Source organism: Thamnophis elegans, chromosome Z (assembly GCF_009769535.1).
Source record: "Thamnophis elegans isolate rThaEle1 chromosome Z, rThaEle1.pri, whole genome shotgun sequence".
Taxonomy (NCBI): domain Eukaryota; kingdom Metazoa; phylum Chordata; class Lepidosauria; order Squamata; family Colubridae; genus Thamnophis; species Thamnophis elegans.
The window spans coordinates 105,102,416-105,246,594 of record NC_045558.1 but is presented as its reverse complement, the minus strand read 5'-3'; the positions used below and the strand labels follow the sequence as shown (position 1 = coordinate 105,246,594).

Here is a 144,179-nt window from a genome sequence, read left to right as displayed (position 1 = left end):
GTGTAGTAAAGTAAATTATGTTTTCTTTTTTTGAGGGCACCTCTCATGAGTATTGTTGAACTCACACATTCTTCCTTCCTTTAGGGGACAAAAAGAAACTTGTATTTCTTGCAGATGCTAGCTGTAGTTTTTATTTTCTCCCCAATGAAGCAATCAAGGATTTGCACAAGCCATAGTTGACTCTATTTTTAGGCAGGATGGTGATGACAAAGGGTAGGGCAGTTTTTTACTTTTCTTCCTCAGCTCTCCACCCCTTTCTCTTGCTTGGAGGATAATTATGTATCCTGGACTGTCTATTTAGGTTGTTGATTAGAACTGAAGTAAGATTCAACTGTCATCCTGCTTTCTGTACTCAGCAGTCAGAGTGCAGATGGCTTCTTGCTCTTAGCTTAAGCTACAATATATTTTGGACCAGTTCTGGTACAAAACAAAGTTTTTTTTTGCATACTAGGATTCCTAATACATTTTAAATAATTTTTGGGCTCCAGATTTGAGGAGAAAGTAGTTATTCTAAGGTGGTGAAACTGACTGTGGTTTTTAATGGCTCAATATGAAATATTTTGATCATTTCCCCGGTCCTTGTGTGGCATTTTTGAGACTACAGAGGCAGAGATTACTCTGGATTAGACGTGCAAATACTTCATTATGGTACAACTGGGGAAAGGGCTTGTCTAATGTATCATAAGGCTTAGGAAAGTTACTGTAGAAGAAAGTATTTTACATTTTTACAGGAAATGACTAAAATTGTGAATTGACCACTGAAACCTCGGGGGGGAGGAGTAGTTTCTAAAGGAGCTTCACTCAACATAAAGTATAGCAACAGCTTTTTGAATTTGATTTTCAAATGACACTTCCTTTAGGTGTTCACCTTTTCTCCCATCTTAATTCTCTGCAACTGAACTGGGCTAACAAGCAATTTTATTTTCTCTGAAAAGCAAAATGCAACTTGCCACTTGGAATTTTTCTTTTCTCAAAAATTGATTTTCGTTATTAAGGAGGGAACAGATCAATAGTAATAGAAATGAATGGTCTGCATATTGCCAACTGGCTGACTTCCACTTTTAATCACAGCATTTCCTTTGAACGTTCATCACTGAATAGCTCCCCTACCTCCTCTCTGCCTGCAGCAACTTTGTAGTAATAACACTTGTAAGGGCAGTAGCAAATACTTCTTTAAAATCTTTGTCCTTTTTATAGACGGTCACATACACAGATTTAGCAAAAGAGGGAGAAAGGAAACAGTACTTCCTTCCCCTCCTCCTTTTGTATGAGCCATTAAGAATAGCCACCTGCACCTTAACTCCCACTCAGATGTCTTAACAATGAAATGCAGGATGAGTGTATTACTCATATCTGACCAGCTTGAATCTCATATAGTATCTGTCTTTTCAGACAGGTAGTTGCTTACAGGTAGTCCTCACTTAATGACTGGTTGCTTCGTGACCGTTCAGAGTTTTGATGCGCCTTCCCCCAAAGGTACTTACAACCTGATTCTAGAGTTTCAATGGCCTCTCGCTCTCAGTCACATGATCACATTGTGGGCATCTCACAACTGGTGTGCATTTATGGCAGTTTGCAATGTCCCGCAATGACAGGATAATTATTTTTGGTGTTTTTTTTGTTGATTTCTATTTTCGCTTCCAGTTTCCAGCAAAAAATGCCCATTGGATAAAATTGAATTGTTAAATGACCATCCCATTTGCTTAATGACCATAATGTTCAATTCATGACTGCTGCATGAAAGGGCATAAAATTTGGTGATCCACTTAACAACCACCATGATTTATTATCATAATTTTTAGTTTCAATTATAGTCATAAATCAAGGATTACCTCTATGTCTTTGCTCTAAAGCAAGGTGGGCTGAGTGTTCAAGAAAGGAAGCAGCACCATGGACAGTTGTCAATGAGTTGAACCAAATTCAGACTGGCAAAGTCATCAAAACCCAGCTCGCTGTTAAAGTCCCCAAAACAGTATCAGAAAACTGATTGAACTAGTGTTTTCCTGAATAGTTCATACTCTGTTTGAGTACAAATAATCTTTGTTGGAGAGTATTTCAAATACGTTTTCATGAGTGAGGTGTGGTCCTTTTGTATTTATTTAGTTACATTGACCAAAAGGCATGTGTGAATACACTCTACAGTCCAGGTAATATAGTCCTCCATCTGGTAGGCCTGTACAGCACTTCATGAATAACTTGGGAAAAATTGTTTTGGAGATTGAACCCTTTGCAGAGCAGGAGATTCCTTCTCTGCCATAGCAAATAGCTGAAGAATCAATTATTGTACATTCCCTTGGAAAAATAAAAACTGGATGGGTACAATTAGAAAACCTGCATTTCCTGCAGTCCATTTAAAGAGGCATGTGTACATAGCCCAACAAATGTAACTGATTCTGCTTTTAAAAATTGCAAATAAATGCTATGTTTATGTTTCTGCATGCTCTATAGAAACATTTCCAAATTATTTGTGAAGTCTGCTGTCTTCTTAGTTTCCAAGATTTTAGTTAAAGTTCCAGGAAGTAATTTTTCCAGGTGTGTGTGTGTTTGTGTGTGTTCAGTAACAATGCTGAGTAACAGCAGTAACAATCACTACTGAGGAGAAATTCTGCCCTTGAAAATTGTTGGAGAATGTCTCTGTCTTCAAAAATGATGGAGGACTTGAACAGCCATTTGTGTCCAGCGATTCATGCTGAAAGTCCCAAAGTGCTTTTTAAAAAAGTCAGTCAGAACTGAAGACGCTTATAAGTTTGTGAATGTATACTTAAAATGGTATGTAAAAGAATAAAAAATGAAAAAAAAAATGAAAAAAAAATGAAGAAGCTTCTTGGATAAGAAGTGAAAGGTCTTCAAGGAAAAACAAAGCCCAGTTACCTTTTTAAAAAAGCACCTTTGGGACAACCATGACCTGGATGATTGAGAATCTTCATAGACATTCATGCTGAACAGTTTCCATAGGGTTGATGGCATTTAATGTCTTGATGCAACTTGACTGCCCGCTTTTTCCCAAAGAAGAAAAGTCAAGAAGTCTACAAGGAGAAATATGCACTTAATTTGTTACTCCAAATTGCTTCTCAACAAAGAACATTCTGGGCTCTTCTTTTTTTTTTTGCAGGAAAACACACATTTGCATAATTCAGACTTTTGATTCTCACCTATCCATAGAAAAATGACATTATCCACTTAGTTACTTGAACTTAGTTCCAGTTAAAATCAATGGTACTTCAGAATGAAACCTTGTGTTAGTTTTCTAAAAAAACAAGCTTGAATTGCCAATGATAGAGTACATGCTCCTCGCCTGGACTGGGTTCCATATCTGTATCTCCTTCTCCTTCTTCTTTTGCTTCCAAGGGGGTTGATTTTAAATAGCTGCTTTAGAGCAAAGAGTAACCAGTATCTGTTGGGTCCAAAGTGGTCCTTCAGGGACGCAATTTGGAATAAGTGCTTCATCCATAAAATAAATATATTTTTAAATGAGATTAGAATAATATCACGAATTATCTTAAATCAAAATCTACTTACTTTGTCCTTAAATTAACATGATACGTGAATCTACCTGATATGGCCTAGCATTCTGTTCAGACCAAACCATGGTGGCTTGTTCAGTGACATAGATTTATGGATGAACTAGGCCAATCTATAATTGAGGTCTTAAACTTATGTATTCCGAATGAGTCTGAATCAAAGCTATTTTTGTTCTTGTTGCTTAAAAGTTCTTAGTATTTTCTTGCATTCTCCCCTGTCTCAGAATTGTAAATCTTGTTGTTTTATCTAGGCGCTTAATGTATAGAAGGACCATCGGGGCATTGCACAATTCCAGAAGTGTTACAAAGCCATACTGTGAGTCACTACAAACCTTTTCCTTGTTTGTTCAAGGCACATTTATATCACCATTTATAAATTTATAATATTTCCCCTTTGATGGATAGGTATTCTCATCCCACAAGGACTTCGTAGCACTGCTGTGTCATATGGAAAGACAATAAAACACTTAATGTTTTAGTTTAATAGCCAGCTCTATAGGGATAATGACATTCAGTGGACCTAACTGATTGTTGTTTGGTCATACAGCCCAGGATAGAGAGAGGCAGATCAGGGAGGACTGACTTTGAAATATGCACTGTTAATTGTAAGCTATAATTCTCACCCCCTATGTAAAGCAGTCTGCTCATAAAGTATTAAAGTAAATAGGTAGCAAGTCTTCAATTAGTTTTCCACAATTAAGAGCCATATTGGCAGTTGTAGATTAAGGCCTCAAAAATAGCATTGCCTAGTCTATTAATCAATTAGATAGATTAAGCCATTTCAGTGTCTAAAGTATTAACTGGTTGGCAGATTTTAATTGTAATTAAATTATAAATTAAATATTATATTCCTTTTAGCAGCTTTGGTAAGAGCATTAGGACTGTCAGGTCTGGGATGCAAAATCAGGATGAGCAGTAGATGGCTCTAATATTGTTTTCTTGATCTTTTTTCAGCCATCTAGTGGTTCTGAGTTTTTGTATCACGGATTCAATAATCTGCAATTAAGCCTTCCTTATCAATAGTTTTGGCAACATACAATCAAAAATAAGGAATTCCTTTTGGGAACTGCAGAATCCCACACATTTTCTACCAAAGGAAAAAAAAACAAAAACTATGATCCCTTGTTTCAGAGAACATCAATCTCTTTACCATTGGCCAGACTGGCAACACTGGTGTGGAAGGGAAAGTGATTAAAAAGAGCAAAAAGACAACCATAGATACTAGGTACCGTAATGATATATGGGAATAACCTTGGGAGTTGGGAGGAAGAGTCACAGATGGGACAACTATAAAAGGTATCCCAGATCACAGAAAGAGAGGAGACATAGAGAACATTTCAGAAAGGACCCTTCCTAATTTTCCAGAGAGTGAAATGAGAGGAAGGGAGAAATACATTGGATCTTGCAAGATTCTGCTGGTGCAACCTTACCATAAAGGCAGAGCTAGAATTCATTGTTCTGCTCCTTGCCTGAAGAGCAAATAGGTTCATATAGATGTATGGCTATTAAAGTTGGACCATAAGAAAGACTGAGCACCAAAGAATTGAGGCCTTTGAACTATGATGCTGGAGAAGACTCCTGCGAATCCCTTGGACTGCAAGGCGATCAAACCGGTCAGTCCTAGAGGAGATCAACCCTGACTGTTGTTTAGAAGGTTAGGTCCTGAAGATGAAAGTCAAATACTTTGGCCACCTAATGAGAAGGAAGGTCTCACTGGAGAAGAGCCTAATGCTGGGAAAGATTGAGGGCAAAAGAAGAAATGGATGATAGAGAATGGATGGAACCACTGAAGCAGTAGGCATGAGATTAAATGGACTCTAGAGAATGGTAGAGGACAGGAAGGCCTGGAGGAACATTGTCCATGGGGTCACGATGGGTTGGACACAACTTCACAACTAACTAACAAAACAAAGACCAAACTTTTTGCTTACTCTGACTGCCCCTGCTTACATTCTTCATATGAACAATCTTTTTTTTTCTGGGCCCTTATTAATATATTTTTATCCTGCCTTTATTATTTTTATAAACAACTAAAGGCAGAAAACATACCAAACACTCCTTCCTTTTCTATTATATTATATTATCACACAACCTCCACTTTCCTGATCCCTGGCTAGCATAATTTCCTCCCCCATCACAGCCAAGCATGCAGAAGACAAACCGTCTGAGGGAGAATTGGAAATTGCTACCCTCCCACTTCTCCCCTCTGTCAGATCAGTCCCACTGAAATAGCCCATAAAAGGAAGACCTTTTTCCTTTGCAAGGAAAACAAAGCTTTTAATGAGGAAATTAAACAAAAATAAAGAAGATGGCCATCCTCAATCACAACAAAGCCCAGAAGGAGGCATAAAGGAACCCAAGAGGGGAGAAATACATAAGAGGATCATAAGTATTTACAACATACAGATAGAAGTAGCAGGGCATGGAAAGAGGAGCAGCAAATACCATATTCCTCTCCCCCACATATTGGACATGCAAACAGATTTTGTTTATTTACATTTGGGTACATGTGTGTGAATATTTTAAGACAGTATGTGTGAGAAATTGCTGAGGAGTTTTCCTCATTTGAATCACTATTGCCCATAAGTGCTGACAAGAGAATTGTCTGCAAGAAATCTGACTGGAATGTGTGGTTTAATTGCTCCTGCAATCAGTGTTGGGAAGGCACATTCAGTGGTTGCCTGAGCCTTGGCTAAAAGCTCTGCAGTGGAAAGAACTTTAGCAGAGGTATCAAAATCGATTTCATTTAGGGCCACTTCAGGGTTATGTTTGACCTCGGTGGGGGGCAGGGTGTATGTGGCCAGGGTGGCCATGGCCAGCTCGATGTCACTTGTGTCAGAGGTGAAAACGGGCTCCCAAGCTCCATTTTCAGCTGCCACATCCTCCTGCAACCCTCTGCCAGGGAAAATGGAGCTCCATTTTCACTGGCAGAAGCACTGCGGGCTGATCTTTCGCTGTTTCCAGGGTGGCTCCGCAGGGCAGATTTAAGAATCCTGCAGGCCGGACCTGGCCCCCAGGCCTTGACTTTGATACCCCTGAGCTTTAGAGTTGCTCTATCAATCCAACTCTTTTTCCTGGAAGACTGAATAGACAGACAAAAATGGGCAACTATTCCATTTTTGGCTGGATTACAGTTTTCTCATGATATGAATGCCCAGGGGAAGATATTTTGAACAGACCTGGAACTGGTTGAAGTAAAATCCATAACTGACAGAAATTTTAGATGCTTGCCAAAACGATCCTACCCATGTTGCTATACCAAATGTCTAATACCATATAAAGCAGCGTGTAATATATATCCTAGCTACTATTTAACTATCAACTAAATATATACTGTTAACATACATTGAAGTAATACAACCTGATACCATTAATGACTACATTAATCGTTTAAAAAAAGAAAAAAGTAAGGTCTTGAACAAATGGCCTCATTCTTTGTATTTTATTTTACATTTTATGGCAGTTAGCCCATAAATGGAAAGCCAGAATACAAATCTAATAAACCAGCCAAGTTATAGTTTAATAACAACGATAGATCTCTTATTACCTTAGGAACTTTGTCATGAATTTCTACCCTGTTCTGTATTGTGCTCTATGGGATCATTTTGTTTGGGGATGGAGGGGTGGGAGGGGGCAGGTTGCCCTTTGAATTTGCCCTGATTTGATGGAAGGAAGTGCACACTGAAAGCATGGTAAAAGAAAATGGCTGGTAAAAGGACATCTTATCTTTGTATGGATGTTTTCTGTCAAAATATCACACTCATCCACCTATGCAACTAGTTTTGTAAGGATCCCGCCTGCTCCTGTCATTGATCCTATGTGTTTATGTGCATCAAAACATGTAGTTTTCTGGAGCCCATGTACCATGATATTGTCAATTGATAATTATAAAGAAAAATGGGGGGGGGGGGAGAAAAAGGAAGTTAGCAATAACAAAATTTCTTGCACAACTGGTGAGGAGTAAACGCACAGTTTTGAAGTTTTACAAAAGTCCCTATATGATAATCTCTACTTACTTATTCAGGTTTTGTTTAACTAAATTCTGAGTTGGGCCTTCTCCATTCAAACTGGAGCAAAAGGAGGGTAAAATCCTGCTTCTCTCCCCCCCTCCCTCCCTCCCTCTCTCTCTCTCTCTCTCCACACACACACACACACAAAATTTAATTGATTTAAAAAAAGATAAATAGAAAAGATTTGAAAAAAGAAAAAACAGAAAAAGTGAAAGTGCAAAAAAGAAAGAAAAATACATATTTCCCCCCTATAATGTACCAATTTTCTTTGTTACACATATGTTTTAAAAAGCTACATCAAATACTTACTGCAAGGTTAACATTTGTCTACATTATTTTCATATTTCCATAAAATTTTAATTCTCAAATCCCAAAAATCAACTTTTCATTTCTTTCAGTTTCTTGGGAAAAATCCAAAAATGGTTTCAAAGTAGAAATAAAATTTGCCACACACCCCAATTCTACTAGTTTCGCCATCTATTCTTCCTTTGTTGATATTTGTAAATCCTTCCATCTTTGAGTCTCGCTGCTGTTATCCTATTATAAAAACAAGTGCCATAAAATATCTCAATTATTTATCCATTACGCCTCCCAAAAAGTCTGTGCTTTCAATTCTAAGTTCACTTTTAAAATATTCTGCATCAAATACAAACTTGATCCCAATATTTTCTAGCTTTATTAAATGTCCCTCAAAGATGAAAAAAACGTTCCCTCAGTTTGATCGCCTTTCCACCATATTTTGAAATTCCCTTGTATATTTTTGACAACGTATCTAGTTCCATGTACCAATGAGACATCATTTTATAGAAGTTTTTCTGTAATTATAATTTAATGTAAATTACAACCCTTTTTTCTTCGTACTATTCCCACTGGTCCAAATATATCTCTTTTTTTAATTTTGAAAAAATCAAAATTTCCTTACATACTTAATTTGTTTCTCAGTTAGGTCTCTGTATATCCATATAGGCTTTTTACCACATCAGAATTCATAAGCAGAATATAACATCTACTTATTATTTTCCCTGTCAAGATAATATATATGGGATGCTTTCCTTACACCTAAGCAATTGGACTGAATAAAGAATCCCTTGAGACATTTTTCTTGGCTTTCTTTTAACAATCTTACCTCTGTCTTTTCATGCTAACCGCAGATGATCAGTCTTCTGAGAAAGGTAGGTTCTCCAGCTATTCTGGAGTGACAGCACCAGGAGAGTCATTTTCTGCCTGCTCAAACCATCCTGCAGTGAAGGAAATCAACATGCCGATACAGAGAACTTAGATTGTTCAGCTTGAATAGATGGTGCAATTGTGCATTTGTTTTTCATTTTCTATAATTGATTCTGCATCAGAGATGCTTTTTAAAAACTAATCTGAATATAATTTGACAAAACAGTGAGGCACTTAAATGGAAAGGACATGGAATGTTGGGAGGAACTTTGAGACAGATCTGAGGATTTGAAACCCTTCTGTTAAAAAAAAAAAGGAAGAGGTTTGGGGGCAGCTTTCTACATCCTTGCTTTGTGGGTGCTATAAGCAATTTTAGGTCATTTAGATGCTCATTTAGTGATAAATTTCAAATAATGGGATTTATTAGATAACATCTGATCCCATTTTATTCCTCCTTGCTAGGAAAAATGTGAATAAACTAGGCATGTTCATAAATCTAAATGTATTATTTCAATGTGATTATGCTTAATATTACCTTACTATCTTGCTTTGGTATAAAATGCATATAATATAGATAACTTGCCTCCAAATTAAAGAAAAGGATGGATTGCTTGGTGCTTAATCTAAGTGGGAATTGAGGGGGAGCAAGCTGAAGAGCAGGGGAGAAGAAGAGGTAGAAGTGATTTGCAGAGAAAGTGAGCTAAGAACATGTTTGAGAAGAGGGAATGTCCAACACAAAAGCAACATCATGATTGATATTTGTGGAAATGCTGAAATCAGAATGGGTTTTTTTTGAGTATTGAGGTTAGAATGCTAAGATGCTTATTCATTTATTATATTTGTATAGCCCCCCATCAGAGGTGGATTGCTCCCTGTTTTACTATCAGTTTGCTTTGTGCATGCTTCGCTGTGCGCCTGTGCACAGTTCAATGTAAATTGTTCTTCATGCATGTGTAGAACAATTTACAGTGAACTACGCACATGCACTACTAAACAACATGCCGGCGATGGCAGCGGCAACCAGGGAACTGGTTTGAGGGCGTGGCCAGCCTGGGTCGCTGCCGGTTCTGCAACCCAGGCCAAAATACCACTATCGGTTCAGCCAAACCAGGCTAAACCGGGAGTAACCCACCTCTGCCACCTATCATATGACACTAGGTGCATTACAACATCCAATCACTGGTTGATTCAGAATTCAATTTCCTATGGGTATCCCATTCAGCCCAGGAGAAGGGTCATTTACCTAACTTATTAGCAGTACTTGGATTCCCCCCCCCCCTTGTTCAGTCTTGTCCAATTATCAGAGACTGCCGAGACAAACCTTAGAAAGTGTTTTTTATCAGGGCAACCTGCTATATCCAATTATGGGATGGAGCATACTGCCTCGCTTCTCTTGGCAAGGTTTTTCAGAAGTGGCTTGCCACCTCATTCCTAGGAATGAGAGAAAATGACTGGCCCAGAGACATCCAACTTGCTCTGTGCCCATAATTAGAATGAACACATGATCTTCTGATTATTAGCCTGATACATTAACCACTACACCTAATTAGCTCTTAGACCTTGGATTAAAGTTATTCTGTCTGTAGTGGAAATCAGTCTTTTACAGCTTCATAAAAGAGGAAAAAGAAACTTTTCTCATATACACTCAGGGCCTCTTATGTCAATCTCGTTTAATTTTCCTTAGCTATTAATTTGCCCGGTGTTTTACTATGTAATTTATTTTTTTGTACGTGCTAATCACATGGATTAAGCTCCTGCTGTTTCTTAAAAAGCTATTGTGCTGTTTCTAGGAGCTTTTTGTTAACACAGCAGGTAATTTCCTGTTGAACCACAATGTGTAGCTATTTTTCCTTCTCCTTTTTCTTTATGATTTGGCCTTGCACCTACCAGAAAAATGTACTGGGGTGATGGCTTCCTTTTTTAACTTAACAATTGCCTCAAATAAGAAAAGCTGCTCAGTTTATAAACAAAGTCTTATTAGCAGTATTAATAATGCAGGAGTTTAAATTTAATTGCCTTGATTTAAGGCAATTGGGACAGTTCCAGCTGTGGTATTTTGCAGGTTCTGAGCATTTTGGGAGAACCGGTAGCAGACATTTTGAGTAGTATGGAGAACCGGTAATTACCACCTCTGACTGCCCCTGCCCCCATCTATTCTCTGCCTCCTGAGTCCCAGCTGAGAAAATAGGGATTTTGCAGTAACCTTCCCCTGGAGTGGGGAGGGAATGGAGAGTTTACAGTATCCTTCCCCTGTCATGCCCACAAAGCCATGCCCACAAAGCCACACTACAGAACCAGTAGTAAAAGATTTTGAATCCCACCATTGGAGAGTCCCCTAGTGCAGCTATGGCTAAAATGGAATCCCATCTAGTGCCTTTTCCATGGTTGCCCCTACCACACAAGAACACACTCTCATTGTGATTTGACAGCCTCCATCCTTTTAACCTTACGCAGAGACCCGACTTTACACCGAGGCCTGGGATAGGATTGTGTAGGCAGATAGCATGGAAGGAGGGCAGCTGAGCCTGCAGTGGGCATCCCAAAGGGTGTTTTTACTTTTTATTGTTTTACTGTTTTTTTACTGTTTTATTATTGTTTTACTTATTAGTTTTATTTTTGTGAGCCACTCAGAATTACTTAAAATGGGAGGACACACAAACTCTTTATATAAATAGATAAATAAGGAACCCAATCCAGTTAAGAGGCAAAGAAATAAAGAAAAACACTTTCCTTCTAATGATAAACAATGTGCTTTTTATATTAGTTTAAAGGGGCCGAGGTCATTTGCTGCTTATTTGGCCAGAATGATTAGAGGAGCTGTCTCTAACATGGCAGTTTCCAGATAATTGTTTATACAATTTATATAGTCAAGCTTCTCAAAACAATTGCTCTCGGTGGTACATAGAAGGCTAAAAGCAAAAAAGAGGAACGTATAAAGTAAATATCAAGCACATCAATCCAATGCATGTGAGGGTTTAAAAATCATTCTGTTTCTCATCAATGAAAACTAAAAGTAGACAAACCAATTTTCAGGCCTGGCCTCCCTATGTTGCCAAATACCTGAGGGAAGTTCTACATTTTTTTTTACTCCTTAAGAAAGGCCAACAGGGCTAGGATTACCCAGATTTGTGAACTGACAGGAGATTATGGCAATTCAGTCTGACCAGTTGGGAAAGGATTTATTAAAATATTTACACAACAGTAACAGTTGGCAATTCACATTTGAATTCTTCAGTTGAGTGTGCCGCTTATTTTGTCATTTTGAAACAACCAGTGGATGGTTTCCCATGTCATAGTCATCTAAAAATAATTGCATTGTTTGTGGAATAAGTGATCACACAGTCCTAAAACTGTTTAAAACTTGTTCCCCCTCCTGAGTTCAATGAGACCAAAAACTCAGAATCTAAACTTAAACATGCACACAGGGACAAGTAGATCTTTTATGTGCACTCACTATTTCATTCCCCACATTGAAGAACATTCTCTTCACCCAGGTTTCACTATGCTAACATTAGATGAATGATTTGGGCCTTCTACCCTAGCCCTAAAGAGACATTTGTTGGGGGAGGTCAAAAACTCGAGTTGCAGCCACACATTTTAAACCCTGACTCTTTTCATGTGCTATGCGTGTCAGAGATTCTTGCAAAAAGTGGGGTAGATACCTGCAGCCCTACCTCTATGCCCATGATGGTGAACCTATGGCATGTGTGCCAGAGCTGGCATGCAGAGCCCTTTCTGCGGGCACACTTGCCATTGCCAGTTGATCTTTACGGGCACTGGAGCCAAAATCTAGGCTGTTTTCCAGGCCATTTTTGGCCTGAAAAGAAACCCTTAAAATGGCCTGAAAACTGGCTGTTTTTTAGTTGTTTTTCAAGCCATTTTCTAGCGTTCTGGCATCTGTGAAGGCCAGCTGGCCGGCGTGCATACATGCCATTCCGTTTTGGACACTTGGTGCCGAAAAGCTTCGCCATCACCGTTCTATGCTTTGAAAACTCTCTGGGGTAACTTTCAAGCATGTTCATGGCTCATGAGAGCCTGCTTGTTTGCTGTTTCTAGATCTCCACTGCTTGTTGTCTGTCTATCTTGTACTCTTGAACTCAGCCTTTGAATTATAATTACTTTTTTTAAAAAGAGCACTCCTCTATTTATGGTAAATCAACTTTACAGGATGTTTTCCTTACTTTGAAACCTAGAAAGCTACCTTACCCCAGAAATCTATATTTTTCAGTATTGCTGTCCACAATTAAACAATTTCACCTTTTATTATGATATCAGTTTTAACAACAACAACAACAACAACAACAATAATATGCAAATCAATCAAGCAAACACTGGCCTTGCTCAACCAGTGAGACTTCAAATGTAGAACTCCCATTTTTTGGCTCAAAATTAAAGACATCTGAGATGTTTAAAGACTGCCAGACTGGACTGGCATAGCCTGGCACCAGCCCACACTTCTCCAGAGCTTCAGACAGAATTGTTTGCCTGTGGATGCTTGGAGCCAATCTCTCTATACAACACAACTGCTTTACTTACTGAATTTGTCTAGCCTTTGTTCTTTATTTCCCACCGGTTTTCATATTAGCACTTAAAGACAGATAATGGCATTCTTATTTCCAGAATGCATGACCTGCAACTTTTAATACATTTGTGCCTATTCTCTCACTCTTCTTTCTATACAGAAGACTGTGACTGTGAGGGTTACTTCAATGGACAATATATAGGTGGGTACCAGTCTTTGTAATGAATAATACATATTCCAGATTCTGTCCTAGAACCTGGAAGGTATATAGTTCAATTGTTCTGCAAATAGTTCTGCAACTATATAAATTGGGCACCTAATGTATTTACATTATATTGTCAAAGGTATTCACTCACCCATCCATATAATCAGACTCAGTTGTGAGCGAATACTTTTGGCGATATAGTATATATTCAGCTGTTTTATAACTAGCGAAGTTGCCTTACACCAGATTAGAGAGAGCTGGAGGAATCCTTCTAAAACTTTGTTCTCAAGATGTTCTTTACTAGGGAAGAATAATAGCCGTCCACTTCTATGGGAGAAAGAAAAATGTCTATGACTGCAGCCATGGAACATGATTGAAAAATGGGCTGAACCAGGGGTGAAATCCACTTACCTTTGTTATCGGTTCGGTAGCAATATGACCTTCCGCATATGTGCAGAGCGTCAAAATGACCTCTAGGTGGGTGGGCAGAGCCTGCTACTGAGCACGCCTGGCAAGCGAGCAAGCGAACAGCAAGGCAAGAAAACAGCAAAGGGAATCCACTGTGCCACATGATTTAGATTAGCTAGAAAGCAGGAAATCCTGCTTTCTAACTAATATAAATTGTGTAGCACAGCTGATCTTTGGAAAAACCGGTTCACCCAAACTGGTAGCATTTTTTTTACTACTGGTTCAGGTGAACAGCTGGCATCTTTGGTACTGGTTCAGGCGAACCGGTCGAACTGGTAACATTTCACCCTTGGGCTGAACTTAATGGGCGCATGAGTAAGGATTACTGAATGAGTAACGAACAACTAGGTTGTTTCTTGGTATTCATTTTAGTTCTAGTTATGCTCTTGATCTCCTTTCCTCCCTCCCTCCTTCCCTAGTTTATTTTTGACATTCAAATAATCAGTCCTCAGCATATGGCTAAAATGGAGCCTACCCTTTACGGTCATATGTTTTAATGGTCATAAAGTGAGTCATCATGTGACTGACTTGAATTTTATGATTTTTTTTTGCAGCAGTTGTTAAGCAAAGGCTATGACTGTTAAGCAAACCATTTGTTCAGCAAAAACAATGTAAATAATAAATCATTATCTGGTGACTCTGTGGGGCTGGGAGCAGCCATAAATATGGGCCAAGTGCTGATACTCTCATATAACTGTCTGTGTGTAGGGTGGGGAGTGTTGGAACTTTGGAACCAAGTTGTAAGTACCTTTTGGGAGATACTTCAAATTGTTGCTAAGCCATCAGTTGTTAGCTGAGAACTAGCTGTTATATACTGTATTTTTTAAGAGTATAAGAAGCACCTTTTTCACTCAAAAAAAAAAGGGTGAAAATCTGAGTGCGTCTTATACACTGAATACAGCATTTTTGGCCTATGTGGGCCTGTTTTTTTCACGTTTTTGCCCCCTTCTCCCCAGCCCCCCCCCCATGTCCTTTTTTTGGGACGAAAAATAGGCCCATTTTCACAAAAAACAGGCCATTTTTTGGAGCTCTGCAGAATGTAAAAACATTTTTCTTTTTTAATTTGTCTTTTCAAAATCTTGGTGCGTCTTATATTCTGAACAATATGGTACATATCATAATGGACATTTTGAGATTTGATTGGCAACAACTTAATAAGAAGGGGAGGATATAATCTTTTGAAGTTTGAGAATCACCAGATGATTGGATAGCAGACTAAATAGAGTTGATTAAGCCTTTCCTAACACTTTGAATAACACAGAGAAGGAAAATATTTACTTTTGGCCTTTTAGCTGGCTTGCGACGAAGTTTCCGATTGAGCCGAAAGGAGAAGCAGAGCGATCCAAATGAAGTCAAACAAACAGAACAAAACTCCACTCCAGAACTTCTCACATATGAGGAAGTCATCAAATACCAGCAGCAGCCTGCTGAAAGGAAGAGGCTGGTGGTTTTAATTGGTGAGTTGCTGTGTGTAAAAAGAGCACCATTTTGTTACTGGGAACTGATTGTTGACACACTGCAGATAAGTTCCCCAACCTTGGCAACTTTAAATTCAGCTCCCCAAATTCTCCTGCCAGCCCATGCTTTAATGTTGCCAAGATTGGAAAACACTGACATAGATGGTGGACATCAACATTTTCAAACTATATGGTGACCTCAAAGATGCACCCTGAAGTTCTCATCTTTTTAGGAAGGTATGGGATGTGGTAGAGCTTACCAGTCAGTATCAAGGATCATGAGGAAAGAAAAGCGAGTTTTGGATCCATCTTCATCAAAATCCAGGTAGTTCCCAATTAAGTAGTCATTTATTTTACTATATATATAAAATCTATAATTCAGAGGACCATGCCTCTTGTAATTAGTTTTGGGTAACTTTCTCTTCGTGTTCACTAAATTCATGAATGTATTTCAAAACAGACAGGATTTGAATAACATTATGAGAGATGGTGCTTTCAGAGGGTGAGCTGGTGCAAGGGGAATTCAGTGGAGTTGCAGTTTCCTAGCAAGGAAGGAGCACATTCCAGAAAAGGGAATACAAAAGGCAGCATAGTCCTGACCTGGATAAGTGACAGAGAGTAAGCAGAGCCATTCCCTAGAACAATGATGACGAACCTTTTTGGCACCCAGTGCTGAAAAGAGAGCCTGCACATTTGTCTGGGCCACAACCCAGTAGACAAGCTGCTAGAAAGCATGCACGAGCTGGAAAACAAACTTCCGATTTCTAGTGCGTGCATGTGCACCAGACAGCTAGTCTTCCAATTACTGGCATGTATGGCGCACGTGACAATCAGCTGGCCAGCATGCATACTCATGCTGGAAAACAGGAGACCAGCTCTTCCACTTTCCGGCATTGCCACATGCACAAAGGCCAGCTGATCATCGCACATGCATGCGTGCCAGAAACCCAGAAGAGGAACAGGCAATGTTGTGCATGCCAGGCGACATGGCTCTGTGTGCCACTTTGGGCATGCATGCCATAGATTTGCTATCACAGCCATAGAATCTCCCTGGGCATATCCATTATGGTGAGAGTAGAAAGGGTTTACTCTGTAAAGATTCTATCTACAGTATGTCACTCTTAGCTTGATAAGCATACTTCTTTGAAGGTAAAGGCTCCAGATTTTAAGAATATAAAACTCATGCTGGATGAGAATCAAGTTCTTTTAGTCCAGAATCCCATTTCCTCAAAGGCTCATCCGATACCTCTGAGAAGCTCAGATCAGGATATGGGGATATCAGCCTGTTCCTGCTGTTCATTTAGCACACAGGAATTTTGCTTCCTATTTTGGAAATTGTAAACATTAGCACCTGGTTGTTGGATGATGCAAAGTTCCATCACCTCCTTGAAGGAAACAAAAAGATAAACATGTAATAAAAATAAATATTTTTAAAATTGTTTATATGAGTGTTTCTGAATCTTGGTAACTTTAAGACATGTGGCCTCAACTCCTGGAATTTTCCACCAGCCATGTCTTAAATTTGCCAAGGTTTGAGAAGAACTGGTTTATATGTAAAATAAACATGCATGAGGAATTTTACTCATCTTCCTTTCCCCACTGTGCATTTCCCCACTGTGTTTTACTTCTTCCACTGAGCAGGATGTAGGATGCTACCCAATTCCTTAACCTGGAATGGGAAAGCAGCAGATCAAACTGGGCTTGCCAGCTTGGCCCTCTAAAGACAAAGCTCTCCACCTTCCAAACAATCTCTGCGGTATGCCTTTCCCTTCTGACTTAACCTGAGAAGGAAGGCCAGTTGCTTGAAAAGTGAAAGTCTGGAAGATAAAGCTAACGAGGTACAAAAGCTGAGCAAAGCCTTCATTTAGTGCCTTCAAAAGTAGTGGAATTGGCTTATAGATCTGTTTAAAAAGTACAGTGGATTTGGGCTATATGGATCTTGATGGGGGTCATTGTACAGGAGGAGATGATGGATTTAGGATTGCTAACCTTTCATTCCATGCCTGCTGTTTGCATTTGAAAACTAGAAATGCCCACCACAATAAAAAGAAGTTTTGCACTCTAACCTGGAGAGGAATCATATCAGAGGCTGTGAGCTTATTGGGACACAGAAGTGTGTTATTAGAAAGCTTTTAAGACAGTTGCTAACAGTGCACATCATATCTTATTTGATTCACTTCTAAGGGCAGAACCAACATAGATAAAGCTGCCAATCAAACATTGGCCTGTATCTTTTTATGGTTGGCTTCTGCTGCATATGCCTTGTGTTTTGTCTATTCACCCTCTTCTTCCTCTCATCTCTCAGGTTCTTTGGGGTCTCGGTTAAATGAACTCAAGCAGAAAGTAGTGGCAGAAAATCCACAAGAATATGGAGTTGCTGTGCCACGTAAGAAACTCCCCCTCCCAAGATGTTTCTAGTCACCTATCCCCTCCCCATGAAATGCAAAGTTGTTTATTTCTCTATTTATGCTACTTTATTAATACAAATATCAAACTGCCCAATGGTAATGTTCTCTAGATGACTTAGAGGATGCTGTTGTTCAGTAATCCATTCATTACCATTTTTTCACATCCTAATGGACATCAATTTGCCAGAATTATTTGTGAATAATTAACTCCTTGGATTTTTTAAAGTTATGCTTGTTTTATCAGTAAAAGCATCTGGCCATCTTATGTTCTGCTGACAACTTTTCTATTCCATCTATGTTTCCAATCATCAGAGTCTTCTCCAGAGATTCGTGCTTCCATAATATGGCCACAGTAGCTAAACATTTAGCTTTATTATCTAAGATTGAATGATTACTTCTTGCTGTTCATTGTACTCAACAGTTTCTCTCAGCACCACGGGGATAACACATTAATTTTAATTCATTCAGACTTTCTTAATGACTAGCTTTCATAGTCATATCTTAAACAATTGCTTTTTATTTGGATAAACTTTCTTATGTTGCTAATGTCTTTTGCCTTGCAATTTTTCTCATTTATTTTCAACAAACCAACAGACAGCCATTTCTCCTTATTCTGCTGTTTACCAGGTGGAATATATTTGTTTCACCTTTGATGATATCACAGATTTGGTCCAGAGCGATCTCCAAACGTTCTGTTTATTCAGCCTAATATATTAAATCTGTTATTTACCTGCACTGCTCACTCATATGAAATATTGCTGAGATTGTATCTTATTGGTCTGATTATTTTGTTGCTTTCTAAATTGTAATTCATAAGAGGTTCCTGATTTCAGTCAGGTCTTGTTTTTGTTGGCAAAGCTGAACACCTCCATTTTAACTTGCAAAGTATATAGTTTTAGTCAATGTGTTTTTGATATTGTCTGTCTGGCAATTAAATCTTGCAGCTTATTAGAAGAAGGCATTTACTGCAAACAATAAATGATCTCGGGAGAATTCTATTAGTCAATCATCTGCTTTGTTTCAACCCCAAATTCATTTGTTCCCATGATTCCAAATGCTTTTTTATTTTAACGTTTTAATACACACATTGCCTATTACGACTGTGACATGTTTTAGTTTGTGAAGTGGGTCAGCAGGGTAATCTAGGAACTTTTCAATATTATCTTCCTCTAGATCTGTGCTTTAAGCATAAAACGGGATCATTGTAACATAGGAAATCTCACCTAGAACTTGGATTGTGACTGTTCTACCATTTTCGGGGCGGGGTGTATCTAAGCATTGACTTTTGCACTCTTGCTAAAAATGATGATGTCTCCATTTGTTCTGTGAATTTCCTGTCCACAGAAGAAAATTTGATGAGCCTCTTGTGTAAAGATGAATTCCCATCCATTTTATTTATCTCGATCAGAGAAAGGCAGTGCTATATTCCAGTGCTATATTTCTGCTCTGATAATATCATGTTCCTGATATTCCACACATAAATGTGATGTTTGTGTATGTGAATAAACAGAAACACACATCCTGCTGCACTTTCTGTTTTGGCCTGTGGATACAGTCACCAATGTTGTCCATATTTGTTCTTGCCTTTACCCAGTAGCTTACTGAATACTTTCCAGTTTGAAGAATTCATTTACTATGGTCATGCAAATATTTGTCCTGATTGTGTGTATTTGTTTGGTTTTCTTGCTTGCCTTTTCCTTCTTCACTGAATCATGATTGATCCTTTCTCTCTGATCCGGCCATTTCTGGGTCCGTGTTCTGAGAGTGTGTAGTTTCAAAAATATATTCACAGAGCCACTGAGATATGGAAGCCAACTCACTATTATAAGATAATGATCCATGAATTGGGACTTATAAGACACCAGGATAAAATATAGTGAAAAACAGATCACTTGATAAACAGTAACCTAACATAAGATAAACAGACTGGTTAGGATACTGGAAGATGTGAAATTGTGTGTGAGACACCCTGATCTAAAAAGCCCATATACTGTATAACTGCAAAGGGATAATATGGAATCAATACTTCAAAAGAAGATTGGGATTTTCTTTTGTCTGTTAATCCCGCCTCCTTTTACAGGCTGCCTCTCTTTGGCCACATTGGAGTAAGTGGGGCCTGATAATCCCCCTACTATCTTTTTTTACTGCCTTCAGAGGAATCCCATAGTGTGTGTGTAAATTTTTTTAATCCAAGGAGATTGTTGCGGTGAATTTAAAGATTGAAATACTTCTATGAGTCTTTTCATCTTTTTTGCATCTTAAAATCAAGCCCTCCCCTTTGGCTAATGCGTAATCCACTGCTGCAAAATATGACTACTTTTGAAAATTAATCTGAAGATTAGCTGTTGATTGGGAGAGTTTGTTTCCCTGGTAAATGAATGTCTCTCTGTCTGTCTGTTTATCTCCTTGGCTTCTCAGACAACTAGTGATTCCAATAGAGTGGCAAAATCCTGCCATCCAAATTATTCCACCTTAGTTAATTCTTGAATTATATCTCCCCAAGGGCATCACAAATCAACAAACTTTAAATAAAAACCAAGCAGAAAACTTGGAGAACACAAGCACCAATAATTTTAAGCTTCTAATATTACTCACACCCAACTTGCTGCATTTATCATAAGCACTAAACTCTTGAAAAAGTCTGCTGTATGAGGATGATGGTTGAACTGGCAGCCTGTCCATCTGGAACATGTGATAGAAATAATTATCCCAGTGTATCTTAAATAATTGCTGTCTGTGACCATATGTCGCATAACCTAACCCTCTGTTCATTTTTTCTGTCCATTTTTCATGTCGTGAGAGCAGCACAGATGGGCCTTTTCTCCAGTGGGATCATCATAAATGTAGACATTGCTTTCTATCTCTATGGGACCATTTGTGTCAGATGTTGTTTTTGCATGTGCAGCAATTGGCTGGAACAGGAGTGAATGGTAGGTGGGGATTGTTTGTCCAAGGGATTATCTTTGGTTTGTTTGCTAAGGTTTGTAGCATATTCCCAAGAGCTTTATAAACATAGCATGGAATGGTGTTTCAGCTGCCACATATTTGGCTCATTGGAGTTCTAGCTATATCCTTCCTCTAATAGTCAGATTCCTGTATCTACAATATCTAATATAAAACAGGAAGAGCTCTGTTGGATCAGATTGAAGGTTGTCCTAAACTCGGTCTTCCTTGTTTTAATTTTCACAGTAACCAAAGATGTCCATAGGAAGTCCACAATATAAGACCATGTTTTTGTTTCTAAGGCTTCTACTTCTTTTTTGGTAGGGAACTTACCAGTTGTGTGTGTGTGTGTGTGTGTGTGTGTGTGCGTTTTAGAATTATCACATTTGGGAAGATTTTTTTATTTTTACAACAGCTTCCCCACATGCCGTAACTCTAACCTTAATTGGTCACTTTCAGATATTTAATATGGTTTGTGTTCACACAATATTGCTCGTCTTTCCTTAGGTTGGTTTTTGAACCTACCTATTGTGTCTTAGAATTATATATGAATTAAGCATTGTCTTCTGAAATTCTTGTGTTGCCTGCTAAGCTAGAATTTGTAAAATGGATACTGAAGTTGAAAGATGTAAAAAGATGCTAAAACTGAAACAAACAACAACATATTTACCTAAATTGCCTCCAATAATTACTTACAATACCAGGGGACTTTCCTCCCATGTGCCATGGTGAGCCCCTGTTGCAAGGATGGTCTCCAGAATTCAACTCACAAATGGTTGCTTTCTATGGGCAAGTCCTGAGATCTCTCTTTTCCCCTCTACCCCAGGAGTTGCTCAGTTTAGGCATTAACAACGGAAGATTAGGATTAAGTATCTAGCTGGGACTGAGCGCTTGCTTCAACAAAAGAGAGGAATAATGATCTGATTGATGTTAGAACTGGAAATTTGTTATCTCACAGCTTGCAAGAGTAAATAGGAGGACCTAGCCTGTCTAAGCAGTCTTTCTTCCAGTATTAATAGAAAAATGCAGGTCAATCCTAGGACATGGAGTTATTCGTCAGGTCATGGGTTAAAAATCCTGTCTCAAACAATACTGAAGGAGCAACAATTGCAGGAAGAAAAAATATTGTAAAACAAATTAATCTCATGACACTGTGAATAAAAAGCGGATGTGGAAGTTGCTTGGATTAGAGTGAAAAAGAAAGTTACCTTACAGAATGCCACAGAAGCGTGTGAAGTTATATTGGAAAGTATGAAAGAGCAGGCATAGTGAAATGGTGAAGTGAAAGAAGCTGTGAATACAGCTTCTACAATTTTAAAGGTCTCTTTAAATATAGTATGAATTGGATGTCAATATTTTCAGTTTACACTTTAATTTTTTTTAAAGATAAATCACCTATATGAAAAAAATGCAAAAATATTATTGAATAAGGATTGCACTTCATTGTACTTTGATATACAATACCCATAAACATTTAATGTTTCATATATTTCTAACCACATTTTTTAATCAGTCATTAAAAAAGCCGAGGTGGCGCAGTGGTTAAATGCAGCACTGCAGGCTACTGCTAGATAAGCAGTTCAGCGGTTCAAATCTCACCGGCTCAGGGTTGACTCAGCCTTCCATCCTTCCGAGGTGGGTAAAATGAGGCCCTGGATTGTTGGGGGCAATATGCTGACTCTCTGTAAACCGCTTAGAGAGGGCTGAAAGCCCTATGAAGCGGTATATAAGTCTACTGCTATTGCTATTTACTCCCTTTAGAACTATACCATAAATCTGCCAAATTTTCTCCCCTTTCTTCATCTATGTTTTGACATCTGAGAAAGAGTTCCAGTTCATCGATCTCTCCTTTCCGTATTTTGCACTTGTCGTTTCCCTCCACTCTCAATTTGCTGTCAGTGTCAACAATTTTTGCATCACTTTCATATGGCTTTGTGGTTTTTTGAACTCTGTCCTCAAACTTCATCATTGTTTTATAAGTATTCTCAACTCTTCCCTCCGTATTTTCTGTATTTTGATCTATAATTTCAAGTCTCTTTTCAATTCTCTCTGTGGTTATTAAAACTTTTTGAATTTCTAACATAATTCTTTGCAATGTTGGTTCCTTTTCTTCTTCATATTGTACCATTTTTCCAGGTTATAAACACTGCCACTAAAATATCCAAGGCTTTGCTAGGTTTCAAACAAATTCAGTGAAATTTTTCAGGTCAAGGCTTTCTCTTTTCTTCAATGGAATACTTGTATAAACAAAACTTTTCCACTGACCCTTTCAGTAAACAAAGCCAATAGCTTTGTAATATCAGATGTTGCCAAGCCTCTAGCTTCTAGATGGCAGTTACATCTTTTCCCTCTGTTTTTGCCTCTCTGTCTAAACTCTGAACTCCAGAAGAGGAGAAAAAAATTGTTTAAAGATTACGATCCAGCAGAGCCTCGCGAGGAAAGAGACTTTTAATCCACGAATACAAAAAATGGGAAGAAGGAAAAAAAAAAGACCAGTCCAGTTTAAAAGTAAGAGGCATTTGTAAAAAGTCCATCCATAGAAAACAAACAAAATTAAAGTGGAAAAGATAACATGATAGTTTTAAATCAGGGGTAATTCGCCACTTGCTTTCTTCTGTCTTCAATTTTATTTTGACTCTAAGTCTTTTGGGTTTTCTCTTCTCTAATAATAAAGATTTTTCTCACCATTTCGGCACACTGTCTCTCCTGTTCTGCTTCCGTTTTAGGGGCTTGTCCCAACCTTTGGCAGCCATGGCTGCTTCTCTTGTAGCTGGCAAAAAGAGCTTTCTCCTGGATCGATCAGGGACTTGCGATGTCTCTTGAGATCATCAGAACATGCTCTTCTCTATCACCGTTCTTTCAGAATGATTTAGATCCAAAAAGGACCACCAGGAACAGAGATATCGACAGCAATCCTGGAGCCCCAAGATTGCATGTCGTGTCGTAGCGATGTCAAACACAGCTTCAAGTACGTACATCTTAAGTTAAGCGCTTCATCTTAACCAAGAAAGCTTTAAGTTTTTTCACTTTTCAAGATCTATAAACTCTAAACTCTAAGCTCTTTATAGTTTTCCATAGTTTTGATATATTTCTTCATTGTTGCCTGTCACATGTTTCACTTAAATCTATTATCTGACAGCCAGATAATACCTGACAGCTAGGAAATCTTCTTGGGTTAAGTATATTGTAAACATTTTTGTTCTTTGAACATAGTTTTTTTTTTTATCCAAAGAATTCACCAAAGCTTTGGTTTATTTTCATTAGATGTCTTATTGCACTTGATGGTTGTGTAAATACTACATCTTGCATGAGATTTGCATAACATTTGGTTTATATTTTTCTCTATGGAATTTGAGACCAGATATTTGTTTGCTGCCTCAAATCTTTTCTGCCAATATTTCTAAAGCAATGATAAATAATAGGAGGAAAAATTGACTCTCTGTGCTCAATAGCTTTGTTGATCTGAATATTTGCAGAAAGTGCACTTTTGGCCATGATCTTAATGTTTGCTATTGATGCAGTTTTGGCTCATGCTCTAAACCAAGCTTGGGTAAATTATTGAAAGATGGGTAAGTCTTCTCCAGGATCTATTTTGTTCAGGAGTGCAAATAAAAACATGCCCTATGAGATCAAAAGCTTTTCTGTAACTTGCAAAATTAGTGGTGCCCATTTTCTATAAAATAATAATAATATATTCTATTGTATTAATCAATAAATCTGGTTTATTAATTATAAATCTCATTTATGTTTCTCTTCAGTACATAGCCTGTTTGATTGATATATATTATTTTGGAAATTCATTTCTTTAATTGTTTTATAAAAAATTTATAGTCAATATTCAGCAGGGAAATTAATTTGTCTGCATTGCTGTGGTTTGTACTAGGCTATTCATTTCACTGTAAATCAAAATTATGTATTCTTCTTTCCATATTTATAGTACTGCCATTGCCTCTTCACTTAATTCATTGGGTTTGTCAGTGGTTCCAACAATTCCTCAAAGTTGCTCATAGTCAAATTGTTGTTTGACTTCTTGAAATTCTTTCATAGTGGTCTTGTTGGTTTAGTTCTATGCATTTGTTATAATTCTATTGTTTTGGTTTCTAGTTCTCTCCCCTCCCCATCTGTTATGTTCTTTTTCATTTTGCCACTTGTTTAATAAAAAGACCCTTCAGATATGCTTTACTTTCTTCCCATATGGCAGGAGCAAAGTTCTTGGTGTTCTATTTATTTGGAACAATATTTTCAAAACCTTTTTTTAATTTTGGTAGAATACTGTCACAAATTAGTTGTAAATGGTTAAGAATTGAGCAGGAAGTATGACAATATGTGTTACATGATGTCTCCTTGGATATTCTGGATAAGACATGCTTGTGGTAATGTTAGAGTTGAAGATGTGAATGTATGTGTACCTTTGCATGCAGATGATGTTGGCTGAGAATGCAAATGATTTGTACCAAATGTCTGTTTCCTTTTATGTTGCATAAATGATAAAAAAGTAGATAGATGAATTTGTGTACTTCGGGAGAGTATTTACTAAGGATGAGTAAACGAATTGAAACTTTTAAGCTTTCAAATACAGACACGACAGCTGATAGTATATAATCTATTGTGAGAAAGTAATATTTATCAAAATAAACTAAAATAGATGAGTATATTTATGCTTCTACCCACTTTATTATATAGAGATGAGAATTGGGTAGGAAAAAATATAAAAATAAGTAGAATGCCAGGTAAATGGGGTACAAAAAGAGTCTAAGGTAAAAGAAGAAAATATGGTCCCAAAAATGAACAGCTGCTGGATGAATGTGGCCTGAGTAAAAATTAAATATGTATATTTATATATATATTGTTATATGTTGAAGTATTTATTTGAGAGATTGAAAAAAGACCAGATTGCAAAGCAAATGTATTATAGAAAAAATAAACGGGTTGAAAGAAAGGAGAAGACAGAGAAAGGCATGGTTACATGTAGCTGATGGAACCCTCTAAAACAAAGAGAGGAAATATATGAAATGGTTTGATGAATAATATTGACATAAATTAGCTTTATCTCTGTATTTCTTTTCTTTTTGTTTTCCTTTAAATTTCTTATTCATATTCTGCTTTGTATGAATGCTTCCTATGAAGCGGAAGATGTATATGCATGTATGACTTAGAGCAGAAATCTTCAAACTTGGAAACTTTAAGACTTGTGGACTTCAACTCCCAGAATTCTCCAGCCAGCATATCTTCTGGAAGTTGAAGTCCACAAGTCTTAGTTGCCAAGTTTGGAGACCCTTGACATAGAGTAATGTATGAATGCAACCACTAAATTTGCATGAGATTAATTTTGCTCAGTGCAAGCACATCCAAACTTTGTAGTGTTGTGACCCCCCCAGAAAAATAAATGATTGCATTTGACTCCCCGTCCCCTAAATAAAACAAAATAATGACTGAGTAAAAATGCTGCAATTGGATAGAAGGCTAGGTCCTGGATTTATCCATCTCTTGTACATCTCTTGGAGGTTGCAAGTCCATAGCAGAATTGCTGTAAAGTTGAATTGGATTTTCACATCATCTTTTTTTTTTCTTAAACCAGATAGCTTTACAAAATTTTTGCAACTTCCTCCTCCCCAAACTACTTAATTGAACTACAACCTACTAGGTCTGGAACCCCTAACTTGAATGCAGCCCTTCTCTCTAATAAACCATGTTTTATATAAGGGCAGCTAGTAGAATCTGCAGAAATATTTAAGTAGGAAAATAAGAGCTTCTCTTCCATTATTTCTGTTTTTGGTTTCCTCCACTGGCTATTAGAAGAGAACTTGATTTCATCCCTGTTCCTTCTCTGTATTCATCTGTTCTTTTGAAAACTTTATTTATTTTACATAGAACTTACTGCTTTTAGAAAGGGCTGGCAAATAAAAAAGGCTTTAAAAATGAAACATTTCATAATGTGTGGGCTGGAAATAGGTTGTTTTTGTCCTAAATGCTTTAAGAACTGAAATATTTTTTAATAGCAATGGACTGAGAATAAGGGGATGGGATGGGGATGGTTTGAACTCTGTGTTGAAATTTTAAAATTGCCAAAATGAAATAAGAGCTAGAACACTAGAAGAAATGGAAAGTATTGAATAATTGAAATGTAAGTCAGGCAAGCGGGTTGTCTACTGAAAGAGAAAATCTGCTTTCAGGAACTAATTAGGAGATTATATAAATGCTAACAGTCAGACCAGATGTAAAAAGTTATTTCTGGCATTAATAAAAGGCACATAGGGAAATCCACATAGGGATGGTGAAAGCACAGCTTTTGCAGCACATTGTCTTAGCCAAAAAACAACACAGATACACACATGTAGGATGAAGGAGATCTATGTGCAGTAGAAATTGGTGCTGTAAAAATTAGACATTTCAATAATATCTGAAATCTATGGCCACATAAAGGCTAAATTCTATAATACTTGACTGTGTTTCTGAATAAGTCTCTGAACCAAAACTGGGAAAATGAGCTTGTAGCAAAGAACAGCTAGGCAGGGAGCAGGTATTAGATTTATTAGGCTAGTCATCTGTGTACTTGCAGATACCTCCAAGTTCTCAGGTATCCATTTTTTAAAAAATGTTTTAATTAAGAAATGAGAAATCTATCTACTACACAGCTGACTACCATCTTACAAGATGATCTTTTATTTCCAGTAATGCTTAGTTATTTAGTAATTCTTAGTTTATCCAAAGAACAATTTTAATATGGGCATGAGTTCCAGGATGGGAGACAACAGGGATGCCCACAGATTCTGGTAAAAAAAGTTAGATAGCAGCCATACAATCATACGATTGTATCTGCAATCTACATTCTCACAGGCAAGATTTTGATTTCACCCATTGTGGATGCTATCTTTTTTAAACTATATGCAATAGACACTTCTGGCATTGGCTGAGCATTTGATGTATTGGGAGCTTCTGAACTTTCCCAACAACATCTCTAATCCTCCAGCAAATGATTTTGAATTGAAATAATTATTGAGAAGTAACCGAGAAAGATGGTTGGATCCCAATGTTGTGTCAGTGCATATGTTTCTACAAGGATTGTATTCACATGGTTACAATCTACATTCAGTGGAAATAGAGCACCATGCATTAGATCAGGGGTCCCCAAACTTGGCAACTTTAAGACTTGTGGACTTAGCTGGCTGGAGGATTCTGCGAGTTGGAGTCCACAAGTCTTAAAGTTGCCAAGTTTGAAGACCTGTGCATTAGATGGTGTGTGCCACATAGAAATCGGATGACACCTCTCCCACTAGGGGCATTATATTCTAAATAGATAAAGCACATCAGAAGGAACCTTGAAAGCAGTGGGATCATCCCATCTGAAGGAACCTTGCAAGTCATCTGAGCCAATCACAGCTGAACTCATGATTTATAATGCATGATATGACTACAATATTCTTGATAGATGGTTGTCCTCCCCTGCTTAGATGTTAATAAAACTCTAAATGTAACCGACTTATTAAGCCACAGTTCATTCCAGCTGAAAAAAAAATACTCTGACCCTTATAACCTTTCAGTTTGTGTTTGTAATTTTATTTACTTTAAAAAGAAACCAGGTCTTCATTCACTCATACAAAGCAAGGGTAGGCACTAAAAAAATATTTTCAGTATTTTAAGCAAGCAATTTCAACTATAAGAAACAAAAAATGAAAGTTAGATAGAACAGGAAGAGTCTAGTTGCCATAAAACTGGTCAGATCTGTAAAGCAGAACTGACAGATCACTTTAAACCAGCTGTTGAGAAGTTTAGCTGACACCAGAGTATTTATCCGCTGATTTACAATACAGCTCTGCTTATGCAAGAATTATCTGCATGGGAAAGCTGTTGGAAGGAAATATTTTCTAAAACCTAGCCTCAAAAGGCAGTCTAGGCTATGCAAAATAAAACTTTGATAAGCCTGAAAATATTTTGGAAATAAATACTTTGAGCTGATGAAGCAAAAACTGAATTGTTCCACAATAACACAAGATATATTTGAAGACAAAAAGATGAGCAATTCATAAGAAAATAATACGTTGCAGGTTATTATGCTCTAGTGTAGTTTTGCTATGCGTTGGGCTTATGTGGCAGCCAATAGCAAAGAAGTTGGAAACTTTAGCAAGTCAGTCTCATATACCTCCAAATTAATTGTGAAATATTTACAGAAAAGGAAAATAATGGTTTTGAAATGGCCTTCATAGTCCCAATACTTGATATTATTGCAAATCTTTGGGAAAATCTCAAACGTGCAATACATACAAGGAAACTTAAGAAAAGAAGATCTTCAAGGAACAGTGAGAAAAATTATTAGTAGGAAGACTCTGAGCTAGAGAGAGGTGTTGCAAAGTACTGATTGAAACAATGTCCAAATACTTCACCATAGTAGAAACACTGAGGGAGGAGGGGAGACAGTTAAATTGATAAAGAAGTCAATGACACATATTTTTGAGCGTCTATGGATATAGGCATCTAGTTACAACTATGTGTTTGGTATAATGGTTAAGGTACTTGTTAGAAATTCAGAGATAATAAATTCTAATCCTGCCTCAGACACAAAGCTAGCTGGGTGTTCTTAGATCATTAAATTTCCCTCAGCCCTAGGAAGGAGGCAATGGCAAAAGATTTCTGAAATCTTGCCAAGAAAACTGCAGGAACTTGTTCGGGGCACAATGTCGCAAAGCTAGTTATTTAACTATTAAAAGATCCTGTTAGGGCAAACTTTGCAAATCATTACAATATAATATGTTGATTGAGAATTGATGAAGTTGTAGTTCAACATTTTGGGAGGTGTTTGAACTGATAAAGTGTACTGTGACGGGAAGTTGGCTCCTGTGTTTTTGCTCATCTACGTACTCTAAATTCTGTTGCCTCTGGCATAATACACACTTCTAAGTACTTACTGAGAGGAAGTTACCAGTGATAAAAGAGCAAGCATGGGTTACTCAACTCTTTTGAGATATTTATTCTAAGATCTCTAGTCACTAGTTGCATATCTTCTACTATAACATCACTGCTGCTCTCCTGGGGGAAGCATAGATGATGCATTGCTATCACATGAACAAAAAATAACCAGAGGTGTGGCTGAGAGGCATGTTGTTGGGCTGAAGAAAGATAGTGAGGTGTTTTTTTGTTTCTTTTTGGTGAGGGGTAGGCCGCTCTCTTTGTGATTTGTAAAAAAATGTGGGTAAACTAATAGTATGACATTACAGCAGGCATAAGAGATATATCTCTTCTCTGGATCATCGCAGCCAAAGACACCCTCAGATGAGTTAGAGAAATCTTTCTGACAGCAGTGCTGTTTTCTTATAACTTTTCTTTTGCTTCTGATTTGCCTTATTTTGTCATCGGTGTCATTCCTAGCCCTGTTCACTCTGCCATGCAAAGCAAAATGTTCTACCGTCACGTCATCTAAACTTGACGACTTCTCTCTCCCAGATACCACAAGGACCAAGAAGAGTCATGAAAAGGAGGGCGTAGAATACAACTTTGTTTCAAAACAATCATTTGAGACTGATATACAGCACAACAAGTAAGCTTTGCTCTGAAGTACTTTCACTACCTCTGAGGTACTTTGCTCTGAAAGTATGTCTCTTCTTGTATTAAGCCCTATTCATGTCCTGTATCCTCTGAGAGTCTTAACTAAAGTAGCTCTCCTTTGCTGATAGAGACTTTAATTTCATGGGTAGAAGAGCTTTGACAAGCATATTTTATCTAAGTTGGGGCTATAATAATGGAGAAATTTTGTTGGGCTCTAAATGTTCTCCAGATTGGGATGGGAGCAAAGAGATCTTATTAAGGCTGGGTTTGTTTTACTTAATATGTTGAATTAATTGTATGCACTATGTTGTATATGGCAGTTTCCTGGTTCCACTAGGGTGTACCCTACTCGGTTCTGATCGGTTCCTGCTTGACAGCCGGCATATATAAAGAGCTGTCAAGCAGGGTCTCAGTGTTGCCATTATCTGAGACATGCGCCTAGTGAAATGCCATGTTGGCAACCTGTTAGCAATAAACTGTTAGTATTAAGAGATCTGGCTTGCCTCAGTCCTTCTCTCCACCCGAGTTCCCCCCCCCCACCCGAGTTCTCCCCGATAGAACACACTCCTATGCTGCATTTCTGCCAATTTCTCAACACTTCCCAAAATTAGACAGTGTTCTGTGTCTGATCCAAAATCTCTTCTTGCCTGAACTTTCCTAGTTTGCCTTTGCTCGAAGGGGGAAGGGGAGGAAACTGAACAATCATCTTAGTACACAAAATTGAAGACCTTTGCTCCATGTGCCATGCTTCTTTTGGTACTCCAGATTTGCCGGAATTGCATTCCCCGAGAGATTTATGCTAAATAAACATTCTGGGATTTGAAGTTGCAACATATCTAGAGTTCTGGGGATCACTGCTTTAAGAGTCAAGCAGTACCATAGGCTGAGGGTATTAAAAGGTCCCTCCGCATGCTAATGCTGAACAGATCTGAGATTACTGTATTTTCCCGAAAATAAGACAGGGCCTTATTTTCTTTCGACCCATGAAATAAGTGCTTAGCCTTATTTTCGGGGAGGTGTTATTATTTTTGAGGTGCCAGAGGTGGCGAGCGTGGTCACCTCATGGCTGCTACTGTGTTGCAATATTTTTGGGGAGGGCTTATTGTAGTGAATGTGCTCAAAAGCCTGATTGGGTTTATTATCTGAGGAGGTCTTATTTTCAGGAAAACAGGGTAGTTTTATATTAGTTTTGACTTCAGAATGCTATAATGTTTGTTTATGTTTTGGAAAGTGACTAGATGTCTCTAGGTATAAGATTTCTTGTGTGTGTATGCTTTCTAAGCATTTGCTCTTTCCTTGATGAAAGTGAAATGTTCAAAAAGAGTCATCCCTTTTAAATCTTGTGGCCTGAAGCAAATTATTAAAAATAGAAAAGACAAAGACGAAGTAAACAATTTTATGCTATAATAAACATTTAACACGTTTGCATGCTGCACTCTCTTTTGAGGTTGGTGTTCTGTTTTGCTTTTTCTCACTTAATTCCCTCACAATTTTCAGGTTTGTAGAACATGGAGAATATAAGGAAAATCTTTATGGGACAAGCCTGGAGGCGATACAGTCTGTCATGTCTAAAAATAAAGTTTGCCTTGTGGATGTTGTGCCTGAGGTAAATTAACATTTAAAAGAAAACCTGTGCTCCAGATTTGCTTTTCAGTTTAGGGTCGATCGTAACCATGGACAACATATGGCCTTTAGAAAGAAATTAGTGTGTAGCAAGAACTGTGACAAATAACAGACACATTACAAGTTAATTTCCTTGTGGAAATATGCTGTGTTATTTTCAGATGTGCCTTGTATCATATATTTTTATAATGTTTTTGTTACTTGGCACTGCTACATCTATCATTATCTCCTGGTCCTTGATTACCCCAAGATGTCTGGTTGATACCTGTCTGACCATCTGGATCTGGAAGTCTCACAGAATTTTAGCCCTATTATTCTCCTCAACCTTCTGTGGTATCTCTCATTTGAACTTGGGAGTTCATTATGTTCAGGAACATCTGGACCATATACATTCCAGATGTTCCTGGACATAATGCCAATTACCTGGTTGTGCTGTTCGGTGTATATTGTTCCTGCCTGCAACTTACACCTGACACTATGTGTTTGTCTCTGAGGCCTGTCTACAAAGTCTGCACCTATAATATCCAAGATAAATACAAATTATATATATATGTGTGTGTTATATTTATGCTGATAAATAAATAAAGGGAGACTAGTATAGATCTATTTCAAGCTATTTAGCTCTCATCAGCTAGCCACACCCTTGTTGGGAATCGAACCTGTGCTCTATTGCCTCTTAGGCAGATGTGTTAACCATTGAGCTACACAGCTCGACTCCTTATCAGCCAGCCAGGGTGAGAGGTATATATTTAAAGTCACAACCCCTGGTATGCCCAAATATGGGAGGAAGGTCACACATCCACTCTCTGTGACGAGCCGAAGACAGAGAGTGGAAGTGTGACCTTCCTCCCATATTTGGGCATACCAGGGGTTGTGACTTTAAATATATATATATATATATATATATATATATATATATATATATGTATGTATGTATGTATGTATGTATGTATGTATGTATGTATGTATGTATGTATGTATGTATGTATATGTATATATATAGTTGTTTCGACGAAGTCTCATTCGTCATCTTCAGGCGGCTTCAGACTACTTCAGGTTTGGTGTTTCCAGGAGTAGTGTGAGATCTCGGCTGTTTGTTGCTTTTAACTGCCAGTAGGGGATTAAATTTTAACTGCCAGTAGGGGATTAAATTTTAACTGCCAGTAGGGGATTAAACTGATTGGGTGGGGGCTTGGCTGTTTCTTGATTAGGTGGAGGTGTGTCCTTATTTGGTGGCGGTGTGTTCTGTTCTGATTGTTTGGGGGGTTTGTGTTACATGTGAACAGAACACACCGCCACCAAATAAGGACACACCTCCACCTAATCAAGACACAGCCAAGCCCCCACCCAATCAGTTTAATCCCCTACTGGCAGTTAAAAGCAACAAACAGCCGAGATCTCACACTACTCCTGGAAACACCAAACCTGAAGTAGTCTGAAGCCGCCTGAAGATGACGAATGAGACTTCGTCGAAACGTCACCAAGACATCTCCAATTCTACGCGGGAGAAAACCCGAACAACTAGAGACCTACATACTAACACCCGCGAAAACCTCAGAAAACACACACACACACACACACACACACACACACACACACACACACATATATATAGTGTCTTGGGTTCTAAATTATCTTCCTTTCCATATTTATCTTTTATTACTTTTAATAACTAGTGCATTTGGTTGGAAAAGCAAAACCGGGCCCATTTTCAAGCAAATAGCATTCAGTTGACCATCGGTTGAGTAATTATCATTTACTATTTAAGTTGAACAAATAAAAATGCTTCAGATAGTTTCAAAAAATATTTCATCAGTACTAGGCTTCTCTCCCAGATATTTTTAACTTTATTAATTTATAGGCCTTTTTATCCTGGTGTATATTATTGATGCTATTTATTAAGTGCCACTTTTATTATATTTATGGTTATATTATAAAGCAATATTACAGAAAAATTCAAGATTTCTTCAAAGAGTCTTTCAGGCCATTAAATCAAGAGAAATAATGACAATTTCTTTCCTTTAAGAAATTGCGGCTACAGATTTCTGTTTTGCATATTTCTGCTTCCAGGCAGTGAAGCACTTAAGGACAGCCGAATTCAAGCCCCATGTGGTCTTTGTAAAACCTCTTGTCTCTGAAAAGAAAAAGAACACGCCAGCCTCTCTGCTGACAGAGGACATTTTTGTCCCGCTTGTAAGTATTTTGTATTGAAAGGATGGTTTTATGCTAGGAGCTTGTAATGGGATGGACAACATTTACCTCTGCTAAGGGCTGTCTTCCCCGGAAGGCTATCTGTGTACAACACCAGAAATTGATCTGAAGGATGTGGTAGCTATGCAGACCAAAGTGAGTGTAGGATCACCCATTTTTCATTTTCGTTCTAAAGTTTTTATTGACTTCCTTGGATGCTCCTTCAATCCTCCTTTTCTCTCTTCTGTTGCCCTTGGCTTATGCATTCCAAAATTTCTTTTTACAGTATCCCCAGCAGTGTTTGCCTGTAGGGAGTCAGAGTCTGCAAGATGGTGGGCACAGTGTCATAATCCAATTCCAGACCTTTTGCGCTGACCGATGATCTCTGGCAGGCCAGGGATAGAGGACATTCCTCTATCCTGGTGCTCCTTGACCTTTCAGCGGCCTTCAATACCATCGACCATGGTATCCTTCTGCGGCAGCTGGAAGAGGTGGGAGTGGGAGGCACCGTTTTACGGTGGTTCTCCTCTTACCTCTCTGGCAGGTCGCAGTCGGTGTTGGTCGGAGGACAGGTCGACCCCTAGGCCCCTTATATATGGGGTGCCGCAGGGCTCGGTCTTGTCCCCCCTCCTATTTAATATCTACATGAAGCCGCTGGGTGAGATCATTCGCCGGCACGGGATTAAGTACCACCAGTACGCGGATGATACCCAGCTATATCTTTCCGCCCCGTGCCAACTCAGTGAAGCGGTGAAAGTGATGTGCCAGTGCCTGGAAGCTGTCAGGGTCTGGATGGGAGTGAACAAGCTTGCACTCAACCCTGATAAGACCAAGTGGCTATGGATGTTGCCCCCCAAGGATAGTCCAGATACTCCATCTTTAAGCCTGGGGGGTGAAACTTTACACCCCTCAGAGAGGGCCCGCAACTTGGGTGTTCTCCTAGATCCGCAGCTGACTCTAGAACACCATTTGTCAGCTGTGACCAGGGGAGCTTTTGCCCAGGTTCGCCTGGTGCACCATTTGCGGCCCTACCTGGACCGGGAGGCACTTCAAATGGTCACTCATGCCCTCGTCACCTCAAGACTTGACTACTGTAACATGCTCTACATGGGGCTGCCTCTGAAGAGTGTTCGGAGACTACAATTGGTCCAGAATGCAGCCGCGCAAGCGATACTGGGTGTACTGAGATACACCCATGTTACACCCATCCTCCGCGAGCTGCACTGGCTCCCCATCGGTCTCCAAACACGCTTCAAGGTCCTGGTTATCACCTTTAAAGCCCTACATGGCTTAGGACCCGGATATCTACGAGACTGTCTCCTGCCACATACCTCCCAGCGTCCGATAAGATCTCACAGGATGGGTCTTCTCCGGTGCCGTCGACTAGACAATGTCATCTGATGGCTCCTTGGGGGAGGGCCTTCTCTGTAGCTGCCCCAGCCCTATGGAACGATCTACCCCCAGAGATCCGGACCCTCCCCACTCTCTCGGCCTTCTGGAAGTCTACTAAGACCTGGCTGTTCCGGCAGGCCTGGGGCTGTTGACGTCAGGAACGAGGTCCAGCCCCACTAAGGTTGAGTGCATGATGTGTCTTTTTAATTTGTTCTCTTTCTATTTTAAATTTTTTAGTATTCTTTTAGAATCGTTCGACATTGTCTAGTCGACGGCACCCGGAGAAGACCCATCCTGTGAGATATAAATGTATTAAATCTTGAATCTTGAATCTTTCATAAATGTGGCAGTATCCCATGCACATATAAAAGGGGTATGACTTCGATCTTGATGCTATTCTCCTCATCTTGAGATTTTGATGCCTGTACTCCATGAATATCTCTGACTATATCTTGCCCATTGTTGCTTAGATTTCATTCTAAAGTCTTTGTTGTTGGAAAATTATACTCTGGTGATTAGATCCAGATTCTTATTATATACACTCATTAAGCTAAGCTATGGTTTACTTGTTTGGAATTCAATAAATCACTGTTCAGTGAATTTGCATATGGCTCTAAGCCATCAATCTAATTTTCAAATCTCAATGACTAGATTCATACAACACATTAAATGCAAACCAGACAAACCTCATAATGACTTAAATTTAATGTAATGGGTAAAGCTGATATTGATGCAAAGAATAAATCCATTGTAATCAGTGGGGCATAAATCCATCATGACTTAAATGTCTTTGATTTTCTAACTATTATTATAGTAGGTCTGGTTCCAACTGGTTGCATATTTAATGAATTCTTAAGTGAGTAGCAAATAAATGTACAGGCAAAGAAAAATGCCTTAAATTATTATACCTGTAACTCAACAAATTCAGGTTATTACAGATAATCCTTGATTTACAACCATTCATTTAGTGACTAAAGGTATAACAGCACTGAAAAAAAGTGTCATGACCGGTTCTTGCACTTATGATCATCACAATATCCCCACAGTCACTTGATAAACATTTGTGTTCTTGGCAACTGGCATGTATTGATGATGGTTGCAGTATCCTCAGGTCATGTGATTGCCATTTGGGACTTCTGCCATGCAAAATCAATGGAGAAAGCTGGATATGCTTATGGTGGCATGATTCACCTAATAACTGCACTGATTCGCTTAACAACTGTGGCAAAAAAAGGTTGTAAAATTGTGTGTGACTTACTTAACAATCACATTTTGCAACAAAAATTGTGCTCAGAAATCAACAACTATCTGTACTAAATTTCACTAACCAAATCTGCTTGCTGTAGCAGAATTACCCAATTGGATTCCTCCCCCCCCCCTTAGGAAGTGCCAAAAGGGTGTTGCAGCTCAAAACCAAATTTTAAAGAGCCAAGAATCCCTTTAAAAGATCCCAAGGTCCCAAGAGTCATTTCCTATTGTCTTTCTGTTCCATTTTGCAGGATGAGGAGCAGCAAGAGATGATGAACTCAGCAGCCTTCATTGAGGAACAATATGGCCACTTAATCGATACTGTCCTGCTGAAGGAAGATCTCCAGAGTGCCTGCAGCCAATTGAAAACCATATTGGAGAAACTGAACACAGACTGTTTTTGGGTGCCTGTCTCTTGGGTCAAGTTGTAGTCAGCCATGTTATGCCAAAAAAGAAGATGTATTCCTGTTTGATAATAATAATTTGTAAATAGAATGGATGGTTAAAAAGGGAAAAGCTTTGAAAGCTTTTGTTTGAAAAGCTGGAAAGAGAATCTGTCTGCAGCTAAAACCATATTCTGATTAATCACTTGATCTACAAGAATGGAGTGAAAAAATTGCACGATACAATCCAGGGTATGTGTGATTCCTTTTAGGCAGCAGTTCTAGATATTTGAATGCTGTTTCAAGCTCCGTGACCGAGATTCAAACTGGGGTCATCTTGACAAAGATTAAATAGCTGGGAAACATTACAGAGTAAATTATGCCAACTCTGAATCTTCCACAATCAATAATAAATGAGAGAGTCTTTCAATTAAGGGTTATAATATCAGATAATACAATAATATTCCCCGCTCCTCCTATTGGTTGGCCAAGCGGAATCAAAAGAGCATTAGAAGTGACAGTTGATACTTTACTAGAAGATAAGTCTTCCTGGCCACCTGCAAAGGCTTTAATAATTTTGTATGAAAATTAGCCATGCTGTATATTCTCTATATAACTATATTTTGAGACATTCGTGATTTAGTGGGATTTTCTCTCGGGATTATCTCAGTAAACTGCTTAAGCAATGTGTTAAATTATGAAGTCAAGGCATTGGAAAGTGTCTCAGTTCTAATCAAAGGACCACAAATTTCTCACGAGAAAAGCTGGAAAAGCATTTCTCCTCTATTTCTGCATTGTTATGGGCTGTAAATGCTGAGGTATCTGTTTTGTAGGCCAATCAGTTACCCATTTTAAGTCAGCTTTAACTTATGCAAGTGGTCTGAATTTTTAAAAGTGCAAAGGATGTTTGATATAAGCTCGACCTTGCAGAATGATAGCTGCAGAGCTATCATGAATCAGAACTACCCAATGTCCAAGCCTGTCTGTGACTAACATAATACTGGATTTGCTGTGCAAACATACAATTGGGCACAGACTTCAGCATCCAGAAATTCACTTTGAAGGCCAAGAAAAAATTTAGCTCTTCCAATGATTGAAAATGTATAGTTTTTGTTTGCTTTTCTGGACTTGGTAAATATCTGAAGTGGAACATCTTTCAATTCTAAGAATTGAGGTGAAGGACCATCAGAACTCTGAAGCACCACAGCTAGCCTTTTCCAGATCTCCCTATTCAGTATGATTGGGTCATCATAAACACATACAAGTTGTCCACCATGTTTTGCTTTGTTTAATTCTTCTTGTAGAATGATAATTTTTTTTGCAGATAATGTTGCTTCAGTGATTAAAAGGGAGGGTTAGTTCTTGTGAGAAAGTGCTTGACGTTTCTGTATTTTTCTTGTTCTCTTTTGTTCCACTTTTGTACTGGTTTTTCTGTTCCACTATGTTTTTTGTGCATTTCTCTGTAAAGAAAATATTTCCCATTGGAAAAAAATAATCATCAATTTTCCTAGAACTCTTCTAGAGCTTAACCACAGCATTTATCACCAGTCTGTCTTGAAGCAGAAATTATTGATGTACTTATTTAATTCTGTAGTTTTAAAATTGTGAGAATTGGGGCTTTGTTAAAAAGAATTATCATTGATATTGACTGAATATGGGTCATCAAGTTGGTGTCAGTTCTTAGCAACCATATAGATCATTCCTCCAGGTGGATCTGTTCCCAGGATACTGTAGTTCTTCAGATCTTCCAATGGTGTAATCTATCCCTGCAGTACCTGAGTCTGCCTTGTTGCTGGTCATTGTCTTTCCTTTCATCATTCTCAACATTACAGCTTCTCCAAGAGCCAGATGTCCTCGTGTGTGCAAAGTAGCATAACTTGAGCCTGGTCATTTGTGCTTTGAGTGATATATCATTAAGATTGATGATACTAGGCCAGGAGTGTCAGATGTACGTCATCACAACTTTTTTCCCTTGGCTAAAATAGGAGTGGGCATGGCCAGCACATGACATATCCAGCCTGCGGGCCATGAATTTGACAACCATGTACTAGGTGAACCTCTCTAGAAAACAGCTGGTTCACCATTATTAATCTTTTTGTGAATGAAACAAGGTTCTAGGATACATTGTCAATGGATGTGAAAGGCTGGTAGAGTTTGAGAGACTTAGCTAGCATCTGACACAAGGTATATGTTCACTTTATATATTGTATGTATGTGGTATACTATGGTAATTGCATTTATCCTTTACAAGTGTGGGAGAGAGACATATAGCTTGGAATGCAAGGAATTCCCCCCCTCCCAATTTCTCTCTGAACCCCTCATTCCTAAAATAAAAATTCCCCTTTGGTATCAAATACATAGTTTGGTTTGTAGAATATATCAACAAGCTGGTAGGAATTGTGTAACTAAGAATTCAAGTTCCCTAAAAGTGTTAGTCTTTTGCAAGAAAAATAATAATAGCTAATCAGTTAATTATTGCATACAATCTAGGTTTACAATAATTATTTTCTAGTCTCCTTCAGAAGACAAATTGAGGAGCAGAAGATGCTCCTTGAAGAGGAAAAAAAAAATCAAATCTTTGATACTAAACAACCACAACCCATTTTACAAATTGGATGTGGGAGAGGTTGGGTGTCAGTAGCAAGGCAAAATAATTCTTTTTAACAATGCATGAATGCAGCTAGAATATTCAAAACTCTTTTTAACAGTACATATGTGTGCAACTAGAATATTTTTAAAATTGTTTTTATGCAGAAGAGCGGCTTGTATGCCAGCAGTGCGCCTGACTGATGAGTTGCTTCTTTAAATAATTCACTTTGTTGTATCTGGGATAATACAATGAATTTATGCATTTAATACATGCAGTTTTTCAGAGAAATTTTTAGGAGGAGAACTGCTTGCTTTGATTTACCTCCATCCCCTTTCTGACATCTGACCCAAAGCTAGTTTCCTCTCCTTCTGAATATACAATTTCCACCCTCCCCCGTTGATATATTTCCCACCCTATTCCAGCATGCAGGATGTTTTCAATTGTATATACTTAAAACACAAAAGCTTAGCTCAGGTGTACAAGCGTGAATTCCCCTCTACTTTATGTATCCTTCTTTCACTTCTGAGTTTTAGGTTGGCTTAGAGAGGAGAAAAGTTTGGGGGAACTTACTGTATATTGGAAAACTGAAGTCATGGAATCGGTGTGGATAAATGATTGTACAGTAGTTAATTTTGCTTTAATCTGAAAGTCAATGAAATCTACACTGGTCTTCTGTGATTTGGCACTCGCCAAACATCTTTTAAAACTCACCAACCCAAGCATAGTAGTAGTAGTAGTAGTAGTAGTGTAGTAGTAGTAGTAGTAGTAGTAGTAGCAGCAGCAGCAGCTGCAGCTGCAGCTGCAGCTGTAGCCATTGGGAAGTGGTGAATTTCCACATTTTTCTCCTTTCCATTTTGGTCACCTTACTTGGACTATTGTCTCTACCTCTTCATGCCAACTTACCAACATAACATGCATTATGCAAATAAAATCCAACCCAATATTTCTTTAAAAATATGTAATATTTGCTCTCCCCATTTTTCCTTGTTTTCATTTTTCCTGAGCTGTGCATTAAGTCATGCCAGTCTATACAAGGCAGCTAAGTAACTTTGGATGATTAATAACTGGATATTTCCATATTTAGACTGTTCTGGATCTTATTTGGAAATAGCTATTTAATTCCCCCACAAATAAGTATCTATAGCAATGCACACATTCAGCTATCTGCTAATGCCAATACTATAAAATACATTCTAGAAGAAAAGTGTTTTAAAACAGGGTTAGCCTGAATAGCCCATGGCATTGCTCCTTGTTTACTATTTCCACAAATCGTTTTCTGCTCATGCATTTGTGTATGGAGGAACTTCTGTCTCTTCTGGCTGTAATTCTTTTGACTTGTCCCTAGATTCACATCTATAAGAACAAAAGTAGTATAAATGTGCAGGTAAGTAGGAGAAGTAGGAGTGTTGACTACTACTATTGGAAATGGATTAAAAAGAGAGATTATGTACTGAGCCTCAAAAGGTTAAAAGCCCCTTAAAAAACCCACAAAGAACTTGTATCTTACTAAACATTCTGAAAAAATCAGCCTGTTTCAAAACCATATCATGTGGGGAATATCTTACAGTGAGCATGTCAGCTGTTTGTGGCAATCTTTCTGATGAGAATTGAGCTTTCCACAGCTTCCATGTTGGTTTCTTAAAATTTGAACAGCTCCTGTGTTTGATGTATGTGTATGGAATGCATCTTGATGCTTGCATACATTTCACAATAGATATGCCTTTCATTGCCATTTGTTTTATTCTAAAACCTAAATGAAGTTCCCAGCTAGTGTTGACGGTACCATCAGCTAGCTAAACGGTGTATTTCGAGTAGTCTTAAACGGCTTGCTAATCCTCACATTTTCTTGTTTCCTGCAATAAATTTCAGAGAGACATGTTAGGATATTTAGGCAGTCTAGAAACACATTTTAAAGGAGTACCTGGAGGATTGTATTAACTGAGTTACACAGATTGATTTCCCTCCCAAACAGAGTCGATATAAATCAAATCCAAAGAAATACAGGCAGAAAACCACTTTAAAGTTAGTATACTAGGAAGTTCAATCAACTCGGTTAGACTGCTGGTCTCTAAGCTATCCTGAGAGTCCTTCAGTGATGACTACTAAGGTTCTTTTGGCTGAAGAATGTATTTAGACCTTTAGAATATTCATTGATTCATTCATGCTACCTTTATTGTTTTTATAATTCAAGGCAGCAAGCCTATTTCCCCTAACTAACAATCCCGTGAGATGTATTGGATTGAGAGTGACTAGCTCAAAGTGACCCAGCTGGCTTTCATACCTAAGGGAAGACTAGAACTTCCAATCTCCTGGTTTCTAGCTCTGTGTCTTAACCATTAGACCAATCTGGCTCTCATACATGATATATAACATATCAGAAGTACTAGCAATAATAGTTTTTGCATTTAGGTGCACTGAGACTCTAATCCTCAGAATTCCAGCAAGCAGGTGGGCAGAGAGTAGCACTCCTAGCAAATCTGGAGGTCACCAGTTCAGTACAGGTAGTGCTAAATGCACACAAGACAGTTTAAAGTTTTTGTAGTAAAATACTTGTGTATCTGCACAATATGATAGGCTTGTTTAGGGTTTAGTTGATTTGTCAAATACGTAAGCCCAATTCTTTATATGGGTTAGTTTACATTTCAATGTATTGTGTGAGCCCAGAAAATAGATTAATATGAACAGAATTAAGATGACGATATGAATATGGCCATGCCATAGTCTAGTCTATTTTATTCAGTATTCTAAACCAGGCTTTCTTAATTTAAAATTTATGGACTTCAACTCCCAACATTCCCCAGCCTGCATACTGAGATTAAGAAACACTGTCCTAAACCATAAAGGCACGCTATTTTTTTTGTTCTGGGCATACTTAGTGGTCAAAGCAACAATAGGTCTAAGGCAACCTTTCTCCAAATTGACATTTCTAGAATGTTAACTGAAAACTCCAGAATGTTCAAGGGCTACAGCAAGAACTGAGAGGTTGCTAGGACCAGGACTCCAAAAAAGAGTAGAAGATGAGTGTACTGAATTCAATTCCCAACTAGCAAGTAGGTTTCAATCAAAGGCATGGTAAATCCACAAGGAGTTTTATGGAGAAGCCAACATGACAGATTCAAAAGCCGTTATTGGGAGACGGGGGACAGCACCTTGAGTATGAGTGCAGGGACTCTCCTAGAATGAAGGCAGTCTTGGGGGAAGACAAGGTAGGTGATGGAGAGATAGTTCATTCTTTGGCTGCCTGATTCTGAGCATTGCTGGAATTTTCCTCTCTACAGGAGCAAGTTTTGTTTGTTAAGTAATGGAGGCCATCTCTCTCTATGGTGCTTCAGAAACTCGACGAAGATTAATCTCGTGGAATTCCTGAAGAGGGGAAGCGCCATCCTAGTCTACAGTGAATATAACTTAAGCTCTTGCACATTTTTGCAACAAAAAAGCAAACCACAGACATCTGTTGACACACACACACCCTCCCACTATGCCTATGGCACATCATATAAGATCATAAATGGGGACAGGAAAAACTGATGAGGATCTATGAAATCCCCTCTTAATTTGGAAATCCTCTCCAGAGGTTTTGTTTATTGGATTTATAAAGCCACCAGACTTGGAGAAAAGTGACTCTAGGTTGCATGCATTATTAAGAAGAAGCAAAATACATAAAGGTAAAGTAATAAATACTATAGTTAATAAACAACCAGGACCCTTCTAGGTTGCAACCATCTTGATTGCAATGCATATGAAACAACAAAATATTTCTAAAGGTCAACAGGGCTGAAATTAGTTGCATGTTGAGGTGGAACACAGAAATATTCCAGAAAGTAAGTGCAACAAAAAAGGCCCACTTTTAGGGTCCCATTATGTGACATTCCTATAAGGAAAAGATCTGAAGTGTTTCAGTCGTAGTCGAGCATACAGAACAGGTGGAAACAATTGGAGAAAAATGGTCTTGTAGATAACCCAATTCTTTGCCATGATAGGTGATAACCAGCACTTTGAAAGGTATGTGGAAATGTCTGGAAGCCAAAGTGGTTCAGAAATTAGTTGTGTTGCTTAGGCATACCAACCTGTGTCCATGCTATCTGCACTGGCATGTTTTGAACCGCTCGAAGCTTCTGGCTCTTTTTTTAAGAGCAGCCCCAAGTAGAACCCATTGCAATAGCACAACTGGGAGATAGCAAAGGCAAGGGTGATCACTAATAGGATTCCCCAATCCAGGAACAGATATAATTGGCATCCAAGATGAAGTTCCTGACCATAGTCATCACTTGCACTTTGAGGAGGAGCTGAAAACAGGAAAATCCCAAAATTGCACACTGGTTCTGAGCAGGGGAGCCCAGCAGCTCCTCTTTCCAGAGATAGACATGTTTCCAGGTCCAGGACATACACATGTGCATGCGTGCGCACATGCACACAAATACTCCCCCTCTCATTCTCTCTCTCCCCTCCTCTCTTCCTATAATTGGATATCATCAACTTCCTGTTCCTGAGGATACTACATTCCATGCCAAGGGATAACCTTTTCCATGGTTTCAGGTTAAGGAAAAGGGGAGAAAGCCCTGAGATACCCCCACAAAATAAGAGTCTAGGATTAGACCACTCCCCCCACAATGTCAACTAGAACTGGAGAATCATTGCAATATTGCTTCTCTTACTTGCAGCTCCCTAACCAGTCCAGAAGGAAACCATGCTCAATGGTATAAAAAGCTGCTGAGAGATCAAGGATGCCCAGGATGGATGCATTCCCTTCACAATCCTGATTCCCTCCAAAGGCCATCATTTAAGTGTAACTAATGCTGTCTTTATGACCTGGCCTGAATGCAGGTTAAAAAAGGGTCCAGATAATCTGCTTCCCCCAGGATCCTTTGAACCATCTTAAAAGGGAAGGTTGGGGACAGGATGAAAATCATCATGTTAGAGCCAGCAACTAATTCTTGAGGAGGAGGCAGACTATGACTATGAGCTGGATGTTGATTTCCAAGAATTCACTCTGGCAGTGTAAATACTAGTTATTTTCTTATTCAGGAATAGTCAACCATATATTTAACACACAAACTTAAGTGTTTAAAAATAACCACATGGCCACATAAAAATATTCTATTTCAAAGAGTTGACGGATTCTTGGAATATGAAGTGCAAAGCTCCCACTATGGTACAATTCAAGCCATCGAATTGGAAGCATCCTGGGGCAAAGCCTTTGGTTCCACATACAATGTCCCATCTCAGGTCACCATTTTAAAGCTGATGAAACATAATCCTGAGAGCCCCAACAAGTCATCGCAAACTCTTACCTTGCTAAGCATTACATTTTCTTCATCATCTGATTTTTGTATAATTTTTGCATATATAGCAGAAACTGATTTCTGCTAAGCAAAGCAGCACCATCTTCCCTCTTAATTTGCCGTAATACCATTGACTCCCATTGACCTTACAATTTTTTCTCAAAAGATAAAAATCCTAGATGGTTACAAGGCAGAACTCAGTTTGAAAATGTGCTGCCCTGCCCAGAAAAGGAAGAAAAGAAAGCAGGAACTGTAAAAAAGTGGAACCATATATATTATAGGAAGGGAGAATCAACAGAGTTGAAAGTAGCTTTTTGGTAAATTAATGATTTGCAGATCTCTCCATGGGGCAAATCAAGAAAACCTAGACCAAGAAAGTATCAATAACAATATAATCGAAGACCCCCCCCACACACAAACATATTTTATACATGGGCAGGGCTTTGATTAAGTGGGCATGGGACCCACCTTGACTTTTTTAAAAATCCCCTCCCTGGACATGTTTGATGAGTTTAGATTTTAGACATTTTCACACTCTAGGCATCAAATGGCTTGACTCATCTTCCGATTCTGTTAGGAATTTCAAATGCCATTTTATTTCTCTTATTTCTCCAACTTTTTGAGCTTTATAGTTACAATTTCCAGCCTTGGCAAATTCTACTTTGTTTTCTTGGATATTTTTACTCTATTTATACAGTAATTGTAATTACATCATATAGTTCATGTCATATAGCAACAATTATATTTAAGCCTTAAACAGGAATGCTAGGTGATGAGGTGCATTATTATTGCATTTTCTTTTTAATTGCATTTTATTTTAGGAAATATTTTCAGTTTGGTTACCACCTAAAATTTGGTGCCCCAAAGCTATTGCTTACTTGACCTACAACCTACAGTTAGCCCTGTTTGTAAGTAACTATGTCATTGTATAAATCCATTCAACTCAATGTTTTTCAATCTCAGCAACTTTAAGATGTATTGACCTCAACTCCTGGAATTCCCCAGCCAGTATGTTTGAAGTTAAATTTCACACTTCTTAAAATTGCTGAGGTTGAGAAATGCTGCTTCAGCACCTAGTAATCATTTTGCAGGAGCATCCACAATATGTTCTTAAAACTTTTTTTATACACCTAGGCAAGAAAATCTACCCAACATACAGACCTTCCCTCTCCCCACTCATCATTTTAACAATTTTCTGTAAGATCAGCAATTTCAGATCTGGATTTTTGTTAGAAAACATCCCTAATAGTGACATTTTTATGCCTGTATCTGATTTGGGAGAAAATAAAACAAACAAACAAACAAACAAGTGGACAATGTATCATTTGAGTGGATGTTTTAGATGCACCCCAAAGATTACTGTTGTAGTGGGCAGCAAGGGGTCAAGCCTGTATGTGTGAGCAGGTGGACATATTCAACACTAGCAGCTGAATGGCTGGCTGGTTCTTAGCTACCTTCATTCTCCCATCCAGATGCCCCTAATCACAATGTTCACCCTCAATGGAAGGGGCAGGAGAGCACACTTCTGAAGAAGTCCTGCCAGCAGCTTCCCACCATCATTTTCCTTTTCCAAGATAGCCTACGTGAGGGTCATTCTAGGAAATAAAGGGATGCTAGAGGGCTAGCCCCTACTTTTTTTAAGCAATTCACCAACTTCTCTATTTTTGTTGTTTTTGTTGATGTTATTATTAGAGAAAAGGACTGATGCAGGGAAACTAGCAAGAGTCCAGAAAAATACCTTTGACACAGACTAACCTATCCCACAGCATCCATAAAACAAATGCAAAGCCACATCCCTATCCAAAGTATCTTGGTTAGGTCAGGGATGGGTTCCTGCTGGCATTACCATCGGTTCCGCGTTTGTGAGCATTTGCATCTAAAATTCCAATGCGTACATTAGAAAGGACAAAACAAATTACATTTTTTAAATGAAGATTGTTTTGCGCATGTGCAGAACAGAAAATCAAGATGGCAGCCCCTGAGGATAGAACCGGTTCAGGTGAGTGTCGGGCCAAGTTACTACCTCTTTGGCCGAACTGGTCCAAACTGGCAGGAACCACCTCTGGTCTAGGTAGTGTTTTATACTTACTCTTGATTTGGTACTGGAAAACGAGAAGTGTTTTTCATATAACTCCTGGACTTCTACAGAAGAAAACACAATTAAAAAAAAGTGACTGTGATGCCACAGTAGCCTGGGAGAACAGCTGAAACACCTTATAATATCTTTCTACATTGCATCAGTTTTAGCCATTTTTTTTCATGGCCACTTCAAGACTGCTGACTGCCTGAACCAGTTCCTGCAGTTTTCTTGTCAAGATTTAGAAATGGTTTGCCATGCTTCTTATTTTTTAGGCCTATGGATTGTGTTTGGCTGAAGATTACCCAGCTGGTTTTGTCCCTGAGGCAGTAGTAGAACACTTCCTCCCCTCCAGATTTCTAGACTAATGCCTTAACCACTAGGCCAAACTTTCTCTCTCCTTTGCAAATAGCACCTGTTTAAGAAAGATTTTCATTTGCATTTCTATTGACCATAAGGACCAGCTTGTCCTTACTGTGAAACAATTAATTTATTTTGGATTGTTGTGAAATGCTATCCCAAAGCGTGACCCGACAAAAGGGCGAACGACAAAACTGCGTCCGACTAAACCGCGTCGCTAAAACCGCAACGTCATCAACGCGGCGACAACAGCGCGGAGTCAGAAGGGCGCTTTACAACAGTGCGTCGACAGAAAGCCGATTTAACTTAAGGTAAGGGTTAGGTTTAGAGTTAGGTTTAGGGTTAGGGTTAGGTTTAAGGTTAGGTTTAGGGTTAGGTTTAGCGTTAAGTTTAGCGTTACGTTTAGGGTTAGGGTTAGCGTTACATTTAGGGTTAGGGTTAGGGGTAGGTTTAGTTTTACAGAGCGCTTCTGTCGCCGCGCTGTTGTCGGCGCGATTCAGCGCTCATTCGTCGGAGCGCTTTAGAACACGCAGTTTTGTCACCACGGTTTAGTCGGGCGCGGTTTTGTCGTTCACCCTTTTGTCAGTGAACCATCCCAAAGAGCTGTGTGTTCAATGGGAATTGGATGTATTTTCATAGATACATGGGATAATTGTACTGAGTGATTCACCAGAATTTTAACATACTAACACCTTAACATATTGTTTCCATCCTGTATGAATTGCAATCCATGACCAAAAATCTTCTCTTAGAAAGATTCTTAATGATTCCCCATAGAGATTTCTTTTTGAGGGTGGGGCTTTCAGGATTTGGGGTAACAGTTAAGTTACCCATTGAAGAATGGAAGATCTGACTACTGATTTTCAATTATTATTTTTTTGAAAGCAAATCAGCTTTAAAAAGAAGAAAACACATTAGCAAAGAAGGATCAAGCGTAAGTGTTTAAATCAGATATGGAATGTCCTAGACATGGAAGAAAGACTAAAATTGGGCTGTGTTTATACAATACATCATTTCACAAATTGGTCAATCACATTTTAGTTCAGTGTGGCATCCCAAATCAGAAAATTGGGTCAAACAAATAAACCGTATTTAAAATAACCATTGGGAAGTATGCCATGCCAACACTGCCTTGAAGTTCCAGCGTATCCAAATCTGTGATAACAAAATCTCTATTTCTTGTATGAGAAACAAAGAAATAATATTTTTCCTCTTTTTCCCTAAGACAAAAGTTGCAGCTGGGCCATCTGCCTTCCTCTCGGTCTGTGGGAGGCTTGTTGACATTAAGGAGATGCTGCTTGACTTTGGGAAGCAATTTTAATTCCTGCAAAGAAATTTAGGCTGGCAGCATTTTACCCTAACAAGACTAAGGAGGAGGGGAGAAAGTTCCAAGGTGACACGGAGGATGCAAACCCTGTACCTCCCTTGCTGCTAATAACAGAGTAAGAACATTTTCCTCCTACATAAGAACTTCAGAAATTGGCTGTCCCTTCCTCTCCTTCTTCCCCCATCCCAAATGATGGCATTCTCAAGTGCTAGAAGGGGAATTACGGTGCTGATGAGGTTAGAAGAAATCTATTTTTATTGCTTGGATATGTAGAGATGAAACAACTTTTTATCAAAGTCCTAGGCTCAACTTATTTTCTAGTTTCAGTGTGATTGCTTTTAGAATGGGAGCACTTAATGCTTCTTCAGCTTGCACCAATGTTTACAACTCTATTGTTCCATCCCTTAATTCAGGGGTCAGCAACCTGCGGAGCCGCATGTGACTCTTTCATCCCTCTGCTGCAGCCCCCTGTCTCTGGTCAGCTCCACAATTGATAGGGCTTTAGCACAGGTAGAGGAAAAAGGATGCCGTGCTAGGAGGAGACTCTATGGTGAGGGAACTGGATTTCTGGTCAGCAGAGGAAAAAGGACGCTGCACTAGGAGGAAACTCTATGGTGGGGGAACCGGACTTCCGGTCAGCTCCAGAATTGAATGGTGGGCTTCCGTTTAGGATGTTTGAATGTTTAAGGTTGGCAACACCTGCCCTAATTGATCAAAAGCAGTGTGAAGACACTTCAGCCAGTTTCAGAATCTTAAAAGCAAAGGAGTCACCGAATCACTGCTCTGCCCTCCCAATTTTAATTGTGGGCATGTGTCTGGAACTATTGCAAAATGATCTGTGCTTATGATGTGATTCTGCAAAGCCATCAATACAATAGCAGAGTTGGAAGGGACCTTGGCAGTCTTCTAGTCCAACTCCCTGCCTAGGCAGGAAACCCTATACCATTTCAGACAAGTGGCTATCCAACATCTTCTTAAAGACTTTCAGTGTCACACTTCCCCTTGAACGGCCTGCTAGGACATGCTTATTCTTCCTGTCCAGAAGTTAGATAGTGAGGTGAAGCAAATATCCTTGCAAATTGATAAACAGATTGCCCACAAGTTCTACTCAGCCACAGTATTTCAAAGAAAAGATTAGTTTTACTTCGGTTTCAAAGACCTCCTCAGATGAACCAGAAATAAATTGGTTCAGCTGCCAAACAGAGATCATAGCATGAGGTTACAGTCTGTCTTTTATCTCTGTGTTGTTACTGTTCAGACTGGGGTGGGTGGAAGAAGCAAACTGGGTGAGTACAGTGGCACAGTCAGAAAAGACTCTATATTTTGCCCTCTTTTAAAACTTGTTTTTAGTTTTATGTACTAAACTTGCCATATTGCTGACCTCCATTGTTTCACTTGTAAGAATATTCTTAGATCTCTTTAGTTTGTAACATGGCACCCTCCAGATAGGGAATGATGGAAATTGATGTTTCACTCATATTGAGCAGAGTTCCTCAACTTTGGCAACTTTAAGGTGTATGGACTTCTGAATTTTTGAAGCTGAATTCCACACATCTTAAAGTTGCCAATATTAAGAAACACTGCTATGCAGAGGATACCAGGTTGGGGAAGGCTTCTGTTACGCTACTAAGAGCCTTCAAATTCTTAAATTGCTCTACTGGTGAAACATGGAAGGTTGAACCTTTGAAACCATAGGGAAGAATGCACTTGCCTGCCAATCCTTTTCCCACTCCTTCATATCATAAGTTGCCTTTCTATCTCGGAGTCTTTTAAGAATTGCCTGGTTCTCCAGAGTAATCCTTACAAGTTCTATATTCTGCTTCTGTCGGAACACACTGCAAAACCACAAAAAGCTTGTGTAAGATGTGAGGATTAACACTGTAGTTCTCCAAAGTGGTTAAATTGACCCCCAAGGTTTGATGGGACTAATTATTATATATTTCATTGCAGTCAGCCAGATATTCAGACTGGATTTGGCATTTTTATCCACCCACTGAGTCCTTCCCAAGGGCCTGGGATACACAGAAGTTGACATTTGATGGTTTTAGAAGTGTCATTGTAGAATGTAAGTGGTGCTGCCTTTTGCAATTGACCAGTGATTATTTTGTCAGTGCTAATGGTTCAAGTGGTATGCCAGTTGTTTTGGGTTTGTATCTAAGGTGCCTATTACTATTGATACTACCTTGGTTTTCTTTTGCCACAATCATTCTATTTCTTTTTGCAGATTTTTGAATTTTGTTATTTTCTCTAGTTCCTTCTCTTTTACTCTGTGCTCTCCAAGTGCTGCCACATTCATTATCAGACTTCTTTGTCTTTTTTACTGACAACTGTTAACTCTGGGATATTTTGTGGCAGATATGTTTAAATTATGAAATCCCAGAGCAATTTTGCGTCTTCATTTTCTATTACTTCCTCAATTTTATAGTCCCACCAGTTCTTGCTAGCAGGCAAATGGTATTTCTTCCAATGCTCTATGTGATCTTGCAGCAGCTAACCAAGTGGTTCCCTGTATCTTTAGTTTCTTTGCAGAGGTAGTACTTGTTGTCTGTTGCTGTCAATACTGGCAGTATGCATTTGTTAAGGCTTGGTCTTGTGCAGCCAGGATTAGCCTCTATATCTTTTTTTTTTTCATTTTTCCTGCTTCCTAGCCATTGTGAGCTCTATTATCTGCTTTGGCTATTAGTTTTTTTTTTTTTTAAATATACAGGTCATGTAATACTTTGTCTGTCTCCCTATGTCTCTTTCTTGTTCTTCATTTGGCCTTTCTTGTAGGCCAGTTTGGTCCCTCCTTTAGCCAGTAAACCTATTTGGTAAATTAGAGTCAATGCAACTTCTTCATGTCCTTTAGATATTCTTCTAATGTCCTTTTGTCTTCTTCAAAAACCTGATGTTGCAACATTCCACGCCCACCTATTTTCCTTGGTAAGTAGAGTCTGTCAATGTCATTGTAAGGATTAAGGTAGGATTCATTATCATTATTTTTCTGGTCTTCCTATCCAAGTTTTTTTTAATTCTGAGCTGGTCCACTATTCCAGCTGTGTATTTAATGACTGGAATTGCTCAGTTGTTAATTGCCTAGATGGTGTTTCCTCCACTGAATTTGTACTCTAAGATCTTTTTTCACTCTCTTGATGTATTCATTTCTAATGTTTTTTTCTTGACTTCAGTGTGCTTAATGTTGTTAGTTTGAAAGATGTGCTGGTATTTGCAGTGAGCATCTTTATCCAGATTCTTGATGTTATTTCAATTTTGATTCCTTCAATTTTCACTATTTCCCCCCACTTAATGCTATGGCACATTTGTCCAGTTCAAATCCAACTGCGATATCTTAACTGTATATACCTGTGATGGAAAACCTATGGCATGTGTGCCCAAAGTGGCACATGGAGCCATATCATCTGGCACACATGGCGTCGCCCGTTCCTCTTGGTGCACATGCACATGCATGCATGATGATCAGCTTGCCTTCGTGTGTGCGACAGTGCAAGAAACTGGTCTTCTGTTTTTCGGTGTGAGCATGCATGCCAGCTAGCAAACCGTTCATGCATGTGCACCAATAACCAGAAGATTAGCTGGCCGGTGCAGATGTGCATGCCGCAAACCAGAAGTTAATTTTCCAGTGCACCCTGGGAAGCTCCTCTTCCGGGTTGTGGCCGCGATGAGCGACACCCTCTATTTTCGGCACTCAGTGCCAAAAAGTTTCACCATCACTGGTATATAATGACGGTGTGATTCAATGATTCTGTTTCAGATGGTGTTTTTCTGTACAGCTTGTGGTCATCCATTTATAGGAGTTGGGATAGCCTGGCAGATATTTTTGATGCTTGATAACCATGACCTGACTTGTTCAGTATTGTTGACAGAGGAATCAATGCAACAAAAAATATATAGTAGTGAGTCTCCTTGAAAGATTTGTCTTGATATTAACCTCTCCCTATCTATCAACATTGACCAGTAGCCATGTCTTCCATTGTGCCATTGATCTTTGTTTTTGATCTTGCTACTGAATCCTATTGTTTCTAGGCATTTGATTATCTCTATCCAAGAAGTATAATCAATCCATGCTACTTTGATCTTTTTTCTCTTACAGTTTTCCAAAAATCATCTTGTCAATTAGGAGTTGCTCTTTCATTCCTCTGCTGTTTGGGTGGTTCCTATTCTGCTAAGGTGGAAAGAACTTGTTTTCAACTACAGATGATATTGGAATGTATGAGCTCCCACACCAGTTAGCAATTTGAAGGTTATTGATAAGCAGGTAATCAATCTATAGTTGCCTGGTGCTCCTTTTGCTGGTTCTTTCATTTTCAGGCAGGTTTTGCCAGATGTTAGCCATTCTTCAATTTTACCTCCTTGTAGTATGATGTTAAATTACTTGGCAATGAATGAGTATAGACTAGTCAAATGTTTCAACCAAAATGCATACAGTTCATATTCACCTGGTGCTGACAAATTCCTGATATTCCTTGCTCTTTTCTCTAACATTTATGCTAATTACATTTTATCCATTTCAGCTTCTTTTTTATTCGTGTCTATTTCCTTTAACTAACTGTGTTCTTGCTGTATTTCTATGAGTTATCGTATATCTGTGCCCAGAACTGCACTGTTTCTTCCTTGTGAGGAATTGACTGATCCACTGCAGTCTCTCCATTGATGGATTAGTAAACACCTTTCTGGTTGGATTGATATTGGATACTCTGTGTATAATTTGCAGTTTGAGTTTTGTACTTGCTATTATTCTTGACTATAGGTATTATTTGCGGATTTATTATTTCCAGTGCTTTCTTGATCTTCATTTCTAGGTGATATTTCATAATCCAATTTTTTTGGTTTTCTTGTTCTTCAGCTTCTTTTCTTTCATCTGTTCTCCCTTGCTTGTTTGTGATCTCAGCTTGTTGATCTCATTTTCCAGCCTGATCTTCCATTTTGGTGTGTCCCTATTTGGGGCTTTTCTTCTTCTTGATTATTATTATTATTATGGTTTGTTACACAGTCAGCTAGATGAGTAGCAAGTATTAAATCATTTTCATATAATAACTGTTGAAATTTTGTGAAGGTGTTGATCAGCTGAAGAATTTCGGGATCCTTGATTTAGAGCAGTGTTTCTCAACCTTGGCAACTTGAAGATGTCTGGACTTCAACTCCCAGAATTCCCCAGCCAGCGAATTCTGGGAGTTGAAGTCCAGACATCTTCAAGTTGCCAAGGTTGAGAAACACTGATTTAGAGATTTCCTCTGCTAAAATGGAAAAGTTGGCTGATTTTGATTAAGTAGTATATTTTCTTACCCTTTGAGCAAAGAAAGCAACAAACATTTCTTACCTTTTGGCTGATTTTTTTTATACTTTAAAATTTACATTTGACTGTTTTTTCTTTCTTAATTTTTGAAAAATATTGCTGATGACAATATAAGTCATTTTCACTTAACAACCGCTCATTCATTCAGTAATCTTTGAACTTACAATAGCATTGAATAATGAGTATTTATGACTGTTTGTACCATGTTTCCCTGAAAATAGGAAAATAAGAGCCGAGGTGGCCCAGTGGTTAGGGTGCAGTACTGCAGGTCACTTTAGCTGACTGTGATCTGCAGTTCAGCAGTTCAAATCTCACCGGATCAAGGTTGACTCAGCCTTCCATCCTTCCAAGGTGGGTGAAATGAGGACCCGGACTGTGGGGGCAAGTTGCTGACTCAATTTGCTAAAAAAAAATTGAAAACCGCTTAGAGAGGCTGAAAGCCCTATGAAGCGGTATATAAGTCTAATAAACAAACAAGTCTAATAAACTTGGCCTTATTTTCAGGGAGGTCTTATTATTTTTGAGGTGTAGGAGGTGGCAAGCATGGTCACCTCATGACTGCTGCTGTGTTGCAATATTTTTGGGGAGGGCTAATTTTTGGGGAGGGATTATTTTCAGGGGAGGGCTTATTTTAGCACATGCGCTCAAAAGCATGATTGGACTTATTATCTGGGGAGGTCTTATTTTCAGGGAAACAGGGTAGTAGTTGTGACTCTTGCAACATTCCTATAGTTCTGTGTTTATGATCTTAGTACTTGGCAACTGCCTCAAAAGCACGGTGTTGGAGAACAATCCTGGGATTGCCATTTGCAAACTTCATGGCCATTTCCTAACAAGCAAAGTCAATAGGAAGCTGCAGAAAGTAGCAAATACTGATCATGTGATGTCACACTTAGTGATGTCCCAGGATTTGCTTAACAATAGCAACAGAAAGTTTTGTTGCTAAGTAGTGCCGTCATGTGTTTTAAAACTGTGTTGCTTAGTGATAGAAATTCCAAGTCCAATTACCACCTTTAAATGAGGTCTACCTGGATGAAACAGAATATCACCTCAAGTGAGGAAATGTCAAATAGTTCCCTGACTCATTTCTTTCTTTCTTTCTTTTGTAATGAAATTGATTTTAAAACATTTAATGAGAAATGTTTCTTATTTCTTTCTACATGAAAGGAAAAGAGAAGAAAGTAAAAAAGTAGAAGGAAGTAGGAAGATAAAATATTTGCGAATAAACAGAGATTTTAAAATTATGTTTTAAAATGCATTGCATTCAATAATTAGTTGAATATATAAAACTCATTACTGTACTGAACATTTTAAGAAATAATTATAAAATACTAGGCATTAGTATTTATATTGATATTACCACTTTTGTCATTATAAATGAACACAATCTTGTAAAAAAAAGAAACAAAAAGCGAGAGGAAAAAATAAAAATGAAATAAAATAATAATTTTAAGTATGAGTAAAAGAGTATTGAATTGTAAATTCTCTCCAGGTGTATACAAAATCGAAATAATTATAAACAATTAAGATTGCTTTTGGTTTCTATCTTTACCTTACAGTTCCCTCACTTAAAAATAATTCACTAAGTATTTAAAATTTCCTTATTAAATAGCATTAATATGTAGGGGTAGCCATTCTTGCATAAATTAGTTAGACTTTTGGATGTATTGACTGTTAATTTTGCCATTGCTGAGCATTTCCCAACTTGGTTTCTGGTCTGAAATTGTTGGCAAAGGTTCTCATTTCCAAAGTTGGATGCATAATTATTTTTTAAAAAAAATGTGATTATACCCACGCACAAACACTTTCCCCATCAGGATCACAAATGTGTGTCTATAAGATAAAAGGTGTCTTGTGACTGGAATTGTTCTAGAACAAAATAAACCTCTCCCACCATTTCTTTTCCTGACATTCCTCATTCCTTATGTGTTTCTGTTGCATTGTCTGACAACATATTATGCTGCTTGATTTATCTTTAAAAACTCTTCATGCCTACCCAATTCTAAACCCTCAGTCTCTCTTCCCCCTTCCTTTTCTCTCTTTCTTGCTTTCTACATTTCTTTCTGAATCTCATCCCCAACCCTCTAGTTTCCCTCTGCTAGGATTTTATGACCTCATTGGCCAGAATTTGGTGAACCTTTGGTGGTCCTGAAAACTAAGGCTCATGTCACTTCCTTTAGAATAGGGGTGAGCAGCCTGTGGCTCCCGGTCTAAAACAATCTCACGTTTTCCTTTCATTGTGACTATGTAGGGCTGTAATAAAGTTTCATATGCATAGTTTAACCCTTTGAGAATGATAGAATGTTTTGCTTGGACAGAATTACAGCAGTTTGATTGCCCTTGCTTCAGTTGATTAATATCGCTCATCACTGATAGCAAAATAGAAGAATATTCTAAGTGTTTTGATTGACTGGCAAATAATAAAATCACAAAACTGCATCTTGCTTACTTTGGCCATGTCATGCAAGGGAATTTACTGGAGACAGGCTATTGAAGAACACTGTGGCAGGACACCATCAAAGCTGACACAAAGCCAGAGCATAGAAAAACTTAAAGAAGTAATGCAAATGGGGAGAGACTTGGCCCATAGAACTGATTGAATGGCTGCTACATCATCATCATCATCATCATCATCATCATCATCATGTGTTTGACATGGGCTCACCTACAACAGAAGCACTTCTGGGATTTAGCAATGATTGCTCAAGCACATCTGGTCACCCAAACCAGAGGTGGGTTGCTGCAGGTTCACCCCAGATCAGTGTGGTGGGAGGCTCTGCCCACCCTCCTGGACCCTTCTGCACATGCCCCAAAGCATCATGTGATCACGCATAAAACCAGTAGTAAATTAAATTGCAATCCACCACTGACCCTAATAGTTGCCTATGAAATGTGCAGTGGGGAAGTGGAATAAAATTTAAATATCATGGCTTTGTGTCAAATTAAGTAGAAAAAGGGTGTTCTGCAGTGCAGAAAGGATCAGTATAAGACTACTTTAGTCTTGGACTGGGGGTAAGATAGAGCAGTGTTGTATGATTAAAGAGGAAATCCAGCATTATCAGACTAGTTTGGTGCTGAACTTCAATAGAAATGACCAAAAGGCTTCAATCTACTGGTGAACTTTGATGGATGAAGATTAGCAGCCCAAAATAGTTCTTTTGTTTTTAGGAAAAACCTATGAACATTGTAGCATAATCCAATTTAAAAGCCAAACAAATTTGTCTAATCCCTGTAATGCAGTGTCTTTCAACTTTGATAACTTTAAGATGGTGGACTTCAACTCCAAGAATTCTCCAGGTCATGCCAACTGGAGAATTCTGGAAGTTGAAGTCCACTTATCTTAAAGTTGCAAAGGTTGAAAAATACCATTGTAATGAAATTGTTTGCTGTGGTGCCACAGGCTGTCTGTTATTACTCTGCTACTACAGCTCTTTCCCAAGCCTAATGAAATGTGAAAGGTTTCCAGCCTCAGCGCGATGGAATAGTCAAGATGGAATGGCCAGGATGGAAACTGCAATTGTGCAATAAGGAACTTCATCTGTTTTTCTTTTTCTTTTGTATTTTCTTTTGTATTTGTCAGCATTAGAAAGGGGCAGGGTTTCAATTGTGTAGATGCAGCTGCCCTCTTGACTTTTTTTGACACCCCTCCTCTTCCAGATCCTCCTATGTTTTTCAGGCACTCAGGAGAACTGCTTTCCAACATAACCTTGTACCAGACTATGAGACCTGCTTGACAGGTAGCTTAAATCCTGCAAGGGTAGCTGCTGCATTAAAACATTGGTAGGTCAATCCTGCTCACCTCTTTTGTTGGTACTCATTCCAGCAATCAACCATACCTGAACCACGATATATATTAGCTAGACGTACACACAGGGACTTATTTTCTTGTTCAAGCTGCCCATTCCTCCGCTGGGCATCCTGTGGAAAGAGAGGTCAGCTGGTTGAAACTCTGTTTGTTTTTGGTTTCTTTTGTGACCTGGAGCAATTTTTTTACACCATGTTTTTCCAATCATTCTCCTTTAGTTTGATGGGATCTTTCCCTCCAACAAATACAAGGCAGAGGGTGTGGCTTTCTATGTTTCCTTTAATGAGCCATGGTGGCACAGTGGTTAGAGTGCTGTACTGCAGGTTACTTCTGCTGATTTGCTGACTGCCAGCGGTTTGGCAGATCGAATCTCACCAGGCTCAAGGTTGACTCAGCCTTCCATCCTTCCGAGGTGGGTAAAATGAGGACTCAGATTGTTAGGGGCATTAGGCTGACTCTGTAAATTGCTTGGTGGGGGCTTTAAAGCACTATGAAGGGGTATACAAATCTAAGTGCTAAGTGTTAAGTGCTATTAATGACAAGAGGATTGGAGCTAATTTTTAAAAATTAAATGCAAACTTCTAAACCTCTTTTCTCAATTTAACTGGGATCTTGGTATTAAGAAATGTTAATATTTCTACTCCCTCAAATACTTTTAATTAATATTCCCCTATATCCCCTATTTCTATTTTTGCTGCAAAGAAGAATTGCAGCTCTCTCTTACTCGCTCTCTTACATCCAAGGCTGCAAACATAAAGGTGATTTCTAGACAGCAGCTAACTAACTACAAAAACACTAATTCCTTGCTGCCACCTAGTGATCTTTTGGATTTGTACTGGAACAGACAGCCTGACAAATGGAAGTGTAATGGTACCAATTGGTTATTTTGATTTCTGAATCAATACAAATAATGATGCAGTAACAAGAACAAAAGTAATTCATTTTATTTCATTTAAACTACTTCAAAAAACTGTATACAAAAAAACAAAAACAAACGATACAAGCAAAATAATAATAAAGAAAAGACAATTAAGAACCAGGGCAAAATGGGAAAAGGCAGCCACTATGAATCATGAAAAAGAAAAAAAGGCTAATGTATTATAATACAATGAAATTGACATTTTAATTTGTTTCACTTCTGTTACTTTTCTGTGATATTGCAGTAGTATTATATCTACATGAATTATTAAAATTCAATTTTCCAATGATGAGTAGAAATATGTAGAGTCCCAGGTCTCTCTCAAACCCATTAACCCCAAAATCAAACAGCTTTGTCTTCCCCAATCTGATGGAGTCCAGTTATGAATATTCACGACAGCTTTCTGGCAGTTGGCAGATTCCTAACACATCCGGAGGGCAACCACTTGGGAAGCTTCCTACAGATTTAATCACAACTAAGAGAAAGAAAATTATATGGATCCCTTGAGTTAGGCCAAGGGAAGGTCATGTGATGCTCTCAGAAGACTGAAAGTATCATCAGCCTTCACCAACTTGATCAGAGATCAGTAATGATAGAAGTAGAAGTGTAGAGCTTTCAGAAAACTCTTGTACAATTTTTCCTTCTCTATGACTTTGGATGTTGCTATCTTTTCTTCTCTTATACTTGCTGCATGTAATCATTTCATTTATCATTCTGCTAGCATGGGAGAGAATGTTTTGTAAAATTCTAGAAAGAGAAATAACCTAAAGAGATTTTTCCCCCCAATTTAATATCTTAATTACATTGCTTCCTTTCTGAGGATCATTTGGATTCGCAGCCCTATCTTGTTCCATAATCTTGTGGCTTGTGAACAACTTCTGAACAAAAGGGAGCATTTGATTAGCCTTACCAGAAAAGTATAAATCTAAATAATAAGCTTTTTATTAAAAAGAAAAATGTTCCTATTTTTTAATCACAGTTCTGAACAATACTTTTTTTAAGCGATGATTTATTTTTAGGATGAATATATCTGATATTGCTTCTGTAATAAGAAATCCAGAAATAATTGTATCTTGAGAAAAGCTGGAGGTGTCTCCAATATTGTCAAGTCTTGGGGTCTGGTTTACTTCTAAATAAATATGGATCAAATTGGGATGGAAAATTTTGAATTCTGACCTAACTCTAGATGAAGATGATCTGTCTTGGTTCTTGGCTATGATTTGTTAAACATGGTTTTATAAGTAAACTACAATATCTAGTTATCTTGAAGAACATAACATTTTTTAGAGTTTCAGATAGGAGTGTCCACCTCTGCTAGTTTGAAATGGAGGCTTTCTGCATATAAATAATAATAATAATAATCACTTTTGAAATTTCAAGTTGTTTACAGGTCTTCTCATAGACATGTAGGTAGCGTACCAGTCTTTATTGCCATTTAATGTCCATCTGGACATTTGCACCTTATATATGGTAGCTTTATGCTAGGCCAAATGGACATCTTCTTAGTTTAGGTTTAGGTTTATTGGATTCATATGCCGCCCTTCTCCCAAGGCAGCATGCAACATAAAAGAAAACACATATTACAAAAATTAAAAGGGACATTAAATAAAGTATCCAAAAAAACCCCCCCAATTGATATTTACAATAAAAATTTAAAAATTAAATTAAAATTTACAACCAAATTAATCCTATATTTTATTCTATTCAGGCGAGGCCGGCTTGCTGGAAAAGCTAACTTTTCAGGGCACATCGGAAGGACTGAAGGTCAGGGATTATGCGACGCTCTGGGGGCAGCTCATTCCAAAGGGAAGGCGCTCCCAGAGAGAAGGCTCTCCCCCTGGGGGCCGCTAGCCGACACCGTCTGGCCGATGGCACCCTGATTATACAATCCCACTTTATAGGAGGTAACAAATGAAAATTGGAACAAACATGTATTGCTATCTAACAATCTTCATGTTTTTTCTCCTTTTCTGAGAAAAACAGCTTCAGTCTAGAAGTATTGTGGGGAGAAACACCAATATTTAAGTATGAGAGATCCTCTAGGTAGCACCCATAACAAAAGGAGGTTCCCTTACCTGAATCTTAGAGAGCTTGAAATAATGATGAATCTGTGCATCTGGACAGCTATTATCTACCTTGTTCTTGGCTGGACAAAGCAGATAAAAGAAACATTGACAGCTGTACTAGATAGACCAGACTAGAAAATCAACTCTACCAGAAGACTTCATGAAGATAAGGTAAAGGTAAAGGTTCCCCTCATACATATGTGCTAGTCATTCCTAGTCACTCTAGCGGGTGTGCTCATCTTTGTTTCAAAGCTGAAGGGCCAACGCTGTCCAAAGATGTTCTCCATGGTTATGTGGCCAGCATGACTAAACGCCAAAGGTGCACGGAACGCTGTTACCTTCCCACAAAAGGTGGTTCTATTTTTCTACTTGCATTTTTACATGCTTTCGAACTGGTAGGTTGGCAGAAGCTGGGACAAGTAATGGGAGATCACTAGGGATTCCAACTGACGACCTTTCTGATCACCAACCTCAGCATCTTAGCTACTGAGCCACCACATCCCATCTACAGGCTACAATAATAGAATCTTGAAAGTTTGATTGTGCTATCCCTCACCCCATTTTGCCTGAGACACTGCCAAATATTGTCTTTTTTCCAGAATGTAAATGATGTTTCAGCCTTCTTTGTCTTGGTGATAGTTCTTGTATATTTCATCAAGACCATCTCCCTTACTCTCTACAAATATAGCATCCTCCAGTCAAGCTTGAGATATTTCCAGCTACCAGGCCCAAAGGGAAGGATAGTATAGTCTAAGAGTAGAGATTGATAGAGTGAAATTTTTGGCAATATCTTGCCTTCCAAGAACAGGTTGGAAAGCTCTGCCAATCTGCAAAGCATCAACTTGGTGAAGTCACCTGCCTCATGGCAAGCTTCAAGGTGAAAAGTTGTTCAATCTATGAATAGTCTTGCGTCTAAATATCAGGGTACCCATGGGTATTCTGGATATGGTAGATAGAATGAGTTTGACAAGATGGGGTTTGAATGGGCTACGCTCTGATCTGTGACAATTGGACTGAAAGTGTTGCTGTTTCCCTGTTTAAATATTATTACCTCCTTTTTGAGAATATCACCATCTGATATTTTTTTTAGATAATACTTTTAGTGAAACACAATATTTTCTATTTCTGATCTGCCACTCAGATTGTACTTCTGACTTTATACTGTATATGTATCTGAATTTATAGAAAATGCACCATTGCTATTATTGGATGATTTCATCTGAATTCCATCTGAAATCATTGAATATCATGTGATAATAATATCTTTTCATCAGTTGCAGCACAAGCATTTTTGTTGCCTTTTGGCATTTAGTTCCCATGATCCACCTGTGAGGAATTGCCTCAAAGATTATATTTTTGGCTGCTTTCCCATCCTGAGTATTCTGCTTATATGTGGAACATTCCCCAAAATTCTAAGCAAGACTGAGGGATTCTGGGAGAGGAAGTCCACATATTTGAATTATCATGTAATTGTGGATAAGTCCTTCTTAACTACTATAGTCTGACTCATTTGCATTTCTGTGATACCAGAGGAGGGTTTACTATATCAAGCAACCTCATGGCTTAATTATGGTTTTGTCAGTTAACCAAATGTTTTAGGTTTGCATAACAAAGCAAATCTAAGACTCTGCTCAAACAATATACAAATTAAAATATAGTTAAGCTATTATTATTCTGCATGATTCCATATGGTGTGGAAACATTGTATGAGCCTCGCAAGCTAACTATGATTAACATATGCAAGAACTATATGAACAGAATCAGTAGTGGGTTGCTCCCAGCATTACTGCACACGCATGGGCATTTGCCAAAAAATTGTTCTGCGCATGCACAGAACATTTAAAAAGCACTGATAAACATGCTGGCAACAGCATGGGCAACTGGGGATCTGATTCAGGAGTGTAGCCAGCCACCTGTCCCTACCCAGTTGCAAATAGGCCATGGCCCAATAATGGGCCACAACCCGGGATGATGGTGGTGGAGTTGGGGACCCCTGCAATAGAACACTAAGCAATGAAATATTAGGAAATCCACCCAACAGAAAGGTATGCAATACAGTTATCCTCAATTTACAGCCATTTGTTTAGTTATAGGTGCGCCGAGGTGGCGCAGTGGTTAAATGCAGCACTGCAGGCTATTTCAGCTGACTGCAGTTCTGCAGTTCGGCTGTTCAAATCTCACCGGCTCAGGGTTGACTCAGCCTTCCATCCTTCCGAGGTGGGTAAAATGAGGACCCGGATTGTTGTTGGGGGCAATATGCTGACTCTGTAAACCGCTTAGAGAGGGCTGAAAGCCCTATGAAGCAGTATATAAGTCTAACTGCTACTACTACTACTGCTACTATAGTTGAAATTACAATGGCACTGAAAAAATGCTTTTTGACCAGTCCTTACAATTATGACTGTCACAGCATCTCCAAGGTCATATGATTAAAGTTTGGATACTTTGACACCTGGCATGTATTTACAATGGTTGCAGCGTCCCGGGGGTCATGTGATCGCCATCTGTGACCTTCCCAGCCAGTTTCTGACAAGCAAAGAAAATGGGGGAAGCGTAATTCATTTAATCACTGCATTCAGTCCCTGAACAACCATGGCAAAAAGGTTGTAAAATTAGGCATGACAACCTAACAACCATCTTGCTTAACAGCAGAAATTATGTTCCCTCTTGTGGTTGTAAGTCAAGGACGATCAGTAGTGATTTATTCAAAACCCTCCTTTTACAGTCTGTTTTGTTCTATCTTTGACAAGATATATGGATTCCAACACGGTTGGTCTAAATGGAATAGGCGGTTCTTAATTGCTTTTTGAAAATTATGATTATTTAACTGAACAGTAATTATTTGAGAACTGTAGGAAATAGGGAAAGATAGGCTGTGGATATGGAATATCTTACCAGACATTCAACAATTGTTGAATACCGAACAATGGCTTAGCTGCCTAAAGACACATTTGCTCCAGCTGCTCTTTGCATAGAGCTTAATGTGATTGTTTTTGTGAAGTTTTGGACTGCTACCGTGATTTTAAAATAGAGTTCCTTTAGTGCGATCAGATATTTTAATTCTGTGCTGCAAACCCCTTTGAACAGTAGACCTCAAGTCTAAGTATAAATAAAATCTAATCACAATAGGACAGCCATGCTTGTGAGTAGCTATCAGGAGGTGATGGAACTGTAATAATGGGGGAGAAGCAACTGCTAAGGGGAGTAACCACTTGGGGAAGCATAGGAAATAATCAGGGGGTGGATGAAGATTTTTGCAATTATTAGAACAAAGTTGATGTTGATGAATAGATGGCAAGAGTAAGTTAGCTTCTCTTCGTCTAATAGAAAAATTTCCTTCCTCCCACATACATCGCCTTTCTATCGTGTCATCTAAACTAGCTTTAAATTATACATATTTTTTGGCCTCTGCTTTTTTCTTGCTCTGTTCTACTTTTAGTAAATCTTTTACCAGGCTAAGTTCTAAATTCTGTCAAACAACTTCAAGAAGCATAGTTTGCATAAGGCACTAAGGGGTAATAAGTTTATTTGCATGTCATATACTAAGCTGAAATAAAAGATAGGCTGGATTATGATGCAGTTTAGTAGGCAATCACTTCTGGGCAACTGCTTGTCTTTTGAACAATGATCCTTGTAGCTTATTTAGAATGAATGGGACCAAAAATGCTAGGTTAGAAGCATTTCATAGAAGTTTAAGACCCACATTTTGCCCCTTAAAACTTTAGCCTACATGGTTTCAGACCAGAGGTGGGTTGCTGCCGGCATTACAGCTAATTCACTGTGCACTCACTTTGCGTCCGTGCGCGCGCACACAGTTCCCTATAAATTGTTCTGCATATGCACAGAACATTTAAAAAAGGACTAAAGAACATGCCACAATTGGTATGGGCGACCAGGGAACCGGTTCAGGGGCGTGGCCATCCTGCCGTCCCTACTGGTTCAGTGACTCAGTTGCAATTTCCACTACTGGTTTGCTTGAACTGGTGCAAACCGGTAACAACCCACCTCCGTTTCAGACCCATCTACTTTCAAAATGTGGCCCTTGATTTGCTTTAAAGTAGACAAATAAAATCTGATTCAAAATAAGCACAGACACTGTTGAGTCTTTCATTCAGTGCAGTTTCTAACAAGCTTTTGCTGATTGCTTGTAACCCCCTCCCTCCCATTTCTCATTTGTGCCAGTTGGTCTGTCAAAGGCTGATATATTATCAATCTATGATTCTTTGCGCTGAACACAGCCCCAAACGGAAAGCCATAGGACTGACTTTGAAATAAATGTGCCTCAGTCCCTTCTGTGGATTTTAACACTAAACAAATGAAGGATTGGAAGAAGCCTACCCAATTCTAGTTTGCCTCGAAAAGTGAATTCTCCTGTACGGGATTTATTCTTCCCCAAGTTGAATCTCTGCCTGGAACTGGCAACGACCACAGGGAATGTGACGACTTCTAAGCTGCTCATCTTTGCACAGCTGCTCTCTCTTCTCAGATCCCAAGCGAAAAGGCAAAACTCTGGGCTGAGCTTCTGCATCACCCCTCCCCTTTGGCCAAGGTTGCCATAGATGCCTCAGCTGTGACATCACGGACTGTGAAATGCTATAAGGAGACAGCATTGTGTCCCCAACTCTCTGTCATGGTTGCATTCAGATCATATCCCAAGTATTTGTTGTGGCTTATTGCTCAGAGGCAAAGCTTCAGCTTAATCTCTGTGGGAAGAAAAATTCTATACCACCCTTTGCCTTTCATGCCACTCACCAACCCCATCCATCCCTGACCTGCCAATAAAACAAAAAGAGCCTTTTCCACCAATTCTGATATCTAGGCTGAAATTGATTAAGCACATCTAGAAATTACACCCAAGGAAAACAGCCTCAAGATATAAAAATTCAAGAAACAAAATGGGATTTGGAGAATTTACCTAGGTTATGTATCTATGCCTCATAACTCTATGCCTAATATCTAAAGCAAAGAGCAGAAATATCGGTGAGATGTCTATCTTGCTTCTCCTCTAGGAGCTTTAGAGCAGGGGTTACCAACCTTTCAGACCTCAGGGATCACTAAATGCATAATTTTAAATCTTGCAGACTACTAATATGATCTGCCTAATGACCGGCTGGGTAGGTGTGGTTAATTGGTCATGTGACTGGGTGGGCAAGGCCAACTCGATGTCACTCACATCAAGGGGTACCTCACCAGCCTCTACTCGCCCCTCCCTCCCAGCCATTCCTTACCTTCCTGCCCAGGCTCCTTAGGGCCCCAACAGGAAGCAATTGTTGGAGCCACCATGAGAAAGAGTTGGCAAAACAGCTCAGTACAAATTGGATCTGACCGAGAAAGAGGCTAGGTAGAAGCACCGCACTGAGGACTATGAGCATAGGCTTTTCAAGCAAAGGGAACACTGGGAGTGCAAACCAGGTACCGGCACCTGCAGGTTCAGTGGGCTGAGGTGGTCAGCCAGTTCCTGGTCATGATGCTGCCCCACTTGAACAAGGTCCTCTAGCTCTTGGCTACCAGCGGCATTCCCTCCAGCCTTCACCCAAAGCCATGCACCAGAAGGCTGAAGCAGACCCCAAGTCGGAATTTCTGACCCCCTCTGACCCACACAAAAAGACCCTGAAGGGGGAGACTCTCTGCAGCAACACAAACATTCATTGCACATATCCATCCCAGGGGGCGTAGTTTGAGGACTCCTGATTTAGTGGAATATAAAAAATGTAAATTATTTTTCTGTGGACCACCAAAATTTTCTTGTGGATCACCAGTGGTCCACGGACCACCAGTTGGTGACTGCTGCTTTAGATCAATGTTTCTCATCCTCAACTTTCTGATATCCGAACATCAATTCTCAGAATTCTATTGGTTGGGAATTCTGGGAGTCGATGTTCAGACATTTTAAAGTTTCTGAGAATGAGGAAAATCTGCTTTATATGGCACACACAGGATGCTTTCTTTATTTTACCCTCATAGCAGTAATGCTGGGAGGGAAACAGGTGAGAACAAAAATGATTGGCTGTAGTAAATTTCCACAAGTGAGGATGAATTTGAACCTGGGTTGTCTCCCAGTTCAACACGGAATGTGGAATGATGCTGAAAATGATGATGTCACAATGGAATGATTTCCCTTGTTAGTAAAGGTAACAGAGGAAAAAGGAGAAATTCATGCAAAGAATAGCATCAATGGGAGTGAGCAAGTAGATCTCCTCCTAATAGGGAGATCATAAAAAATTAGAAGGGGTCAGGTGGAAAGGAAGAGTGGGAACCCATTTCTAAGGTCAGATGAACATGAATATTCATCCTTTGAGTCACATTATGCTCTATGCTTCAGCAGACACTTATTTTTGGTAAGTTTTTTTCAATTAAATGAATAAATATGCAAGGAAGCTAGCGTGCTGCAAATCAGCGGTCTCAACCTTTATCTTGGAATTAAAAACAACAGGGAATGTACTTTGTGTCCATTGTTTGAAAGTATGTTCATCTGGTAAATGGAAGATTTCTAAGTAGCCATGCCAACCATGCTGGCTATTTTATAAAAATGATTATAGCACAGTAAGAGTCTATTGGGTCCACTGCCACCAAAAGGCAAGGATCTCTGATTTAAGGTTCAGCTTGAACTTTTAACAAACATCTAAAAACATTTGTCCTGGATATATGGCATGATAAGGGAAAGAGGGGTAACTCTCCGGGCCTTTTCCAATTAACTTTTCTTGGATGGATGTTCTTCAGAAAGACAAGAGAGTTGGAGACCTAGACAGTTCAGGTAGGAAAAAGCCCAAATCCTTGAAATTCTTTGCTTCCTAGCAAGAAATGTCACATGAAGCTCAAACCTCTCATGGTGGTGTGCCCAGAGTCCCCAGTTTTTCCCTCTCTTTTACATTCGAGTCAAATTTGATTCCCGGTTACTACTTAGACAAGTTCCTGCAGTTTTCTAGACAACAGTTTCGGAAGTAGTTCACTACTTGCTTCCTTCCTCCCAGGGTTAAGAAGGAGTGACTGGCCCAAGATCACACAGCTGGTTTTTGCATGCTTGACTGGGCACCAGAGCCCAGCTCTTAATCCATTTTCCTAACCACTGGACTAAACTGGGTCTCTAACTGAACTTAATTTTCAGTGGCTTCATAGACAAGTTCATGCAGTTGTCTCAGCAGGAATAGAGATAATGGCTATCATTCTTTTCCAACTCCCAACTGTTGGGAGCTCCTGATGGTCATCTTGTCAAGAAAGTTGAGAATGCTGGCAGCAGCACATAGGAAGAGGTGGGGTAAACAGGTACATAGAAAGAGGAAGGCTTTGATCTCCCAATTGCACTCATCATCTTGATAGCCTTAACTACAGAGGACACTGATCCAATATTAACCAGACTTCATTCTGCTTAGTTTGTTAAAAAAAATGATAAGATTGCCAAATGCTGCTTTTTAACCTATAGAGTGCTGAAATTTTAGAGGTCAAAATATTCCTATAAATTTTCCCCTTCGTTCACTTTTTGAAGGTATTGTATGTCCCATTATGCATATATGAAACTGGTGGGCATTTATGAAGTATTTTTCTTGGATAACTTCTCAGCAATTCAATTCCTTTCTGGGAGAGGTTTATTTGAAATTTTGCTACAAAAATGGATTTTTGCTACGTTGGTCATGATTACAAATCCTTTTTAGTTTTAGTTGCAACGTTTGCATTTATCCACATTGATTTGGCTTCCTTGAGTTAATGTAAATAATTCTGAACAATCTAAGGCTAAGCAGCAATTCAAAAATATATTAATTAGATAATATGTTTTAAAAGGCTTTTAAATTATTTAATAATTTATTTATTTATATTTATCAAACAAATTTATATAGCTGCTCATCTCTAAATGAGCGATTCTGGGCAGTATACAACAACAATGCAGGAATAATATTCAGAAGAGATCTGAAATTATAATAATTATATAATATGCTTAAAAGTAAACCACCGCATTCAATGCATAGCAGCTGACTTCGTGTAATGCATTAAGCAAAAGCCAAACTAACTCATGGTTATGTGAAACTGTGTAAAGCAAAAGCCAAACATGATTCATGATATGTGAAATTGTGTAAGATAGTTTCTTGTTTTTAGTTAAATAAGAGAGAAACTTGATATTTGATGAACTGGAGTGAATGGTTAAGAGGTCTCTCAGTTGGCAGACAATATTTTAAAAATAATAATAATAATATGCCATCACAATTTGGAGATGGTGACTGCCATCTGGAGGAAGCAGCAAAAGAACTGTGTGTTATGTGTGTAACAGAGAAGCTGGCAGTCTGAAGGATAGAAAGAATACAAAGACTGTGAATTGGCAGAAGGTGAAAGGATCGTTGAGTGCAGAGTCTGATATTAAGAATTTTGTGGCTTGCTTGAGGAACCTGCTCCCAGGCTACTCTAGTTGCTTATTTGTGAGCATAAATTAATGTGCAATGTTCCCTCATCTGAAGGAAGTAAAATCTGCTGTACTCAGTTCAGTACACCTGAGGGGGTGGACTACCTGTAATCCCAGGGGCACATGTGGGTTGCAAAACTCATTTGGTATCTTTCAGAGCTTCCTTGGCTGTTCTTTAGCAGTTAAATGGTCTCCTGACTTGCAACTTAATGCTGCAGTTTCCTGCCATTTTTAATTGAGAATCGTGTGAAAATTGTAGTTGCGCGCCAATAATGTTCTTATAAATGGGTATAAGCTTGTTGAAAACTCACAATGTCTGGGGCTGGAGGAAGAGGGGAATGAAAAATCCTAGTTCTTTATTTTCATGGCCATCCATAAATTGTTGTTGCTCTTACCCACTCTAGGTTGTCCACCCAAGATGTTGTTTTCCTGACAGAATGCGAGAAGGATTAATGTGATACCAGGGACGAGCCCATTTCTTAGAATCTTTGCCCTGGGTCTTTTTTATTTGAACACATAGGGTGTTAAGCAACAGAACAGTAGGAATTGCAGGCATCTGCTTCTCTGAAGGATCTGCTTTCTGCCAACTTCACTCCCTCTCTTCTGATGTTCCAAAGCTCAGGAGTTTGCAGGATCCTCATGACGACCTCCTCAAAGGCACTTTGCACTCCAGCCTTCATTTTAGCACTGGCTTCTGGAGGTAGAAACAAAACAACAAGAGGAGCCATTTGTCAAATGAAGTACAGGTGTCCAAATTCAACCTCCCTGAACTCATCATCTTCCAGAGAGATTGGCCTACACTCCCATCAAGCTTAAAAAACATCATTAATGGTCAAAAAAAATGATGGGAGTTAATGCATTTGGATAGTGTTGCTTTAAAGAAAGCTTTCCTGCTAAGTGGCCTGAGCAACACTCTTAGCTCATCTACATTTAATGGAGCAAAAAAATTGGAATAAGAAGTGCTATGGGGATAGTATTACAAAGAAGTGTTATAGATCCTGTGCTACTACAACTCCAAATGCAACGCCAAGAAACTATTTGAAGAGGATACAGTTAAACAGAAAACAGACAACATAAGGCATCAGAGGTCATCTGAGGCATAGATGATATTCAGCCAGTTCTGACAGGTTCTGGAGAACCGGTAGTGGAAATTTTGAGTAGTTTGGAGAACCGGCAAATAGGCTGGCCCCGCCCCTGCTGCCTCCCAGCCAATCTTCTTTTGTTGGCCTGAATAGGAGAAAGGAATTGGAAAGCAGGTTTAGTGGAGTGGGGAGGGAATGGGGATTTTGCAGTATCCTTCCCCTGCCACACCCACAAAGCCAGCCACAAAACCACAGAACCGATAGTAAAAAAAATTTGAATTTCACCACTGATCTGAGGACTGTGGTCTGGAGAATGGGGAGAGAGATGGCGATTTAACAGAACAGCATTCATGGTAGGAAAGCAGCCATGATAATTCTATGGTAGACAGAACTCAAATGGTGTCTGATAGCACTTTTTCCAACTAACACCTTAAAAGGAATAAACATTAGCTGGAAAAGATACTGTCAGATTTATTCAGATAGAAGACTATTAAATAAAGTATCTTTATCACTAAAATCCTGAAATTATTCTACTTTATCTATAGGATAAATATTCCTTCATTTGGGTTTTATTGGCAGCAACATGGACATGATTATATATACCTTCATGTACCTTGAAATGCTTTTATTTGGAGGGAGTAATCTATAAATCAATACAAGTGTATATTTTAGAGTGATATCAGGGTTGTAAATATCGGGTTGCATATGAGATCTTTCTAGCTTGTTGGTATTTAGTGGCCTTCGCCCATCAGGTTTGATAGACAATGTTATACTATCATTATTCTGGACCAGCATGCATAGTGAGAGATCGATTGGAAGACCCAGTTATGGAAACCCTGATGTAAAGTTACTTCTTGTGGCAGATAACTTCTGTTTTAGGATGGTTACAAAAATCTCCTCTGAAATCATCACTAGAGCAATAAGTACAGAAGGCTCTTGTTGCTCCCACATAGAGATTGTCTGTGTTTTTAATCCAAATCTTATACCTCTAGCCCAACCATTTTTGATATGACTTTAGAAGCATTAGTTTGACCTTGCAAAAGACATTTTAAGTGCTTATAAAATATGTCAAATATATATATATATATTTATAGCACCCCCCCCAAGTGTTCATTACTATCTCTGAAACACCAGAAAAACACCTCACAAAATTCAAAGCACATTGCTTTAAAAAGTTGCCTTCCATTTCTTTTTGAACATTTTATTGATTCTTAAGGGGAAAGCGAGAAGGGTTTAAAAAGTGTGCACGTTCCTTTTAAACCCTCTCATATCGTATTTTTCTGCCTGCTAAGTTTTCTTCACCATCTCCGGTGAAACAAGGGAATCTCTTCCCCACTGAAAAGAAAGCACGAAGCACAGAAGGGATGAGAAAATTTCTTCTTCTGTTAAAAATCGAGAAGGCTAGCTGCTGGTACTCGATGCATCTGTCTCAGTGTGAATTCCCTAATGACAAATAACTATTTAAATAAATCAAACTTCTTCCAGTAAATTAAGGGTTACATTCCTTCCCCCCCTCCCCGTTTATCAACAGATGCTTTGCTGCCTCAGACCAAAAGGCCCACCTCTTTCAGCCAGTCCTACAGAGGCCTACCAAATGCCTCAGGTGAACCCAAGAGCGGAATTAAGAACTGAAGTGCACCATCCTGTTCCCGGGAGGCATGCTGTTATTGTTTGAATATATACATGCCTCTCAAGATAAGTATGGTGCTCTCCAGCTCTTATCCTGCTCTTGGGCTCGCCTGAGGCATTTATAGAGGTGAATTTTATACGAACAGTAATCATTATGTTGCTACTGTTTTATGCTAACTCAAGGATGCAGGGGCAGTGCTTTAACTCAGTGATGGGGAAAATAAAATTTATGCACATTTATGCTGAGAGACTATGGGATCCAACTCTCTCTTCTCTGACACCAGCTTCTCTCCAGGCTTCCAACAAGGGTAAAATAGCATAACAGAATTCCACAATGTCAGCCGGGGAAGAACAAAGGGCATGTTTGTGTTAATTTATTTAATTGGCTTGTGAAATTTTTAATTATGCTGCAGCCTTGCTCTTCCTAACAACTGTGTCCGGAAAATAATGAAGGATGCTGAACTCGACATTTGTTGTTTATTGCCTAGTTTTCTATACTATTCTTTATTGCTTCTCCCTCTCTACTGCCAAGAACAAGAGTGATTGCCCATCAACTAGTTCAGTTCTATGGCTCTGAAGGGCCTAGCTATAGTCCAATCCTGGAAAGATCTGCCTCTCTCCCTGGAAACATTTCCCAAATGTTTCACTATTTTAGTGTACCTTGGGAGAAGGGACTGGCAAGCCTGCCTAGAGATGACAGATCAAGTCCTGAAGTCAGACCATTCACATTCTGGCTGCATTTGTGGATGTTCTCCTAGGTGGCTGGGGATCTGCAAAGTTATGGGGAGGGGTGGGGGTGGGGAACCAATTTGCCTATAAAGAATGGCTCATTCACAAATCAGGACAAAGTCATTAGTATGTGATTTAACGTAACAAAGACAGAAGAATGCAGATTGGCAAATATGCTGATGTTGTTTCATGCCAACTGTCAGACTGGATTGACAGACTGTTCTTTAACTGGTGAAAGGCCCCGAAATAGCAGTTCTATAGTTCTGAAAGGATATCTAAGGACCTTTGCAGGAGCAAATCTGATGCCACTTTCCCTCCCACCTAAGCCCTAGCACTGACATTTAGGGCTTAGGTGGGAGAGAAACCTAAGCCCATCCCACATAGGGGTTTTTTGGAAGGGTTAAAAGGAATAGTGCTAGGAGTAGGCTGGGGAGAAGATCTGCAAAGATAATGAAATGATGGTTTTTGCCATGATTTTACTTCTGGCAAATCAGAATGTTTCCTCATATTCTTCACATACCTATAAAGAGCATGGAGTGTTTCTGTGCAAATAGCAATCCTTCTCTTTTTTCTACTTCACGGTTGGTCTGTAGATAGGGAGAGAAAACTATTAGGTACTTGATATGGGTAGGTAGATAAGGAAGGAAGGAAGGAAGGAAGGAAGGAAGGAAGGGAAGGAAAGGAAGAAGGACTCTCTTCTAGATTAATACTGGATTAACAGTTAAGCAGTAAACAATACCCCAATCAACAAACTACCAACTCAGATATACAAACAGCAAACAATAGCCTAATTTTGGAACCACCAATAACAGTGACAGGGCAAACCACTTGTATATAGAGCAAACTCCACCCCCTTCCACTACTAATAATGTTATTTGGTCAGGTAATTAAACATCTGCAAGAAAACTGTCAAGCTTGAGACCTCACAGGACTGTCTTCTAAATTGGCAAAAGGCCAGTTAGATTATTTTACCAAAGATGCCATTTCCTAGATTTGACAAGGTTTGATAAATTATAATTACATAGCAATTCCAACCTGCGGTGTGTTGGAAAAATAAAAAAAAGTCTCTCTCTGTGAGATGATGATGATATAAATCAAATACAGTATTTAATGGATGAAATGTCTTAACTTAAATGCTGGTGGGGGAACATAGGAAGACTCACGGGCCACACTGAATATATAGGCCAGTTGCTTTCCACTCCTATCCTACTAACTGTTATTCTTGCATTTCTATCTAGACTTTTTTTGTATTAACAGGAGCTGGGAATCAACAAAGCCCCGCACAACCATGCATCCTTCATTCCTTCTCTTTACTATATATCTACTGAATACTAACAGAACTGTTATCTCTGTAAAACACAGTGATAGAAGAATGAGTCAACACACTCAACAGATTTACAAATTTCTTGTTTTCAAACATAAAAATAGATAGATCTGAATTTTGTATTAAGGTTCCAAAAACTCATAAAGGGTGGATTTAATTCTCCCCTATTCTATTTATTGTTCTTTTGAGACTCTTTTGGTTCTTTACAATTTCTCCACTGGAAATCTGGCATATGTAAAATGTTCCTGACTAAACTGGTGCTTATGTTCAGTTCAACATTAGTTCAACATTCAATTCTGATATAAGATAAAGGTAAAGATTCCTCTTGCACATATGTGCTAGTCACTCCCGATTCTAGGAGGCGGTGCTCATCTCTGTTTCAAAGCTGAAGAGCCAGCTCTGTCTGAAGACGTCTCTGTGGTCATGTGGCCAGCATGACTCAGTGCCCAAGGCGCATGGAACGTTGTTACCTTCCCACCAAAGGTGGTCCCTATTTTTCTACTTGTATTTTTACATGCTTTCGAACTGCTAGGTTGGCAGAAGCTGGGACAAGTAACGGGAGCTCACTCCATTACGTGGCGCTAGGGATTCGAACCGCTGAACTGCCAAACTTTTGATCGACAAGCTCAGCGTCTTAGCCCCTGAGCCACCAAGTCCCTTCAGGTGTGATGTAGAAATCTTCAAATCCTTTATGTTGGTTCCTCTGTACTACTACTACTACTACTACTACTACTACTACTACTACAACAACAACAACAACAACAACATGAAAGATTGGCAAGATTTCCTATCAGAGGAAGGAAACAAACAAAAAGTGTAGTGCCAGTACTGTAATTTAAAGATGATATAAACATTAATGTAGTTTTAAAAAACACTGATTCCCTGTTCAAAAAACATTTAAGTATGCCTCTGAACTCCAAAATATTGCACAGTCAATCACTAATACAATTATTGTATGTGGGCTTCACAAATATATAACTCGATAATGAAAAAAATAGTTTTCTTCATGGGAAGGAGGATTAGTAAAAGAACAAGCCAATCAGCACCATTCATAGCTGTAAAAAGAAGAATATAGGTTTTCTGACTGGCTTTCTCAATCAGTGTCATATAAACTTGCTTTTTAATATAATTGGTAGAACATCCAAAGGTGCTTTTTCCAAAAAGCAACCAGATTTTCTTGACTTTTTCTTAAGTACTGAAGAAGCTTCTTGGATAAGTGAAACTTTTTCAAAGAAAAAACCAAGGAAGTCCAGTTTCCTTTTGGAGAAAAAGCACCTTTGGGATAACCATGACGACTGTTGAACCTCCACAGACAATAGGCAGAACAGTTTTCCTGAGCACAATCCTATTAAAAAGAATGTAGTCTCAAAATATGGCAAGTGCACGTATATTGATAATCATATGTGCAATGAAAGAACCTCTGAAGATGCTGGTCGTTTGTCCATTTTCCTTTGGTCTTGCAGCATATCTAAGGCTGATCTTTTTCGTTTTGTATATTGAGAGTGAATATTAGTTCTGATGTAAATTTTATGAAGTACATGGTAGTATAATCAGAATTAAAGAAGCAAAAGGCAGAGCAAAAAAAGTGAACTAGAATTGCAACAAATATTGGAAGAGAAGCCATACATGAGAGCTCCCTCAGCTACGACTGTTTTTCTTACTAGGGAAGGGAATTAACAAAACTCCAGTGTCTAGTGAAAGCAGAAACCAAAAAAAAAAAAAAAAAAAAAAAGACCCAAAACACAGAGTAGCGACAGAGAAACTGCTGGCTTCTGAAGCAGCTTGAACAGATTGCCCATTACATCAGAGCAGGAGAAAGATGGAGAGGTCTCGTTCAGGATGCTGAGGTATGAAGGCAGCTGATGCCTCTGGCAAAGCGTAGGAGGCAGGCAATAACAGGGAGCAAACATCCAACAGGCTTCTGCAGACGGGGACAAGATTTTTGGTGATAGGGAGGGAGGGAAGGAGGGAAACTAATTACAGCCAGCCTTTCAATCTTGTTGCTTACTTATTAACAGGCTTTGCGTTTCAGCTCTACCAGAGGCTGCACACTATGTGCATTTGCTATCAGGCAACCTAAAATGTGGGAGCGTTTTTAATCTAGGTTCTATACAATTTTAATTATTCAGAGGACCATACATTGCAAGGAAAAGCTTTTTTTGTTACAATGATCACTTTATTGTACAATCTACTTCCTATTTTCCTAATGCATTCCATAACACACACTTTCACTTCATAGATTCCTCTGTTTCACTCCCTCCTCTATTTTCTTCATTTATTTCCACAATTCTCTCTATATTTCTGTTAATCCTTTCCCAATACTTTTTCTTTCACTGTTGTTCAGCCATTCAGTTATTTCCAACTCTTTAGGCCCTAGGAGTATCCATTCACCAAAACTGCCTATCATAAATTCCTTCTCTAAATGTTTCTGCTTAACAAGATATGTCAGTAAATGTATATAGCTACCTTATTGTCTATCATTTTTTTTTATTTTTGTCTTAAATTTTTCTACTGTCTTCTCCCATGACAGTTACCTTCACATTACATGTCCAAAATATCTAATGTTTAACTTTAATATGAGTCTGTCCAATGGACAGACTCATTTTATATAATTTACTTTTGAATGATTTATACTTCTTATTGTCCAAGATGTTCTCAGCATTTTTTGGTATCACTTTAACTCAAAGATCTAACAATTTATTTATTTAGTAATCTGATGATTTATGTTTCATAGCCATGTTATACCTAGAGAAACCACAGCCATGACAATTTGTACCTTTCCTCATTACTCTGCTTATACGTGCATCTCCAAATCTAATCTCCCATTTATAGATCTCTTGCATCCCAGCAAGATAACAAGGAGTCTAAAATTTCCTAGTTTGTCACACAAACACCAAGTTTAATCCCAATTTATAACTTACCTCATCAATTTTGTTGCCTACCAGCATCTTCACAACATTCTTCTTGGTATAGATCTCTAGCTCCTGTAGCCAGCTTTCCAGGCCCAGAAATGTCTCTCTCCTGGTAACATCATAAACTGCATAATGGTGTAAACCAAACAGACGCCTTGTGTTTACATAGGAGAGCATTTTCAGTAAGCACAAAAAATGGAAAATGTCGACATGACATAAAGTGATTGGGTGGATAGAACCACATCTGGTTCTACTTAGGTTTACGAACTATCTTGGACTATCTCCCAATCATTTCTAACAATTAACCATCCTTAGTGAGTTAGTAGGTTCATAACTTCTGGAGGGATATAGACAAAAGGAAGGTTTTTGTGATAATCCCTGCAGAAGTTAGCCCAAATGATGTATATAAAAAAGGTAAGCATTCTAATGCCTCCCAAACACTTCAGCCTTCAAGTGCAACTGATTATTATTGAACATATCTTAATAGCAAATAAAGATGATAGTTCTGACTGAAAACATTAGGCGGCCACCAGATTTCTTGTCTGCTGTTCTTGGATTAAAACGCAGATATACCTACAGAGAAAAATCTCAAAACGCTTAAATTCAGGAGGGAAATGCAAGATTCTGGCCTCATTTACCTGTGTGATGAGGGCACATGCCCCCTGCATCTTCGTCCCATCTATGCCAATCCTCCTCCAAATAGTGTCCTGGCCATCAAACATACCTCTGCTTGGCAGCCATCCACGCTAGAAACTTATTCTATATTTTCATCTCTCCCCCCTCCCCCAATTGTAGGGGTAAAAAGCAGCAGCTTGTAGACTATATAGCACAGGACAAATATACCAATGTTGAGAACCAGCTTTTCTTCCCAGTGTGTAATAGTGAAATATGGCACTGGTGTGAATTTGCTTCTGAAATTCATAAGAAGAATGGGAGCTCTCAAGACTTTTCCCATGATTTATTATTTCTTGTGTGGTCTCTCTAAGTGACACTCTCTGCTCCAACACAATTTCTCCAGCATTCAAATGGCAGTATGTTATATCTACACAGAGGTAACTCTTCCCCATGGTGAATGCAATGGAATTGTAATTATTGCACCAAATAAGGTTTTGGATTATGAAGGCCACATCTATTGCATGTAATTAATGTCAAGCCATAAGGAGATTGTCCCCACATGATAAAATCACCTTGGGAACATAGCAAAATATTCTGAAGGGGAAATGGAGGATGGGGATATTATGGCCACATTAAAATAGTCTTCAGTGTTTAGCTTAACTTGAATCAAAGTTTGAAAGCCTGGCGTGCTTTACATCTCCATCTCCATCAATAGAAACATAAATAAAACTAAGGGGACTTTGGCTTTCATATTTGAAATATTTTAAGTAACATGAAACTCTGCTGAAAAACAATCACCGCCAACAAACAATCAGTAGCCTAGGAGCAAACTCCACCAATGGTTCTTCAGAGGCTGTTGTTCCAGCTACCCTGAGAGGAATAGATGTACTTCCATTTACCTCTGCCCTTAATGTGTTTGGCTTCAGTAAGGTTGATTATGTTCGTGCTATGATTACCACCTACCTAAAATTATACCTTGAGCACCTCGATAATAGCTTGGAGTCAATGTTCGAAATCTTTCCTGCCCCGCTGTGTCCTGCAAAAGAAAAAAAAATTTAAAGGGTAATTTAAAACTCTAGCAGTTTTTCTAGCAGAAACTTTAAAAAAAAGTTGTTTTACAAAAAATAAAACTGCCTTTGGGACAGCTAACATATAGGCTCAAGATTGCGAGGCCCTAAAGCTGAAATCTAAAGTCACAATCTGCCATCTTCAGCCCTAGGCTTTTAACATAAAACAAAAATTTCCCAGGCTTGACAACAAAGCACATATTTATGAGAAGAAATGAGGTACGTGAAGAAGCAAGACAACTTGCTTGAGAGATATAATATGTGCTGTAAGATTGCATATGGTTTTTCCCTCTGCATATTCTTCACAGTTTCAGTTCCAAATATGAAATGGATACAGCAGCCTATATATTGGGAAGATAAGATCCTGGCTTCAAGATTTGCATTTGATGCCAGGGGGCAAAGTTGAGGACTGCCCATACAGTTTGTTCTGCACATAAAGATACATTTGTATACATAATTTTTTTATTTCCCCTTTGAAATCTCAAAGCTTCAAAGTCTTAGACTCTTCCCAGCATACCAGTCAAGGGCTCCAAAGTCCCAGTTTTTAGAGAATTCTATGGCCACCGAGTCTACAAGAAAGATACTGAGATTACCGAGTGGACTTTATAGCTGTCCCTACTTCTTGCAAGCCTCCGTAGCCATAGAGTTGTACACTGAAAGGATCTATGGTGATAGAGCCTTGCAAGACATTTGCAGCAACTGTGTCATAGGGAAAGAGCAGCAGAGTGACTTACGTTACACTGATTATTTAAGTAATCCAAACCTGAGCCCACATCCTCAATAGCCATCAAGTATTTAAAACCATAGGAAAATCCACCAGGGTTTTGAATATTTAGAAAAACAATCGAAGAGGGAAAAGTCTTAATGAAAACACTTATAATAGAGTAATACAGATTTTGTGTTTCTCAAAAGTTGGATTTGCATAATATCAATAGGCCACTATTGATTTTTTAAAAATATCAATCTCCGACTCGAAGCAGAGGGCAAGTATGAGAAGATGTTATATGTGTATGAGTCACTGCAGTACAAGATTAGATAAAAGTCCACTTTCGCTTCTGTTTGAAGATATAACTACCAGTTATCAGGAGGCTTCCAGGTAAAAGTGTAAATCTGGTTATGGATTGGGGCGGGGGGGGGGGATAATTCTATTGCCACTCACAAGGCAGCGAACATCGCTGCCGAAATGTTCCCTTGAGCTGAGAGGGGCAGCTGTGCTCCCACTGAATTCCAGCCCACCTGCCTCCCAGCTCCTACTTTTCTTCCTTAGCATCCTGGTATGCCAGCATCAATTGCTTTGAAGGGGAGAGATACAGACTTGGGAGAACCGAATCAATTTATTTATTTTGGAGAGGAAAGAGATGTTTTGATGAAAATCTGGGTGCAGAACAAGACAGTTAAACCCTGCTGACTGGCGATTTTCTGCTCACCTACAAAGCCAAAGGGTAGCACTGATTGGCTGGTAGTTCCCTGCATGTAAACATGCTCCAACCTTGTAGTGTTCCAATTTCTGAAAAGGTCTGAAAAGATCAGGACAGCTCAGAATAACAGAAAGTGCAATTTGAATTGGAATCCGAAGAATATGAGAGTGGAAAAACTGGTCATCTCTGTGTATGTTATGCAACACTAATGACAGTTTCAGGAATATGAATTCTTAGCACAGACCGAAAGAATGTTGCTTTTTCATATTTCTTTGTTTTTCTTTCTCTCTCTTTCTTTTCCTTCTTTTCTTTCCTTCCCCCCTCCTTCCCTTCCCCTCCCCTCCCCTCCCCTTTTCTTAGACATTACTTTCCTGAATTGGAAAGGGAGACTCTGCGGCTTACCCATATTGCTAACTGAATGGGGAAATTCCCAACCACCATTTTCTTCACTTTAAAATCAACACCTGAAAACCAAACAGAGAGACACACAGGATCAGCAAAATACACCAAATCATCTGTGCCTAACATGGAACCTGAGAGCAGCATTCTGCCGATTGACCAGCTGCTTGACAATAATAGAGTCAATGGTCTAACAGTAATAGAGCAAACAAATAGAAGGTAATGCAGCATTAGGCATAACCAGCAGTTTCAGCAAGATCCCCAATTCTCAGTAGTAACTGGGGGCATTCTTAGAAAATAAGAGTATTGGAAAAATTTGCTTTATTTTGCTCATAATTTTTAAAATTAAATGTCTTTTTCTAAGGCTGCTTCTGGTGCTCACACAGACACTGAAGACTATCTTAGAAAAATAGTAATAAAGGATTGATGCTGTTGCTTTTTTTATAAGCATGCCCTCTTAGTGAAAGGATGATTTGTGATTGGCCACACCTACCGGAGCCACTATTTTGTAAGAATGCTTATGATACAGTCTCAAAGTTCCACACTGTCCATTGGCGCAACAAGGCTGGGAAACCCTGGGTTAAGCCATCAATGTTAGTTTATAGAAAAACATGGCAAGTCAAACCAAATAAAATCATACTATGCCTTGGTGGTGATATACTGTATGGATCCTGCCACAGAAATAATGAAGAGTCAGAACAGCAATCTATGCATGTCTGGAAAGTAGCAGGTTAGAATAGGATGGGCATTTTAAATCAGATCTTGGCGATGTGAGTAGGAAATTCCTATCTAATTAATGCAATTTGTCAAACTGGACTATGTATCAAATGCAATTATCAAATGCAATTAAAGAAAAGTAGCATAAATATATTTTGTGACTGTACTTTGTGCAAATTTATTCACCCAAATCCTGATGTAGTCTATATTATTTCAACTTGAATGTTTCTTCTGAAAAAATTATGGTTGATTCCTTTTCAGCCACTAATCCCACATTGCAGGTAGTCCTCAACATACAACCATACTGACATATAGTGGAAATACACCAAGGGGAGGAGGAGTGGGAAAGAAGAAAGATGGGCAGAGAGGGATGGGAGAGAAGGTGGGAGGGAAGGGGAGAAGGAAGGGGGGGGAGTGGATTTGGAGAGAGGAGTGGTAGAGGGGGAGGGGAAGTAGGGTAGAGGGGGATGATGGAGGGAGATAGAAAGTTGGAGGGTGGTGAAAGAAAGAGGTGTATGGAGAGTGGAAGAAGTATATTGGGTTTCTATTTTCTGGGGTATTGTTGACAAGAGGAATTGATGCAATTATTGTTTAATACTGTATGGTGTTGGCTATGCACAGTATACATGTGAGTGTATGAAAATGAAAAAATAAAATAAAAAATATTACTAAAAAAAAAAAACACCATACAACCATACTGGAGTCTGCCCTTTATGGCCATATGCTTTAATGGTCATAAAACTTCAATCACTCGTGGCACCTAATTTTATGTCCCTTTATGTCCCTCTAGTGGTCATTAAGTGAATCACCACTGTACTGCAAATGATAAATTCAGTCACGTGACTGCAAAGGAAACTTTGACTATAGGAACTTCGAATCCATGTCGTAAATCTCCTTTTTTAGGTTGTTCATTTCTTCAAATGGTCCCTTAGTGACCAGCCATAGATCAAATACTATCTGTATATTGACATCACAAGTTAATTTAAAGAGGTTTAACAGAAAATACTGCCTCTCAATTATATACAGTTGTACAACAAATTTGGGGTACAAATTTCCATTTTTGGAACTGTAGCTATTTCAGGTTTGGGCAACGTAGCATGCATTAAAACATGGTTAAAAGGCCAAATATGAGGAACACTAAAATTGTATGAGTGCGTTTGTGTATATGTATGTGTCTTTAACTAAAATCTTTAGTTTGGCTGTCAATCTACAATAGTCACATGATGCAATAGTCACAGTTCTGACTCCCCCTTCTTTTCCCCAGATATGAAAGGCAGCATGGCTCACCAATAGTTGGACTGAGGTATGGCTCAAACGTGTCTTCAGCAAATCTCAGCAAAAGGCTACAGGAACAGACAAAAGAGGAAAAAATAGTAAACCACAAAGGAACATCTATCTGCCTTTTTTTCCTGGAACAAAGTTCCCCATTGCCATCCCATTTGGTGACCCTGCCCATGCACCTGGATTTCCCCACTGCGCTGTCTCCAATCAACAGTAGCTTCAGAGTCGGCAGAGGTACAGTGTCCTTCCGTGCCATGGTGAGGTATATTACCAGATGCACAGGGAATTTAGCAGAATGAAAACAAGAGGGCCATCTCAACATCCAAGCCAAGAAAGCTAGAAAGGAGAAGAGGAAGAGTAATTTGCCGTCATTTAGCCTTCCATCTCTTCCTCCAGCAGAAACAATAAATTACAATCCAGGAAGACAAAACTGGAGTTGGGGAAGACATTTGCTCATCTCTGCTTTAAAGGCCATTGAGCCAGGGATGTCTGAAGACATTTCCATGGTCATGTGATGATTATGGCATCATGAAGCATCCTTCCCACTGGTACCTATGTATCTATCTGCATTTGCATGCTTTCAAACTGCTATCTTGGCAGGAACAAGGGTGAGGACGGAAACTTATCCTGTCATGTGATGTTCGGGTCTCGAACCTGGGCTGTTGGCTTTTGCAGCCGACAAGCCCAGAGTCTTAACCATTGAACCATCATGCCACCCAAAGAAAAAATGAAGAGAAATCAAAATCTATGACAATATTTGAATGAACTAAAGATTAACACTGTTAGAAGAAAATATATAAATAAAGTTGGTTGATCAAGGTTAAAATAAGATTGCTATTTTTGGCAACTCTTTATGGACTTTCTGGTGACATTAACACTGAAAAGATTATGTTTTATGGATTTGTTTGTAGATAAGAGCTTGAATATGGGATGTATATTTGTAACTTTAGAGGGTGTGAAGAATCACTAAATTTGTTTATAATTCTTGCAATGAAAGTTAGAAATTACATCTTTATTTCTTTTCTCTTTCATTATTACATTCTTTTTATTTTTAGTGCATTTTTTACTTTTTATTCTTTTCTTTCTTTACATTTAAATTGTATTATCAAAATTCTTAATAAAAATTATATATACGTGCGCATACACACACATATATACATACACAGGTAATTCTTGACTTACAACAATTCATTTGGTGACATTTCAAAGGAATACTTTGAAAACAGCACTGAAAAAAATGACATGATTATTTTTCATACGGCCACTGCAGCATCCGCATAATCACATGATCAGAATTCAGGTGCTTTGCAAGTGGCATGTATTAGAGACAGTTGCACTGTATTGGGCTGATGTGATCACCATTTCTAACCCTTTCCAGCCAGCTTCCGACATGCAAAGTCAGTGGGGAAGCCAGACTCACTTAATGACCTCATGATTCACTTAAGAACTACAACTATTTGTTTAACAATGATGGCTAAAAGATTGCAAATTGGGACAAAATTCACTTAGCCAAAGAAATATTGGGCTCAATTGTGGTGTTAAGTTGAGAACCTTATGTTTGTCTGTGTATGCCTGTTTTGCAGGAACGATGGGAAATTATTCCTTGAGGATATGCCTTGCAGTCACCAATTTGTAAAAATATATCAAACTTTGAGTATTGCCTCTTACTTTGCAAAGGAAAAAATGAATTCAATACCGAAAAACATACTCTATGCATGCTGAAAGAGTCTACTTATAAACCCTGATTGTCTGAACTCAGCTAATTGCAGTTTGTTGAAGAAACCATAGTTAAGCAAAATAATGGAATACTGTGTGAACACAGCTATTATTTTTCACAAAGGAGTACTACAAAGATAAAATGAAAGAGTAGGAAGAGGTAATTGGCAGCTCTTGGAGGAAAGAAAGGAAATAAATATAAGAAAGAAATACATTTTTAGGAAGCAAATTCTCCTGAAAGCAAATAACTTCCACTGCAGCTAAAATTCATGTTGAACAGCTGCGACACATAAAATTACATATCAACCTAGTCCAGCCTAATGGGTCATGTGAACACTGGCTATGGGATTAGTTTCTGTTCATTCTATTGTACATATTCAGAAATTTAGGTTATCTAAGTGAAAAATGTAAACGTCAGAATTTTGCCTAGCTTGTTTACATATAACACCTCATAATTTTGCAATGGCTCTTCTAAAAACGAGAATAGGTTGCCAATAGGTTGCCAAACCTGAACATGGCCTGTTGATTAAGATCAAGAATGGGTGGAGTTTTTATAATATATATGGCCTTGACATTGTTTGAAAACAATGTGGAACAAGGGTCTCTTTCATTTAGTGAGAGATGTCATTTCACTGGTACAAGAGAAGCATCAGACAAAACGTTTGAACTTTTGCTTTAACAGCCCCGATTACCTTTACACACCGGGAACTAGAATTTCCCTCCAAAACCGATCCCAAGCACCTGTAGCATTAAATGATAAACACAGGAACACATGAATCTGGAGCGTGCAACATACACACAGGCAACGTGCGCGGGTCTCTACCCAGACAATTATTATGGGCCTCAGAAGAGAGTCGACCCTAAATATTTAGAAAGCCTCCCTCCACCCACCGGCAGGAAAAAGAAAAAAAAAGAAAGCCCCCGTGGGGAAAAAAAAAAAGACCGCACGGTCCCTTTAGGATGGTCAAACTCTGAGGGCGGAGCCCCTAAGGCGCACGGTCTTTACTCCGCGCCATTCCCTCCTGGCCAGTTTGGGAGTTGCCGGCCGTGCACCAGCTGATCGCGGCCCCTCCTATCAAGCAGGACCCGGGGAAAGGAGCGTGGAGGCGGCCCTGCCCATATCGGCGGGGCGAACGAGCCATGTCAGAGTTCCAGATTTCGGTGGAAGAGCTCAACGACCTGCTGGCCAACGGCAGCGGCTGTTACAGCCTGCCCAGCGCGCACAGCAACGAAGTGGCGCCCCGCATCCACGTGGGCAACGCGTGAGTTTCTCCCCCTCCCCTCCTCGCCTCCGTGCATGGGGGGGAATACCCCACCCGGCTGCAGGTTGTAGGCCTGAGAACTGGCCGAAGACCGGGGTGGGTAGGAGGCGGCATAGGGTGACTTACTAGGCTGGAGGGCGGGCAAGAAAACAGCCAGCTGGCTCCATGCTGGAAAGAGTAGGTGAAAAGGTACGCCTTTCCGTGGTCGCCGGGAGTTGGCCTAGTAGTAGTGCTACTAACAATTCCCAGCCGTCTTCAGTTAACTACATTTAAGTCCTTCTCCGAATCTTGCCAGCAAGTGTGCTCTAGATATGTGGAAAGGTTGATAGCCCCATCATCCTGGGCCCATGCTGGACTGGATAATGGGGATTGGGGGCTAACCTGTCTGGAGGACACATGAGAGTAGAAGCCTGTTTGTACTTAAATACAAGACATGCATTCCTTGCTCTGTGTCTTTATTTGTTCAATTTATATGGCTTCCTACACTGGGCAGCTAAAAATGCTCCCATTCTCCGGTTCTATACAAAGTGGGTCGGGGAAGGGTGGGGCTAAACTTAAAATTTGGTACTGCCTGATTTGGAAGCTCACTTCACGTCACTCTACTACAGCATGTTGACCTCCACCTGTGATTGGGTTATGACTTCAGAATTGCTATTTGGAGGGTACCAAGTTGTAGGAAGACATTCTATACAATCTTTTGGGGGGGGGGGATGGGTTCTAAATATATGAAATCAAGTTATACAGAATTAACCTGTGAGTCCAAATACCTAAGTCTCTGGCAACAATAATTTGAACTTTTTTTCCATCACTTATTGTGGTGTTAGCTGGGAGGGCCAGCATGGTGGAGTCTACAGAGAGAATAAGAGCACCTGATACCACATTCATGGTTACATAATCATGCAAATGTCACAACTTTTATATCCACATGATTACATCATTTAATAAAAAAATTTCACGCATTCATTTTGATATCTTGGCTTGTTACAGACACTCCTGAGTAACAGTGAATGTATCTGAAACTAACCATGTCCCCTATTCAGCAGTGGTCATGTCATGTGGAATGAATACTATCATCTATATTCTGCTACTGTGTCTATATATTCTCTGCTTATTTAAGAACTAGGTAGATCCACTGGACTGAAAATAGAGAAACATTTTCTGTCAAATATGTAGGCACATTTTCTGCAAGGAGAGAAAATTCTCCACATCTAAAATGCATAACTCATATTTATAAGCCTTGAGATAGACATCAAACAATTAACCACTTAATTTAATTTTCTACAAAGTCAAATCCTATGATTAGACTTGAGGGTGTTTTTTGTTTTTTGCTTGAGCGCAGAATGACTTAAAACACATTTATTTTTCAGGTTGCAAAATCTAAAAGAGCATTTTATTAGGAAGCCATGTTAAATGGGCAAGATTCTCCTGGGTAGAGTTTGACTCGTAGTGAGGACACAAACAGCCATAGAATTTTCATGGCAATGTTGCAGAATTAATTTTTATCATATTTTGAAGATTTTCAAAAAAATTTCTCAGGCTAACTTGTAGGCCTGGAATTTTCTAGTCTTTTATCCAAGGATGAACCCAGTTTGACTCTGTTTAGAGTCCGCTGTTTCTAGCTCTAGGGAGCACTACTCATCTCTGTTTCGAAGCCAAAGAGCCAGCGCTGTCTGAAGATGTCTCCATGGTCATGTGATTGGCATGACTAAACACTGAAGGTACACAGAGTGCTGTTACCTTCTCACCAAAGGTGGTTCTTATTTTTCTATTTGCATTTTTACATGCTTTCAAACTGTTAGGTTGGCAGAAGCTGAGACAAGTAACAGGAGCTCACCCCTTTATGTGGCGCTAGGGATTCGAATCATGAACTACCGACCTGCTGATCAACAAGCTCAGCATCTTAGCCACTGAGCCACAGCGTCTCTTGGTTTATCTAAAAAGCTATACTTTTCTTGGGCTGGCAGTAGCTTTCATTCTCTGAATCAGGTGTGTCCAGTCTGTGGTCCATGAAGCATCTGTGGCTCTGGAAGCTAGCAATGCAACCTCACAAGATAATAAATATAAAAAAATAGTTGGCTGTTTCTATATATTATATAGAAACATATTATACATATTTTATATATGGCCCAAGACAATCTTTATTTTTCAGGCAAGCCAAAAAGTTGGACACCCAATCCATCCCTTTAAATGATGGAGCTTGCTCCTGAGTCTGTTACAAGCAAAACATTTGCTTATTTGTCCTGTAAGTTATAGTATGTGCATAGCTCTCCATGAAGTCATCTATAGTGAGAAAATGAAAGCACTTTAGCTATTTTTCTGTAGCAAAAAAATTATTCCAGAAGTTCAAAACTTTATAATTGGCTGCAAGTTTAAAAAAAAGTATGCTATGTCACCTTCCTGAAAAAGTGTTACAGTTTATTCTGCCACTTCCAATTTGTTCCACCTCATGCTGATGCCTCTGTTGACCAGGCCTAGTTATAGGTGTTGAGAAAAACAGTAAAAATTCCCTTGGTACTAATTTTGACTCTTGATAATTATATGAACAATATCTGTGAAGTTTCCTTGGCAACAGTGGGGAAATAGTTTGTCTTTGCCATTTTGCAAAATGCTTTTTTTTAACTTCCCATTTTATCTATAGGTTCTGGTGGTCTCTTATTTAAGTATTAACCAGGTTCAGCTGTTGTTACTTTTAATGAGATCAGTCAAGAATGCCTAAGTGTTGCCACCTGTTGTGACATTCTTGATACTGCTTTAGTTAAAATGGTTTATTTCCTTGTTCAAAAGCTAACATGCAACCTTTAAGGCCTTTATCTTTTCTTAATTAAATTATGCAGAATCTTGGTTATGATCTTTCCAACATTTCTTACCTCAACTTCCAAAGTGAAAAGCCAGGAATTAAACTTGGGAATTTCTATAGAAACTATGTTCCCAAGTTTATTCTCAAATTTAATTTCTGGCTTTTTTTTTTCCTGTGAAAAATCACTGTTGAGCACTGTTGGCATATTGTGATTTTGCTAATGTGTTTGTATTTTGCCTGTCTTTTAAGAAGTTTTTATAGCTATCTTCTATCTCTGTATTATTATAACTCTCCTCTCCATTTTTTGCAAGCTTCAGTTGAGGAAATTGAATAGTATAGGGCAACACTTGAACCAAGTTAACTCCAATGGGATAACTTAAAGAATGCTGAGACCTATGACTTCTGAGGAATGAAATTTGGGGAAGTTGTGGCTACTTCTGCATTACTTCTCCTCCTCTTTACATTTCCCAGAATTCCATAGGTTGCGAAGCCCAAGGGAATATTGGAGGACCATATCCCTACCATCTTTCCTCTCTCTGGCCCCTATACACAATTGGTTGATGGAAAAGAATCAAGACTGAAATTTGAAATGGCAATGGGTGGCAAGGGCAGGACAAGGGAGCAATTTGGATGCCTGATAGCAAGGTAGGGCTAGATGGAGAATGGGGAAACTTGATAGATGAGACCTTTGGATGGAAGGGGATCTTGGGGACAAGCTGGGATCCGGAGCGGGGTGGGCTTTGTTCACCTTGTTCCAGCAAAGTGACAAGCAGTTCTGGTGGTCAACCAAAGTAGAGTGATTTCTGAGCAAAGCCAATTGGAAAAGTGGCAGAAAGTTGGAAGTTGCTCCACTTCGGCAATTGACTTACAGCAGTGATGGGCAACCTTTTTGGCGTGGTGTGTCAAAAATCGGCAAAAAATCGAGCATAACTCGCGTTGTGTGTCACTTCGACAAAAACATAATTTTGCGCAATTTATAGTTTAAACTACAAAAATGTATAATTGCAATATATAATTGTATTTAATAAACCAAAAACAAATTATTTAACATACCTGCTTAGTAACTTCTTTGTTCATCAGTCGATTTCGTATGTTGCCCTTGATATTATTGAACTTGTTTGGGGTGCCGTGAACCAGGGCTGTGGAGTCGGCTGCTTCCAGCTCCACGTCCTCATCAACATGCCGCTCCAGCCCGCCCCTGCTATGAATATTCCTAGTGACGCGAGGGCGAAGAATATGAATATTCATAGCGGGGGCGGGCCGGAGCAGCATGTTGATGGAATATACAAGTCCATGGCACCCCAATAGTTGCTGCTAATGGCGCTCACAGTTCCCGTTGGCACTCCGCTGTTCCCTGCTGTGGTGCAGTCGTAACCGACAGTCCCAGGAGTAGACTCTCTGTGCCGGCCTGACTGGAGAGAGGCGCGCACTGTTCCCGCACTCCTCTCCTGCGGGTCCTCCCTCGCCGCGCTGATGACGTGTGTGCGCACGGCACGCACGCCTTACCAGCAGCCTCTGCGCTCAGAAAGGGGCGGCGGCGATACAGTAAGTGAGTGTGGCCGGGGGAGATCACACGTCCCGCCCCCCCGTTCCTCCAGCACAGATTCTTTCATCCTCGGCGGCCGTGCAGGAGCCGAGGATGAATCGCATGAAATCCTGTGCGTGTCACCCCAAATGGCTACGCATGTCAGCACTGACACGCGTGTCATAGGTTCGCCATCACTGACTTACAGTAAGGCCCAGTGGGCAGGTAGGATAGGCTGCTTGGATGGTGGGTGGGTGGTGAAAGAAGGAGATTGAAAAGGGATTTCCACTACTTCCTGCCAGATTCCCACAAATAACATCAGTGGGAAAGCTGATAGGAAGTTAGAAGTTTTTCTCTCTCCCACCTGTTTTTTTGCCTACCTTGTAGGCCATTTTGTTTCTGTTTAGGTAAGGGAGTCTCTCTGAAACCTGATCCAGCAGGTCACAGGTTATAGAGTCAATACCAAATTGTTCTCCATTTTCACTGTGCATGGCTGTCAATAGGGACAATTTTTATGGAATTTCTGTGTCAGCCATCTAGTCTTACCCTTTTGAGTTATATTTAATTCCAATCCACTCTACCTATAAGGTTCAATTTTTCCTTGTCACCCATCAATCTTATTTTTGAAGTCACAGAGCATTTTGGTCCAGATGTGTTATGACAGCAACTCCCTAGCCAAAATGGCCAAATGTTATATATTCTAGGAGTTGCTATCCCAACTTATTGAGACAGTGCCAGGTTTGTGAAAACTGATGCAGTGCCCCCCCCCCCAAGAACTGTTGCACTTTGCAAACATTGAGGTTCCCCAAGCCACTGGTGTATTTGTTTACATATGTTATAGTTTACCACTATATAAGAATCTATAGGTAGTATGAGATGATTGAAAAATAGTTTGATTCAACCATTAAAACTGGTAGGGGACTGATAACACAGGTTTCTAAAGTACAGGTAGTCCTTGATTTTCAACAGTTTATTTAATGACTGTTCAAAGTTATAATGGCAGTGAAAAAAGTTACTTATGACCAATTTTCACAGTTACAACCTTTGTAGCATCCCTATAACCATGTGACAAACATTCAGATGTTTGGCAGCGGGTTCATATTTATGACCGTTGCTATGTCCCAGGATCGTGTAATCACTCTTGGCAATCCTCTGACAAGCAAAGCCAATGGAGAAGCCAGTTTCACTTAACAACCAGAATACTAATTTAACAACAGCAGTGATTCATTTAACAACTGTGGCTTGAAAGATCGTAAAATGGAGCAAAATTCATTTAACAAATGTTTTACTTAGCAACAGAAATTTTAGGCTCAATTGTGGTCGTAACTTGAAGACTACCTACAATCTACATCAGCTGTCAAGAAAAAGTAAGTTACTTAAATAGAGCATTTAATAGAATATTTTTTTAAAATCCACAGACCATATCATATTTAAAGTGGTTCAAAAGTGAGGCAGACTATTTAAAAATATGGGTGGTCAAGATAAGCATGTCTTTTATCTCAAGAATTTATGGTGGTGTTTGCAAGGCAAATCTTTATGTGATTCCTCAAGAGTAAGTTCAAATAACACTTGCTATGGTTGCAGCATTTAGTCTGTTTAAGATTAAAGACAGCCTGTATATAATTAAAATACAAAGTTGACTGTGCTTTTTAAAATTGGCCCTACTATGTGCCTTTAATAGTAACCTGACACAAATATATTTCTTTGGCATGTAAATAAGTGGCAGAAAAAAACATATTGTGGTTACTTTTCTGTATGTCGGGCTGCTGTTCAAGGCATGGGGCCAAAACCAGTGAGGGAAAAAAAGCCTACATTACTCACGATATGGTTGAAAAATAAATATTTTAGACAGTAAATTAATCTTTAGTTGTACAATAAATACTGTCTATATAGGTAGTCCTTGTGTCATAACTGCAATGGAATCTCCCAATACTGTCGCAAGTTGTGATGATCGTTAAATGTTCTAAATGATGTGATGGTTAAACGACCTCGAGGTCATTAAACAAAGCATCAGATGCCTCAGAAGTATGGGTTACCTTGGGAGACCTAGTGCAGGATCAGACCTACCTGTTTCAGGTTTCCCAAGGCCTTCTCCATTCCCCAAGACCATCCTCCTTTTCAGGGGTGGGCTTCGTCAGGCACTACTACTGAAAAACAAAATGGCGCTGACAATGGCACCATCCAGGGAACCAGTTTGGAGATGTGGCAGGCCTGGATGGCTACCGATTCCAGCAATCCAGGCTGCCAAACCACTACTGGTTTAGCCGAACTGGTCCAAACTATTAGGAACCCACCACTGCTCCTCTTCCCATCCCTCAAGGTCCCCAGAGGCCTTGGGCCTGCTTCGTTCTCCAGGTCCTTATAGGCCTTTCCCCCTGTTGGATTTCCACAGGCCTTGGTTCTGTCTCTCACCCTTCTGGGCCCCACACTTTCCTCCCCACCTCCTGCCACCCATGCACTTTTGAAAGATCTCCACAGCTCCTGGCTTTACATCGGGGTAGGCAGGCATGCTACTCCATCCCACAACATCCCTGGGCCATGTGGCTGTATCCTGGAAGCAGCTGCCATTTTTTTGTTTGAAGAACTGCAAGAAACTGGGCTGTTCCAAAAAGACAGCCACTTCTGGAACACAGTTGTGCAGGAATTTTGTTTCCCTAACTGCTTCAGTGGCTGTAACTTTGAAGGGTCGTAAGTTGCTTTTGGAGGTAACCATAAATTTGGTTGCTAAGTGATCAGTTGTAAATTGAGCACTAGCTGTAATTCATTAGGTTATAAAAACAACAACAGCAACAACAGTGATACCCATTGTCATCAGGGCATTTGGTACCATGTCCAAGAATTTTATAAAATACATAAACAAATTGCAACTTCCTGCAATAACACCAGCGGAATTACAAAAAAACTGCACTACTTGGAACATCATATATTTTAAGAAGGTACTTGGTTGATACCTAGGACGCTGGTAGCAACCCGTATCAACCATTAGCACCAGTCAATGATATTTGTGATGCATTTTTGAATGTTCAGTTGACTGAGTTTCATGCTTAATGAGTAAACTATATAATAATAATAATAATAATAATAATAATAATAATAATATAATATAGATATGAACAGCCCTAATGTTTTCCATATACTTTACTTAATGATTCACATATTTCCTAACTGCTAGCTATCAGATTGAGATGAGAATGCTAGGTCACAATATCTTATGGCAATCTATGCTAGTTTATAATATTTTGGGTTGTAGAAGGTTAAACTATGAAATCCCTGATTCAGCATACTGAATCAGTCACTGCTATTTATGATAGAGTCCTGCAAATGTAGCTATGACCTCCTCCTATTTTTAGGCAGCATGCCCTTTCAGGCTAAGAATGCCTAGACTTTGAAATTAGTGGCTTTTGACCCAACTAATTTTGAAAACTCAATCTGATGGAGTGCCTGATAACATTTTAATATTGGAGGGCTCTTCATTTACAACTATTTTAGTCCTTGCAATAGGATCATGCCTCAGTTCAGGCAACACACCAAGACATGGTTTGTACAAATTATGATTCATTGTCTGGATCATAGTTTGATTCTCCAAATACATAGAGATCTTGCATTTTTTTAAAGGTACTTGCCTGTTGTTTGCATTTCTTTCTTTTTTTTCTCAGCAATGATTTGTGTAGCCTGTTCGTTAGTCGGTCCAGGGAACTTCCCAATCAATAATTAGCCCAAATTAAGATAATTGCCCCAAACTGTGTTTTAATGTAACACTTGAGCTTTGCTTTTGATCAGTTCTTTTGAGGCCACCATGATAATTTGTATTTGGTACACTGCATGCGTTTGTAACTAGTAATTTGCCCGTCCAGGATATTGAACAAACCACTGCCCATACAATAGCCTTTTGCAAGTCCTCGTTTCTCTGGCTTGCCTCAGCAGGTAGAAGCACCTAATTAACTATGGCTGGTTATGAAAAGCTGAGTAGGATTGAAGCAGACTTGCATTTCGGAGGGGACCACTAGCAGATGTCAGAATTGGGAGCTGGGCACAGCATTCTGTAAGAAGACAAGGGGAAGTTTTGGTTCTGTGCTAAAAAAAAAGAAAAAAAAAAGCCACAGGGCTATATCTATGAAATTACCATTACCTTTTCTCTAGGGTTGGTAAATCTTAGCAATTTTAACATCCATTCACCTATGTCCCTTTGACAAAAGAAAAAAATATATAAGTCACCAAAGATGGTATCTGAAAAGGACATTGTTTAGTTAGTATAAATTCCTTAATATGGAGTTGCTTGATAAATAGAGGGTCAGTTAGGAATTTTAATCCACTTAACATTAAAAGTGAAACTTCACTGAGTTTGAAACATAGAAAACTGAACCGTGGTTCCTGCAAAAAAAAAAAAAGTAAATAACCTGAGGAGGTGCTAAAATCAAAACTGAATCAAATTTAATCTTAGCGATCATGATCTGCTTCTGGGCATGGCCCTCCTCTTTGCCTACATAATTCACACTTTTCCATCATATATAACTACCCCTTAAAATGGAAACTAACCGCATCTAATGTCCCGTTTCTTCCCATATTTTTGCAGCATCCATTGTTTCCAATGAAAATGAGAATATTTGATAAAGCACAGTTTTTAAGCAGTGTCACTCTAAATATAAGGCAGCAGAAGGGTTTCTCTTTAGTAAACCATTCTTCCATATAGAATGGATATATAAGAATGTAGCATTAAGTCAGATATTGGTATAAAACTGATTTTTTATTGCAGCTTGAACTACTGTTATGCCTATTGTATACTGTGATGCTAAAACTATTGCTGTTTTATAATAAAAGTCCCACTGAAAATGCTAATTCTTTATTGCTACCTAGTAACATGGATTTTAGAAGCCAATATAAAATATTGTAGCTCACTTAGAATAAGATCAGTACAAAAAAAGAAAACATGAGATCAATTTGTGATGGCTGAAATAATTGTTGTGCTGCTGATAGATATATAAAATTTCCATATGACTTTCCATGGTAGGAGCATGACTATGTTAGTTTATTAGGACGTTAGTTTATTAGGATGTGAACCAGGAAGTCCAACTTGTTGCTTTTTAAATAAGGCAGAGTCAGCTATTGTTTATTTTTATCTGCAAAAAAACCAAGCCAGAAATCCTGGCTTGCCCTTCACAATTTATAAAAAAAACCTAATCTCTGTCAGCAAATAATAATTGTTCCTAATAATATCAGTTACCATGAGTAGTTGAGACCTGAAAAATATATATTTGTATTTTCAGTAGTCAATAAATCTTACAGATTTATAAACTTGAACGAATTCCACAAAAACATAAAAAATCTCGCAACGTTTTGCCCATATGTCAATTTCTATATGACAGGGATTAATGAAATATGGCTAGCATTTATTGAAATATTCATGAACTAATCTTTACACGTATATATGTGTATCCATTAGGGTATGCCCTGTGTGTCTTTCTTATTTTCTTTATTTTTGCTTTGTTTTATTTTCTTTCCTTTATAACTTATATAATTATTTAGTTTTTCAGGTTTTCTTGTATTAAAACAAAACCTAAAATAAGTACAAAAAGTCACAGGAAAACAAACCAGAAGCTGATTTGCTGCTAAATCCAAATATACTGTCTCCCAACATCTCATATTCTACCAACCACTGTTTTATTTAGATGGCTTATACATATGAGTATATAATACAGTAATCTCTATGTAAATGGGTATTCACATCAGTTAAACGTGTCTTAGCAAGGAGTATTAGTGAGGAGAAACTCAGTGTCTATAATATATAGTAGCAGCCTTCCCAACTAGATATTTTCCACATACATTGGCTACGATTTGCAGAAGGGATTGTTCAACTGATCTGGTAGCAGGTTGAGAAAGTTCTCTGGGATTGGGCAGCCTAGAAATTTAACAAATAAATAAATAGTCAGAGGTGGTATTCAGCAGGTTCTGACCAGTTGTGGAGAACCAGTAGCAGGAATTTTGAGTAGTTTGGAGAACTGGTAAATACCACCTCTGACTGATCCCGCTCCCATCTGTTCTCTGCCTACTGAGTCCCAGCCGATCAGGAGGAATTGGGTATTTTGCAGTAACCTTCTCCTGGAGTAGGAAGGGAATGAAGATTTTACAGTATCCTTCCCTTGCCCGCCCACCAAGCCATGCCCACAGAACCGGTAGTAAAAAAAAATTGAATCCCACCACTGGAAAGAGTATGTTAAAATAATAAATTAGTTATTTGTTTTAAGTCACCAGCTGTTACATATCTGTTCCATTTTTAAATTTCAGTGAATATCATTATGGAGTAAGAGTATAAAATAAAAATAATTTTTGTGAGGGTGAAGGTTCATACTCCAAGCTTGTGAGTTGATTTCCAAATGTTTTGTTACCAGGGTAGGTAACATCTTCAGTGGAGTTTAGCAGCTAAAGATGATAACTAACCTGGTAACGAAACATTTGGAAACCAACCCACAATCTTGGAGAACGAACGTTCACCCTCTTCCTATACCCAAGCTATAGACATTCGCCACTATTGCAATAAATTTTGTCTCGAATGTAAGTCTTTTAATGTCTGCCTTGTATAATGGGTTCATCATTCATCCTTATCTTACCTGGCTTGTTCTATGTGTTGAACCTAAATTTCCAAATTGTAATTCCCAACCAGTATGGTGATTTGGTCAACTATCATTCTGGCTGTGGGTTATAAGAAATAAAATCTAGAATATCTACACGATTGCCCATTTGGTGATTTAAAATGGAAATATGTTTTTAAGTAAATAAAAATAACACAACCACCACGCCAAAAAAAAAAAAAAACCCATGTGGAAGATTAATGCCCATGTTATCAGTGGTATGCTGAAGTAGGAAACAAGTTATTTTTGCTGTTACCTAGGGAAAAGAATCTTGCTAGATAGTGCAGATGCTGAGATTGTGAGAAGAGAAAATCTTGGGAACTGTTGCTATGACAACAGGTTGAAGTGCTAGGCTCACAAGAGCTGCAGGCTGTGGGAAGTGTTTAGTTGAATCCAGATAGTAGGGGAGCCTTCTATAAAGAGAAATGGCCAAAGCAAAATGTACTTGATCTTCAATTTCTTACAGACATTACATAGAAACTAGATACTCTATTTCTGAACTTCAGCTCCCTGCTGCTTGGCCAACAGTGCCAGGGAGAGAGGTGGGGAGAGGTTTGCTGGGATATTGCGGGGTCAGCAATATTTAGAGGGCTTCAGGATTCTCTATAGTCTGTTGTGATTTCTGAGAGCTACATGGCTGTATAGATTAAATGGACCTTTGAATTTAAACCTGTAGGTTTTCAGTAATGCAGATAATAATTAACTTCAATGTCATCAGCAATTATGACTGTGGATATTTTTTTATTACATTTACAGCTGCACAAGGATACAAAGGTAGCTTAAATAAAGGATCCTAAATAGTTTTCATATACTCATCGTTAGGCTTACTTGATTGCTGCATCCTGCTCCTTCATGATGGTGGCCTAAAATGGTTTTATTTATTATCTGAAAATAAATTCAGTGGTGAAAAAAGGGAGAATCATCATGTCTGCTTCCCAGAGGGTTTTTTTTTTTTTAAGAAAAGCAAAGTAAAAACTAGATATATATATAATGTTTTTTTATTTGTGCTGCTGCTTGTGACGAGCCGATTGACAGATGTTGGAGGCAGTTAGCTTCCCCCCATAATTGGGGCTTACCAGGGGTTGTAAAAATCTAATATATATATATATATATATATATATATATATATATATATATATATATATATATATATATATATTAGATTTTTACATATATATATGTAAATATGTATATATATAAGTTACAACCCCTGGTATGCCCAAATAGAGCACAGGTTCGATTCCCAGCAAGGGTATGGCTAGCTGATGAGAGCTAAATAGCTTGAAATAGATCGATACTAGTCTCCCTTTATTTATTTATCAGCATAAATATAACATATATATGTATGTAACAAAAAAGGCAACAGTAAAAAATATTGGGTTTCTGTCTGGATGGACTCTTGTGACGAGCAGTTCGGGTTTTCTCCCGCGTAGAATTGGAGATGTCTTGGCAATTCTACGTGGGAGAAAACCCGAACAACTAGAGACCTACATACTAACACCCGCGAAAACCTCAGAAAACATATATATATACATACATACATACATACATACATACATACATATATATATATATATATATATATGATTTTTAGATATTTATCAGCACAAATACAACAATATATATATATATACACACACACACACACACACACACATATACATACACATTCATACATACATACATACAATAAAAAATAATAAAAATAATATAATAAAAATAATGGCTAGGCTTTGGCACCAACACTTGAGCTGGTGTGCTTGGGACAGAGAACAGATATAGGGAAGGATATGAGTTATTTTTATGAAGTTATTTTCAGTGTAGAGGTAGCTGTCCAGATTGTGTTGCACTCTACCATCCTTCAGCCTCAGCCGGCCGTTATCACACGTATAGTTAACTATACTTGTTATCCAATCTTTTTTAGAATGCTTTGCTTCAGTCTTGTTAACTGGTACATGTTGTTACAAGTATATTTACCCTGTTTCCCTGAAAATAAGACCTCCCCAGATAATAAGCCAAATCGAGCTTTTAAGCGCATGCGCTAAAATAAGCCCTCCCCCGAAAATAAACCCCGAAAATATTGCAATACAGCAGCAGCAGCTATGAGGTGACCACGCTCACCACCTGCTGCACCTCAAAAATAACAAGACCTCCCTGAAAATAAGGCCAAGCGCTTATTTTGGGGGTCAAAGAAGGGGTGTTATTTTTGGGGAAACACAAACTAAACATTCAGTTCTGGTCATTTCAATAATCTTGCTAATTTCTTACTCCCTGCAAAATGGTCATTTTCTAACCAGTCAAATCAAAATATTTTTTATTTTAATTTGTGAGAGTCAATCTTATTTTTGCTGTAGTCTTCTGCAGAGAATAGCATTGATTTGAGGGGCACAGTAAATAATCCCCATAATTTATATGATTTATATGGCGACCCATCTCACATAGGGGAGTGTACAAAGATTAAAAGCACAAAAAGCATGACCTAAACACACTGACACCACTCACTGCACTGGGCAGAAATCACATCACATCAACACCTGCTGTTGACAAGTCTTGCTAAGCAAAACTCCATATTTAGAGCAGGCAAGAATCTACATCTTCCCTTGAGGAAAGGCAGCAGGCACAGGCATCTGTTATATTCTCCTTCTCATGTGTTCCTGATGATCCTACATTTTAGCATTCGTAGGTAGGCTGCTTGGTCTCTTAAATAGTTAATGGAAAGTAAATTGTGACTTGGTGTGATTATGGAATTATTAACTCTCTGTCCCAGTCATTGCTTTGGATGGATGTTGAATGGGCCTATGGGATGAGGAGGTATAAGGCAGTTCAATTCCACCACCATGTTGTATTTGCCACTAAAGCCCTCTATAGCTGGAACTTGAGTATTTAAAGGAATGTCCAATCCCACATTAATATGCTGAACCACAAATACAATGGTTGTAAGCAGGAGTTGGTTCCTTGCTGCTTGAGGATATATGTCAAAAACCTTCCTTTGATATTCACTAGGCTCCCTGCCCTACTCACCAGACCTGGGATTTCTATTTTTTCCAGCATCAGGTAAAAGTAAAGGTTGCTCTTGCACCTATGTGCTAGTTGTTCCCAACTCAAGGGGGCAGTGCTCATCTACCTATCAAAGCCGAAGAGCCAGCACTGTCTGAAAACATCTCCATGGTCATATGGCTAAATGACTAAATGCCAAAGGCACATGGAACACTGTTACCTTCCCATCAAAGGTAGTCCCTATTTTTCTACTTGCATTTTTACATGCTTTCAAACTGCTAGGTTGGCAGAAGCTGGGACAAGTAACAGGAGCACACTCTGTTACGCGATGCTAGGGATTTGAACCGCCAAACTGCTGAAGTTTCTGATCAACAAGCTCAGCGTCTTAGCTATTGAGCCACCACATCCCTCACCTCAGCACCAGGTGAAAGCTTATCTACCCCTAGAATAAGGGCTGTGTCCATAGATGTCAAGATGGTCACATGGAAAATCAGTGGTAATGCTGGAGAGAAGTCGTTCTGTAAACAGTGCATTTCAGCTACCTACAAAAGTCAGGAATTTGGTTAATTCAGAAGAGCAGTAGAAAGAAGTCTATTACCAAATTTTGCCAAAGGTGCTGTCTGGATATCTTGATTTACTGCTGAGGCCAGTGAAAAGCTTAACGTCTAGATTGATACAGTGCAGTCTTGGACATGTTTATTTTGAAGTTTTACTCATTCTTGTAAATGAGATTTCCTTTCGGGGACGCATGACTAAATTTATCTGTAAACTGCTTTGTTAAGCTGTGATCCACAGACAAATCTCAGTTTATTCAGTGGGACTTCTGAGTAGTTATAGAGTAGTTTGATAAGACATGTAGGTTATTATTGTTTCTTAAATACTCGTAAAATATTTTACTGTGTTTATTTTTGTCATCAAATTATGAGGCTCTGGAAGTTTTCATATTGAATAATATATTTAAAATAATATTATTTTAAACAAGTAGTTAACATTGTAATCCTAAACCCAGAGAATTAGTCCTCTTGGAAATGCCTCATAGAATTCATTGAGTTGTAGATTATGGTTTGTCTATACAGCTGGAGATTAAAGGCAGGAGTTATAGTTTGAGTTGTAAACTGTGAATTGGAAAAACATGAACTTGGTCCAGTACTGTCTGAAAAAAAAACCCAGAACTAATCCAGTGCTTTATATTATAGTATGTAAGATATAGACCTACCAATAACAAAAGAACGTATTTATGCAAAATACAGTTGAAGGAGAAGAAACTTATTTTACCCATGATTGTGTTGCATAATGTTTAAAAGCAGAGGTGATGAAAATGTATGCTAATTATTCATATAGCTATCCAAAATGTATGCTTGTTAAAGATAGTGATTAGATAATGGCATGAAGTTAGCAGTGCTGTTTTGTTATAAATCTTATTAGCAAAGTTAACAATTAGCAGGTATTTCAAGCATACAGATTCAGGATTTCATGGTTGTGTAAGTGTTTTTCCAGGATTATACTTTTAATGAAGTATATATTATGATGTGTACCTTGTATTGTTTTTATGCAAATTTAATTATTTGATTTTTGTTTGTTTTAATTGTAATTGGAACATGCCCATTTGGGAGGTGTATTATAATTTCTTTGTTTGTTTGCATTGATCAATTAATTACTGTATATACTCGAGTATAAGCCTAGTTTTTCAGCCCACTTTTTGGGCTGAAAAAAGCCGCCTCGGCTTATACTCGAGTCAGTGAAAAATTTGCCCAAAATGGAGGAGAAAAAGGGGCGGGGCCATGCCGCTGGGTGACACTCGTGAATGGCCCAGTGCCCCTGTGAGTTTCCCCTCCCTCTGTGTCAGTTTGCCGCGCAGCGCGCACCGCACCATCCCCCCTCCTCACGTTCTAATGTAATGCAGGGCTGTCTTACGATTCCCCTTCCTCCCCCTCCTGCCGCTCTGCAACGATGTCCCACCTCCTCCTTGTTATGGCAAGCAGCCACATAGCGATGTCCCACCTCCTCTGGTACAGTGATCCAATGATAGGAATCACTGTGCCCTGTGTCATAGGAGGCGGGACATCGCTCCCGCGGCTGCACGGGACATCATCATCACAGCGGGACATCAGCATCATGAGGTGAGTGAAGTATTTCATTGAATACACCGCTAGTTTACTGTTTTTCTTTGAAATAAATATTCAAAAACATTATTGGTATCTATTTTTATTTTTGAAATTTACCGGTAGCTGCTGCATTTCCCACCCTAGGCTTATACTCGAGTCAATAACTTTTCCAGTTTTTTGTGGTAAAATTAGGTGCCTCGGCTTATATTCGGGTCGGCCTATACTCGAGTATATACGGTATATGCCATCAAGTTGCTGTCTACTCTTAGCAACCATATAGATAGATATTCTCCATGCTTTCATAGTCTTTAGGATTAATTTCATAGGTGTAGATTATAACCAATGAAGGAGTTGGGGCAATGGTCACAATCAGACAAAGTCTTCCTCTCTGACATCATGCCCCGAACTGCTTCAGGCATGTATGGCCCATACTTTTATCTCACTAATTTTTGTTCCATTACATAAAATATTTCTTTCAGTAAGAGTGCCATATCAAATGCTATTTGAAAGATTTCTCCACTTGCAAATAACAAATAAACTAGAACTATCATTGGTTATCTGTATTTTGGTATTTTGTCCAATGACATCCACTAGATGCCTACTAAATGGAGTGCTTGCTCCCACAATGGTTGGGTGCTCTCTCTGAAAAAGCTTAACTGGCATATTTATCATTTTTGGTACTAAGAAAAAAATCTTATATTATTGCCCTGTGGGATATTTTTTTCAGAGTTACACAATCTTTGCTAAGAATGCTAAGAGGTTTTTAATTTTTAAGCCAGTCTATACCTTTATTATAGATTATTGCTTTTATCTTTGCCATGGTAATGTATATATTGAAGTACCACTATGTTTTTTTTTCTTATTTTGTAACAATTTTGATGTGCCTTTGAGAAAACTGATCAGAGGGTGCTAATAAAGATCCAATAAATAAATAAAAATAAATTTTGAGTAGCATGTGCCATGAGAAAGGGTAACTTGTCAATTTGTTCTATTTTTCCTCATTTCTCCCAGACATCCAGGCTACTCTTGGCCAAAAAGCCACTTCATTACTTTGAGAGCAAGTGGTTCTTACCAATATAGAAGCTTGTGTTGTGCCATTGTTACAACTTTGTTTGTTGCCTCCCACTCTTACTTTTAAACAGTAACTGGGATCATCTTTTATTTCTAGGATATAAGGGGAATCTCTCCTCACTTCTATTAAAGTTGGTCAAAAGTTGTCTCTGAAAAGCAAGGGAGAGGAAACTGCGCAAATAATTTCCTCCTAGAACTTAAGAACCAAATGTCAATATACCTGTCAAAGGTTGTAATCTTGGTCTCCCATGTACAGGTAGTCCTTGACATACAACCAGAACTGAATCCTAAATTTGTTGCTAAATGACACAGTTGTTAAATGAGATTTGTCCCAGTTTGCCAAAGTTGTTAAGTGAATCACTGAAGTGGTTAGTAATCTGATTATTAAGTGAATCTGCCTTCCCTATTGACTTTGATTGTCAGAAGGTCACAAAAGGAAATCACATGACCCCAGGACAGTGCAACGATCAAAAATATGAGTCAGTTCCTAAGTTTCTGAATTTTGATGGCATGTGACCATGGGATGCTGCAACAGTTGTGAGAAAAATGATTGTAAGTCACTTTTTTCAGTGCCATTGTAACTTCAAACCATCACTAACTGAAGTGTTCTGAATTGAGGGCCACCTGTGAAGTAAATAATAAGTGAGCAAGGGAGAATAGTTTAACCTTACAGATCCAACTAGAGAAGAATAGTTAGTAGATTGATCGTAGTTCTTCAGGTCAAGACTGCAGTCTTCTCTTTTGTATCACTATAGATTTTATTCAGTAGCAGGAGTGAGCAACTTTTTCATGGATAGGAGCTGCACTTAATATTGCATATGGCGATGGTAGAAAGGATTTTCTGCCTTTTTAAAACTGTACAGCAGTTATCCCATGTCCTTCTGTCCTTCTGTGTATGACCTTCTGTATATGATCTTAAGAGTCACGTTTGAGTGAACAACTATTAATATTGAATTTATACATGAATTATGAAAATCAGGGCCGTGCTTCACAGTGTGAATGGAATCATGGTCAAGATAAATAGATTATTTTAAATGTGCTTTTTAATTGAATTAACATTAAACGACTGTCACCTTGTATTTAATTATTTTCTCTGTATGTTTAAAATTATAATTAGTGACACGTTTTGAGGGCCAAATGCAAAGCTCTTCTGGAAGCTACTGCTGGCTGTGTGAGAATTTGGTTTGCCACTTCTGACCTACACTGAGCTTTTTCCTCGAATGTTTCTTTCAGATCCATGCTTCTTTCTTTTAATCAGGAAGATTATGGCAGTACCTTTTCTAACTAACACATTTTATTAAAAGGTGTAAACGTTTGCGAGCTAAAGCTCACTTCATCAGATACTTCAGATAAAGTAAAATATAGCTGGACAAAATGTTATGTCTTTTAATAAAACTTGTAAATCAGAAAAGATGCTACCAATCTCACAGGTTTGTTTGTTTGTTTCGGCTACTGTAGACTAATACAGCTCTTCCACATTTTCCTCTGCTTTTATGCCAGGTGTGCTAAATTATGAACCAATGTAAAGGATGCTATTGTAATTCAGTATAGTAGTGTTTAGAAGCAGAATAAATAAAAAAAGCATAAATACTTTGTAAGGGTTTAAAAAAGGAAAAATAAATAATTGTTCACAGGAGGAAAATACTTTCTTTTCCTTAATTCAGCCATTTATCAGGTGTTAAACAGCTTTCCTGCATAGGAGGCAATATATTTTTCATGCAGTATTGGGGACCTTGGCTGTCAAAAATACCTCATTTCAGCTCGTTATTTTTTTTAATGTTAAGGCTTTGGGGTGGTACAAAATGCCAGTATAAATTGCTTTTTAAATACACTTACACTGAAGAGAAGCTAAAAGTACAGCATAGCCGCGGTGCCACAGTTGGTGCAGTGTTTAGAATTCAGTACTGCAGACTACTGCTGATTGTATGGCTGCCTGCAATTTAGCAGTTTGAATTTCACCAGGCACAAGGTTGACTCAGCCTTCCATCTTTCCGAGGTGGGTAAAATCAGGACCCAGATTGTTGGGGGCAGTATGCTGACTCTGTAAAAACTGCTTAGAGAGGGCTGTAAAGCACTGTGGAGTGGTATAATACATCTAAGTGATAATGCTATATATATAATTAAAAAGCAAAACAAATTAATAGCCAGGGAGGTGGTTTGAACTGAAGTTAAGACAGCAGGATCATGGGAAGTCTTGCTCTTGTTAACAGTGCAATCTTCTCTTCTTGACACTCCTTGCCCATTGCTGTAGATTTCTTCTAGTAGCAAGAATGGCTGACACCCCGATCCCCACACACATACAGCTGCACTTAAAATACTGGTAGTCTTCGTAGAATGGATTTTTGGGATTGTTCAAGCAGGCAACCTCATTTTTGCTTTTACTTTTTGTTTTTAAATAACATATTTCAAGCCTACACCAGGGATTTTCAAATTTTTAAGGATGTGGATCCTTCTTCTTAAAAATAAATTCAAGGGGCAAACTCAGGCAGTAGAATATTGAATGATATATATGAGTGAATTTTTAATTTTGCCCTTAGTCTCTTGCAAAACCTCACTTGGCCAAGATTACAGTTGTGTTTTTCTGAATCAAAAAGTGTTGCTATTTTTTTCTGCAACACATGGAATAAATGGAAGCAGATATTTGTTAAAGAATATTAAGCTTGAACTAACCATGATATTTGTAAAAATATTTTAAAAATACTTTGCTAAAAGCCATAAAAGAGAACTCATTTTTCTTAAAACAATATCCTTATCATATATAAGTGATTTGTAGCTAAGAAATATTGGCTCTTGGTAAGAAAATTGGGATGCAGCAGGCATAGAATGGAACATCCTGAACAGGAATATTCTAGACAGTAATATTTTGTTAACAATTCCATCTGTTGTTTTCTAGATTTCAGAGTTAATGGAGTTTCTTTTGCATTTCCCTGACAATCCAGGATCATTTCTTCCCTCTGAATGTTCCTCTTTATAACTTTCTTACAGGTTCATAGCCAAAAATATCATGCGTTTACAACGCCTGGGCATCACCCATGTTCTCAATGCTGCGGAAGGCAAGTCTTTCATGCATGTGAATACAAATGCTGACTTCTATGAAGGAACTGCTATCGTCTACCATGGCATCAAGGCCAATGACACCCAGGAGTTCAACCTCAGCCATTACTTTGAAGAAGCTGCTGATTTCATTGATAAGGCATTAGCACAGAAAGATGGTAAGACATCTATGTCCAAGTGGTTTCCTTGTTGCATGGCCAAATTGTTATCTTGCTTAGATACAATTTCTTAAGTCTTGGTCTGGTTCAGATTTGGTTTAAATTGTTGCATGAATTATTCAGTTATCATTTTGTAAGAAACCGAGACTTTGCATGATTAATGATCATGGTACCCATTCATTTTTTCTTAGTATTTAGAGCAGGGATGTCAAACTCAAGGTCCAGGGGCCAGACCCGGTGCACGAGGTGCTTATATCTGACCCGCAGGGCTGCCCTGGAAATAGCGAAGGACCCGCCCGCATGGCTCTGCCAGCGAAAATGGAGGTCACGAGGACCACACGCGGGCCTTCTGAGCTCTGTTTTAGCTGGCAAAGGGTTGCAGGGGGCTGTCCCAACTGAAAACGGAGCTTGGGAGTTCGTTTTGGCTGGGAGACCACTCGGGCCACTACAGGTGCCCCCTCGACACAGGTGATGTCATGTTGGCCATGCTCCCTGGCCATGCCATGGACCCCCTGAGGTCAAACACAACCCGGATGCGGCCCTCAATGAAATTGAATTTGACACCCCTGATTTAGAGTATTGCCAGAATTAATCTCTCCAACTCATTCAGAGACTGCATGGCAGCAAGATGGGAAGTAGGGGATAGGGAGAGAAGAAAATGGCTGCATTGATAATAAATAAATGTTTCCTGCCCTTGCTCTGCTTCTCAACTGGCTGGAAAAGTCACCTTTACCTCAGCAGCTATCATTTAATAATTGACTTGAAGCCTTTATGTAAGTGTATGTATATAGATAGTCCTCAACTTATGATCACAATTGAGCCCAAAATTTCCATTACTAAGGAATTGTTGTGCCCCATTTTGCAAATCTTTTGGCCACAATTGTTAAGTAGAACTGGCTTCCCATTGAGTTTGCTTCTCTAAGGGGTTTGCTTTACATAAATCTGATACACTGGAACCATCATAAATATAAGCCAGTTGCCAAGCATCTGAATTTTGATCATGTGACCAAAGAAATGCTGCAATGGTTGTAAATTGAAAAATGGCCATGCCACTTTTTTCAGTGCCATAACTTTGAAATCACTAAGCAAATGGTTATAAGTCAAGGACTATCAGTATACTATCAGTATCTCCTTCCTATACCATATAATTCTTAGAACTATCCTATATTTTTCAGTTTGACCCCAGATTCCTTACTTCGCTCTCTTGCCATCCATTACAAAGACATTTTTAAAATTGTAAATGTTTGCTATAGGTGGCCTGGAGGGATGGAAATATGGAAGATAGACAGATCTCTTAATGTAGAAGCCAACAACCTTTTTGATTCAGGGACACATTTGGCATTTTAGCAACATTGAAGAACAAAATGGCTCTTATTGGAGACATGCCTGCTCATTAAATGGCCACCCAAGTGGAATGGGCAGCAATATAACAGCCATTGCCAAAAGTCAGAGTAAGGCCTGGAGCTGCACTAAAAAAATGTTTGGAATATAATGGCCCCTGTGGGCACAACATTGCCAACGACTGCTTAACATTTTCTTCAGTCCTGGATTGACTGATCTTTTGCAATCTTTTGCGAGCTACGGAAGAGGGTAGGAGAAACTGCTGAAATGCTAAGAGTTTAAGAGACGAGAAGTGTGGGAGATGTAAATGAGAAATGTATAAATTATATCCAGTTGTTGTTGCAGAAGAAGAAGAATTTGCTTGCTTGCTGATAACTTGCAGTTGACTGTGGGTTTGTGCTGTTATATAGGGGTGACAAAGGGAAAGAAAATGCTGTAAATGTCAAGCTTTGCACTTCTCCTTAGCTTCTGATGTCTTTTTCTCAATCTGAAGTAACTGCTGTGGATTATTCCATAGTAGAATTTTGGACCTGGAAAACAGGGATGAGAAAAATGAATGGTAACCTTGGGCGTGATTTGCACCTGTTGGGCTTGAGCTGGATGTATTCTTACTTGTAGAATTGAGCCAAACTTGCACTGAGATTGGTGGGATCCCATGGCAGAATAACATTTCCATTCTCCATCATTAGATGGCTCATGAGCATGTAAAAATATGTATTTTGTAAGTGGCCCAAATTTTACTTAATTTCACTCCTAAACTCTTGCTTGAAGATTTCAAAAACCCACAAGACTGGCAATGTTGAATAATAATAATTTTTGCCATTTATTTAAATCTAAAAAATACTGGTGGTCCTGAAAAAGCTATTGGTGGATGTTGCAGTTATGTGGGCATTTCTGAACATTGCATCACACAGATAACTCTTGGGTAATAGGGCAATACCATCTCACCTGGGGGCCACCTGGACTTTTATTCTTTGATTAGCCAAGGAATTGAATCTGCTGCTTGGTGAATGAATAAGATCCAGCTCCCTGAGGCAGTTATTAGGCCTACATTGGGTTGATTTTCTTTTAATAAATCTACTTGCCTGTATGGTAGTGGTTTATAGGACCAAAGCATGCATGACTATGTACATATACACATACACACAATCCGTTTACCACTATCAGTGCATTGCATATATGCTTACTCATACACACACACACAGTGATAAATCTCTACTTGGCCATTAATTTGATTTGGTTTTACTTTATTGTCATTGTACATATATACATGGTACACCCAAAATTCACATAACACACAGACACCAGGCCCAACACACATGACAATCCCCAGACATTAAACGTGAAAGGTTTTTTGTTTTGGGCTTTTCTTTTGAACCTTAGAGCCAGGAGAAACAAAAAGAGAAGGCTTTTAGAAATGAAAGGAATCGGCTGACCTGTGCCAGGTCTCTAATATTTGCTGTGGGGTAGCCAAAAGGAGCAAAATGGCATTTTTCCATTTTCTATTTTGGCAGAGTTAAGAAAGAACAGAGTTTTTTACAAGAAGCAAACGTACCAAAGGGAACTGACTCGGAAAATTGCAAGGGCCTCTCCCTGATCGGTTTAGATAGAAAGAGGGGAATTTGGTATCTAAAAATGCATCCTTGCATGAAATGGAAGTCCTTTCCATGCTCCTTTGGGAATTTGTAGTGCTTTAATCTGAGAATTAAAGCTAAAACAAGAGATGGCAACGAAATGGGATTTCTAAGATGTTGGGTGGTAAAATAATGTCCAGTAATCTGGAAAGACAAATGAAATAGCTATGTGTTCAAAACAGACTCCAAGGGGTTTTCATAATAGGAAATGGTAAAGGGGGAGGTCATTCTTCTCTTTCTTCTGTCCCAAAATGTGTTTATTTCTGGTTCATGTATTGTACACTTATTACTTCTTTCTCTTACCTCTGAGAATGTTTCATGCTTATTTTCTTTCTGACATCTACCCTATCACCATTCCTTCCTTCTCCTTTTTGATATTTCATTTTGTTAAAAAGAAAATCCAGGTGGACAAGTAAAAACTGCCCTTTTTTACAGTATTGGAACACATTTCATGTTTGGCCAACAATTCCCACCATCCTCAACTAACAGGCCATGATAGATGAATATGTTGGCAACTAAGTTTCTGGTTGTCCTCCAGTAAAGCAATCAAACAAACAATACATAATACATAAATGTTACACACACACACACACACACACACACACACACACACACACACACGAGATAAAGGTTCCCCTTGCACATGTGCTCATCGTTCCTGACTTTAGGGGGTGGTGCTCATCTCCGTTTCAAAGCCGAAGAGCCAGCGCTGTCCGAAGATGTCTCTATGGCCGACATGACTAAATGCCAAAGGTGCATGGAATGCTGTTACCTTTCCGTAAAGGTGGTCTCTATTTTTCTACTTGCATTTTTACATGCTTTCAAATCTCTAGGTTGACAGAAGCTGGGACAAACAACGGGAACTCACTCCATTATGCGGCAATAGGGATTCGAACTGCTTTTCTGATCGACAATCTCAGCCTCTTAGCCACTGAGCCACCACATCCCTATTGGGACACGATGGCTCAGTGCCTAAGAGGCTGAGCTTGTATAAATACAGTATGTATGTATGTATGTATGTATGTATGTATGTATGTATGTATGTATATATGTATATATATATCTCCAGTTTCTTCAATTTGGGTATTCTATAAATATCTGAACTTCAAGGCCCCAAATTCTGAACCATGTTCATACTGCCTGGGGAATTCTGGAAGTTAAAGTCTATCCTTAGGTTGTTGAAAACATGGGAAAGTCTATTTGTATTCCTGTAGAAATTCCACTTTAAAGTGGAGTGACAGCAGTCAAGAGAAAAAGGTACATTCTCTGCTACTGCTTCTCCTCTTAAATTCCCTAAATGCATTTGCCCCCCCCCCCACCTTGCCCCAGCCTTTCCACTAACACCCACTGTCAGCCTTCCAAATATCATCCAGAATTAAATCAGAGTCCAAAGCATAGCTTTCCTCAAAGTTCCAATTTAATAAGAGGGACATGTTGGTACAATCTGTGGAAACCCGAATCTGAAAGCTTCCCGGGTTCCCACCCAGTTGAAAGTTCATAATCCTGCCTCCACACCCACAAGTCCATCACATGGTCCAATCTTCCACTGCCACACTGGCATTTCCACCTATCCACTTCCAGTCAGGTACAGAGGTGCAGAAGCAAAGAATGACCTTGATTTCTAGAAAGGATTTTTTTATTTTGAAAACAAACACATTCTACTCCTTACTATTCCCCCTCCCAATTCCCCACTAATGAAACAGCATAGTAAAGAAAGAGAGAGAGTGTGTGGCAGGCCAAAGATCCTAAAAGGAATATGACTGCAGGCCTGACACCCACATCCACACATATTTACCTTAAAGTTTCTATTGTATGCATATCCCTATTACGAAGCCCAGTTATCTTTGGCATAACATTGTGCTCCAACTTAGCTGTCTGTTCTTTTTTTTTTGCCAACTAGGTAGAGTGTTTGTCCACTGCCGCGAAGGCTACAGCCGCTCACCCACCCTCGTCATCGCTTACCTCATGCTTCGGCAGAACATGGATGTCAAAAGTGCCGTCAGCGCCGTCCGGCAGAAACGGGAAATTGGCCCCAACGATGGCTTCTTGAAGCAGCTGTGCCAGCTGAATGAGAAGCTGATGATGGAGGGCAAACTGAAGAAACCATAGCCACTGCTTAGCCTGTGGCCTCTCTGCACTTCTTGCCAAACACTGTTAATTGCTTTGGGTTGAGGGCACTGGCTGCCAGGCTGCACAAGCGAGGCAGGAGACAGTCTCAAGTTGCTTTCACAAAGACCCGGTGGGGTGGTTTCGAGTAGTACCAGAAAACTACTGCAGGATTGTGGCATCCTTGGTGTGGACCCCCACCTTGTCCAGCCAGGCACCAGCTCACATATCTTTTATTTTGGAATTTGTTAAGTATAGTTTATATGTCTGTATGTGTGTGCAAGAGAGAGAGGAAGAAAGTTGTGAAGGGCTTGGTTTCAAAACATTTTGTATCATGACTATAACTCTCATAAATTTCACAGGATATGATTTTGCTATTGTCTCCATTTGCTTAACCAGCCATTCTTTCCTTCACCCCCCTGCCCCCTTGTAGATTTAATGAAGGGTTTTTCCCTCCCCTTCACATATTTAGAGGTAAGGGCTGTCGTTTATATGGATGGCAGGCCGGGTCAAAGGTGTGGGATTAGGTTCTAGTCCATATGATTTATTTTCAGGGAGCATCAGGGTTTTTTTTTTATTTTCCCAGAAAGTTTATATAGATAGCCCACATTCTAAAGCTATAGACCTCAGGTACCAGGGCAGTGCTAGGTTAATTTCCCCAGCACTGAATCCTGGAGAGTCTTAGAGCAGGTAGCTCTTATCTTGCTGAGCTCGATTTTGCCATTCAGTCCCAATCTATTTCACAATTTTAAGAATGGTAAAATTTAAAAATGAAACAAATGATTTAGGTCATCTAGTCTGCACATAAAAACATGCAGTTGCACATGCGTACATGCAGATTCAGTGGCAGGAATGGGGAGTGGCGGCTCTTTTGGATAGCTGGCCTTCCAAGCTACTTAATACCTCCAGCAAAGGAAATCCCACTTTTCTTCTGAGTGAAGTTAAATTCACCATCCAACAGTTCTTGGCCACTAGAAAGGTTTGTCCTAAAGTTTTGCTGCAATCTTTTTCCTTGGCCTTGATACCACTTGCTTTAATTTCCGCCTTTTAGAGCAACGTTGCCAACTTTAATATGGGTAGACTTCAATTCCCAGAATTCCCCATTTGTCCACACATATCAAAGTTGCCAAAGTTGAGAGACATTGTTCTAGAGCAAGAGCTGCTTCCTCTGTGTCATACCTTTCAGCTATTTGAAGAGAGCTATGTGGTTTCCTCTTAATGCCAATGCTGGGTATTTCCATTCTCTGGAACAAGGTCTCTTATCTAGAATAGGTCATAAGCAATAAATTGACTAGCCAGGATCAATGTCAAGAATGTCTGCAAAGAGGCACCCTGGCTGCCAAATGTATGTGTGGGAGTGTTTGCGTATACATGCATGCACACCACCGGCACATTTTATCTTTTGCTTATGCTAGTTAAAGTAAGGCCCCTTGGGTCATCACGAGACAGGAAAGTAAAACGTTTAGTTAAAAAAAGAAGAAGCACAATTTCTTGTCAAATTATCCTTCCGTTTAGCTGTGCTTGACATGAATGTGGATATAAAAACACACATTATACAGTACTGAGACATGCACACATACATAGGCACATATACAAGCAATGAAAAAGCCATCTTACGAACAAGTAGTTAATGTAGTAATATATTGTATATATTGTTGACATAGGCGGGTTTACAGCTTCTGTGTTAGAAGCAAATCCCCCCCCCCCATTTTGTTAGTCCTGTCCTTTCCCCCTCTTGTTTGTCTACAAAGTCACCGAGACATGCCTCTGTTCCAATACAGTCGGTATGATTTTGGCTGTGCTAGGCTGTATTGACAATAGAAATGGCTGGTTTCCTGCTGAGTGTCAGTAAGGGATATTAGCAACCCTGCTGTCTCTTGGCCAGAGGTCTTTGCCAATAGTAATGATAGTTTTTGAAGTGCTGGATTTGGTAAGTGAAACAAATTAGCCTAAATAAGCTGATCAAGTAATTTATTCTGGCAACACAGATCTCCATAGCCTTGTGTGAGAGCTGTGTTGCATGGAATTCTGTGTAGTTACATTCAATCTCTCTCACTATCCTCCCCCCCCCCGCCGCCATCTTATTTTCTACAAGATAGAACTAACCTGAAAATTTTCAGTATAATTTTTTCTGACTATGATTTCCAGAATAGTTATTTTTTTTATTACACTTAAAAGATCATTGTCCAGAGATTATGGCATTGTATTCCAGCAATGGATTGAAATAGGTTGCAACACATTTTTATTTTATTTATTTATTCCATTAAATGGAATTAAGACCCAGGGAGGTTTTTTTTTTTTTTTTTGATTAAATGTGAGAGATACATGGATATAATTCTGCTCCCTGTTTTACTTCTCATTTCCAGCCCTTTTGCAATGGCTTCTGGTCAAGTGACGATATCATGGGAATCCAGTTCAGATCCCCATTCATCCTGGAAGTTCAGTCTCTAGATCAGGGGTCTCCAAAGTTGGCCACTTTAAGTCTTGTGGTAGCGGCGGAATTTTGGGAGTTGAAGTCCTCAAGTGCTAAAGTGGCCAACTTTGGAGACCCCTGATCTAGATGATGATGGAGTACTTCCCATCTCTCAGTAAAACCAACTTCCCTGTATTATTGTGAACATTAAAAGGAGCATGAAAACTAACATTGACTAGTTTCCTTGAAGAACAGGTGTTGGGATTGAATTAAAAAAAACTTTGCCTTTTTCTTCCAAGCATTTCCCCCCACAATCATGTGTCAGCACCATATTTCTTATAGCCATATTGGCCCAGTTGCTGATCAAAGCACAGATTTAGAGCACTGCCTTGGGCTCACAGCAAAATATTCTAAAAATGACAAACTCAATCATGTAGACAGCTTTAAAAAAAAACCTACAGAAATTTTAATTGAGCTGCAAAATCTTTGGGTTTATTGGAAATTGGAGCTTCTGGCACACATTTCCAGGCACTCTGAGCTCTGGCACAAGAACTGAACCACTGCCAACCCCTTACCTGCTTCCACTGCCTTGTTTCTTGCCATCCTCACTTGTGTTTGAGGATGGCAAGTCTGCCTCTTCCAGCCCAGAGTTACAGCCTTAAGTTAGCAGTGGAGCATACACTTTGCATGCCAAACGTCTCCGATCCACTTCAACCCTGGTATCTCCTGTTAGAAAGAGGCAATATTAGTGATCCAGAAGAGCCACAGCCTGTTTAGGTGGATAGTATCAGACTGGCTGCGTTAGCAGCTTCAGTTGGGCATAGGCTTTAGCTTCATTGTTCTTAAGAAGGAAACAATAGCTTCACTGTTACTTTAAAAAGTTGCTTCCAAACTTCTCTTCCCCCAAATAATTTTATTAAAGATGATGATATACTGATAAAACTAATACAAATACATAGTATGGAAATATATTTAAAAAAATAAAAAATTTACAAAGTGCAGAAAAAGGTAGAAAAAGGAATCTCCCCCTTCATTCCCAGCAGGTATAATCAACATTAACAATTTTATCTCTTAAAATACACCTGAACATTAACCTCATTCCATTCCTCTGTAAGCCCATCTCTTAAACCTCATTTCCCCATATTAATCAAAAGTCCAGTAAGAGTTACCAGAAGTATTACAAACTACAAGAGGCTGCAAAAAATACCACTCCTCGCCATCTACTCACAAAAACCTTCAGCTGTCTGGAATATGTATCTGGGTAATCTCAAGATGTCTCCTTTCTTGTGGGAGAATTCTCAGCAACCCACACTCCGCATTTTAGCCATAATGTTTATTGCTGTCTGTGGAATGTCAGTTTGCTGTTCCTCACCAGAAGCAGGAAAAAAATGCTTACAAAATTGACTAAAAACAATGAAACCTGCAATCCTCTGTATCTGCAACTCTCATTATTCCTGTTTGTACAGAGAACGATGGAAGCCACAACTCAGTGGAGGATGCAAAATTGGAGGTGGTTGTATTACAGTATTCCAAATTAATAACCTGTCATTGAAACTAAAATAATTGCGAGCAAGGATGCGAGCTCAAACCCTTCCTTCCCCAAAGAAATAGAATAGGAACACATTTAATATGGGAGCCCATGGCTCAGATGATCTGTGTGTGAAGTTTCGATGGTAGAAGCGATGGTGTGCTCCTTGTTCTTGAAGCCCTGCATGGCTGTGGTTACAAACTGATAGTTATATAAGAAAAAGGGTAAAACAGCCAGGAGATACCCAATAACGAAAGGAAATGGAATAACTTGTCCGAAGCATCTGTATTTTTTTTTAAATGTGTTGTGATATTTGTCACTTGTTAGAGGGGAGACAATCCACAAATATTCAATAAAACTGACTGTGAAATTCAATACCTGCCTTGTGTGGAATTTGTTGGACTGTTCAAGGAAACTTTAGAGGAAAGTGTATTTGCCTTTATTTTGCAGTAGAAGGAGGTATTTTAAATTCTCAAAATAACGCTCTTAGGAAATTACTTCTTAGATTACACTGGGACAGCTCACATCACACAAAGCCTTTTCTACCCGGAGGAACCTTTGAAATATTTTTCACACCTTGTGGAACCCCTGCACATTCAGGATCAAATATAGACAAGAAGTTAACAAAAATATTATATTTGATTCATGCACCTTGTTCCCTAAATCTGGTTTCTCCTCCTTGCTTCCCACCTCTTCTCTCAAGGGACCCCCATTGCAAAACTAGAGAGGGGGTGATGGCTGCCAACCTCCAATATCTCTCCCCTTAATGTTTGGACTCCCCAGTCTCCCATGAAATCCTGCCACCCTGATTCCAAAGCCTTCACCACAACCACCATTTTTCCTTTTCCCTGCCTCCTTCCTACCCACCTCCTGTTTTTGTGGGTGGCTCCTGGTGCCCTCCCTGAAACGAGGCTTTCTGGACAACTGCATGTGCGCACTGGAAACTCAGCAGGGAGACCACAGCAGCATCTCTTACACGCTTTTCTCATTACTTGCTGTTTCTTCCTCCTCTTCCTCCTCCACAATCCCACCCAGGATCTGTGCAAGCTTCGGCGGGCCAACCCATAACCCAGTGTTGAAGGTTATAGGTGTTTTTTTTTAATCAACCTCTGCTTTTTTAAAAAATAAATCAAGGTCTCCCAGGGAAGCCCTAGTGATTTCTCATGGAATCCTGAGGTTCCCCAGTTGAAAAACTCCCAAGCAAAGCAGTGAGGCCTGGTGCAGTTCATGAAGGGAAGAGAGACAAGACTGAAACTTCTCAGCATTTGGGGTAATTGTGTCACAACTCCTTTCAAAACAGGAAAATTAAGTCTGCTTAACATGGATCGTATGTTGCAGCTCTTTCAATTATTTTTCTTGCCATTGACTGAAGTGTGACACAGGAAAAGTTATTGTGCTCTTTATTCCCAAGCAAATGAAGTTGCATCTTATGTTTTTGTAGGTCTTTGTAAGAAAGGGTGCATTCATAGTATCTGCTGCATTCATAATAAGCTTATTTATCATGCCATTCAATCCAACCCAAACCGATTCTAGGCAGCTCTAAACAATAAATGACTTGAAAATAAATGATTGAAAAAGATCAACCATAAGTAAGAAAATAACTATAAAATAATCACAAGATAGCAATCCAACAACAAACTAATCATAAAACATCAGAGACAGGAGTCTGAGCAAGCTTGTCCTAAGGCCTGAATGAATAGCTCTTCAAGCTTTCTGCAAGTAATCTGGTTGGGATATAGATCATTTTTGGGGGGGAGGGCTCATTTAGGGGACAAATGCCACTGATGGCACTGTTTAATTGGGGGCCCAGGAATGCATCCAGTCTGATGAATTGTGCTATACTGAGAATGCACAAGTTAAAATGCTGCTAGCATCTGAAAACCAAATATTTTAACTTTAGGTGGATGTTCTATTATTTCTTAAAAGATATTCAGGTTGCTTTTCACTTAAGAAGTTTTAGTCATCTTGCCCCAAGCCTGGATTTAAGCAATTCCCAAGCAGTGTGAAAGAAGACTGTGAAAAGAGGGCAGAGGCAGAGAGAGTATTTGTAACAGTGTATGAGAAGAAGAAGAAAGCACATCTTGTATAGATTTTTCGAAATACGTTGTACTCCCTAAACGTCTGCTTGGTAAGTGTGCATTGGAGTATAACCTTAAGAAGGATTTGGAAAATGGCAGGGTTTAAAGAGTTCCTCTCCCTGCATAGTCAATTTTGAGAGTTTGCAGGATATTTGAAATTTTGATCTACGTCTTGTGTGTTCCAAGACAGAACTTCCATAGGTTAGAGAGCTCACTCAAAGAATAGCTGCTGGGCACAGAATACCCATTTAACGTAACCGCTCAGGATATTCACTCTCTATGCTATGCCTTTAAATTGGTTTTTGATTCCTGAGAACTGCCTAGAATTTTCCCTGCAATTTTTTCAGCAAGGTTTTCAGAAGTAGTTTGCCACTGCCTGCTTCCTAGGACTGAGAGAGAGTGACTGTCCCACTGTCACCCAGCAGCCTTCATGCCTAAGATGAACCTAGAATTTGCTGCCTCCCTGTTTCTAGTCTTGATGCCCTAACCACCATACCAAACTGGCTCTCGGGATGTTCTCTGCCTCCTTCCTCTTCCTCTTGTCAGGGAAACAAAGCACCACACCACTGCCATCCAGCATTTTTATACTGCATGAGGGTTTTGTCGGCTGAGAGCCATGGAAATACAATGCTTATACTGCATGACCTTTGTTTTATTTATTTATCAAATTTATTTGCCACCCATCTTTCAGCAGCTTTGCATCCTGATCATTTCTGGTTCTTTCTCTCCCCCCCCCCCTCAAATTAATACTTAACAATGAATTCCAGAGGAATAAGAGACTGTTGGCACCATGGAAATTTCTGTGAATATACTGATGTTCTATGATGTTACATTGTCAAGCATTTCTATACACATTTGGTTTAGAACAGGTTAAAGAACAATTACAACAGTTGGTGATGCAGGGAAGAAATCCCTGCTGCTGTTACGTCCCTAATGTCTTTTGAGTGATTCCTTCCTTACTCAGGCCTCAATCAATCTAATGCAGTTTCCAAACTATCCACTTGATGGCAAGTTCGTCCAGCGTAAAAGGATTTCCACCTTGGCTAAAGGAGGACACAACATATCTTATGAACAGCTACTTGGTATTTAAGTGACAATCAGCAGACTAAAGGTGCTTTTCCCGCAGCTCCAGGGGTCAGCAATGCAATTTTCCATTCAAAAATCTGGAGCCTAGACTTTCAGAAAATCTTACCTGATTTTAATGTTGCAATATAGAAGAAAATTATTGAATACACCTGTATAATAATCATGATGACCCTGTTCAATTCTAATTATGTTGAAGTATGTACGAAGTATGTCGAAGTTATTCAGGTAGTCCCTGAAAAACAATTTATTTCATGACTGTTCAGCATCACAAAAGTATGAAAAATGGCTCATGACCATTATTTGTAGACCGTCCCAGTGTCCCATCAGCTACATAATCAAAACAAAATTATTTGTTTTATTTGTTTTATTTGTTTTATTTGTTTTATTTGTTTTATTTGTTTTATTTGTTTTATTTGTTTTATTTGTTTTATTTGTTTTATTTGTTTTATTTGTTTTATTTGTTTTATTTGTTTTATTTGTTTTATTTGTTTTATTTGTTTTATTTGTTTTATTTGTTTTATTTGTTTTATTTGTTTTATTTGTTTTAATTTTTTATATATTTTATTTCATTTATTTTATTTATTTATTTCATTTATTTTATTTTATTTATTTATTTGTCAACAAATACAAGGAAACAAGTATAAAACACAAGGAAAAGTGACACAAATAAACGGATATAGATAAACAAAACATAGCCTTAAACACATAAAAAGAGTACATATAAATGGGGACAGTAGGACAGGGACAGTAGGCACACTGGTGCGCTTATGCCCGCCCCCTAGATGATCAGAAAATATGGGAACGGCAGATCAAAATTTGTCAAACAATTGACAGAAGTGTCAATTGAGATATTTTCCAGTGCCTTTGAGGAAGGGAAATCCATTGAAATAAATTAAATAGCTTTGGGGAAAAAATCCAGGTTGCTGCTGTTAATCTGTCCCACCACTCCTTTCCTGTATTAAGCCACTGTCTTTTGCAGTTACTGGATTTTTGACACCAGATGGTGCCATAGGCCTTTCCTTGGCATAAAAAAAGACGGCGTTTCTTTCATCCACTTGGCAGTTCTTTCCTTTCACTGCAGCCCATTTTCACTATTGTAAATAAATGCTGCCCTTGATGGTCCAGCTTTTTCTTAACCTTTCTTTTTTGCTTTGCCATTCGCCTTAATTACACAGCAAGCCAGAAAGCATGTGTGCCTGCCTATATTCCTCTCTCCTGATATCTTGCTTTCCAACTAGGATTCCACCACCACTATCTCTTCATTTTTATTTTGTCTTCCTGCCAGAACTTTACCCAGTTAAAAGGCAGGTACAGCAACAATCACAATAACTAAATAAATTTTCTTGCAATGAAGTCTCACAGAACTGAAGAGAAATTGAAGAATTCTACTCTTGAAACAGTATACAGGTAGTCCTCGGCTTATGACCAGAACTGAGCCCAAAATTTATATTGCCAAATGAAACATTTGTTCAGTCAATTTTGCTCCATTCTATGACCTTTCTTGCCATGGTTGTTAAGAGAATCACTACAGTTGTTAAGTTAGTAACATTAATATTAATGTTAAGTGAATCTGCCTTCCCCATTGACTTTGCTTATCGGAAGGTCACAAAAGGTGATCACATGATCCCAGGACACTTGTTGTCGGGTGTCTGAATTCTAATCACGTGATCATTGGGATGCTGCAACAGCAGTAAGTGTGAAAAATAGTCATAAGTTACTTTTCTCGGTGCTGTTGTAACTTTGAATAGTCACTAAATAAATTGCTGTAAATCGAGGACTATCTATAATTTATTTTTTGTCAGCAAAAGATGGGAGTAAAGTTGCTAGGATTGATACTAAAGAAGGGGTGTCAAACAGGCGGCCGCATGATGTGTCACATACAGGTCACACCCACCCCAGCTCCACGAAGGGGGAAAATGTTACAAAATGTCACGGGATGGCAACGGGATGCTGCAAGTTTGACACCTGTGTACTAAAGGTAAAGGTAAATTCATTTAGATAGCTGGGTCTTCTGACATGACCCTTCTCCACTTTGAAGCCCTTCTGTCTGAAAAAACTCCAGACATATGTGCTGACCATACTGATAGCAGGAGTGGGCTTCAAACATTTTAGCAAGAGGTTCTCTGCCTGGTTGCTGGATGGGCGTGGCTATGGTGGTGGTGGTGGCTTTTTGCCCTCCCCAGGCTCCAGAGACTTTCCTTGAGCCTCCGGGAGGGCGAAAACAGCCTCCCCAGGCTCTGGAGGCCCTCTGGAGACTGGAAATGACCCATTTCCAACCTTCCCAAACTTCTGGTAGGCCCATTTTCCCCCCTCCCTGAGTCTCTGCATGCACCCTGCATCAAAACAGGCCACATGGAGACTCCTGGGAGGGGTGGGGTGAGGTGGGTACACAGAATTTTAGCTAGAGGTTATCCCGAATCCCTGTGAACCCCCAGCAGCCCACCCCTGCTTGAAGGAAATACTGGGACTTGTAGTCATCCAGTGATAACAGGAAGGAGAGGGAGAGAGGGAGGGAGGGAGGGAGGGAGGGAGGGAGGGAGAGAGAGAGAGAGAGAGAGAGAGAGAGAGAGAGAGAGAGAGAGAGAGAGACCTGACCAGATTTTATTTCAAAGCAGACAAGAGCCTGCTAGCCTGTTATATTCCAGACAAACTATCCAGTTGCTATATAATTAAGGTGACCAGATTTTAGCATTGGTAAAGCGGGACACCATTGACGGGGGAGTGTGAGGTTGGGGAAGGTGGGGATTGTAATCCCAGGTACAAAACACAAGACGGGGAAAGAAATACAAAGAATATAGGGTTGGGTGTCAAAAGCATACAGATATGGGGAGGGGGAGTGGAAACTAATACAAAGGGGGGGGTTGCTGCTGTGGATGATGGGGGGTACAGTCCCAGCACACGTGTCCACAAAACCAGGCTTGACGGAGAGCGATGGGTGGTGTCGGAAAGGCTCGAGCGGAGGGTCCCCCTTCGCCCCCCCTCCTAGACCTGTCAGATTGCCCCCACAAAAGCTGGCCTCACCCCCTGCCTCTTCCACCCCCCTTTTCCTTCTCGCCCCCATCCCCGAGTGCCCAGAAGTGCCCCTCCCAGGAAGAAGCATTGCCGGGCCCAGCCTGGCCACACCTCATCCTGCAATTCCTTGGCAGCGTCGGTGGCAGTGGTAGCCTAAGACCTCCTCCTCCTCAGCTGCTGCCATCTTGGCTCCCCCCTTCCTCCGAGTCCCCTCCCTCCGGCTTCCCTCAGCCCTGCCCCGCTCTTCCCTCGCCCTTGCACAGCAGGTCCTGAAAACACTGCTGACGCACTTTCGCCCACTCACCCGTGGCAAGCACTTAGAAATTCTCCCATCCTCCCATCTGGGGGGGGGGGCTCTCGCCCTTTGTTAACTCTCTGAAGAGGGAACGGTGAGAATGAATTCCATTTGGAAGTGGGGGAACCCGATTCGACATAGGAGAATTCACCACACCTCTTCCAGGACTGTACAGCAGCAATTAAGCGAACGGTGGGGACGCTTCATGGGGACGGAGGTGGATGGGAAAAGAGCCAGAGAGGCCTGCCAGCTAATAGGGATGCAAAAGGGGAGGGGCGTGGCCACGAGCAACCAGCCAATGGGAGGGAGCAGCTCAGGCGGCCTCTAAAGGAAATTCTCAACTAGCATAATGAAAAGTCACTGGTGGATTTCTCAAAATCTTTGGAGTGAAACTGAGATACTACTTGTTGTGCATTCTTTCCAAAAATTGGGAGTTTTTTAAAACGCCGCGGGATGCGGGACAAATTGTGAAAAATCGGGACTGTCCCGCCAAAAGCGGGACGTCTGGTCACCTTATATATAATGGATTGAATGGAGACAAACTTGACATAAGAAGGAATAGCCCACTAACATGTAGGTTATACGGGGCTGCCTTTGAAGACTCCATGGAAGCTGTAATTGATGCATAAAACAGGCCCCAACTTTGTAATTCACACACATACACACACACTCACACAAACAATAAAAAGTTTTAAAAACCAAAGTTACAATATAAGCTAATATAGAGTAAGGAAAAAAATATATAAGTATAATTATAAATTTACTTCTTTTTCTAAAATTACATCATGACTTTCTATAATCTATCCCCATGATGGTGAACCTATGGCACGCATGTCGCAGGTGGCATGCAGAACCCTCTCTGCAGGGACACCATCCATTGGCCAGCTCAGTTCCACCATGCATGCACATGCGCCTCCTGCTGGCTATCTGGTTTTTGGGTCTCTGCTGTGCATGTGAAAAGTAGGCATGCAGGGGGGTTGTGCGCACATGCACAGGGTGGGGCACATGAAAGGGGTGGGGTGCATGCAGGGAGCATATGGGAAGCATGAGGGCTTACATGGGGGGGTGCCTGTTCAGCATGGGGGAACGGGACACACGAGGGGTGCATTGCATTATGGGTGCGTACGCACCCACGCTTTTGGCCTGCGACGACAAAAAGGTTAGCCATTACTGATCTATCCTATCCTTCTTTCTATAATTTAGTCTGTCTGTCTGTCTGTCTGTCTGTCTGTCTGTCTGTCTGTCTGTCTGTCTGTCTGTCTGTCTGTCTGTCTATCTATCTATCTATCTATCTATCTATCTATCTATCTATCTATCTATCTATCTATCTATCTATCCTGTCTAATCACCAAAAACATATATTTATGTTTTTCTGTTTTGTTTATGCAAAAAGTTCATAAAGGGTCTCAGTATATGCTCTGTCTTTTGGAACAGCTACACCACGGAGATCTGGATGGTACCTTCCTGGTGGCATTTAGAAAGGCGGTCAAGCTGGAGCTTTTCTGCACTGTTTTTAATTAATATCAAGTGTTCTTACTGGATCTTATAAACATGTGTTGCAATTTGCATGGCAAGATTAAATTCTTAATATATTCGGGGTTTTTGCTTTTCAAATTATTTTGGTAGATTTTATTCATATTTGCAAATAGGCCCATTGATATTCTTATAAAGTTAATGAGATTTAAATATTTAAATGAATAAACAAATAAAATGCTAATATTGGCAAAAAATATATTTCAGCACTAGAAATACAAGATGGCTACCTTAGAGCCCATGAAATAATGGAGTGCACATACATCAAAATAAAATCTTAGGAGATTTCCCTATATATGCAAGACACACACACACACACACACACACACACACACACACACACACCCCTATGTTGGGGTATATATGAACTCTGTAGGATTGCTTTTAACTTGGTTAACTAAGCAAGCTAAGCTGCTGTGTTTCCAAGCAATGATCCTAATCAATTCAGGACTCTGAGGCTGTAGCTTTTCTCGAAGATTTCCTTTATTGGGTACATCATATCGGCATGTTCAGATGTGAATCCAACTCTAAATATTTACTGCAGTTTGGCATAATTAAAAGAATAGATCCCCCCATCCCACAGTATCACAGATCATGTTGACCAGCCAGGTAAGTGGCAGACTTCTCAGCTGCTCCCTCCGGCTGTTATGAGCACTGGTTGAGATGACCTTGGTTCCCACCAGCCCTATCGCTGTTATGTCTGGCATATTAGAAGAAAACATTTCACATCACATTGCTCCCCCCTTCACCCTTATGTATGGCAACTAAGAAATGAAGACAAAGGGAATATGGCTTCAGCTAAAGTCGTTTTGAGAGTTGACATAAGCACTGTGTCAGATTACTGAATGTATGTATTTCTTCCAATTTATTCATGGGGCCATTGTCTTATATTCAACGACATCTTTCTATCAGGCAAGTGCAGTAGATGGTTTGAGTGGGTGCTCTGAAGACTGGCAGTTTATTTAAATCAGGGTTGTGCATGTCTAAAACTGAAGGTTGTGTGGATACGTTGGGCCACCATATCCCATAAAGGGGGTGAAGGTGGACATGTAGACAAAAATCTCTATCTATAGTACTAGGACTGTGATGGTGAACTTATGGCACACGTGTCATTGGTGGCATGTAGTGCCCTCTCTGTTGGCACAAGACCCACAACCTCAGTTCAGCTCCACTGCGACGTGCACATGCTTCCTGCCAGCCAACTAGTTTTCAGATCTCTGCCGCGCATGCACATGGGATGGGGCATGTGCGTGGGAGCTGGGTGTACATGTGCATGGGGCAGAGGCTTGCGGGGGTGCATACTAGTGGTGGGTTGCTAACTGGTTTACTACTGGTTCGCTTGTGCTTGCGTGCACACCCTCAAGTGTGCGCATGTGCACAGAAGCATCCGAATGAGTGGGTGGAGCTTCCCGCTGCCACCACTACTGGTTCAGCCGAACCAGACCTAAATAGGAACAACCCACCTCTGCCGCATGCACATGAGCGGAGGTGAGGTGCATGCGCAGGGGGCGCACACATTGCATTTTGGGGTTCGGGTGCTCACATGTGCTTTGGGCACTCAGTCTGGAAAAAGTTAGCCATCATTGTACTAGGAGATATGAACGTCTAGCAGTATATGGAGACCTCAGTGGCTTGGCTGGATGGTCATCTGTTAAACATGGTGTGGTGAAACCTGCAGTGGGCAAGACAGTGAGTTTAATGACCTCTTAAGTCTTTCCAACTTAAGATTTTGTGATTGCATCCAAGGGAGGCCTTTGTGTGCTTTTGCTCTCAGTTCACAAATAGAACAGGAGTAGAAGCAACTAAAATGTACTCCTGACCTTTTTAGATGGACTTTCTCTTTTTTTCAAAGAAGCCCACCTTTAATTCCTGCAATATGGAGGGATAGATAACATCCGGATCATGGTAAAATCAACCAAAGAAGAAAACAAGGAAAATAATCTACACAAAAAGAGTTGGAGTTCTATCACTGATTTCCCAAATTATGGCCTTCATGGCAAAGGGAGGGTTTTACTGGTGTGCCAAAACCAAGGAAGCCCCCTCTCAAGTTTCCACATAATGTATCACTTCCAATAGCACAATCCAGAGGAAATCCCAAGCGATAATTTAATACTGGGGCAGACAGTGCTCCCCCAAATAGATTTGCGAATTATGTTATAGAATTCAACATTAATTCATTTTTAAAAGAACAGCTTTGCCTGATGTGTTATGGCTCATCAGATCTTAAGATAGGCACTTATTGTCAAACCACTTTGGTACCTATGTTTTAGAAATTGTTACTTTCTTTTCCTCCTTTTTCCTTTCCTTTCCTTTTTTCCTTTCTTTCTTCTGATTCATAGGCTAGCAAAATCAAGCCTGGATATGTTTATCTAGCAGTTAAAATCCTGTGGTTGTACAGCCGTCACTCAGAGAACCGTGATTATACACAACTATGACTTGCACAACTAGTATCGGAGCATGTTTTGATTCCTTCAGAAGCTCCAGGCGCTTCTACATAGACTAAACTATATTTTTCTCGCTTGAATATCAACCGTTTTCTATCAAATGTAGATATGGGGGCACTGTGTCCTCTTCAGATGGGGATCCTATGACCTTCTAAATATTGCTTATGCTACATTTCTCAGCATTTGTTTTATCACTGACAGATAAGACTGTGACTTGCATTTCGGTATCACCAGTTTTTTTCAGCCATTTTTTTTTTAAATTTCTTCACAGTTATTCCAGAGCTAATGACTGCTAGTAGGGGGTTATGGGTCAGACTTCATTTTTACTGTGCACAGGAAGGTGAATTCTCTTTCTGTTAATCAACAATTTCATGGGATCATATAATATATATGTATGCATATAAAGAATCCTGGGGTACATCTAGCCCAATGCTTCAAAACCTGGGTTGATTACTCAAAATTCAGTAAAAGTGGCTTTTCTTTGGGTAACCATACACACAAACCCATTACCCATTCACAACAGGGACATTAAAGGGTTTTACCTACATAGAGGGGAAAAGACTTCCTGACAAGTACTTTTGGTTAACAAAGGAAAATGTTTAGGAAGTATTGATCTAGTTCCTGCCCATTGCATTATGTATCTCCTGTGATTTACGATTCCTAGATGTATTCTGTTCCATTGCTGTCTTACCACTAAGATTTTTTCCTAGATGCCCCCCCCCCCAAATCTAATTCATTACAATTCAGTACTATTGTCTCTTGTCCTGTCTTTTGGAACAATTCTGAGCAAATCTATTTTTCTACAGGGCAACCCTTCAAATACTTGAAGACAGCCATCATGTCTCCTCATAGCCTTCTCCCCACTAAATATCCCAGTGTTTCCAACCTCCCTTCATAATTTCTCCTAGGCCCGTGATGGCAAAACTATGGCATACTAGGCATTGCCCTGTCAACTCCAGTGCGCCAGCTGACTTTGGCCTTCTTTGTTGGCCATTTTTCGCCCTCTGGAGGCTTCCCTGAAGGCTCTGGAGGACAAAAAGCCACCCAACCCACAAACTGGAAGTTTGGGAATGGACTTCCGGTTTGTCCGTAGGGCTGTTTTTCACCCTCCGGAGCCTTAAGCGAAAAATGGCCCTGTGGGCAAACTGGAAGTCACAATTCCTGAACTTTCAGTTTGTCCATACAGCCATTTTTTGCCCTCTGGAGGGCCTCCGGGGGCAGGGAAGACTGTTTTCACCCTCTCCGGGCTCCTAGAAAACATCTGAATAATGACTCCCTTGATTTTGGTACTATACTTCTGTTAATGCAACCTGAAATTGCTTGGCTTGCTTTGCACCTGTTTTCATCTAATTATGGATTGCTGCAACTCCAGTTATATACACGGGTATATGTACATGAGCCAAGTATCATGCATCATAACTCATAATGGCTTACTTCATACATAATACTTTATACATATTAATACATAACCAAGCAAATCAAATTTTGGCTAGTGTGTTCTAAATACATATATGTACATCAGAGGAGGGTGGCAGAAAAAGAGAGAAGGAGAGAAATGAAGCACTTATTCCTTGTTCAGACCTCATAATTTGTCTGTAAATCTGCAATTCTTACTGAGAACAGGGAGCGGAAACAGTGGTGAGGACATGTTTATTTAAGCTGGCTGGTGATACTTTGTATCAGTGGATGATTTCCTGCTTGGAATTGAACAAATTCCTTCCCATTCCCCAGAGAAAACAGAAAAATGAGGGGTGGGTGATGGGTGAGGACAAGCTCATATAAATAAACACAAAGGGGGGGGGGAAGGAGAGAGAGCTAGAATTTCTATTAGCCTGAGAACACAGAAGTGAAAAATGGAATAAAATGAGATTTTAGAATCTCATCTGGGAATAAAGTGGCTTTATAATTTGAAATTAAATGATAAGGACCCAAGAATAAAAAAAACTGCAATCAAGGGAGGAAAAAGACAAATTTTGTTTCTGAGGGAAGTGAGCAGATACATTCACATTTGTTCTCCAAAGCTGTGGTTTTTAAAGTTGGCAACTTTAAGATGTGTGAGCTTCAACTCCCAGAATTCCCCAGACAGCACTGCTCTAAAACCACAGTTGTGGTTGTTTCCAGAGAAAAATGTTATAGTGCTTAGTTCTAGAGGGGGGTGGGAATGTTATGAGAAAAACAGAAGGTGCACTTCCTGCTGTAACTTACTATTCTTACCCCTCCTAACCAAAGTGCATATCTCATCTTCTTTTTTAAAGAATGCATCTTTACTTTTCATTAGTATAGTAAAAATATATTCATACTTTTAAAAAGCCTATTTTATATGATCCATGAGAGAGTTAAGATTGATGTCACAAGTTAAATGGATGCTGAGGACATAAAGAACATGGACTTCGTCTGGGTGTCCTATAAGGTAAAGGTAAAGATTCCCTCGCACACATGTGCTAGTCGTTCCTGACTCTAGGGGGTGGTGCTTATCTCTATTTCAAAGTCGAAGAGCCAGAGCTGCCTGAAGACATCTCTGTGGTCATGTAGCTGGCCGGACTAAACGCCAAAGGTGCACGCAATGCTGATACCTTCCCACCAAAGGTGGTCCCTATTTTTTCTATTTGCATTTTTACATGCTTTCGAACTGCTAGGTTCGCAGAAGCTGGGATAAGTAATGAGAGCTCACTCCATTATGCGGCGCTAGGTATTTGAACCGCCGACCTTTCTGATTGACAACCTCAGCGTCTTAGCCCACATCCTGGGTGCCTCATACTGCACCCCTAAAAGACCATATCTGCCTCCATAGCTGATTCAAGGACATGCCAATCTAAGCCTGACAGATCAAAACAAATCTTGATCGAGATGGTGATAGCTCTTTTTATTCCTTTCTCTGCAGAAGCTCTTTTGCAAACCCTACTAATGGTCAGGTAACCTTGTGCATTGCTATTTAAATGTTTGAGCCATGGATAGTTTCCCAAAATACGGAATATTTCATAACACCTCAAACAGCAGTAAAATGTAGAAGAAAGTCAATATTGTGGGAATCAAAAGAGGCATTGATTTCAAAAGATGTAAACTGTGTTTACTTCACAATTTTTCTTTTGTTTATATGATCTGACTTGGAGAATAAATGTGCAAAACACGTGGGTTTCTTTTCCTCCGGAAAGTTGAGAGTTTTAGGTTTGAATTTGATAGAGTATTGTCTTCAGTTAAACAAGAGTTAAACATCTCCTTAGTTTAGTTTTAGTTAAACATCTCTTTGGTTAAACAAGATAAGCAGGCAAGTCCAGATAAGCCAGGCATCCATTTTTTTTCCTGTGGCATCCATAGGTTACTCCAAGGGAAGTAAATCTGATTGTATACCTTCTTCTCATCATCCCAACAACAGCACTCCTTCAGAATGTTAGGATATGGATGTGTTCAATTTAAAAAAATAGCATATGTGTCATCTATTTATTTTGGTAAGCACAGAAATTGGATGAAATGTAGGTATAATTTGATAGATACTGCCTATATTCAGAACAATATATTTTTTTTAAAGGCCAAGCTCTAAACATTACAAGTAAAAAGTATGGATACATGCAAGCAATGTGGGAAGGAGCACATGTAGAACAAATGAAATAGTAGAAAAGTTTCTTAAAAATGCCTGGGTTCATTTTTACCTACACTAGAATATTGCCTTAAAACAGTGTGTCTGTCCCTGAAGTGTTTTAGATGTGTTTGATGTATGAGTCATCACCCCCAGCCATCGTGGTCAGTTAGATTTTAAAAATCCAACTCACCATGATAGTGATACAGATGGAAGACTGGTATAGAAAAAATATATATGCTTAGATAGATAAGACTTTTGAAGTTATGCTTGGTAAGAGGAGAGAATGCTATGTTGTTCTCATGACACAACCAAAGTGTCCCTCATAGTCCCTAATTATCCCTGGAATCTCTTTCTCCAAGATGTGCTGATTGCTATAAGCTTGAGAAGGGGATCAGAATTGGAAGGTCAGAGTCAAGATATAGGTAGGGGAAGAAGAACCTGCATGCAGTGACTGTTGCCTTCTTAATGGCGAAGCTTCTGAAAATATTTAGTTTATCACTATAGGGAACAAAAGGTAGCTGTGCAAGACACACTGGACTCTTACATTAAGAGCCCATTTAATATGTCTAAGGAGCAGGACCAGAGACCCCGAGTTTCATTTTTTCCTTAGGTATAGAAGCTGGTTGCATCACTTTGGACTAATCACTCTCTCTTAGCCTAACTACCTCACCTCACATGGATATTGTAGGAAAAGCAGGAGGGCATCTTATGTGTGTCAGCTTGAATTGAACACAGTCAATCAATCAATCAATGTTTTAAATTACCTAGTCTCCCCCCTCTCCTTTCCCCTCAAATCCAATTTCTAAAGGGCATAATCATAGAAATAGGGTTTTGTTTTTTTTAAATTAGAAGAAAGGAAATTTTGTAACTGGCACTTTGGCCAAAGATGAGGCCCCAAGATAGTCAGAACTGTGTTTGAAAATAGAGGAAAAGAGTGAAATGATTTTTCAAAACATGTCTTTGTGGGAAAAGATGCCTAGGAACAGGCCAAAGACCTATACTTTTTTTTCCTCCCTATCCAACTTTTTCTTCTTTTTCTATTAGAAAAGGTGCAAATTAAAACCAGTGAACAAGAGAGATCAGCAAAGATGTAGGCACTCAGCGCCCCCCTCTGCCCCCCTTTCTGTCACCCGAATTCCAGGGTCTCTGCAAACGCACTGGCCCAAATGATCCCGCCCACTTATCCTGGAGCCTCCCTCTCCCCATCATTGGCCAGCCGCTTTCTTCGGAGGAATTTAAAAAGGAGAAATAAGGATCGCCAGCTCAGGAAGCCAGAAGACTGCCGGACGCACCTGCTCTCCCGCGGACATGCCGATCTTCCGAGCTATGGCTTCTTTCGGCCTCCTGCTCTTCTGTCTCCAAATCAACCTTCCCTCCGGGCGAAGCTGGCAAGTGCTTAAAAACGATGCCGCGGAGTTCATCCCAGATTTCCTGGACAAGACCTTTGGGGCAGCGGAGCCGCCAGCGCAAGCGGCGTTTGCCTACAACGAGACCGAAATCACGAGCAACCGAGCCCAGCAAGGACGGAGGAATTCCCAGGTTTCTTCGGGAAGGATGGGTAAGACAGTTCAAAAAATCTCTCTAACCTGCTTTCCGTGTTTTCAGCTGGTTGGTTTGGCATGGTAATAAATTCTTTTTCGGGAGAACTGCACGCTCCTCGGACGCTGCTTTCTCCAAGTCGGGATGAGCCAACTAGCCCAATACTGATCAGCGTAGCTCTAACCAATACTGCGCAGCGAAATAATTTTCTTTCTTTCTTTCTTTCTTTCTTTCTTTCTTTCTTTCTTTCTTTCTTTCTTTCTCCTTCCTTCCTTTTTTCTCTTTCCTTCTTTCTTTCTCTTTCCTTCCCTCCTTCATTCTTTCCTCCCCCTCTTTCTATTTCCTTCCTTCTTTCTTTCTTCCTCTTTCTTTCTTTCTTTCTTTCTTTCTTTCTTTCTTTCTTTCTTTCTTTTTCTTTCCTTCTCTTTCCTTTTCCCTCCTCCTTTCTTTCTTTCTTTCTCTTTCTTTCCTTCTTTCTTTCCTTCCTTCCTTCTTTCTTTCCCTTTCCTCCTTTCTTTCTTTCTTTCTTTCCTTCCTTCCTTCTTCCTTCCTTCCTTTCTTCCATCTGTCCACCCATCTGTTACAGGTATCTGGATTTAAAGCTAAGATTGACCATAGATGGTATTTGCAACCCTGATTATATTAATATGATGAAATAATGAATAATGTGCACCCTAATGTAAATTCTGCCCTTACATATTTCTTTCTCTTTCCTTCTTTCTTTTCCTTTCTTTCTTCCCTTCCTTCCTTCTGTCCTTTCTTTCTCTTTCCTTCCCTCCTTCTTTCTTTCTCTTTCTTTTTTTTCTTCTTTCTCTTTCCTTTTTTCTTTCATTCCTCCTTTCTTTCTCTTTCCTTCCTTCTTTCTTTCTTCCTTTCTCTTTCCTTCCTTCTTTCCTTCCTTCCCCCTTTCTTTCTTTCCTTTCTCCATCCTTTCTTTCCCTTTCCTCCTTTCTTTCCTTCTTCCCTTCCTCCTTTCTTTCTTTCCTCCCTTCCTCCTTTTTTCCTTTCCTCCTTTCTTTCCTTCTGTCCATCATTCCTTCCTTCCATCCATCCACCCATCCATTACAGGTATCTGGATTTAAGGCTAAGATTGGCCATAAATGGTACTTGTAACCCTGATTATATTAATATGATGAAATAATGAATAATGTGCACACTAATGTAAATTCTGCCCTTACATATTTCTTTCTCTTTCCTTCTTTCCTTTCCTTTCTTTCTTTCCTTCCTTCCTTCTGTCCTTTCTTTCTCTTTCTCTCTCCTTACCTCCTTCTTTCTTTCTTTCTTTCTCTTTCTTTCTTTCCTTCATTTTCTTTCCTTCTTTCTTTCCTTCCTCCTTTCTTTCTTTCCTTTCTTCATCCTTTCTTTCCATTTCCTCCTTTCTTTCTTTCTTTCTTTCCTTCCTTCCTTCTTTCCTTTCCTTTCTTTCTTTCTTTCCTTTCTTCTTTCTTTCTTTCTCTTTCTCTTTCCCTCCCTCCTTTCTTTCTCTTTCTTTCCTTCCTTCCTTCTCTTTCCTTCTTTCCTTCCTTCTTTCTCTTTCCTCCTTTCTTTCTTTCTTTCTTTCTTTCTTTCTCTTTCCTCCTTTTCCTCTTTCTTTCTTTCTTTCCTCCTTTCTTTCCCTTTCCTCCTTTCTTTCTTTCCTTCTTTCCTTCCTTCCTTTCCTTCCTTCTTTTTCCTTCCTTCTTTCCTTCCATCCATCCATCCACCCACCCATCCATTACAGGTGTCTGGATTTAAAGCTAAGATTGGCCATAGATGGTATTTGTAACCCTGATTATATTAATATGACGAAATAATGAATAATGTGCACCCTAATGTAAATTCTGCCCTTACATATTTCTTTCTCTTTCCTTCCTTCTTTCTTTTCCTTTCTTTCTTTCCTTCCTTCCTTCTTTTTCTTTCTTTCTTTCTCTTTCTCTTTCCTTCTTTCCTTCTTTCTTTTTCTTTTTCTTTCTCTTTCCCACCTTTCTCTTTCCTTCCTCCCTCCCTCCCTTTTTCTTTTTCTCTCTTTCTTTCTTTCTTTCTCTTTTTCTTTCCCTCTTTTCTCTTTCCTTCCTTCCTTCTTTCTTTTTCTTTCTCTTTCCCACCTTTCTCTTTCCTTCCTCCCTTCCTTCTTTTTCTTTTTCTCTCTTTCCTTCTCTCTCTTTCTTTCTTTCTCTCCTTTCTCTTTCCTTCCTTCCTTCTTTCTTTTTCTTTCTTTCCTTCCTTCTTTCTCTTTCCTTCCTTCTTCCTTTCTTTCCTTCCTTCTTTTTTCCTCTTTCCATCATTCCTTCTTTCTTTCTCTTTTCTTCCTTCTTTCCTTCCTTCCTTCCTTCCTTCTTCTCTTTCTTTCTTTTTTCTTTCTTTCTCTTTCCTTCTTTCTTTCTCTTTCTTTTTTCCTTCCTTCTTTCTCTTTCTTTCTTTCTTTCTTTCTTTCTTCCTTTCTCTTTCCTTCCTTCTTTCCCTCCTTCCTTCTTCTCTCTTTCTTTCTTCTTTCTTTTTTTCTCTTTCTTTCTTTCTCTTTCTCTTTCCCTCCTTACTTCTTTCTTTCTCTTTCTTTCTTTCCTTCTTTCTTTCTTTCTTTCTTTCTTTCTTTCTTTCTTTCTTTCCTTCCTTCCCTTCTTTTTCTTCCCTTTTTCCTTCCTTCCTTCCTTCCTTCCTTCCTTCCTTCCTTCCTTCCTTCCATCCATCCATCCACCTACCCATCCATCACAGGTATCTAGATTTAAAGCTAAGATTGGCCATAGATGGTATTTGTAAACCTGATTATATTAATATGGCGAAATAATGAATAATGTGCACCCTAATGTAAATTCTGCCCTTACATATTTGGATCCTGATCTCACTTGAGGACAAGTGTTCAAACATGTGTGACAACATGCAATATATACATGTTTGGACACTTGTCCTCAACTTTAAGGAACCCTATAAGTTTAGAATATTCTGTTATTAGAAAAATCTGTTTGAATTATTTACAGCCATTCGTACCATATTGTTGCTATATTATATAGGGTCTTATCAAAGTTTTGCAAAATCTTGTGTTCAAACTGTGTTAATTATAATAGAAAATAGAAAAATAGATCATAAAAAAGGAAAATGGATCACAAAAAGAGAAAACCACAAGGGAGGAAAAAGAAATAAATAAAAAAGAAAAACATCTTGGGTTGCCATCTTTAATCACTTTCTCTCTTCCAGAAGTAATTAAAGTTTCTAAACATCGTTGAAATAAAATACATTTAGTGTGGACATTCTAAAATCAGGTTCAATAATCCAAGAGTGTTTTCTCTCCTTAAATGCTATCAACTGCAGCTCTGAAGATGCAACTATGATGAAAATATATCAAAGGGAAGAATTAATCATAATAAAACCCAAGCACCTTCTCATACTCCCCACATTTCCAAATCTGCTCAAGCAAAACAAAGAAAACAAACAATAACCATCATTTCTTTTTGGTTCTTTAAAAAATCTTACAAAAATACTAAGATTAATTTAAACAGATATGTTAAGGAAAATTTCTACTCCTGTGGCTTGCATAATACTGATAGAGTGGGCTGCGTCAACCCTCTGCCTTAAAGCACATGCATCTAAATAAAATCTGCAGAAACAATAAAGTCAGAGAGGAAAAAACAACACAGCAATAATTCAGTGAAATACAGAATATGTACTTAGATTTAATCATAAATGGGTGAGAAAGGCCACCACATTGATCCCCTGGGTAATTTAAACTTTCAGTTCTTGACTTTATGCAGAGCCCCAAGCTAGTTTAGGGGCTTCTAAAAGAGTGTTTCTCAACTTTGGTAGCTTGAAGATGTGTGAACTTCAACCCCCTCAATTCCCCAGCCAGAATAGCTAGCTAAGGAATTCTGGGAGTTGAAGTCCACAGATCTTCAAGCTGCCAAATTTGAGAATCACCGCTCTAGAATGTATGTTAGACTGGGCTGCTCTTTTAAAGCATTGCAAGTTGGCTTCTTTGAACTTGTGTGCCAGCATGTCCAGTCAATCTAAACAGCCAGAGGTATTTGGCATCTCTGCTTTTCCTTTTTCAACCTGCCTCTGATTAGTCTTCTGTGTCCAGCTTTTGTAACAGGAGGAAAGCCAAAGCTAGCCTTCCCAAAATGAGTTTGAGAAAACATCTGGAATGTTTGGGGTACAGGAGACAATCTTTCTGTCTCTCTCTCTTTCACCATCTGAGGGGTTTCCTTTTATCAGTGAATAAATGAGGATGGAAACAAAGTGTTTTTGCTCAGAGGTGAAATCTAAAACTTTTTACTACCGGTTCTGTGGGCATGGCTAGGTGTGGGTCATGTAACTAGGGATCAAAAGACAGAAACTCAGTTTAATAGTGAGTTTCCTGCTGGAGCAGGGTTGGACTAGATGACCTCCAGATCCCTTCTAGCCCTGGATTACTGTGCTCTTTCAAGGTATCCTGTGAAGCTGTGTCTAGTGCCAGGTTTGTAGTCCTTCCTTCCTCTCCTTTTTCCATCCCTCCCTCCCTTTCTTTTTCTTTCTCTCTCTCTCTCTGTTTCTGTCTCTCTTTCCTTCTTTCTTTCTCAGCAGCCCCCCCAACATTTTTGGCCTACCAGACCTCAGAGAAGCCTGCTGGGAGCAAAACGGCCCCCACCCTCATTTTTCACCCTCCTACCTCGCTTTTTGGCCTAGCAGGCCTCAAGGAAGCCTGCTGGGAGCAAAAACAGATATCCCCCCCCCCATTTTTGACCCCCACCTGCTGGGAGCAAAAATGCTGGGAGCAAAAATGGACCCCCACCCTGTGTTTTTGGCTGTGCAATGTGCAATCGGAACTTTTTTAAAAAAACTTTTTAAAAATATTTTTTACTACCAGTTCTGGGAACCAGTAGCACTTTTCACTACCGGTTTGGGCGAACCGGCCCAAACTGGTAGCATTTCACCCCTGGTTCTGGTATATGAGGAGAGGTTTTTTTTTAATATTGCAGTAAAACTTCTGAAAATATAGTATTAAAATGTTAAGGGCCTGTCATAGATAGATCTGCAAGTCAGCGTTGAGACATGACTTGCATGCTTAGAATCTGCTCCATCACTTCACTGTTACCAAAGTGTTTGTGCATCCTGGAAACTCTTGAATGTCAAGAAACTACCATTGTGGGGCTGGGATTGTTTTGAATTTCAGTCTGCTGACTAGTAGAACATTTTAGACATATAGCAGGACAACTCTAGCCTTGGCTGACTTCTTACCTTTGCAGGAAAAAGACTCACTCTCCTCTAATATTTGAGGGCCAGATGGCGCTGTGGAACTATCAAAGCATATTATGGGCACTTTCAGAATAGGGTTGCCATGGTTGATATGCCCAACCAACAACAACAACAAAACACTCATTTAGCAGAAGGCAATCAAAAGATTGGGCTGCAGCCAACCAGCCAGTAGAGTTTGCATTCTAAGAATGCCTTTAGAGTACAGGTGCAACTAACAGCATGGTTGATAATGTAGTTTATGCCTGAGATCAGTGATTTGCTTTGCAGTCTTTCCCATTTTTTTAAAAAAAGGAATTTGATAAAGAGCCTAACAGGTGTCAAGGAACATATTGGTTGGCACATGGGTTGGCACACTATCAAGTCTGGCACCATGTTAGAGTCCAGGCCCTAAATCTTCTTCAACAATCTGTCAAACATTTTGGATTCCTATTTTGCATATTGTTGGAACAATGTTTATATTCCTTAAGAGCTCTCCAAGGTGCTGCAACGATCCAGACTGCGAGAGCATAAATCAATTTCTAATCTGATCCACATCAAATTGCAGGTAAATTCTAACCATTCACTAGCACCTGAGGCACTAAACTCCCTCCCAGTAGCTATATTTTTTTTTAAATGCTAGAATTATTTACTGTGCTGAATAAACAATCAGGCCAGTTGGATTGTCTCCTTCTTTGATGTAAGAGGCCTCCAATAGGCTTCAGTGTAATAATTTATTTTCCTTCCTCCATAGAACCCCTGGAGTTTGGCTGCCGCGAAGTCTTTGTCACCCGCTACATCACCAGCGGCCCTTGCCGCAGCACCAAGCCAATTAAGGAGCTCGTATGTTCTGGCCAATGCGTGCCAACTCATCTCCTCCCCAATTCAATTGGTAAGGGGAAATGGTGGAGGCAGCATGCCATGGATTACCGCTGCATCCCGGCACAAGGTCAATTCCAACGTGTCCAGTTAACCTGCCCTGGTGAGGATATTCAGTTTATCAAGACCAGAATCATCACTTCCTGCAAATGCAAGAGATACACGCGCTACCACAACCGTTCTCAGCTCAAGGACTTCAGCAAGGAGACCACCCGTCCTCAGAAAAACAAAAAACCTCGGGTCCCCAGGGCCAGGGGCAGCAAGACCAACCAGGTGGAGCTGGAGAATTCCTTCTAGATGGAGGCTGTTGGTGAGACCTCAGCCCAGAAGAGTAGAGATTTTTGCCTCACCCACCCTCTCTTTTTGATGGCACTGGGATCAAAATTGGACTGAGCGAAGGGAGGGCCATGGCCATCATGGCTGCTCTCCCAACCAGAGGTTCAAAATTGGTGTGGCTGAAAGCTATCAGATTTGGGTGAGAGCTTCAAGGGGGAGGGGAGAATTCAAATTGAGCAGATGGTAGCAGTTCTCAGTCAGAGAGAGGAGTGGCTCAGAGATTAGAGAGGGTTGCATTGTCTATAACATTGAAGGGGGAGGCAAGCTCTGTGCACTACTACTTTTTTTCAAGACTTCTTTGTCCTTCCTTAATGGACAAAGGATTAGCATCTCTCTAGCAAAATGGCCAGGTCTTTGTGTAGAATAATCCAACCTTACCAGATCAGTGTCCTTAAAACAGATTTACCCAATCAGGTGCCTTCTAGTCATGTTGGGACTACATCTCCCAGAATTCCTTTTCTGAAGTTGCTGGTATCATGGTATCCACAATCTACAGGGTGGAGTGGGCAGTTTTAATACTTTGCCACCCTGGCCCTTTACTTCTTTCTGCAACTATCTATGCTGGATGGTTTCCTATTCTGCTGCAGCATTGCCTGAACTATAACATTTGTCATTTAAAAATGAAACATGGAGAAGTCCCATCACAATGTACACATAGTGCTTGTTGTGCTGATCTGTATGGACAGCTAACTTTGCTGAGGCATATAAGGGTGTGTGTGTGTGAGGACAGGGGGAGAGAATGAGAATATCAGACATAGTTAAAGGCTTGGAAGTTTCAAAGTGGCTCAAATAGAAAAAATATCTGGAAAGATTACCAGCTTTAAATCAGCATCAACCATTGATGAAAGCAGAATGAAGGAAGCCATGAGAATTCTTCCTAAAAATACTACTGATTTATGCTCTTTGTGGTGAGACATCCAGATAATTCTGGACATCATTCCTGAATCTAAAGCTGGGTATGTACAAATTTCAACATGGGGGTGGTGTGGAACATAAAGGCAACAATCTTTTGAGATTTAATATGAGACAAAGCTCAGCTATGGTAGACCTCACAAGTGGGCCTGCAGCATGCACACAATGGTTACTTCATTCTTCCATGGAAACTTGGGGAAGACAGGGAACTCCAAAATTAAGTTGTTGTTAAAATTTTAAAAATCTCTATTCTGTATAGCAATCATTGCCTCTATGCAACTGTGGGGAATGTAAATTGCTCAAAACACTCCATGCATTTATAGCTAACTTCCAGTAATAGTCACTGTACTATCTGTACTGTCCATTCTTTTCTAAAGGCACTATTTTAGGGTTAAATCATGCAGTAAAATACCTTCCTTTTCATAGCACCTTCTACATATGTTGGAATATAATTTCATCAGCAGTGCTGGACGCTGGTGATGAGAACTCTAGTCCAACACATACAATGGGCACCAAATTTGGGAAAGATGAAGAACTTAGAACAGGTGTATATTATTTTTGGCATTTCAAATGTTATGAATTACAACTTCAAACATTTCTTACCATAAGCCATGTCTTCTCTGGATGCTGGGAGTTGTAATTCTGCAATATGTGGAAGCCACAGGGGGCCTAAGTCTGGTTTAAACAACCTGCTCTTCCCATTCCTTTACTTAGGGCAGCCTATAAGCTTTCGAGCTTATGTTATTGGGAAAACCGCCACCAGTCTTTGGGTGGCACAGATGTTGCTAAATGTTGCCAAGCTCCAAATTATAATAACAGTACAACATTCCAGATCTGACTCCACCCCTTCCCAATTGCTAGACTCAAAAGATGCACAGCCTTTTCTTCAACCTGAATAGATGTTGTTTGCAGTGGAAGACGTGGCAGTGAAAAAGTTGACTTCCCTAAGATTTAAATAACATCTTTATTTATTTCCTCGTAAAAACTATTTATGTTCTTTGACTCTCTTGTAGCCAACTGGGCAAACCTGTTCCTTGATATTTAATCTGAGGTTTCAGAGTTATGCAGATATATTTCTAAAAATAATCAATAAAATTTTGTTCATCAAAAAAGATCTCTGGTATTTGTTTGGTTTTGGGGCTATGGGCGTCTCAGAAAGCACCTGCTCAATCCAAACCCTGAACTCCAAGGAGGTTGACAGGCACTTTGACTCTGCCTGCCTAATCCAATTCCACTGTTCTTCCCAAACAGCTTCAATCAAATTAATCCTGTCGTGTTACAGCAGGACTGAGGTCCTTTAGCAATGGCTGCATTTCTAGCATCTTTCACATTGACTATAGTACCAGAAATTGCTGGGAAATACACAACTCCCTTGTCTTAACAGCTGTAAGAAAGACAAACACAGTTGATATTAATGAGCTCCTGAAATTATCTATTTGTGGATAAATTTATGGATAAAAAAGATGGGGTGGGTAATTTCTCCAGGTTTTATTTTAAGGGGAAGAAACAAAAATCTCCACTGATTTCTCAAGAGCAGTGTGGGAAGCCAGGGAGGATGCAACAGCTACGCAGAAGAGAAGCCAAAGAAAAACAGGATGGTCTGTTGGCCACCTCATTAAATTCCACCCAGGAGAATTTCACACACTTCTTTTGGGGAAACATTTCCGTGTCATCATACGGAGTGAGAACCGGCATGAAAAATAGCGGGGATGGGGTGGGGGCGGCAGAGGGAAGGGGGGAAACATTGCCAATTTTTTAAAAAAGAAAATTTTCCTCAGTCTTCTCAAACTAAGCATCTTTCAGTCTTCATTGAGAAGAACTTGTGGATCTACAGCTGCCAACACTATAATCTAGGTAAGACTCGGAGCCAGATTTTTAATTCAGCAACCTCTGGAGTGTTACAGGTTCTCATCAGATTAATTGCCCTCCTAAAATCAATGTAATTTTAAGATTGCCAAGCTGAGGTGGGGGGGGGGAGAGATTTGGGTTTAACATTAGAAGCTTCTAATGTGAACGTTACTCAACAACCCTATGTGAAGCCTCAAGGGGCATTTTGCTTTGACAGAGGCTTCAGCAGCATAGCCCTTGGATGCAGCTCTGCAAAGTGACACACCTCCTTTGCTGTCTTACATTGTCAGTTCCATAAAACATTTAGAGTGAAGCAAAGTGACCAGCCCAAGTCCAGCCAAGCCAAGCTGCCTTGAAGACATCGGAATGGAATGCTCCATTTGCTTTGCTCCTCTGTCAAAATCCACACAATACTGTTCATTTACACACATGTGCAATCAGTTGTGGCACAGAGACTGTGGTTGCACCTCCCTCAAAAGGAGGGAGGTCCAGCCCATTGTAAGAAGGGCTTTAACTTCAGCATTCCTCAACCTGATGCCTCCCGAGATGTTTTGGACTCCCATGAATTCCTCACTAATCTGGCCACTCACCTGACTTGTCAACATGATGGCTGGATTTTGTGGAATTTATAGTCCAACCTTTCTGAAGAGATTTTAAACAACCTGAGGTTAGAGGAAAGTAGCAAATTCTTCATTGGGCTTGATAGGATTAATATAACCTTGCAAAGTTAATGTAGCCTTGCAAGGTTAATAATATATTAATTTATTAATACAGATTAATATATAATATGGTCATCTTCTAGTCAAACCTAGAAACAGACATAAAAGGAATAGAGAAAAAGAGAGAAAGCTACACATAGGCTAGCCTTCCCCAGTCTGGCATTTTCTGGATGTATTTGATTACAGTTCCCATCAACTGCAACCAGGATGACCTCAGGCAGTACTGACTAGCTACCATGGGGGCAGTTGTTAGAAGATAAGAGATTTGGTTTGTGATCTCAGACTTCCTGCTAAGAAATGATTGGTTGGTTTTCATAATGTTTCTCAGTTCAGTACTCAATTACTGAACGAAGCCAAACTTCTGAGTTTCCACAACATGCCGGGCTGGGTTTGGTCTAATTTATGATCTAGTTTGTTGTGCAAACACAACCATTGGGTAAATAAAAACAATAGCTAAAAAATATAAGAAATTGCACAGACAGGAGGTGAAATGTTACAGAATTATTCAGTTCACTTACAGAGAGCATACTGTGTTTTCCCAAAAATAAGGCAGGGTCTTATTTTCTTTGACCCCCCGAAATAAGCGCTTGGCCTTATTTTTAGGAGGTCTTATTATTTTTGATGTGCAGAAGGTGGTGAGCATGGTCACCTCATGGCTGCTGCTGTGTTGCAATATTTTTGTGCAGGGCTTATTTTCAGGGAGGGCTTATTTTAATGCATGCTCTCAAAAGCCCGATTGGGCTTATTATCTGGGGAGGTCTTATTTTTGGGGAAACAGGGTATTTCTTGAGTTTTCTGGACAGAATAAAAGATCCTGAGATATCTTGGGCCCTCTAAATGCTGTTGGGCTACCAACCCAACCACCTCTAACCTCTCACTGATAGAGGTCAACAAAATATGAGGGATTATAATTTTCTAATTCCAGGTAGTTTGTATTGCTGCAAGATGATGATTGAGACCCTTGTGACTTATGCCAGTATGTGACATCCTTGGGAAAAAACAGTGGATCTAGGTTTTACTTCCCATCCCCTTCCTGAGTTGACACTTTAATTTCAATCTCTGTCAACCATACCTGTTCTATATCACATGAATTGACAAGATAAAGTGATAAACAACTTTATTGTTCAAGTGCAAAATGATGGACCCATCAGGCTGGAAGGAATTCAGATGTACAGAAGGAGATTGAGGATATTTTGGAATTCTTGCAGTGAGGGGTGCTTGGTGCTCTCGGAGCTTGCTTTTTTTCTTGCACATGTTTCATTATCTTATCTAGGTAACATCATCAGTGCTGTTTGTTGTCAGTTTATATTCTGGTGACTTGCCTGTCTGTGGGGGCAGGGGTGGTTTTAGATATTCTTTGGTTGGGCTGTTTACTGATGGCTCTTTGGCAGTTTCTTGATTGGGGTATTGTTTACAATACATTAGCAGAGTTGGAAGGGACCTTGGAGGTCGTCTAGTCCAACCCCCTGCCTAGGCAGGAAACCCTATACCATTTCAGACAAACAGCTATCCACCATCTTCTTAAAGACTTCCAGTGTTGTGGCATTCACAACTTCTGGAGGCAAGCTGTTCCACATTAATTGTTCTAACTGTCAGGAAATTTCTCCTCAGTTCTAAGTTGCTTCTCTCCTTGATTAGTTTCCAGTCATTGCTTCTTGTTCTGCCCTCAGGTGCCTTGGAGAATAGTTTGACTTTCCCTTCTTTATGGCAATCCGTGAGATATTGGAACACTGCTATTACATCTCCCCTAGTTCTTCTTTTCATTAAACTAGACATACCCAGTTCCTGCAACCGTTCTTCATATGTTTTAGTCTCCAGTCCCCTAATCATCTTGTTTCTCTCCTCTGCACTCTTTTCTAGAGTCTCCACATCTTTTCCATATTGTGGCAACCAAAACCGAATGCAGCATTCCAAGTGTGGCCTTACCAAGGCATTGTAAAGTGGTATTAACACTTCACGTGATCTTGATTCTATCCCTCTGTTTATGCAGCCTAGAACTGTATTGGCTTTTTTGGCAGCTGCTGCACACTGCTGGCTCATAAAGCAATAGCAATAGCAGTTAGACTTATATACCACTTCATAGGGCTTTCAGCCCTCTCTAAGCGGTTTACAGAGTCAGCATATAAGCTAGTGCTTATTGTGCTGATCTGTATAGACAGCTAACTTTGCTGAGGCATATAAAGGTGTGTGTGAGAGAGGGCGGGGGGAGAGAATGAGAATATCAGACATAGTTAAAGGGTTGGAAGTTTCAAAGTAGCTCAAATAGAAAAGATATCTGGAAAGATTACCAGCTTTAAATTAGCATCAACCGTTGATGAAAGCAGAATGAAATACTACTGATTTATGCTCAGTACCATCTCTTTGTGGTGAGACATCCAGATAATTCTGGACACCATTCCTGAATCTAAAGCTGGGTATGTACAACTTTCAACATGGAGGTGGTGTGGAACATACTGTCAGGAAATTTCTCCTCGGCTCTAAGTTGCTTCTTCCCTTGATTAGTTTCTACCCATTGCTTCTTGTTCTACCCCCAGGTGCCTTGGAGAATACTTTGACTCCCTCTTCTTTGTGGCAACCCCTGAAATATTGGAACACTGCTATCATGTCTCCCCTAGTCCTTCTTTTCATTAAACTAGACATACCCAGTTCCTGCAACTGTTCTTCATATGTTTTAGTCTCCTTTAGTTTACTTGATTATTGGTCTGAAGTTAGCCTTGGAGTTAATCTATGGTGATGTGGGTGCTGATTCCTGGTGGAGAGGTGCTGGAGTCTTTTTGTTCTCTTTTGGGCTGGTTGATTGTTGCTTTTGCATAGTCTATAGATGTTGTTAATGTCTACATGTCTATTGATGGCTGATTTGTCATAATGCCAGGCTTCTAGAAATTTCCTATTATTTTTGGACTTGGCCTGGTCTAGGATTGTCATATTTTCCCAATTGAAACAATGGTTAAATCTGTCTCTATGTTGTGAAAGTAAAGAATTTTCATCATGTCTTCTGCCTGCCAGTTGGTGTTCATGGTTGCATTCTGCTAGTCTTCTGCCTGTTTATTCTACATAGTGGTTGTTGCAGTACTTACATGGTTGTAGATGACTCCTGTTTTTTCTTCTGGGGTTGCTGGGTCTTTTGGTTTGTTTAACATGTTTTGGAGGGCTTTGGTTGGCTTGCGTGCTACACTGATTGCCTTACAGTCCCTTGGACTGCAAGGCAATCAAACTGATCAGTCCTAGAGGAGATCAACCCTGACTGCTCTTTAGAAGGCCAGATCCTGAAGATGAAAGTCAAATACTTTGGCCACCTAATGAGAAGGAAGGACTCACTGGAGAAGAGCCTAATACTGGGAAAGATTGAGGGCAAAAGAAGAATGGGATGACAAAGAATGAGGTGGCTGGATGGAGTCACTGAAGCAGTCGGCATGAGCTTAAATGGACTCCAGTGGATGGTAGAGGACAGGAATGCCTGGAGGAAGATTGTCCTTGGGGTTGCAATGGGTCAGACACAACTTCTCAACTAACAACAACAACATGTTATACTGATTCCATATGATTAAAGTAATCTGTTGGTTGTTTCTGAGATATTCTTGATATATGGCATTGTGATTCTTTTAGGGTTTGTATTGATTGTGCTATATTGGGTTAAGTGGTCAGGGATTTATTGATAAAGTTGTGTGAATATCCATTTTGTTGGAATGTGTTGTATAGTCCTTACAATGCTTATGACGTAATTAGAGCCTTCAGCATGTCTAGTTGCTTAATGCAGGGAAAGAAAATCCAAAGCTACAAAGACAGAATTTCAGGGGAAATGTGGATCTTAAGAAGCATGAACTGGGGGAAGCTCAACAAAGTGAATAAAATGAATTGTCTACACATTAACATTAACTATCAATGCATTGACTAGAATTGAACAGTCACACTATTTACTACCTCAGGAAATGAAAAACAAAGATAGTATAGAGTTGTTTTCACAGGCTGGAGGGATGTAGTCAAGACAGTAGTTGATAGCATTCAGTCAATGACCAAAGGATATCAATTAGAATTTTTGGACACCTTTA

General features: G+C 39.4%; 5 protein-coding genes across 5 annotated transcripts in view; 3 read left to right on the top strand and 2 right to left on the bottom strand.

The window, feature by feature from the left end:
* The window catches only part of MPP3 (membrane palmitoylated protein 3), a 93,867-nt gene extending 54,436 nt beyond the window's left edge, over positions 1-39,431 (top strand). Inside the window, exons 11-19 of the mRNA XM_032235848.1 lie at positions 3,773-3,837; positions 8,683-8,703; positions 13,381-13,422; positions 15,186-15,350; positions 17,656-17,736; positions 30,140-30,233; positions 31,739-31,847; positions 33,935-34,057; positions 36,946-39,431. Of these exons, the coding sequence (XP_032091739.1) occupies positions 3,773-3,837; positions 8,683-8,703; positions 13,381-13,422; positions 15,186-15,350; positions 17,656-17,736; positions 30,140-30,233; positions 31,739-31,847; positions 33,935-34,057; positions 36,946-37,125 (880 nt within the window). The 3' untranslated portion in view covers positions 37,126-39,431. The remainder of the gene's footprint in view (positions 1-3,772; positions 3,838-8,682; positions 8,704-13,380; positions 13,423-15,185; positions 15,351-17,655; positions 17,737-30,139; positions 30,234-31,738; positions 31,848-33,934; positions 34,058-36,945) is intronic.
* A 1,957-nt stretch (positions 39,432-41,388) lies between these two features.
* CFAP97D1 (CFAP97 domain containing 1) lies at positions 41,389-65,255 on the bottom strand. The gene is made up of 6 exons (XM_032235405.1): positions 65,135-65,255; positions 60,806-60,876; positions 57,806-57,924; positions 50,425-50,548; positions 47,039-47,091; positions 41,389-41,520 (listed from the first exon to the last, which is right to left on the bottom strand). The coding sequence occupies exons 1-6, from the start codon at positions 65,253-65,255 to the stop codon at positions 41,457-41,459; spliced, it is 552 nt and encodes a 183-aa protein (XP_032091296.1). The 3' UTR covers positions 41,389-41,456.
* Positions 65,256-69,670: 4,415 nt separating this feature from the next.
* On the bottom strand, positions 69,671-85,120 carry LOC116522331 (ras-related protein Rab-18-B-like). Its single transcript, XM_032237199.1, has 8 exons — positions 84,767-85,120; positions 82,538-82,694; positions 82,365-82,420; positions 80,364-80,425; positions 78,440-78,512; positions 76,871-76,986; positions 73,146-73,212; positions 69,671-69,879 (listed from the first exon to the last, which is right to left on the bottom strand). Exons 2-8 carry the CDS (start codon positions 82,678-82,680, stop codon positions 69,710-69,712), a joined length of 687 nt encoding a protein of 228 aa, XP_032093090.1. The 5' UTR covers positions 82,681-82,694; positions 84,767-85,120; the 3' UTR covers positions 69,671-69,709.
* A 16-nt stretch (positions 85,121-85,136) lies between these two features.
* DUSP3 (dual specificity phosphatase 3) lies at positions 85,137-115,066 on the top strand. The gene is made up of 3 exons (XM_032237200.1): positions 85,137-85,336; positions 105,443-105,669; positions 110,545-115,066. The coding sequence occupies exons 1-3, from the start codon at positions 85,215-85,217 to the stop codon at positions 110,751-110,753; spliced, it is 558 nt and encodes a 185-aa protein (XP_032093091.1). The 5' UTR covers positions 85,137-85,214; the 3' UTR covers positions 110,754-115,066.
* Positions 115,067-130,024: 14,958 nt separating this feature from the next.
* On the top strand, positions 130,025-136,612 carry SOST (sclerostin). Its single transcript, XM_032234990.1, has 2 exons — positions 130,025-130,274; positions 136,191-136,612. The coding sequence occupies exons 1-2, from the start codon at positions 130,025-130,027 to the stop codon at positions 136,610-136,612; spliced, it is 672 nt and encodes a 223-aa protein (XP_032090881.1).
* Positions 136,613-144,179: the final 7,567 nt, after the last annotated feature.

Coding starts and splice junctions, on each gene's coding strand:
- LOC116522331 (XM_032237199.1), bottom strand. CDS start 82,680: ATGTTGAGATGGCCCTCTTGTTTTCATTCTGCTAAATTCCCTGTGCAT. Junction 82,421..82,537: donor AGCGCAGTGGGGAAATCCAG/GTGCATGGGCAG, acceptor CTGTTCCTGTAG/CCTTTTGCTGAGATTTGCTG. Junction 80,426..82,364: donor ATACCTCAGTCCAACTATTG/GTGAGCCATGCT, acceptor TTTGGTTTTCAG/GTGTTGATTTTAAAGTGAAG.
- SOST (XM_032234990.1), top strand. CDS start 130,025: ATGCCGATCTTCCGAGCTATGGCTTCTTTCGGCCTCCTGCTCTTCTGT. Junction 130,275..136,190: donor GGTTTCTTCGGGAAGGATGG/GTAAGACAGTTC, acceptor CTTCCTCCATAG/AACCCCTGGAGTTTGGCTGC.
- CFAP97D1 (XM_032235405.1), bottom strand. CDS start 65,255: ATGAGCAGCTTAGAAGTCGTCACATTCCCTGTGGTCGTTGCCAGTTCC. Junction 50,549..57,805: donor AATGAGTACCAACAAAAGAG/GTGAGCAGGATT, acceptor GTGGTTTTGCAG/TGTGTTCCGACAGAAGCAGA. Junction 41,521..47,038: donor TTTCCAGTACCAAATCAAGA/GTAAGTATAAAA, acceptor AATTTATTGCAG/GAAACAAGAAAATGTGAGGA.
- DUSP3 (XM_032237200.1), top strand. CDS start 85,215: ATGTCAGAGTTCCAGATTTCGGTGGAAGAGCTCAACGACCTGCTGGCC. Junction 85,337..105,442: donor CGCATCCACGTGGGCAACGC/GTGAGTTTCTCC, acceptor ACTTTCTTACAG/GTTCATAGCCAAAAATATCA. Junction 105,670..110,544: donor GGCATTAGCACAGAAAGATG/GTAAGACATCTA, acceptor TTTGCCAACTAG/GTAGAGTGTTTGTCCACTGC.